This window comes from Peromyscus eremicus, chromosome 9 (assembly GCF_949786415.1).
Source record: "Peromyscus eremicus chromosome 9, PerEre_H2_v1, whole genome shotgun sequence".
NCBI lineage: Eukaryota > Metazoa > Chordata > Mammalia > Rodentia > Cricetidae > Peromyscus > Peromyscus eremicus.
The window spans coordinates 91,033,829-91,168,341 of NC_081425.1; the positions used below are offsets into that span (position 1 = coordinate 91,033,829).

Below are 134,513 nucleotides of genomic sequence, written 5' to 3' on the forward strand. Positions count from 1 at the left end.
GACTGACCTGAAATACTCTATGGCTCCAAACTCATTGACATCCTCCTGCCTCTGCCTCCTGAGTGCTGGGATCAAAAGGCACATGCCACCATATCCTACTAGAACTTGTCTTATTGAATTGTCATTTTCAACCTTAAAAACAAGAACAAAGATGGCTCCATCCTCATTGCTGCTGTGGCTCAGGTGGGACAGTGGCATCTGCTCATGCTGTACTGGCCATTTGCCTTCAGGTCTAGCCTCTATTTCTACTTATGTCTAGATTCTTGGTTCGTTCTTATATGACTTGGGACAGTTCTTTAAGACAATTTATTCTTTTTTGTGTTTGTGTGTGAAAATATGTTTTTTCCAACACGTCCTAGCTGGACTTTCACTTTCATTTTTATGGTTTCTGCTTGATTTTCTGTTAGAAATTGAACCCAAGGCCATCTGGGCGCTAAGCACCTGCTGTACCCCTCACCTACATCCTGGGACCCATGTTCTCATCTTTATCTGAAGCTTCATAGTTTTGACTCTTTATGTCCACGATCTATAGAGATTCCATGGTTAGTCTGTCAGTGTTTTCCCATGTACTGCTTCTGCAAGCACGGCCACACCCCAGTAGCAGTAATTATTGACCACGTGTTTAGTTCTTTTTTTTCCTGAGGTTTCCTTTATAAATAAAAATACTATCTGATGATTCATCCACTCCTCCCCCCTCGGGTGTGATGCTCCCTTTATCATCCCCTGAGTCTTACACATTTTTGACATTCCTTCTGTGCATGCTTAGCTGTTCGATCGATCTGTTTGCACACTCTCCTGCCAACAAAACACTTCATTGTTGGAACTTCACAGCAGACTTTAAAATTTGGCAAAGCAGCTCCTCCTGCTTTGGAAAAATGCTTCCAACCTTTCTCATTTGTTTAATTTTTTTAAGTTTAGAATTATTTTATAAATGCTTGCTTCATTAAAATATTCCGCTGGTACTTGGTAGGAATTCTGCTAACTGTGTAATTGGAGAACAGTGGGTACTCACTCACATTTTCATCTATTGGTGACTATTAACGAGACTCCATGGCAACTTTGTAATATACTTGAAATTTCTTCATAAGTGAAAATATTATCTTATGGATTCTGCTGACTTTTGTCAGTTATTTGTGTTACCGACACGCATGTGATGTGGTCGTTTTCCTGCTTTAAAAACCTATTCTGAGATGAGTAATGATAGCCCAAGTCAGTATCTCAGCAGTTAGGAGGCTGCAAGCAGGAGGACTGGGAGTTCAAGTCCAGCCTGGGCATGGCTTGGAAGCAAAAATCAAAACAAACAGAAACAAAACACTAAAACCAAAGCAGAACTCTGTTAATCTGTGTGAGGTAGTCATCTTGTTCCTCTGCTGGCTTTATAGCGCTCATTCACCGTGCAGCACAGAGCCTCTGCCGTACACTCCCACGGTGCTGGTCACCGACTCACAAAATAAAAGGAACCACGAAGCCTCTGAAACTGACCCCAAAAGGACCACTCTTCCTTTCCAATTGTTTTCCTCATGAATTTCGTCACAGCTGTGAAAACTCTACCACGAATGCCTTTTAAATAATTATATTGTTTGTGTTGAATGGTATTCTTAATTTACATTTATTCTCCTTGTACTCAACCATCTTATTGATTTATAATTTATTGGTTAGTCGTGTTGAATCTTGGTTGTTGATAATGACATTGACGGTAATGACACAATGCTTGGCTCATCCTCTGGAAGTGCCCTGTGTCAGTTCCCCATGCCATACTGTGCCAGCCTGGACCACCTGGACCACACATTTGTGCCCTGTCACCATTGGTGGTAACGGCCCCTTTTCACTTTCTTTCATTTTTCTTTTTTTCACATGTGCATATATGGTGTGTGTGTGTGTGTGTGTGTGTGTTGTGTATTTGTTACTGTGTCCTTGTGCACGTGCGCATGCCTGCATGTGGAGACTAAAGGTCAACATCTGGTGTCCTCATTTGCTTTCTTTTATTTTTTTGAGACAGAGTCTATCACTCTACCTGACACTCATCAATTTGGCTAGGCTGGCTGGCCAACGAGCTGCGGGCACTTGTCTCTCTCTCCCCCTCCAGTGTCAGGGCTACGGATGCCCAGTTTCGTGTGTAGGTTCTGGGGAACCTGAACTCAGGTTCTCACACTTGCTTGGCAAGCTCTTTACCGACTGAAACGTTTTTCCCTGCCCCCATTTCATTTTTTGAAACTGGGTTTTGCTATGTTGCTCAAGCTGCTTTCAAAATTTGGACTCACATAATCTCCCTGCCCAGCCTCCCCACAGCTGGAACTATAGGTGTACACCACAATGCTTGTGTACCACCATGCCCCCTGCCCGACCCCCCTTTAACTGTAACTATAGGTGTGCACCACAATGCTTGTGTACCACCATGCCCTGTGGTCTTCTTTTTATGTTTCACTTAAAAGGTAACAAAACTATCTGCTACCAAATTGTTTTGTCTTAAGTCTTTTTTTCCCCAGTCCATAATGTTTCATTCTAGAGTGTGTGTGTGTGTGTGTGTGTGTGTGTGTGTGTGTGTGTGTGCACCACGCAGGTGTATGGCGGCCTGAGGTCAACCTCAGGAGCTACACACCTTTTTTTTTTTTTTTTTTTGAGACAGAGTTCTCTACACAGTGGTGGCTATCCTGGAACTCACTATGTAGACCAGGATGGCCTCAAATTCAGAGATATCTACCTGTCTCTGCCTATGGACTGCTGGGATTAAAGGCACATGCTACCATGCTTGGCCACACCTTGCTTTATGAGGCAGGGTCTTTAACTGGGCCCTAGGGCTCACTGATCAGGCCAGGCTGGCTGGCCATCAGGCTCTAAGGACCTGGCTCTCTGTCTCCCCAGGGCTGTGATTCCAAGAATGTGCCACCATGTGCAGCTTTTTATGTGTGTGCTGGGCAACAGATCCCTGCCCTCATACTTGCATAGCAAGTACTGACTGGATGGCCCACCCACTCATTCATATTTTAAATCTGTAGGAGAGCCAACTTTGTGTTTAGTTTCAACCATGCCTTCTTAGTACCTGTTAATATCAACATTTCATCCAATCGTTGATGTACTATTTACTTAATGTTTGTACTATGCATTTAATTTAATGATGTGCTGTGTATTTAAGCTCTCTTGTATTTCTTAGATACAGTGATTTCAATCAGGGTGGAGATTATCATATTGTACTATGATATTGATTTTTAGTACCCAATGGGACTAGCTACATAATTTTCAGGGCCCTGTACAAAATCAAAAGATGGGAACCCTGTTTAAACATTATTAAGGAATTCAAGGTCATAACAGCAGAGTTTCAACCAAGCATAGAGTCCTTCCTGTGTTTCTGCACAGGGTCAGGAGAATTTTTTTATATTTAAACACAACATTGAAGTTATCGCAGGGATGCCATTGGTCAAGTTTTAATTTCAAGTTTATGTTAATTTAAAAAATCAACACAGTGCCTATCCCACCCTCCAGTAGGGTTTACTTGCCAGGGGACTATTTCTGGGAAATATGCAAGGGTATGTAGGCATGGCCATCTGAGTATGACATTCTTGAAAAGTTATTCTGAAAAAAAATCTTAAAAAACTTGACATGAATATCATTATTACTTGAGGTTCTTAATTTTCTAAAGTTGATTTTAATAATTTGATCCCCCCCCCCGAAAATTTGTCAGTTTTATATGCACGCTTTTATGTGCTGTGGTTAGCTTCTTTGTGAAGTTTCACAACCCCAATGGCCCTTTCTCAATACATCTCACTGCTTCAGTTCACATGTGCCTCTCTCTTTTCTTCCCCAGCCTTCCCAGAGATTTCTGGAGGCAGCTCTGTCACCCCCTTCCTGCCAGCAGCTTCTTCTCTGCTTACTTGTTTTGCGTGTGGCATTGATGTCTGCTTTTATTTTGACAGCTTCAACTTAGTGCCGCCTATGCGTTTTATTGGTTAATCATGCTATTGATTAACATTGATCTTTAATGTTTAAAATTGTGTGTGTGTGTGTGTGTGTGTGTGTGTGTGTGTGTGTGTGTGTGTGCACATGAGTGCAGATACCCCTGGAGGCTGGAAGTCCCCCGGAGCTGGAGTTACAGGTGTTTGTGAGCCACCCAGGGGTGTCCTGGGAGTTGAACTCGGGTTGTTTGCTAGAGCTTTTAGCCGCTCGCTCTCTCAGCCATCTCTCTGGCTCCCTAGCTTTCAGTTTTAAAGTATATAATTAAAGCACTTACGTAAAAGGATTGTTGAAAGCCTGTAGAGATGGCTCAGAGGATAAAAGTGCTTGCTGACACAGCCTGATGACCTGATTTCAGTCCCTGGAACTCAAGGCAGATGGGAAGGCAGAGACAGGAGAACCACCTGGAAGCTCATAGGTCAGCTGGCCCAGAGCACACAGGCTGGCAGAAACAAGAGTCTGCCCTAAGAGAACCTACTCCCAAAAGTTGCTCTCTGGCCTCCACACTTGTGCCATGGCATGTGCGTGTGCTCTCTCTGTCTCTGTCTCTACCTGCCTCTCTCTGTCTCTACATGTCTCTGTCTCTGTCTCTTTCCCTCCTTGTTCCCCCCACACACACCCACAAGCAAAATTAGAAAAAGGATTATTGTGGTTTGGATATGACATGTCTCCCATAGCTAAGTGTCTCAACATTCAACCCCAGCTGGTGTCGCTCTTTGGGAACTCTGTAAAACCTTTAGTAGGTGGAGACTTGCTGGAAGAAGTGAGTCAGTGGGGACCGGCCTGGAGGGTGCATAGCTGGCCTTACTTGCTTCATTTTCTGCTTCCTGAGTGTGGATGTAATGTGACCATCTAGCCTCCTGCTCTGGGTCCTGCTGTCATGCCTTCCCTGTCCGCCTGTCCTCCCCACCATGGTGGACTGTACTCCTTTGGAACTGAAGCAAAACAAAACAAAACAAAACACAACACAACCAAACCTTTCTTCATTAGTAGCTTTTGTCAAGGTATTTTTATCACAAAGCAGAAAATAAGTGAACATAGGGCTATAAGGAAAGATTATATGAGTGTTTCTGCTTCCACATTCCATGTGAGATCTCTGAAATTCCATATTTTATCACTTCCTAAGACTGTAGTTACAAATCTGGTTTCTATGATTGACAAATCAGTTAAGAGCTCCCAACTAGCTTTTAAATATACATTGTTTCTCTTCTTACTATATTTTAAAATCTTGATTGCATAGTATCTACCTTTTAGGTTTTTGTGTCTCTTATATAAATGTCCCAAGATGCTTTATGTAAGAGTATTTTCTGTTTGGCATAAAGCCCAAGATTCTCTTGTTGATTCAACCTGACTAACTTTTCTCACAATGTCTAGTTTCCTTGATTTTATTTAGTTTCTCATTTGCAAGTGGTTATCAGTTGAAAATAGCTTCTGGGTTAGGGATGGGAGCATGTGTCCACCTCTCCTTTCAGCTCTAGAACCCTAACTGGTGAAGACCCATGCAGGCCCTGTGCATGCTGCCTCACAGTCTCTGTGAGGTCATACGTTCATTGTCTTAGTTAGGGATTCTATTGCTGTGAAGAGACACCATGACCATGGCAACTCTTATAAAAAAAATATTTAATTGAGGTGGCAGCTTACAGTTTCAGAGGTTCAGTTCATTATCATCACAGCAGAGAGCATGGCGGTGTGCAGGCAGACATGATGCTGGCTACATCTTGATCAGAAGGCAATAGGAAATGGACTGTCTGTCACACTGAGTGAAGCTTGATCAAAAGAGACCTCAAAGCCTGCACCCACCATGACACACTTCCACCAACAAGGCCACACCTCTTAATAGTGCCACTTCCTTTAGGATTATGGGGGCCAATTACATTCAAACTACCACATTTATCAATAATGTTTATTTAGAGGACCATAATTCCTTGGTGTCCTCTATGCCTTCTGGCTTTCACACTCTTTCTGCCTCCTCTTCCACAGGGTTCTCTAGGCACTGAAGGGAGGGATTTGGTGGAGACATTCTTTTGGTCTTCCACTTTGGCCATAACGTCTGGCTGTGGGTCTCTGTATTTGTTCCCATCTGCTGCCAGAGGAAGTTTTTCTCACAATGACTGAGAAAGGTATTGATCTATGAGTTTGCAAAGTGTCATTAGGTGTCACTTTACTGCAACATGATTTTTTTTCTTAAAGAACCCTAGCATTTGGTTTTAACCAAGGTCTCTGGGCTATCTAGTTTCAGATTCTTGGTCACCCAGGCAGTGCCAGGTATGGGTTCCATCTTGTGGAATGGGCCTTAAGTCAAATCAGATGTTGGTTGGTTACTCCCACAAACTTTGTGCCACCATTACACTAGCATACCTTGAAGGCAGGACACTATTATAGATCACTGGGTTTGGGCTGGTTTGGTGTTTACATATGCAGGGTAACTTCTTATACCAAAGACACTAGCATATAGGGGTAAAGGCTTTATGTAGGCACCAGCTCAACTTCTCCATGCTCAATGAGTTGTGCAGGTGTTTTCTTTAGCAATGGGATCTTGCTGTCAGTTTGTATAGAGCAACCTTTAGTCTTGGCAACAGCCTGGGTTGTTTGGGGATTACCATGGGACCCCTTTGGCCAACAACTCAATTAATGTAACCCAATCTTGGTACTAAAAGGTTCATTTGGTGTTAGGAGATGGCCAGTTGGGGCTCTGACTCCCCCATTATTTAGCAATTTCAATTAGATAGCCTTCTTATATTGTTGGGCCCTGACCCCCGTTCCTTGGGTAGCTGTTGCCTTGCTCATTAAGGAAGGGGATGGCTAAATTGTCCTTAGATACTGGCTATGGGTGTGTTAGGACTTCTGTTGGTTTTTCCTGTGTCGAACACACAGATTGCAAGCCCAGCGCCACTTTTAGATCTATGGCAGCAGTTAACCCTACAGCTCACACATGGTTGAGTCTGTATGATAATGAGTATTCAATGACGGGTAATTCCTGGGGGCACCCACCGACCTAAGACAGGGAGCCTTCATGGCCTGGGCAGGTGTCTCGAAGATGGGTAAGGTGACGGGCTGACATCCCATGAAACCTAAGACAGAAGCTCATTTTTCTTTTTAGTAAGGGGGGAATCTGTTGGGTCCTGACCCCTGTTCCTTGGTTAGCTGTGGCCTTGCTTGCTGACATTGATCAGATGTCCTCCCTATGCTAATTCCCTGACAGTTTTATTCTTCCTAAACAGCTTACCAGAGGTTCCTTGTTTGCTATCCTGCATATTGGTGTAATGCTAGAATGTAAAACATCTGTAGTGAACTTTTGCCCTCCTAGGTTCTTCCACTGTGCTGTAAGCCTGTATTTAAGGCCTCTTCTCTCCTTCAATAAAGGGCATTCTACTGAGACGAATGACCCGCTGTCTTGTCTCTGTTTTAATCCTTAGCCCCTTGCTCGGACACGGTGAACAGGTAGTAGTGTGGGCACTACAATATATGTATCTATTTTAGGAAGTTTCTACTGTATTAGGTTTCCATACTTCCCCTCAAATGGCTCTTAATTTTAGCTGTCTCTCTCTATATTCCCCACTTCATCCCTCTCTTCTCTCCCCTCTTCACTTGATTCTCTCATTTCAGCTCTATTTCCCTTTCCTAGGGAGATCTATCTGTGCCCTTAGTCCCTTACTCTATACCTAACCTTTGTGGTTCTATAGACTGTAGTGTGGTTGTCATTAACTTAACAGCGAATATCCACATGTAAGTGAACACATACCATATTTGTCTTTCTAGGTCAGGAATACCTCACTCAGGATGATTTTTTTTTAGTTTATTCATTTATCTGTGAATTTTATTATTTCATTTTAAATGGCTAAATAATACTCCATTGTGTAAATGTATCACATTTTCTTTATCCATTTTTCTGTTTAGGGACATCTAACTATTAGGAATAGAGCAACAGTGAAAATGGTTGAGCAAGTGCCCTTGTGGTAGGAAGAAGCATCCTTTGGATGTATGCCCAAGAGTAGTACAAGCAGATCTTGAGGTAGATCGATTCCCATCTTCCTAAGGAACCACCACAGTGATTTCCTTAGTGGCTGTACAAGTTTGCACTCCCAACAGCAGTAGATGAATGTTCCTCTTATTCCACATTCTTGCCAGCATGAACTGTCACAAAGTAGTTTGGATTTGTATTTCTCCAATGACTAAGGATGTTGACCATTTCTTTAAGTATTTCCCAGCCACTTGAGTTTCTTCTCTTTAGAATTTTCTGTTTAGACCTGTACTCCATCTTTAATCAGGTTGTTTGTTTTTTTGATACCTAGCTTTTGAGTTCTTTATATATTTTGAATATTAGTTCTCTCTTGGATGTAGAGCTGGTAAAAATTTTTTTCCTATTCTGTAGGCTGCCACTCTGTCCAAATGATGGTGTCCTTTGCCTTACAGAAGCTTCTCAGTTTCATGGGGTCACATTTCTTGATTTTTCTATCTTAGTTCTTATGTTAATGGTGCTCTGTTCAGAAAGTCTTTTCTTGCATCAGTGAACTCAAGGCTGTTCCCCACTTTCTTTCTGTCACTTTCAGTGTATCTAGTTTTATATGAGGTCTTTGATCCACCTAGACTTGAGTTTTGTGCAGGGTGATAAGTATGGCTCTATTTGGATTTTTCTACATGCAGCCATACAGTTTGTCCAGCAGCACTTGAGGTATTGTCTTTTTTTTTCAAGTGTATATTTCTGGCTTTTTTATGAAAAATCAGTTGTTGATAGATTTGCAGATTTATGTCTGGGTCTTCAATTCGATTTCCTTGGTTGATGTGTCTGTTTTTGTGCCAATACCATGCTGTTTTTATTGCTATAGATCTTTAGTGCACCATGGGATTGGGGATGGTGACACCTCCAGCAGTTCTTTTATTATTCAGGATTATTTTAGCTATCCAGAATTTTTTGGGTTTCCACACAAAGCTGGAGATTGTCCTTTCAAGGTCTGTGAAGAATTGTGTTGGAATTTTGATGGGGATTGCAATGAATCCATAGATTACTTTTATTAAGATGGCCTTTTTGTTTTGTTTTGTTTTTCGAGACAGGGTTTCTCTGTATAGTTTTGGTGCCTGTCGTGGATCTCACTCTGTAAACCAGGCCAGTCTCAAACTCATAGAGATCCACCTGGCTCTGCCTCTCGAATGCTGGGATTAGAGGCTTGCACCACCATCACCCAACAAGACGGCCATTTTTACTGAATTAATCCTACTGATCCATGATCATGAATCTTTTTTCCATTGATATGATATCCTTTTAAATTTAATGTTTTAAATTTTTTCTTATCACCCAGTCTTTCACTTGTTTAATTATAGTTTCCCCAAGATATTTTATATTATTTGAGGTTATTGTGAAGGGTGTTGTATTATGTAGGAGGACTACTGATTTTTTGTGGGTGAATTTTGTATCCAGCTACATTGCTGAAAGTATTTATCAGCTGTAGAAGTTTCCCAGTGGAATTTTTAGAGTCACTTAAGTAGACTATCCTATCATCTACAGATAAAGACGCTTTGACTTCCTTCTTTCCTATTTGTACACCCTTAATTTCCTTCAGTTGTCTTATTTCTCTAGCCAAGAGTTCAAGTACTATATTGAATAGATATGGAGAGAGTAGACAGCCTTGTCTTGTTCCTGATTTTAGTGGAACTGCTTTGAGTTTCTTTCTATTCTCTCTATAGGTTTGCTGTAAACTGCCTTTATTATGTTTTGGTATGTCCCTCGCATCCCAAATTTCCCAAGACTTTTATTAGGAGGGCATGTTGAATTTTGTCAAAGACCTTTTTTTTATTGCATCAAATGAGATGATCATGTGTTTTTTTTCTTTACGTTTGTTTATATGGTGAATTACATTTATTGATTTATGTATGTTGAACCACTCCTGCATCTCTGGGATGAAACCTACTTGATCATGGTGGATGTTCTTCTCAATGTGTTCTTGGATTTGGTTTGCAAGTATTTTGTTGAAAAATTTTGCATCTATGTTCATAAGGGAAATTGGTCTGTAAGTCTCTTTCTTTGTTGGGTCTTCATGTTGTTTGGGTACCAGGGTAACTGTAGCCTCATAAAATGAATTGAGTGATATTCCTTCTGTTTTTAGTTTGTGGAATAATTTGAGGAGTATTTGCATTAACTCTTCTTTGAAAGTCTAGTAGAATTCTGCACTAAACAGAATTCTGCATTAATATCTGGCACTGAGTTTTTGTTTGTTGGGGAGACTTTTAGACATTTCTTCTATTTCACTAGGGGCTATAGTTCTGTTTAAATTGCTTATCTGAACTTTTTGTTTTGTTTTGTTTTGTTTTTTTAAGCTGAGGATCAAACCCAGGGTCTTGTGCTTGCTAGGTAAGCACTCTACCACTGAGCTAAATCCCCAACCCGGAGTATAGGTTTTTAAAGTATGTCCTTCTGATTCTCTGGATTTCTTCAGTGTCTGCTGTTATGTCCCCCTTTCATTTCTAGTTTTCTTAATTTGGATAGTCTCTCTTTACCTTTTAGTTAATTTGACTAAGGGCTTGTCAATCTTGACTTTCTCTTTTTGTTTAAATTGATTCTTTATTGTTTAATTGATTCTTTATTGTCTTTTGTTTGTTTGTTTGTTTCTGTTTTATTGATTTCAGCCCTGAGTTTGATTATTTCTTGTCATCTACTCCCCTTGGGTGTGATTTCTTCTTTTGTTTCTAGAGCTTTCAGGTGTGCTGTTAAATTACTAGTGTGGGATCTCTCCAATTTGTTTTAAATGTAGGTACTTAGTACTATGAGTTTGCGTCTTAGAACCACCTTCATTGTGTCTCATAAGTTTGGGTATGGTGTGTGCTAATTTTCTTTTAATTCTAGAAAGTTTTTAATTTCTTTCTTAATTTCTGTCTTGACACATTTTTCGTTCAGTAGTGAGTTGTTCCATTTCCACGAGTTCCTAGGCTTTCTGTTTCGTTGATATCCAGCTTTAATCTGTGGTGGTCAGACAGGATGCAGGATGTTATTTGAGTTCTCTTCTGTCTGTTGAGACTTGCTTTGAGTATGTGATCAACTTTGGAGAAAGTTCTATGAGGTGCTGAGAAGAAGGAATATTCTTTTGTGTTTGGGTGAAATGTTCTGTGAACATCTGTTATACCATTTGGTTTATAACACCAGTTACCTCCAACATTTCTCTGTTTAGTTTTTGTCTAGATGACCTGTCTATTGGCAAGAGTTGGGTACTGAAGTCTTCCATTATCAGTTTGTGAGGGTCAGTATGTAATTTAAGTTGTAGTGGTGCTTCTTTTTATGAACTTGGGTGCCCTTGTATTTGGTGCATAGATGTTAAGAATTCCAATACCCTCTTGGTGAATTTTTCACTTGATGAGTAGATAGTGTCCTTCCCTATCTCTTTTGATTAATTTTGTTTTGAAGTCTATTTTGTCAGATATTAAAATGGCTACACCAGCTTGCTTCTTAGGTCCATTTGCTTGGAATATATTTTTCATCCTTTTACCCTGAGGTGATGTCTATCCTTGATGTTAAGGTGTTTCTTAGATGCAGCAGATGGATGGATCTTGTTTTCACAACCAATCTTTTAGTCTGTGTCCTTTTATTAGGGAATTGAGACCACTGATATTGAGAGATCTCAATAAGCCATGTTTGCTGATGCCTGTTATTTTGTTGTTGTTGTTGTTGTTGTTGTGGCGGCGGCGCGGCGGCGGCGGCGGCGGCGTTGGTGTGTGTGTGTCCCCTCTTTTGATCTGCTGGTCTGGAATTATTTATTTCTTATATTTTCTTGGGTATGGTTAACCTCTATAGTTTGGAGTTTTCCTTGTAGCTTCTATGGAGCTGGGCTTGTAGATAGATATTGCTTAAATTTGTTTTTATTGTGGAATGTCTTAGTTTCTCCATCTATTGCGATTGACAGTTTTGCTGGGTATAGTAGTCTGGGCTGGCATCTGTGGTCTCTTAGATTTTTGGCAGCACATCTGTTCAGGCCCTTCTGGCTTTTAGAGTCTCCATTGAGAAGTCATCCGTTATTCTAATAGATCTGCCTTTATATGCTACTTGGTCTTTTTCCTTTACGGCTTTTAATATTCTTTCTTTGTTAATGTACATTTGATGTTTTGATTATTATGTGCCTATGGGAATTTCTTTTCTTGAATAGTTTACTTGGTATTCTGTGTGCTGTTGTACTTTGATAGGCATCTCCTTCTTTGTGTTATAGAATTTTTCTTCTTTGATTTTGAGGAAAATTTTCTGTGCCTTTGAACTAAGTTTCTTCTCCATCCTCTCTCTCTATTCATTTTATTCTTAGGTTTGGTCTTTTCATAGTGTCTCAGATTTTTTGGATGTTTGTGTCAGGATTTTTTAGATTTAACATTTTCTTTGATCAAGGTATCCATTTTTCTATTATGTTTTCAATTCCCTAGTTTCTCCCTTCTATCTTTTATATTGTGTTGGTGAAGCTTACCTCTGAGGTTCCTGTTTGAATTCTTAAAATTTTCATTTCCAGATTTACTTGTTTTTTTAATTGATTCTATTTCTACTTTTAAGTCTTGAACTGTTTTATTCATTCCTTCCACTGTTTGTGTTTTATAAATTTCTTTAAAAGGTTTGTTAATTTCCTCTTTAAGGAACTCTATCATATTCATAAAGGCTATTTGAAGGTCTTTGTCTTGTGTTCAGCTATGTTGCAATACTTAGGGCCTACTCTGGTAGAGTTGCTGGCCTGTAGTGGAGATATATTGTCCTGGGTGTTATTGATTGTGTTTTTACAGTGGGTCTAGGCATCTGGGTTTGGGAAGATTGTAATTCTAGGTACTGATATCTGGTCTTGTCTTTGTTGGGTGGGTGTTTGGTTTCTTGGTTTCTGTTTCCTTTCTGGTGCTAAGGAGAGTGTGGTAGCTATGTGTGATCTAATAGGAAATTCTTCTGGGATCCTGATAGGTATGGGCACTGGAGGTTCTGATAAAATGTGTTCCTAGGTATTGAGAGCAGACACTGAGGAATGGGGATAAGCTAGGAGTAGGAGGTGGAGCTGAAAGGGTCCACAGCAGGGGGAAAAGCAGGGTGTTCCACCAGGATCTGTTTAGTCATCTGGGAATGGGGGCAGAGAGTTAGGAGAGGCCACAAAAAGCTAGGCTGCTACAGAGCTCGGAATGAGACTGGGGGGTTGGATTTGGAGGAGAAGAGGGAGAGGTGAAGATCTGAAGTTAGTCTACACTGTGACTCACTGCCCTTGGCATGTCAGGGCATCTGCCTCCTGCAGGGATGGTAACATGAGAGCAGAGGTTATTCTTGTTTTACTGTTGAGAGGGAGGCTCAGAAGTTCTCCCCGTGCTTCAGGGAGCTGACAGGAAAATAATCATTAATATCTCCAATTAACTCAGGTCCCCGCTTCAGAGAAGCTGGGCGTCTTCTGGTCTAAGACCCCTTGTCTGCATCTGCAGCATCATGGATGCTGGGGAGATATCAGTCACATATGACCCTGCAGCTGCAAGTGTCTTTCTGCTTCTGGGGATGGCCTGGGCAGGGGTCTGGACCCCAGTTTTAGGAGGAAGGAATCCAAGCAGAGTTCTGGGCCTTTCTGAGACAGAGTCCTGGAGCCTCGAGTTCCTTGGGTCCCTAGATCAGGCCCTAGGATGCCTCTATTCAGCTTCTCTGTCCAAGCCACCATTGATCTCGGACTCTGAGATTGGGCTGCTATTTGGCAGCCTCTTTGTGGCCTGAGTTTCTGCCCTGGCTCTGGGGACCTGAGCTTCTCCTGTTGCCCCCAGCTCTGTCACTCTGGCCAAGTTTAGATGGTATGTTAGGTCAGGGACATGCTAGCTCTGTCCCTAACAGGGAAAAAAAACCCCAAGCCTTAGATGAGGTGCTTAAAGTCTTTGCATTCTCTCTCCAGCCATCTCATTCTTCAGTCTCTTCACCTTGATCGCTGTCTACCACAAGGCCTGGATATACCCATCTTGCCTAGAGGCTGTATATCTGGCTACCAGGAGGCCAGTGTGCCTATTCTGTTTCCAGACTACATTCATTCATTTCTCATGCTTCTCATTCTTCCAAGCCACAAGCACCAGCTCCAAAGGCCTGACCAGAGCCCCAGGGAGCATAGGTTTGCTCCCAGGTTTGAGCTTGGCCTTCCCAGCTTGAAGCAGCTGGGCCCAGCCTGGCCTAACCCAGAGGCCACAGAGATCCAAACTTGGCTTAGCAAGGCCTCCTAGCTGAGCATCCCCAGAAAATATTGGATCTGAACTCCTCTGAAGTAAGAGGAGTACTTTCTCACTTCCCTGGGGTGCCCTGAGAATGAATTATTCACTATTTGTAAAGCATTATAGGGTTCGGTATCATTACACAGGGACCACAGGGCTCAGAAGCAGTCCTGGATGCCTGACAGGGTGGTTGTTACTATTAAGCATTTATATAGCACTTTACATTGCTGAGTGCTTCCCAATCATTTATTAGTTAATTCTCCCAGCACTCTGGAGCTGTCAGCAGACTTCAGATGCTATCCTCTCCCGCCTGGAAATGAGGTTGCTGGGATCAGGGCAGGCCGGCGGTCAAGCCCAAGGTGACCCACCGTTGGTGGCTCAGAGCTATGTGTCCGAGTTGCTGGCTCTGCCTGGACCTGCAAACTAGCTTCACAGTGCATTCCACACAGGCTTGTCATCAACCTATGCATCTTCCAGGAAGGCACCCTATGAGGGGCTACTGTCACCCGTGCCTGGGTGACATTCCAGGGGCACCCCAGAGTTATGAACTGCTGGAATATGATCAAGTGCTGGTTTTAGAGTCCAAACCTCGCTGTGCAATGTACAAGAACAGATACTAAGCAGATTTGCTGATGTCCTGAAGCACTCTGGTCCTTGGTGATCAATTGGGAAGACAGTGCTGAGCACGGCTACCGTGAAGGCACTGATGAAATCAAAAGGAGCCAGTTTGGCTCAACACCCTCAGCTCTAATTACTGTGGTGGCCTGAACCTCTTTAGCTTCAAGATGACCTGAGCATGCCTGTGGTCAGAAGAATGAAAAGCAAAAGGAAAGGGCTAACCCTACCACAATCTCCCTTAAGTGGTGTCATGGCTTGAATTTGAAATATCCCCCACATTCTCTTGTTTTGTGTGCTGGTGACACTATTTGGGAAAGCTGTGGAGCCTTTAAGAGGTGGGTAGCTAGTACAAGAGGTCCTGGGGGTGGGGCTTTGAAGAATGACAGCGTGGTGCCTGATCCTGGTTTGCTGTTATATAGGTGATGTAAGGAGCCTCCCACATTCTTCCGCCTCAAGGACTGTGCCCTGTCTCTCCCAACCACACCATTATGGAACTGTGAGTCAGAATAAGTAAATCTTTGCTCCCTTAAGTTGTTTTGGTCAGGTATTTTGATTACAACAACACAAAAGTGGCTAGTAAGGTGTTAATAAGTCACACTGGTTGGAATCCACTCTGCTCTGACACGTTTTCACATTTATCTTTTCGTAGTTTTCTTAACTAACAGGTAGTTACCCTAAGAAACTACCATGATGCAGGCACAACTTCAGGAGCAATGGATTTGGTAGTGAATGAAAGAGGTAAAAATGCGGGTTGTCATGGGCAGAAACCTAGAGAGTGAAGCAGCTGAGAAGATAATGGGCAGGGGAGAGGGAGGAGGAAGAGTGAGTGTAAACCCCAAGGGAGGGAAGGCTTTAGCTTGCCTGACGAGCTGAAGGAAGACCACTGTGGCTGGAGTGAGGGAAGAAATGTCAAACAGTGAGCTGGGTCACGGTGCCTGGAGCAGCCCACATTAATCCCTGAATGCCAAAGTGAGGGTGGAGGATTGCATTGCTCATGTAGGTGCTGTGATATGGTCTCTCCACGCTGCCCTGCATGTCATCAGACCCTGAAGTAGTTGAGAATCTGAGATCTAGCTGTGTTGGCATATTGTCCTGGCTCTAAGAAACCAGAAGTGCCTTTCCTTAGGGTATGTACGTCGTATGTAGAGTGTAGCACCAGCAAGGATGCTCAGGGAAGCCGCCAGGTGGACAGCTTCTCACTCAGACCTATGTAACTATGAAATAGCTGTCAGCTCTTGGGTGACCTATTCAAAATCTCATATCCATTCTCCACACATCACTATACTCATGAGAACCCAATACGGTGAAAGGGAGCAACAGGGAGAGGTTCCGTGGCCATGCATCAGTGCTGGGAACCTGCTTTGCCTCCTGAGAATGTGTGGTAGGTAGGACCATGTGCTTCTCCCCTTCAAGCAGGTCATTCCTTTCTTATCTTCCTTATTGAATTTACTCACAGAGTGGTGGCGGATGGCTAACCCACTTTCTCCTCCACCTGCTCTCTGGGGAAGCCATTCATATTGTGTGAGTTTATCCCAGAGCTAAATCAGTCCCACTGGGTCCTAGATCCCTTTCTCATCTCTTATAAGAGCCTGGGTGATGGGCAGTGCTTGGGAATCTAGGGGCCATCTAAAAGGGGCATCCTGGCTGGGAAAGAGTGGAAGTCTGGTGGAAAAATAACATTTCAAGGAAGAGCTTATAATGTTTATTTATAGAGTTGCAAAATGTTGTGTCTAGAGGAGCCTTCCCTCTCCAGATTCCCTCTCAGTGGCTCAAGACAATGGTACAATCAGCATGCCACGTGTAGTTCAATGGCTGGGCACATCATCTTAACAACACATAGCTTGGAATCTGTGCATAGTCCTGGAGGTGATTTTCTTGAAACTCCCTTGTTGAGAAGGCTTTAAGAAAAATCAAGGCGAGGACTGAGGTTATAAATGAACCTATAAGGCACTTGCATATTTATATATAAAAAAATCCTCACTACAGTAAAACAGAAACAAAGTCACTGGCCTCTTGCACATCACAAGTTTATGATAGCAGGAAGCTTATAATTAATTTCATTTACCATCCTGCCTCCTCTGGAAACTTTTGGTATCTTCTCACAGTCTCAGCAAGATGCCTATAAATTTACTTGGCTTGGATTCAGAGAGCGTGCTTGAAGGGGATAATATTTTTGAGGTATTTTCATCTCCAGGAACTCTTCATGCCCTGGGCTCCCCACCTGTTTGGACAGACTTTTTATGAGCAGGCGACAGAATCCATACTAGTTAGTTTAATCTGAAAACAGATTTAAAAATCATATTCGTTTGCTTCTAGGATCTCCAGGGAAAATGGGGAACAAACCTTGGCTGCTACACAGCCAGGAAGATTGCTCAAGCAACATGTAGCTTTTCTAGCCAAATACCACCGCTGTGACCACCCACTGCTCCACACCGAGGTCACCAAGGGACTCAGAACCCACATTGGCTGCTGAGAAGTGCCCATAGGCTTTCTGGACAATATTATGTGCTGCTGTGTAGCCGGGGACTCTGTGTTCCCTTCCATTCTCAAATCTTGGAGAATTGAGCCAGTTTGGTGACGACTGAGCCACAAATGAAATCTTCTCTAGAAAGGAGCCTAGGAAATACAGTTTCTGGCCTATGAGATTCTAAAGTCCCATAGTCTAGGGAGAAGGAAGGTCACCCAGGAGCCTCTTCATAAGATTGGCCACAGCATCTCTTGTAGCAACAGGTTTCCATATTTCATGGCTGAATAATAGTCTATTGTATGGATATACCAGATTTTTTTTGTTTGTTCATTAGTTATTGAATATTTGAGTTCTTTCTACTCTGGGTTGTTGTGAATGTTTCTATGCTTGTTCTGTACAAGGTTCTGTGTGTGTGTGTGTGTGTGTGTGTGTGTGCGCGGGTGCATGTGACCACACCTTTTCATTATTCATTGGTAGATAATTTGGAGTGGAATTGTTGATTTACATCACCACTGCATGCCTAGTTTCCAGTCTGTCTCCAAGGTGGCTGTACCACTTAACATTCCTGCTAGTAGTGTTCCAGGGTTTCCACACTCTCCATACTCACACCAATACTTGTCTTTATCTGACTTGCAGCCATCCCAGTGAGCTTGACGCTGTGCCTCATTGTGGGCTTGCATTTCCATGATGGCCAGTGTTGTCAAGCATCCTTTCTGGCATTGTTGACTGATAAAATCTGGGAAGGAACATTTGGCCATGGTCAAACTCTGCTTGTCTTTGCTAGAAAAGTCAAGCATATGAGATATAGCTTTTCCTTCATGGTTTCCCCTAGAGATCATGCATCTAGAACGTTTACTCATCTAGCTGGACCCCTCAGAGCTTACAGGAGCTACACAGTTACTCACCACTCTGGTTCTTTCTTCTACTAGTTCTGGGATTTTGTCTCTTCTGCATCCCAGCTTGGCCTCTCCATGTCTCCTTCCAAGTGAAGGCAGCTAGAGCCCCTCTGCTGGTATCCAGAAGGCTGAAGGGAGGGAGTCCAGAGGTTAACGTCCTTGCATCGGGCCTTAAATTATCTGAATGTGGCAAAACCCTCCTCTTAGCAGATGGTATACAATACTATATGTGACAGTCAATTAAAGTATCTCTTTATTCTGTTTGTCCCCTCTGAGCTGCCTTCTAAGAAGGGTAGGTTTGCTGACATGGGTCATTGCTTGATGAGTGCACAGTTAATCCTGCTCAGCGTAAGGACTTCCACAAGTCTGAATACAGGACTGACTTTGAGTGTGGAACTTTAAAGGCAGAAACTGGAAAATCAATTGCTTTTCTTAGTAAGAGAGAAGTGACAAGTAGAGTGGTCTGAGGAAATCTAGACGTAGAACTTACGTCAAAGGGCATTTAGAGCCAAGGTGTACACATTATCTCAAGGGGCTAGGTGATAAAACTTTTAAGGTGTAAGCTGTATATCCTTCCCACTCACCTCTAAGTTGTAGCTCAACAGCAGCCTTAGATAACATGTACATGTATGGGTATGGCTGTACCCAGTAAAACAGGTGACAGCATTTACTGACACTGGAGGGTTGAAGGTGGAGTGAATTGGGAGAAAAGAGTCTGCCCGAAGGACAGAGGTTTCACCTGCTGTATCATGTATGATATGAGCTGCTTCCATGCACTTTACAAAACACTTCCAGTATGAATAGATTCTTTCTGATGAGTATGAGGATGTGCTTTCTGCTTCTCATGGCAGAGAGACCCTGTGCCTTGTACAGCCAGTGGGAGAATCCCCAGCACAGAGTGGTGTCCAACCTCATCAGTGGTGCTCAGGCAACTCCTACTACAACAGCCATCTGACTAAACAAAAACAACATTGTGTTCCAAGTGTCAGAAGGTAGGTGGTCTCCAGAAGGCCCTACTGTTGCTTGGGATGTAGCAGAGGATACAGGGATTGCTGTTCTTGAGGAGGCCTCCATCTGTTCATCAAGACACTCCAGACAGATGAAAGCTCTGCTCTCCCTACCAGCACTCTTTGGCACATCCTGGTACCCAGTTGCCTAGTAAGCATTGTGGAGATAAGGAATGAGGAAGAAGAGGGGCCCTAGGAGTAGAGACCTATGTGCTGGGGAGGGACAGCCATCCTGTTCTATGGCTTAGGCATACATTACATACTTGATCAGTACCCACTACTTGCTGGGACTGATGTGGATGCCAGAGGCCATGTCTGCACTCTTCTCTGCCTGTTTTGGCTTGAGTGACCTAGATATCCATAATGGGGAAGCACAGCTATGTATTTTCTCCCTGAAGAAATAGATGATAGCTCATTTTCCTCTAGGGATTCACCATATTTGGCTACCCTAATGACTCTTTTCTAGTCGTGATATTTTTGGACTTGATTGAAATAAAGCAGTGGGAAGACCAGATCGGCCACTTGCAAAGCTGGTTATTTTGGTGAATGGAGGCACAACCGGAATTCTAGTCTGTTTTTTTCACCTCTGGAAAACTACCTCGAGAGATTCTTTTATAATACTTTATGTTCTAGATAAACACAATGGTTTCTGTACAAATGATAGCCTCACTGGCTATGACGCTCTTCTTGGCGTGTGAGAGATGGTGTCCATAATGGCTTCCTGTGTTTCCCCTGCATTCTCCTCCCATCTGAGGTGAGTTTTCAGGATAAATGTGGGAGGCAAACACAGTGCACGATGTAATATCTTTATTACTCAAGGAGCTCATGCAGATTTGGAAGTGCATTGGCCCCCCAACAGAGGCGGAGAGACAGAACAATGCACAAAAGAGGAATGAGGATGATGGAACACAGCAAAGCCCAGCACGAGTTGAAAAATTAATGCTAACTCCTCACCGTTAGTCTCACACGGTATGAATTGGTACCACTTTCTGGAAAGCAATTTGGCAAAATGCTTCAAGATTCATAAAGAGGATCGTGTCTATGATTCGGAGATTTTACACCTGGTAATCTTTCCTAAGAGGAGACTATTAGACAGGAAGGCATCATGCATCTGAGCGTACCACATAAGCGAGCTGCAGTCACAACAATCAAAGGATGATTTGGGACGCTGGCTGATGAACTAATATGCAGACTTTGAAGAGCCAATTATGAAGACTGGCAATATCAAAAGCAGAACAGGCAAGATTTAAATGGTGTACACAACATAAAATGTGCACATCACTCCAAGGACCGGGAAGGGATTCGCAAAATGATAGCCAGATGGAATTAAGAATGGCTGCAACATTTTTATTATGAAAAATTTCAAACACAGACAGAAGCAGAGAAGATAAGTGACCCCCACAAACCACTAAGGAGATTGCAGAATCAACAACTTCGCAGCATTTGCTTCATACATATATATGTGCATATATATACATACATATAGATATATATGACCTAATAGTGACATTTAAAAACTCATAACCAACATGCCACAGTCACAATTAGCAAAATGAATACTGTTTGGAGGATATATCTTTTAAAATTGTTTCCTGTGTTTCCAGACCTACAGAAAGAGAATAGTGGAATGAGTTCCTATTCCTTCTTGCTCTAGGATCCCAGAAATTCATGTGATCTCTTATTGCTTACTCATCCTCATTCACCTCATACATGTTACTTTTATCTACAGCATTTGAAAAATAAGTTTCTTGTTATAGAATATTATTTTAAGGTGTTTTACTTTTGTTTATGTTGCATTTCTTTAACTCTATGAAGCTATGTTACTGTATCTGTCTCACACACCTGATGGGCTAATAAAAAGCTGAATGGCCAATAGCGAGGCAGGAGAAAGGATAGGTGGGGCTGGTAGGCAGAGAGAGTAAATAGAAAGAGAAATCTGGGAAGAGGGATTGAAAAGGAGGAGCCAGAGAAGGAGGAAGACATCAGGGGCCAGTCACCCAGCTACACAACCAGTCACAGAGTAAGAGTAAGATTTGCAGAAGTAAGAAAACAGGAAAGCCCAGAGGCAAAAGATAGATGGGTTAATTTAAGGAAAGCTGGCTAGAAGCTAAGCCAAGTTAAGGCCGGGCATTCATAAGTAAGAAAAAGCCTCTGTGTATTTATTTAGTAGTTAAGTGGTGGGTCCCCCAAAAGAGTAAAGACCCCCAACAACAGTTTCAGCCATGCTATTTGTGAGTCCCTAAATTCTACATCAAATATTTCCACAAAACGAAGCCATTCTCTTGCATAGCTTCAGTCTACAGGTTGCAACCAGGAAGTTAATGCCATATAATCATAGTCATGTGATCTGAACAGTCATACATGCCTCGGCACTCAGAAGGACTCCATGTCTGACTTAATGCTCTGTTGTTGACACTTTGAAATTCTTGGTAATTTTGGAAGAATGAGCTCAAATTTTCATTTCACCCTGGGCCCACAAATTAAACAGCTGACATGGATACAATACAATTATTTAATAATCTTTGACCAGACTTTGCTCTATGGCATTTTTTTTTATGTGTGTGCAAAATTGCAGGCTGAGGATGTAGTTTGGTTGGTAGAGTGCCAGTGTAGCCAGCATGAAACCCTGGATTTGGTACACATAAGACCTGACATAGTGGTGCACACCTATAATCTCAGCACTTGGGAGGCAGAGGCAGAGGAATTACTGCAAGTTTGGAGGCCAGTCTGATCTACAGATTGAGTTCTAGGCTGTGGGAAGCCAGTTGGCAGACCACCTCCCACATTTACCCCAGGGTACTCTTGAGGAGTGAGGGATAAGAGATTTAGATAGAAGGATGGAGGGGAGAGAAACAGAAACACAGGATAGCCTCGGGAGGGCGTGGATTATTATCCACCAGCCCCTCCTGTCTCTTCTGAAGGGCTATTTATAGGAATGTCAAGAGGTGGAGCAAAAGACCTTCCCCCAGCACAGTCAAGTGCAGACCTTTTCCAATTACCCAGTAACCACACACATGGTACTACAATCCTCTAATGCAGCCCTGCTGGGTGAAGCAAGCTCAGATCTCACTAGAAAACCTTTGTGGGCCTCCATACTAGGCCAGGCAGGGTTTCCAGGGAGACTCCGTCTCAAAGAACAACAACAAAACAAAAACAAAAACAAAAACCAGGGGTATTAAAAGATGGTGCAGTAGTAAGATATTTTCTCTTCTTGCAGAGTTTGCAAGGTTTGATGCAGGTTTGACTCCCAGCATCCCCCTGACTGCTCATAATCATCTTTGACTTCAATTCCAAGGGATCTAACTCTTCTGATCTCCCTGGGCACCAGGCACACATGTGATGCACATTCCTACATGCAGGCAGACACTCATACACATACAATAAATGAATTTAAAAGTTTTAAAACAAAAAAAGTTGTACAAAGTAAGGGGTCTCATAATGACATTTCTTTTCCTTTCCACATGTTTTGTGTGTGTGTGTGTGTGTGTGTGTGTGTGTGTGTAGGCACACATGCACTGTGGCGTGCATGTGGAGATCAAAGGGCAGTCTATGGGAGTCAGTTAATCTCCTTCCATTGTGTGGATACCATTCCAGGTATCCAACTCTGGTTGTCAGGCTTGGCAGCAAGTGTCTTTATATGCTGAGCCATCATGCTGTGCTTCATTATGACATATTTATACGTGCCTACACAATGTACTTTAGTCTCACTCATCCCCTCTGTCTTCCCTTATCATGTGTCCCCACTTTCCTTTGTCCCTAATAGCCTACTTTTAATTTCATGTTTTTCCCTGATCCTAGATTCCATATATGAAAAAACAACCACAACACATGTAATATCTGTCTTTGTGAGCCTGACTTATTTCATTTAATATGATGATCTCTAGTTCATTCTACTTTCCTACAAAACTCCCACAATTTTATTCTTTTTTATAGCTGAATCAAAGTTCATTATAAATATATATTAGTTAATTTTCGCGTTGCCGTGACACAGCCTGAGAAACACAGAGTAAGGAAGGAAAGGTCGGTTGTGGCTCCATGTGAGCGTGTAGTCTGTTGGGCAGGGGAGCATGAGGAGGAGCAGCTGTAGCTGTAGCAGTGGGAGTGTGGGGTCACATGGCATCTGCGGCCAAGAGGCAGGGAGAGACAGACGTAGGCCCTAACTTCCTTTCTCCTTTCTAGTTGGTGCAGGCCCCCAGCTTCTGGATGGTGCCACCCCATATTCATGGCGGAGCTTCTTCTTTAGTCCAGCCTCTCTAGGAAAGCTCTCACCTAGAGGCGTGTTCCCTAAGGGATTCTTAGTACCATCAGTTTACATCAAGATTCGCCATCACAACACATACATATTTAAAATCCGTTTTTCATCTGTTGAAGGGTATCCAGGATGACTCCTTATCTTGACTATCCTACATAGTTGAACAAAAACGTGTGTGCAGGCTGTGCTGTATTGTATTTAGATTCCTTCAGGAATCACCCAGAAGTGGTAGAGCTGAGTAACACGGAAGTTCCATTTTTATTCATGTATGTTGTATGTGTGCGTGCAGGTGTTCATATGTGTGCATGAAGGTGGAGGCCAGAGGTTGACGTTAGTTGTGTCCCTCAGTTGCTTAACATGTTAATTTTTGAGGGCTCAGTGATTGGCTTGCCAAGCGGGCCAGCAAGCTCCAGGGAACATCTCGTATCTGCCTCTCGACACTGGGGCTACAGGTATGTTACTGGGCCCTGCTTTTCAGGTGGGTGCCTGGGGTCAGAACTTATACCTTTATGCTCGTACAGCAAGCACCTTGCTAACTGAGCCATCTCCTCAGACTTCGTTTTGAATTTTTGAAGACTTTACCTACCGGTCCCCAAAGTAGCTGAACCAGTTTACCTTCTGACCCTGTTTGTATTTATTTGAGAAAAAAAATTCAAAATCATGTTTTACATAAAAATCATAATTACATTCAATTATTAGGCCTATTCAGCTTCCTCTAGTTGGTAATACTTCCTCAGTCTCCCTGTGTCATCTGTGACATTATTGACAATTTTGAAGACTGGAGGAGACTGTTGCTCAGCTTGGGACTTGTGATGTTTCCTCATTTTTTGGACTTCAGCAAAGCACATTTCACAGGAATGTTGGGGAAGTGGCTTGTGGACTTCATTTTTGGACTTCAGCAAAGCACATTTCACAGGAATGTTGGGGAAGTGGCTTGTGGGTTTTTCTTAGCATTTTGGATCAGGAGATACACACTCTGAACTTGTATCATCAAGAGCAATGTCCACTTTGGTCAGCCAGGAATCTGTCAAATATGTTTTTTTCCCTCCAGATCCACCGAGTATCTAAGTATCTTGTCATTCCCGTTTCACCCACTAGTTTCTAGCATCAGTTGATGAATTCTGCCTGATGAATTATGATGATTAACAATTAATGTCTTTCACTTCTTCATTACTGCTGTTACAATTGCTACGTTTGTTGTCTTTCTACTTGAAGAGCTTTCTCTTTCAACTAATGGGCTGTGACTCAATAGTTTGTTTACTTGGACGTTAAATCATTTCAGGCTATGACGTCAGTAAGAGCCCATCACACCTAACCCATTGTCTCTGAGACATGTCACCACACTTTTTTTTTTGGCTGTACTTTCTAGCCTACGCTGTTCCAGTCTCGTCTTGTGCATTCCACATACTGGTCTTGGAATCAACTCATTTACTAAGTAGTGCTTGCTTTGTTCTGTAAGTAGTGATGGTATGTAGGCATTAGGGTCTGGGTCCTGGTATACTCATTGTTTTGAGGACGTCATTGCTTCCGGTTGCACATGCTGAGATGCTTGTGTACACACTCACAGATGTGTGTGTCCATAGATTTACTTAGCTGTTGTATTTATAAAGGAAATATGTAATCATAAACTTACACTGGTGCCTTTGATTCCAGTTCACACTGTAGGGCTGGGACTCCTTTCCTCCTTCTTTCCTTGTAACTGTCTCTCCTCTGGCCATAACACACGTAGCTTTGTTATCCACAGTGCACTTCTTTTGTTGTTCTATCAAGTCAGTTAGCTTTGGGTATTTTCTGTCTTTTAATTTTAAGGGGCTCCTGTCTTGTGTAATTTTATAGTCTTACTGATGTCATAATATGAAATGATTAAATATCCAAGTAAACAATAGCATTAATAGACATGTTGAGTTATATGTAACTCAATCAATCAACTCCTTAGGTTTCCTTTCCTTTTTTTTTTTGAAAGTTGTGTTGAAATTTGGATTTAGTCATAATCATGATGTTGGTTAGGACAAGAATTTCTTAATATCATTGTGAACACTGTTCAATTTCCCCTCATTTTCTATACATATTTAATCCTGTTTTATCAGGATTAAAATTTTTCATGTTTCTTTTTTTCTGTCAACTCTCCTCTTCATCTTCAGTAGGAGAGTATGGCTGACAAGGATTAACTGAATAGGTGAATTTAGCTCAGAGTGAGAACTTTCAATGTGTAACTTAAAGCAATGATGTACATCTGAAGATACAGATGTGCCGATCTGATCATTACAGATTATGTACTTGAATCAAAATGCTACCTTATACCCCATAAATGTGGGGAATTTCTGTGTGTCACTTTTGAACAAGTTAATTAAAAAAAGACTCATTGCCTTGAGACAACAAAACTAGGATTTTCCAGATAACTGGGAATCAATCTCCCTTAAGACCCAGCTATACCACTCTTGGGCATATACCCAAGGAATGCTCAATCATACCACAAGGACACATGCTCAACTATGTTCATAGCAGCATTATTTGTAGTAGCCAGAACCTGGAAACAACCTAGATGCCCCTCAACTGAAGAATGGATAAAGAAATGTGGTACACATACACAATGGGGTACTACTCAGCAGAGAAAAACAATGACATAATGAAGTTTGCAAGCAAATGGATGGAACTAGAAAAAAATCATCCTGAGTGAGGATTTTCCAATTTCATGTGGATGCTGTTTCATCCCTGCTCATAGTTGATAAAGTATTACACTGTATTTGCAATTAAAAGCATAAATGCGTAAGTGTGAAGTCTCATGCCCACACCAGCAGTAAGCAGAGGCCAAATGGCTTTATCCTTGCAGAAGATTTTTAATCTAGTTTCCCAGGTAGCCCCTTGACTAACTACTCCTGAGAGCACAGTTAAAGTTCCTAAACGCTAAGGGGGTTATTTCGGGAATGTGTGTGGCCAGTTTAATCTCTTCACAGGAGAGAAGGGATTTAAAATGTATGCATCCCGTCACTCAACAATTTCACTTTAGGTATCAGCTCCCAGGGAATAGCTATCTTTGTCAGGGTAGTGGCTTTCATAGCCTTGAAAGCAGAACTGATTGGGCATGTTAGGCAAGAGAGGTGCCCAGAACATTCATAACAGCAACTCCTGTGACAATAAACTGCAACACCCTGCAGGCAGCCTGGGTGGGGAAGGCTGAAACATGGGCACACTGTAGAGCAGGCAAAAGGCAAGGATCTGAGGCTGTCAGATTTGATGCACAAATATGAAAAGCCTAACGTTCAGTGAAAAATAAATATGTAGGTATAGAAAACTCATTTGCAGGCCAGTTATAAATATATAAATGTGCTAATTGATATTTCCATTTCCTGTGAATATATAGGCACCTATCTATACAGTTATCCTCCAGTATTGGTGGGGGATTGGCTCCCAGATCCCTTATGGTTTAAGCTCCTTGTATAAAATAGTGCAGAGTGTGCACCAGCCTGTGAGCATCTTCCCATACTATTTGCCTGGTCTGCTGGACCTGTAATGCCCGGCACCATGTCAGCCATGGAAATAATTGCTCTGTTGTACTGTTTAGGGAATAGCAACAATAAAATAGATCTGTATGTGTTCAGTTCATTCCCCACTGTGGTTGGTTGATGGATGTAAAGCCCTTGATTATTATATAACTATAAACACAGGTTAATGGCAGAACAGAACTCAGAGAGATGAGTTGAGGTGAGGATAAAGGAACTTAAATTTTAGTTGAGACTTTCTATCATTGACTTAAAATATTACTTTTACAAATTTTTAAAAAACTGTCTATAAGCACAAAATCAGATGGGGGAGGGAGAATATGCAACAGAGGTCGGTTCCCTGTTCTGAATTGGGAGTGATTTTCCCTGTAATTTTCAGTATTTTATTTTATTTTATTTTTAATTTTCAGTATTTTAAAACTCTGAACATTGAATAAAATAGGATCTATATTTTGCTTACAGCAAGATATTAAGACATTGGTGAAAAAAAAATGTGTGTACCAGGCTCCTTAGGGGACACCAGCTTCAGCTGCCTGTTGGGGGCTGGCCATTCTCATTGGTCTCACTGGGTGGGAACAGCTCTAGGATGGTGATGTCGCTAAGTTCCTCACCAGCACTGACAGTCTCAGGCCGTGCTGACGTAAAGCCCTCTTCTGGGTGATCCAAGAAGGGTTATCTGTGCTCCTCAGGGGGAGCAGAGTCTAGGGATGAGAAGAGGCCATTTTCAGGAGTCTTTAGTATGGCAAATGGAAGCTTGCTTCTGACAATAAAAATCGTCTCCTCCAGAGCCACTTCCAAGGTGGATCGGGGACTCTAGCCATGGAGGGAAAGGAGCAGTCACCAGCATCATCCTCTACTCTCCTCCCATTGGCTCCAGGCTCCTGCTGGAGCAGCTCTGTGGCTCGTTCCAGGACTCCTCACTGTCCCTGGACACTGTCTCTGGAGCAGGCTTGAAAGCAAGGTGTTCCAGGGCGCAGCTGCCTTTCTCTGGCCCTCCTGCCCCAGCTCCAATCTGTCAGGCTGGCAGAGGCTGTCCCCAGGTACACTACTTCTCAGGTTTGAGGTGAGTGAGGTCCTCTGGGACTGAGAGTCCAACACTTCTCTACATCGTATCATCTGCTTCTGTTGCTCTCAGCTGCCTTTATGTCGCTGGTTCTCAATCTGTGGGTCACGACCCCCCACAGAGGGTCTTAGATCAGATATTTATATTACAGTTCATAACAGTAGCAACATTATAGTTGTGAAGTAGCAATGCAAATAATTTAATGGTTGGGGTCACCACAGCATGAGGAACTGTATCAAAGGGTCGCAGCATTAGGAAGGTTGAGAACTACTGGTTTATGTGTTTGTCTCTTTCTTAAGGGATCATCATGCTTCTGGTCTCTGGGCCCCAGGCTCTTATTGGCTTGATAGGGCAGAGCTGACGGGTAGACCCTGGGTGAGGAACCTGAACGCACACTCGGTAAGGGCTTTGCATTATTTATTCAGGTGTTGACTGTCCTTTGAGCCAGGACTTGGGGATCCTCACCACCGGCACCCTTATATAGAAGAACAGCCATGCAATTCCTTGTATGAGTGGGGGCACCTTTCCTGCACACCAATGGCTCAAGGACAGAGACACCAATGAGGTCACAGAACACATCTTGAAAGAAAGATTGGACCGCCAGCCTCAGTGGGGAGGGCACGCCTCCAGCTGCCACCTCCTTCCAGGGATGGTGGCACCAGCATTGTACCGGGAAGCCTTGGAAAAGGCAATGCATTTGAGGGCACATTCAAGTCTGCTTCCACCTTCCGGAACAGATGACACTTGAGTTTGCACACGGCCGGTTTTATTTTTACCCCATATTTCTGGAGAAAGCTTAATGGCTTCGAGTACTCCTTTCTGTTTGTGAAATTTAAAAGGGGGGAAAGAGCGTACATAATTATAATCCCACAGCAGGGCAATTGGCTTGCCTCTGACTATTAGGTCCCATTAAAGATGTATTATCTGTGGCGTCTCAGGAGAAATTCCTACTTATTTATGCTTAGTATTAGGGCAAATATTAGTTACCATCAAAACAGGATGCAGTTAAGTCTAATCCGATGTCACCAGCAGAGTTTGTCTTATAAACAAAATAAGTGGCAATTACTTTCAAGATGAACTAATAATTTTTTTCAAGCCGTTCCATTTCGCGTTCACAAGCAACGGCCACTGATGGAAGGTAAGTACTTCAGGAAACGCGAAGGGTGTGCTTTTTAATCACACTTCATTTAAATGTACAAACGAAGGCTGTGGGGCAGGCTTCTTCCCCTCTCCTCCTCCCTAGGTTCTCCTTGGGGACAGTAATTAGGAAATACAACCTAATATAGGAAATGAACATTGCTGCTTTTATGAGAATTTGAAACCAAATGGCTTCGCTCTTGGAGCGGAAGCTGCTCTTCCTTCCCAGCAGCCCAGCAGGTTGATCCGCGCTACCTGGTGCTCCAGGCCTACTGGGAAATGACTGCTTTGCCACCCAGAAAGATGCTTCTTGTGAGAAAGATAGGAAGGCCCAGTGGAGGGCAAGGGAGGGGCATCTTAGGTTGGAAGAAAGGTTCCAGTATTCAGTGTGGTTACAGATATCAGGTGGGCTGTCCTGATGTTAGTGTGGAGTAGCCCTAAGGTAAGTAAGTCCCTTTCCTTTACTTGTGGCATTCTGGGTGTGTTCGGTCCAAATGCCTTTTCCTCAAATATTTTCTAATGAAATTCAGTGTAACCCACGGGAATCGAAGCAGTTGAAGGCTGACCTCATATGTAACTGTAAAAACATGTGGGGTAGGGGTGGTACAGCTGTTTTTAATGCTTGGGTGAGTGAATCCACAGGTGTGGAGTCCCTGAAGAAAGAGAGCCAACAATACATAGAAGACCAGTGTATTTTGGCTGTTGTTGTTTGAAGATGAGTATTTTAACACGGTGCAGTGTATTAAACACTCTGCAGATTATCTTCTGGATACTGAGTGGCTAAGGCCCATTTTGTCAGCTCTCTTACTAAAATTGGAGTCTACACAGACAAGATTAGTATCACCCCCTTCTCAGTTTCGCATAGTAGAGAAAGCTTGAGCTCAAGCCAGCTCACTGTTAACCTGACCAGTGACCGAACCCTGTTCACTGGCCATTTCTCCTCCTGACCCACAGAGCACCAAAGACCTTGGCTGTGAGTTCTTCAAGCCTGTGGGAGCTGGTCACAATGGAGCTACTGGCTGTCAAGTCTGAGCCACCCCAATGCCCTCTGCAGCCCTCAGATGGGAGGCAGAACATCACTTAGAAGGTGATGCTCAGGATTGAAAAAGAGACAGGAAGGCTGAGAAGTGCGGTGTAGGGAAACAGCAGAAAGCGACAGATTTGCACACACACTGCCAGCGTAGCCTTTATCTGCCCAACTATTTTGGCTGCCCACAATAAGTGTGGCAGGGTTTTTTGGTGTTCATTTGTGTTGGTTTCAGTGCTGGGGATTTAAGCTAGGTCCTCATGAATGCAAAGCAAACACTCTACATTCCCATACCCTTCTACTGCACATCCAGACTACATATCCATCCATTCCCATATCCTTCTACATACACACCCAGACTACATATTCATATATTCCCATACCCTTCTACATACACAGCCAGCCTATATATCCATACATACCCAGACTACACATTCATACATTTCCATTCCCTTCTACATACACACCCAGACTACATATTCATACATTCCCATGCCCTTCTACATACACACCCAGGCTATATATCCATACACACCCAGACTACACATTCATACAGTTCCATTCCCTTCTACATACACACCCAGACTACACATTCATACATTCCCATTCCCTTCTACTATACACCCAGACTACATATCCATCCATTCCCATATCCTTCTACATACACACCCAGACTACACATTCATATGTTCCCATTCCCGTCTACATACACACCCAGACTACACATTCATACATTCCCATTCCCGTCTACATACACACCCAGACTACACATTCATACATTCCCATTCCCGTCTACATACACACCCAGACTACACATTCATACGTTCCCATTCCCGTCTACATACACACCCAGACTACATGTCCATACATTCCCATGCCCTTCTACATACACACCCAGACTACATGTCCATACATTCCCATACCCTTCTACATACACACCCAGCCTATATATCCATACACACCCAGACTACACATTCATACATTCCCATTCCCGTCTACATACACACCCAGACTACACATTCATACGTTCCCATTCCCGTCTACATACACACCCAGACTACACATTCATACATTCCCATTCCCGTCTACAAACACACCCAGACTACATATCCATCTCTTTAGGACATTTATGATGGAAGCACATTGAACTTTGTCAAATGCTTTTTCTGCAATATTGAGAGGATCACGTGATTTCTGTCCTTAAGTTTATTGAAATGGTGTATTAAATTTATTGATTTGTGTATGTTGAACTAACTTTGTATTCCTGGGATAAAACCCACCTGAATGTGGCATATGATTTTCTTAATGTGTTCTTGAATTCAGTGTAAGAATTTTGATGAAGAAATTTGTGTCTATGTTCATTAGGGAAATTGGCTTGCCATTTTCTGTTTTGTTACATTTTTGACCAGTTTAGGGTAATGCTGGCTTCATAGGACAAGTATATTCTTTTTTTTTCAGCAGCACATAGAACTTTCTTTAAAATTAATGGGCCACAAGGCAAGCCTTAACAAATAAAAAGGTGAGATTACTACTCCTTACAAGTTATTGGACCAGAGTAGAATAAAAATTAACAGCAAGAGAAAGCCCAGAAACTACACAAATACCTGGAGACAGACCAGTACACTGAATAAACAGTAGCTTAGTGACAAAATCATAGATGGAGTTTTATAATTCTTAGATGAAAATGAAAATGACAGCCTAGCATATGCCTGGGACACAGCTCAGACATTTCTAAGAGGGAAGTTTACAGCTCTTAGTGACTATATTTTAAAACATCAGAGAGATCTTATGGAACCAAATGATGCAACCTAAGTATCTAGATAAACAAGAAGAAGTCAAACCCAAACCCAGTAGATGACAAAGACAATGAAGATCAGGACATAAATTAGTGAACTAGACTAAAAGAACAATGTCTAGAATCAATCAAAGAGGTGGTTCTTTGAAAATGTTAGCAAGACTGTCAAAATTCTATCCAAAATAACAAAGGGAATGAGAGAGAAGACCAAATGGATAAAATTAGAAATGAATGGCCTCCAGTGAAATCCAGAAGATTATTAGGAAACAACACTTTGAAAACTTATATTTTCCAATACTGGAGAACCTAAAAAAATGGATGAACTTCTAAATTCGTTTTACCCACCAACATAATTAAATCCAGAAGATATAATATAAACAGATCCAAACCAAGCAATGAGATTGAAGCAGTAATGTAAAGTATCTCCACAAAGAAAACTTAGGACTGGGCAGATTGACTGCTAAATTCTATCAAATTACAAAAATATTTACTATTATCATATATGTATAGTGTGTGCATGCGTGCGTGCGTGTGTGTGTGTGTGTGTAGGTATGCATGCCATGACACACATGTGGAGGTCAAATGACAACACTGTGGAGTCAGTTTTCTCCTTCCACCTCTGTGTGTATTCTGGGCATCTAAGCAGGCTGACAGGTTTGTGTTCAAGCACTTGGTCCTTGCGTCATCTTGCCAGCCCTCTACCTAACTTTGAAGAAAGATCTAATGCCAGTATTTTCAAGCTGTCCCACAAAATAGAAATGAAGGAATTTTATTTAAATTATTTACTTATTTATTTAAAATCCAAGGAGGATTTTAAAATTCAGATTCAGTGTGATAATATTCAGGTTTACTTATTTAATTTTGATTGCTGAGATGTGGAATAAAATAAGCTTTTAAGGTTTCATCATCAATGAAAAAAGTGTCATAAATAGACTGAGTGTGAGGGATTTGGATTTAACAATGAGCTGTTTTGTGTTTTTGACATGCTTATGACTGTGGTCCTGGTTGGAGAAGAGCTTGTAGAGTAAGGAAAGAGCAGCTAGAACTGTTGAGGAGAATAGAATAGTCCCAGCCACAGGGATTTGGGTTTGGTTGCCAAGGGAAACCAAGATGGCTCTTCTTGGTTTGTTTTGTAAACTTTTTATTGATTCTTTGTGAATTTTGTATCATGCACCTCAATCTCACTCATCTTCCCATACCTTCATATCTGCCAAAAGGAAACAAGCAAGCAAGCAAGCAAGCAAGCAAGCAAACAAACAAAAATCTCACCATGGAAGCTGAAGTGTGTCACACAGTTTATATTCCCTTTCGTCCAAACAGCTTTACTTGTGCCAGGTGGTGGTGGCACACGCCTTTAATCCCAGCACTCAGGAGGCAGAGCCTGGTGGATCTCTGTGAGTTCAAGGCCAGCCTGGTCTACAGAGCGAGATCCAGGACAGGCACCAAAACTACACTGAAAAACCCTGTCTCGAAAAACCAACCAACCAACAAACAAAGAGCTTTACTTGCAAATGTTCATGCAATGAGTTATCGGATTGGTTTGAGGCCTCTTGCTTCTGATACACTATCAATACTGGATCCTCACTGGGACTCCTCTGGGATATCATGTTGTTGCCCTGTGTCTTGGAGATCCTACAGCTTTGGTCCTGCAGGACAAACACCTTCATGCACCCCAGCAGTTCACAGATGGGGTAGGTGTTGTGGGATGTGCCAACTCAAAACCCTGGATCTGGGCCTGGGTGGTAGCTGAGTTGGTCAGCCTACCCACTCTTCTGCACCTATGCTACCAGGGCCAGTTTTCCTGTTTTGCCCAAGTGAGGGGTGAGTCTATATCTCCTACCTGTGGCAGCTGGCAAGGGATGGACTAGCCCTCCTGCACCCACACCACTAAGGGTGAACTCTACTGTGCTGCCCACATACTGAGAAAAGGTACCAGCTCACATGACTAAACACAGATAAGAATTATGGGTTAATTTAAGTGTAAGAGTTATCTAGTAACAAACCTGAGCTATCTGCTGAGCAAATAATATTAAGCCTCTGTGTTGGTTATTTGGGAGCAAGTGGTCAGGACAGAAAAATGTCTGTCTACAGGCCAACAAATCCCTTCATAAGGTGAAAGGGGATGCAGCCATGAGACCAGAAGGACTGACTCCCCACAGAAGACATGATATTGTGTATTGGGGTAGGTATAGGGAGTCATTCTTCAGTGTATAGTTTCTTCTGTTTACTATCCAGGAAATACAAGGCTGCCTTACACCGTAGTGGGGCTTGAGAAGTGGAACCAAAGAGCCAAGAAGCCAGTCTCTGCACCCAAGAGCTACTGTTCAAACGGAAGCCATGGGTATAATCTGGCCTCTTACATTTCTAGTTCCTTCCCTAAGACTCTGAAAGGACTCCAGTCTGAAGTGAGGAAGAGAGTTTGAGGTGGAAGGAGCAAGGCTGAAGATGTTCCTCCTTTTGCATTCTCCCAAGAAAGCTTGGGATGGTGTGCAGAGAGGCCTTGTGCTACATTTGCTGTATCTTGGGCCATCCTGTGATAATATATAAACAACAAGAGTGTAGGGTATCAGGATAGTGGTTACATCATGCACCAGATATGGATCATATCATGTGTTTGGTAAGGTGTGTGTTCGTGTATTGGGATATATAGTCACATCTGCCGGCTGAGTAGGGACCATGTTCATGGGTCAGGTGGAGGTTTTCCATTACCACCATGTTAGTCGATAGTTTTCAGTAGGAATTGCTCTTGTCATTGCCATTCTGTGGGCTTTGGCAAATTTATAATGATGCGTATCTAACAGGAAAGGATCACAAAACAGCATCCCTGCCCTGGAAGTCTTTTGGGCTCTCCCCAGATCCCGGCAACCACAGGTTCTTTATAAATTGTCTTCATAGTTTTGATCTTTTCAGGTGTTATGCTACTGGACTCAGACATTATATAGCCCTTTCACACTGGTTTCTTTCACGTGGTAAAATTCTCCCATGTCTTTCCACTCAGGTTACTTTAACAGTCTTGTGCCACCCAGAGTGCATCTTCTATAAGCAGGTGTTTCTTTTGGTGGGGCGGAGAAAAGGACTGATTTGACTTACACTTCCATAATGCTGTTCATTATTGAAGGAAGTCAGGACAGGAACACAAACCGGGCAGGATGCTGGAGGCAGGAGCTGAGGCAGAAGCCATGAAGGGGTGCTGCTTTCTGGCTTGCTTACCCTGGCTTGTGCAGTCTGCTTTCTTCTATATAAGCAGGTTTTTCATCCTTTAGTCTAATGACCTGTATCTTTACAGAAATATTTGCAATGGTTATACTCGTAGCATTTACAAGTCTATTTAGGTTATAATTAGCCTTTTGTTATCCCTTCCTTACCTCGTTCTTAGATTTTGTTTTTCAAAAATGACTCTACTTTTTCCTTTATTAGCCAATTCTCACATATCATTTTACTAATTATGATGGCTCCCCTAGAGATTACAACATTCATCACTGACTTATTAGTGCCTAATATGGATTAATTTCCTAATCACTTCCTGTACAATGTAAGAATATTATTCTTTGGCTCCATCTACCCGTCTTGTCTTATGTACTCTTATTACCATGCATTTCAATTCTATACCTATTTAAATCCATGTGGCATTATCATTACTGCTTTACACAGTGAGGAATTATTTTTAAGCTGATGCATGCTTTCCCTTCCTGGAGCTTCTGAATTTCTGCTTCTATCTGGAATCAGGTTCTTCTATCAATAGAAAATCTGGTATTTCATTTAGTAATCTTTCTGGCTGGTGGTACTCTCTGATTTGGTTTGCCTCACAATGTCTTCATTTTGCTATGGCTTTCAAAGCAGTGGGTCTTTTTTTCTTTTTTCTTTCTTTCTTTCTTTTTTTTTTTTCTGAGACAGGGTTTCTCTGTGTTGTTTTGGCGCCTGTCCTGGATCTTGCTCTGTAGACCAGGCTGGCCTTGAACTCACAGAGATCCACCTGGCTCTGCCTCCTGAGTGCTGGGATTAAAGGTGTGTGCCACCACTGCCCGGCGGGTCTTTTTTTCTTTAGTTATGGAATTCTAAGTCTGTAGTCGACTGTCCCTTAGAACATAGAAGATGTGATTCCATTATCTGTAGGTTCCCATCATTTCTAGCAATAAGTCCACATTTGGTATGGGCACATAGATGTGCTCTTAGAGGTAACATGTCTTTCTTTAGCTTATTTAAAGTATTGTCTAATTTATCTTTGGTTCCCTACAGTTTTACATAGATACATGTGACTGCTATTTTTTTGATATTCATCCTATTCAAGGGACAGACCCCTTTAGGTCTGTTCTTGCTCCAATCTAGAGACTGGTCAAAAATGGCTGGTGACCTCAGCCTGTAGACTTTGGATAAGAACTCTCCAGTCCTCAAAAGCAGCAACATGTGTTCCTCCACGGCCCTGGTGGCCTTCAATCTTATGTAGCCATGCATCCACTTCCTTCTCTTGCTCTCTGGACAGTGGACAGCAGAAGCCATTTATCAGAAACTGTTCAGTAGTAAGTTTCAAATCTGTGCCTCCCTTCCAATGTTCAAATGATGCTCCCTAAGTAGAGCTGTTACATGGTCCCTTGTTTTTTTTTTTTTTTTCTTTTTTTTGGTTTTTCAAGACAAGGTTTCTCTGTGTAGCTTTGTGCCTTTCCTGAATCTTGCTCTCTAGACCAGGCTGGCCTCGAACTCACAGAGATCTGCCTGCCTCTGCCTCCAGAGTGCTGGGATTAAAGGCGTGCGCCACCACCGCCCGGCTACATGGTCCCTTGGAAAAGATGGATCCCTCATGGATGGGGTTAGTGTCCTCACAAAGAGGCCCCAGAGAGCTACCTTCCTTCATTCTACCACGTGATGATAAAACAAGACAGCAATATGAATAAGGGAGTGAGCCCTTCCCAGGCTCCACATCAGCTGATAGCTTTGTCTTGAACTTCTCAGCCTCGAGAACTGTAAGAAACAGATGTCTGTTCTTTACCATCACATGGTTTGTGGAGTTCTCTTCTAGCTGTCCAAATGAGTAAGATGTTTTGGTGGATAAATGCTCTTCTAGAAACATTCACCATTCTCAGGCTGGTGAGAATGGCATTAGTCATGACACTACCCACCATCGAATGGTACCCCTAGCTGAGAAAAGACGAAACATTTAGATCAGATCACTTGGGTCCATAGCCCAGCTCCACTACCCTTTCCTTCTTTAGCTGTGTTGTTGAAGGAAGGAGCTACAGTTTGGATATGTGTCTCTCTAAGGCTCATTTGTTTAAGGTTTGGTCTCAAGGGTGATGCTATTGGGAGATGCTCTGGGACCATTAAGAGATAGGACTGAGTGGGGGTGTTGAGGTCGTTGGGGGTGTGTCTAAGACATGCTAATGACAGGTGACACTAGATTCAGTCACCTAGCGTTGAAGACTCAGATTGGACCCCCTTGGTGTACACAGCACGCACTCAGAGCCACACCCCTGAGCCCACCTGCTAGTATAGTGGTGACCCACTTTAGAGGAGAGAGGATTTTATTTAGCTCAAGCAAGTTCATGGGACCAGAGGCATGAGCTCCTCTCTGTCTCAGCACTAATCGAGTCTCAACAGCCATTTGGCTTTATTTCTGCATTTGCCAGACACTTCAGCTCTCGTTTTCTTGACCAGCAATTAATAGAGAAGGCATCAAGGGCTATTTCAGGAACCATGAAAAGCTAAAGTGGCCAAATTGTTAGCAGCATGCTTGGAAATACAGCATGGAAATAATGCTCCATTCCAACAGCCCTTCCCGAAACACCCAGAAACACAGTGTTCTCGGATTCACTCTTCCACAGACTTCCTTCACAGTATCTCCGGTTACGCATCAAGACACCGTGGAAAGCTCAGGTTTTAAAGACATATCTTTCCCTACTTGGGCCTTGGTTGCTCCTCATATTAACTTGGACCAGTACCCGTGCAGCCATAGCCTGAAATCTGTGTCTGGAGCCTTGCAGCACCATGGCAGAATTTCAGATGAGTCATATGGGGAGGAGGAACTCAGTGACCCCCCCCCCCAAGCTCAAGGGGTTTACCCCTCATCCTACATGCCAGAAAAGCCTGAATTCTGATGTCCCAGGAGTTCACTAGAAGACATCCTTGGGTGCAAAAAAGTCTCCTGGGAACTGAAACCACACAGTAGTAGGGGTAAAGCAGGGAAAAGCCCCTCAGATGCTTATTAGAAAAAAGGGCTCCATAGACTAGAGAGGTGGAGCTCAGAATTCTCTGAAAAGAGCCCTAGAGAATTTCCCTCAGTAGCTGAATGTTCACTGCATCCCATCCCTTTATGTCTGAGTTGCCAAAAATCTGACTCTCCCATATCCCCAGGCTACAAGTGAACTCAATTGGCTGCTTTATCTTAAGAGAAAGATCAGAAGCAGAGAACCAAAGCCACCCAAGACTTACACCTTGGGCAGCATTGAGTTGTGTGGTCAAAATTGGAGATGCCCAAGTTGACAAGGAGTGAGACGTTTACAGAGTCTACCACAGAGTGGCAACACAAAACCTGGCCCCTTGAAGGAACTCAGCACCCTACGCTCCCTCTGCACCCCATACCTTAGCCTTTCTCCTCACCTGTGCATCCTGAGATGCCAGTGAGGTCAGAGTTTGAGCAAAGATCGTATGAGTTTAGTGCCTTTCTCCCATGGCTTCAGCTTGTATCTGACCAATGGGGGAGCTAAACAAAGCTCAGTTCCAGTTCCTGCATTGTCAGATTTTGGGCACCAGGTCTCTGCTCACTGGTGAAGGACTAGAGATCAAAGTGTCACCAAGATAGTAACTCTTTATTTTATTTTTTTTAAAAAAAGCCCACTTGTCTCTCCAATTAAGCTTGTGATATTTAGGGACAGAAAACAAACAGAAAGTGAGTTCAGGACTATGGATGGAAAGGAGAGAAAGAGAGTACAACTTCTTGACACCAGTGAATCCTGAGAGGTAGACCAGATGGATGAAGGGCAAATCTGCAAGCCAATTCTAGTGTAATGAAGACTTTTCTGAGTGTGACTTCTGTGGAAGTGAAGTCTAGGGGACTAAGATGATCACAAGGAAATTGTAGGAAAGATTCTTTAATTGGTTTGCCTTTTACTGTAACCACTCACTCAATTTTCTAGGTTGGCTCTAAGTGAACATTTGCTAACACTCCCCCACCCCCCACCGCCACACACACAAATGGTTCACTCTAGGAGGACAAAAATCTGTCTTTCTTTGATCAAAAGTAGAGGACCCCATCCAGCCATAGTGTTGATAAGACATAACTAAAAAGGGCAATGCAGCAGGAGAGCAGAGCACGGAGAAAGAGGCTTTCAGATGAAAGGCGTCAAGGCCCGAAACAAACAAAAAACATACGTACAAACACAGGAACAAAAGACGTGATGGAAGCTGACTTGGTTGGCAGAGAAACGTGGAAACTTCTCCAACCAACGGCTACACATGACAAAACAGAACATGGGTGAAAAAAAAGCCCTGAGATGTCTGAATCAGGAGAAGACAAAAGCTCTGTAAATGACCTATAAAGAACCAGGATGCTTGTGGACCAGGACTTTTTGACCTGTCCTTACCATCTGGCCCACTTCAATTCTCAGGAATGCCTTTCTCTTTCTTAATGAAGTGTCTCTAGTTCTCTAACATCAACGTGTCCCTGGTCCAATTCTTCATCCCAGGACACAAGAATCTGTAAATCTCAGCAGATGTAGACTCTGACCCACACTATAACAATGGTACCTTATCAGGACCAGTCAGTGGCAATACGACATGAATGGGTCCTTTCTACCTCTGGGCAGCTTATCTGCTTCAGGTGAGTGGACTTAGGTACTCTCTAAGGTCTTCTCCTGTCTAGTCAGTATGTATATCTTTCCCTGGGAGGCTGTTCATGAACATTAAGTATTTGGGAGTCAGTTAATCATACCAAGGGCGATGAAGTGCAGAGGAGCCTTGTTGTACGGTGGGGAAACAAGCATCAGGAGGCTCTGCATTTGGCGCTGCAGGAGGGACCCATTTGAACTAGTGGGCGTTTTTATACCCAGCCTTGAGAGTCAGAACAGCTATTGCCCCCATCTTTAAAGGAACGGGGTGAATCCTCAGGTGCTCTCTTACCCTGGGGACAGTGTTCTAAGCAGCACTCACATTGAGCAGCACAGAAGACTAGTTCCTAACTGCTGATACAGATGTGGGCAGCTTCTGGACCACAGAGAGTAGTGCCTTTTTAAAAATAAAGCAAGAAGCTAAAGAGGTTTCCAGCAGCCCACATAAATCAATATGGTGGATCCGTGCTGAACTCTTTTATGAATGGCTGGTGAAATGCTAAATATCTTTCTATTTGGACTCCAAAACCCATTTGATCCCTATAACCTCAAGCCACTGGGAAGATCGGAGCTCTTTAGTATAAATCTTACAGGCTTTTGGCCAAAAACAATAGTGAACTGGCCCAAGCTTAATTCTTCATGGATAGTTTTATTTTTTTCCCCTTGTATAATTTTCCATATTCTGAAAAAGACTGTGATCAAATGAAATCATCCTGGGCAATGCCTTACATTAGATCCATCCTGAAACTGTTATCAGTTTCTTTGTAATAGGGGAAATTGATTTTCATGAGAGATGATGAGTTTATGTTCAGTCTCTAATCTTCTGATCAAAGACTCGGGTTTTTAGTTTTCTTGCCCAGATAACTAATTGCCTGGCCTGAGTTCAAACGGAATGAAGACCAGGCTGTCTTCGAATTGGAAAGCAGTGCCTACAAACTTGACTCAAAGGCCATGAAGCAACACTCTAGCTGATGATGAGACTAAGCTAAGCCAGTGACTGCCACTTTCGTACTAGTAATGGGATTCATGTCTCATAGCCATTGCTTCCGTATGACAACCATCTCAGTAACAAAGGCAAGACAAAGTCTACGTGAAACATTCCTCACATAAGACCAGATTACAGGTAAATGGCTTCAGGCCCTGTGAGGCACATAGGTGATACGGTGAATTGTTGTAAGAGTTACATCGCCTCCTACTTCCCTTTTTGGGGCAGTGCCATCTGCTGAAGGCCTGACCCTTGTACTAACACTGAAGAGTTTGAAGGAGACTTTTCTTCCTTGAGAATCTGGTGGACAGTGTATGAATCCCAGGATCCTCCCTCGTTGTTGTGGTCTTTTCTTAGGCTTTTCCTAAGGCTTACATGTTTGAACACTTGGTCCTCAGTGACACTGTCATGGAAGGTTGTGGCACCTAATAGAGACAAAGCCTCATTGGAGGAAGTGGGTTATTGGGAGATTTAATAGCCTGGCTGTCCACTTCCTGTCTGCTCTCTGCTTCCTGACTGCTAATGGGATGTGACACCTCATGTTCCTGTCACCATGCTTTCTCTATCATTTCTTAAACTGGAAGCCACAATGGACTTGTCCTCTCTTAAGCTGTCAGGTATTTAGTTACAGCAATGAGGACATTAACTCTGGTTTCTAATATCCACATGATGCCTTTTCAAGTTTCCATATGTATTATACAATCCCTCTGCCTGATCAGGAACATTTCCAACAGATTTCCCAGGATGAAAAGAGAAGTGAATAAGGTTTTCAACCAGAGCATCAGGAAACTACATGTTACCTGGGTTTTCTACAGTGGGTGGAACAAAGAATACAGTACTAGGAACATCTAGACTTTTCTGTGCAGGGAAGAGTGTGTGTCTGCTGAGCTGGCAGGAAACCCACTTAGTTCTTGGCTACTTCAGCTTAGTGATGGGAGTTGGGGTAAGTGGTGAGGTAAATTCCAAAGGCCATTTTTCCTTCCCTAATCAGCACTTAAGATACCAAACTTTAGCCCAAGTGGCCAAATGGTACTGGCAGGGTTTTATATTCCCTGGATCTGGTTCTGGATAACTTCATAGCTCCCCTTGAACATTGTATGACACTTCTAAATGAGAAGAAAATAAGTGTGAGAATCTTAGTTTTAGGTTCATTCACCTTGGGTAAACTGCTTATCACCTTGTGTGCTGGCTAATTTTATGTCAACTTGACACAGGCTAGAGTCACCAGAGAGGAGGGAACTTCAACTGAGAAAATGCCTCCATAAGATTGGGCTGGAGACAAACCTGTAGAAACATGTTTTAATTAATGATTGACATGAGAGGGCTCAGTCCACTGTGGGTGGGGTCGTCCCTAGGCTAGTGGTTCTATAAGAGAGAAAGCCATGGGGAGAAAGCCATAAGCAGCACCGCTCCATGGCCTCTGCATCAGCTCCTGCCTCCATGTTCCCACCCACTCTGTTTGAGTTCCTGTCCTGACTTCCTTCAGTGATGGATTATCACTATGGAAGCTTAAGACAAATAAAACATCTCTTCTCCAAATTGCTTTTGGTCATGATATTTCACCATAGCAACAGTAACCCAACTAAGGCATCTTGAAGCCAGTTTCCTTAACTGAAAAACGAGTTTCAGTCTCCAGGGCCTTTGATTGACAAGTTCATCATGTTATACACGATGTTTGGGGCAGTAACAAAGCTCACGAGACTATGGGATGCCAAGAGAAGCTTTAGCATCTCCTAGTAGAAAAGGCCATAGCCTTTTCATACTCAATTTTAGGGGACTGCGTCTATGTGTTTTTGGATTCCATGCCTTACCTGGCTCAGTACTTACACGCGGCAGAATGATAGGTGCCAGCCTCATGGTGATGCAGGGAGCCTCTTCTTAGATGACGAAGTGGAGGAGGGACCAGTGAGCAGCTATGTTCTTCTTCCATCTGAGGGTGGGATGGCCATGTGGAGTCAGCTGCAAGCCCCATACGATGCTGCAAATATGGTCATAGGGTTCAGGCGAAGCAAGCGTGTGAAGGGACTGGGATCTTGAACTTTTTATTGCTAGTATGGCCTTGTTAGTATCTGGAAAGGAGCCCATGTGTGCTGAGGCCGTAGCAAGCTTGGCTCAGAGGTCCATGAACCCCTATCTCTGCCCCATGAGAGGAAGGAAACTGGGAGATGAGAACTAAGTCAGACAGCTCCAGGTGACCATCACTTAGCCACAGGCCCCATCTTCGAAGGAGGTGGCTCAAGGGTGAGTCAGACCAAAGATGATTGTACTGGGGCCAGGAAAAACCATGAGAGAAGCTCAGTGGTGTGCTGATTCTCAGGTGCTTGGGAAATGGTCAGGTCTGAGGCCAGGGAGCATCACTGTGGGGTGTCCTTCACATCTGCAGACACTGCACTAGGTCACATGGCAATGCTCCATGCGTGGTGGCACTCAGGGACCCAATCATCTTGACGGTATGTCAGCTTAGTTAGTGCCAAACAGATCTTATCATCATCCTGAGGACAGTGAGGCCCAGGGAGTTCTCATGAAAAGGTTTAAGCCAATCAACAGCATGGGTGTATGGGACCTGAGAAGCTTAGCTCAGGGATGGAGCTCCTAGCCACATTGCTACATGTCCCATCGGTGTGTTGGTCCAGCTGATGGCAGTGCTGTAGTATCCCCCTGTCCCATCCTGCATCACAGGGAGCTGGGCAGATCCCACACACAGCTGATGACCATGCTGTAGTATCCCCCTGTCCTGTCCTGCATCACAGGGAGCTGGGCAGATCCCACACACAGCTGATGGTCATTCTGTACTATCCCCCTGTCCTGTCCTGCATCACAGAGAGCTGGGCAGATCTACATACAGCTGATGACTGTGCTGTAGTATCCCCCTGTCCTGTCCTGCACCACAGGGAGCTGGGCAGATCCCACACACAGCTGATGGTCATTCTGTACTATCCCCCTGTCCTGTCCTGCATCACAGAGAGCTGGGCAGATCTACATACAGCTGATGACTGTGCTGTAGTATCCCCCTGTCCTGTCCTGCATCACAGGGAGCTGGGCAGATCCCACACACAGCTGATGACCGTGCTGTAGTATCCCCCTGTCATGTCCTGCATCACAGGGAGCTGGGAAGATCCCACACACAGCTGGCCAGGAATGGAGCCAGGACTCACGGGCCACATTTTAGGACTCCAAAACTTAGAATCTTGCTTCAGATCTCAGGTATAGTGCAGATTCCCGGGGTATCAGCCAGAAGTTCAGGACAGAGTCTAGTTTCCCAGGCATTCAGGAGGCTGCCCCTCCATGCCTGTGCAGCTCACTTTCTCCTGCCTGTTTATTTTTTATCCTGGGCTCTGTGTGCTCCCGTAGCAACTCTACCCCCAACTTTAATTAGAGCTTATGATCAGTTCACGAGCTCATTCTGCCAACCAGGTCCCTCAGTTCAGGTGCTCTTGTTTCTCAGCTTCTTGGAAAGATGACCAAAGAGGGCCCTGCAGCTTTGAGCTCAGGTCATTGGCCAGAAGACCTTTGGGGACACCGAAGGATAGCTCTGGACCCAGAGCCACAAGAAGAGCTAGAAGGTGACATCTGACACTTGGTAAAAGCTATTCTTAACTTCTCAGAGCAGGCAACACTCAGAGCAGCGTGTGATGGAAGGACTCAATTCCAAGGGAAGAGACAGCAGGGTGCAGATCAGTGGAGATAATGGTCCCAGGGAGGACCTAAGGCAGACGTTTGACACAAACGGAGCCCTGGCAACTTGTAGTTAGCAAAATGGGATATAATCTCGAAAGCCAGGGAACAGCTACAAAGCTGAGCTCAACCCTGTGCCTTAGCATCTCCGCCATTTTTCAAGGAATATGTTTTTGTAGGCAGACGTTACAAAGGCAGTAAAGCCAGAAATGGCTCTGGAAAATTGTCCCCAGGACCAGCTGGTCCCTAGGACAATTGGACTTTCAGATAGCACCACTGGGTGGGGACTGAGAGAGACTATGCCAAGTGAGACCAGTGATGCTTAGTAAGAGCTTGAAAAATATAGAAAATTTGGGGGAAGGAAGAGTGTCAGTCCTCGCATAGACTCACAGCACAATCCTGTGATTGGCATAGCTTTATTTCATAGCATTCTTTTTTTTTCTTTATGTATATTTGAAATGCTGTGTTAACGAGTTTGGCACACTATTTTACCTATCTTCGTGTTACAATTTTGTAAAAGCTACTTTATTAGTTGTACTGTATGCTTTGTGTATAACGAGTCTTTGAACATCTGAGTTGTTTCTGTTGGCTCATTTCATTTGTTTTTGAGACAATCTTACCATGTACTCAGGCTAGCCTTGAACTACATGCTCCAGACTGGCTTCAAACTCTCTCAATCCTCCTGCCTTAGCCTCCTTATTGCTTGGGTTGAGGCAGGCAAACATCAGGAAGAGTTGGGCAGTCTGGGATTCAACTTGGATTGGTTTATGCACAACCACTCTCTCTTCCACTAATGCGCATGGCTGCCTAGCTCCTTCACCCACACATACTATACACACAGATCCCAGTGCACTTAGCAACTCAGACCTTTCCTTGCATTAGGCTGGACCTACAAGCCTTTCTGGACAATGGGATAAACTTCTCCACTCCTAACCATAAAACTTAGGAAATTTCTTTTCAGATATATCCCCAGTGTGCCCAAGTACAAAAAATAGAAAGGCTGATGCAGCTTCGACTAATTTGGGTGTTCACAGGAAGGAAAAACTGTGTCCTCAAATAAGTGTTAAGGGAAAAATCTTTTGTTGCTCTGGAAAGGAGGCTCTGCTTTTGTTCCCACAGAAAGCCAGAGGCTATGGATTTGTTCGAGATTAAGATACATCAGGTTTGACCAGCCAAGACCCCCTGAAAGGTCTCCGATGACACCAAGGCCCAGATGATCCAACATCCAGAATGGTTTGAAGGCAACTGGCTCAGACAATACAGTCTCATGGACTATTCCATAATCCTAAAATTTTCTTTGTGTCCCCATAAGATACAGCGCTCCCCTCCAGCAGGAAGTAGTAAGAGAAGCTATGCCCAAATCCCCAAATTATATGTAATTTTACTTTGTTAAGGTTAAAACCTTCCTTTTTGAAAAAAAAAAAAGAAAGAAAAGGGGAAGTGCTGTGGGATGGTCTGTATGTCAAGTGTGTTGCTGATTGGTCAATAAATAAATCACTGATTGGCCAGTGGCCAGGCAGGAAGTATAGGTGGGACAAGGAGGAGAAGAATTCTGGGAAGTGGAACTCTTTATGTTTTTTTGTTTGTTTGTTTGTTTTGTTTTGTTTTGGTTTGGTTTGGTTTGGTTTGGTTTTTCGAGACAGGGTTTCTCCATGTAGTTTTGGTGTCTCTCTTGGATCTCGCTCTGTAGACCAGGCTGGCCTTGAACTCACAGAGATCCGCCTGGCTCTGCCTCCCAAGTGCTGGGATTAAAGGCATGCACCACCACCACCCGGCTTGAATTCTGGGAAGTGGAAGGCTGAGAGAGAGACACTGCCAGCCGCCACGATGAGAAACAGCATGTGAAGATGCCGGTAAGCCACGAGCCACCTGGCAAGGTATAGATTAATAGAAATGGATTAATTTAAGCTGTAAGAACAGTTAGCAAGAAGCCTGCCACGGCCAAACAGTTTGTAACCAATATAAGTCTCTGTGTTTACTTGGTTGGGTCTGAGCAGCTGTGGGACTGGCAGGTGAGAGAGATTTGTCCTGACTGTGGGCCAGGCAGGAAAACTCAAGCTACAATCTTCCACTGACTTCTTGTAACTATACATAATTGGGCATGCACATGATTAAAATCAGATGCATTATGGAAAGGGACATGCACAGTAGAAAAATTACTATATGACCTAATCTAGCAATCAAAACAGAGAACCATGTCATTATAGTAACTTCTTTCTCTTAAGCCCCATAAAAGAAAGTCCCAAACAATAATTGGGGCCCTTCAGCATTTCACTCATGTGGCTCATTGCTCCTTTGCAGCATCCTCTGATATTTTCTATTGTTTTGCTTTAAATAAATCTCCCTTGGAATTTTTGCAAATCAATGTGGTACTTACTTCAATTCCTGAGTAAGAAGCCAAGAACCCTGAAGCAACCACTCGGACCCTACAGTTTTGTAAGCATGCCTCACTGTGCCCAGCTGAAGTTTCCACTATTACAATGATGTTTGTACATTGGGGTATTTTGTTAGAAAAGACCCCCCCAACCAGAAGTAAATTTAGCATGCCAAAGAGCATACCTACTTGTTAATGATGGGCACTTGGCCTGCCTAAGGGCAGCCTACTTACAGTGGTGCAGTTTGTAATGGTTAAGATAGTCAACTTGATGGGATTTAGATTTACCATAGAAACACATCTGTGAGATTATTCTATTAGACCTAGGAGATCATTTCCAAAAAAGGCTTAATTAACTGAAGAGAGAAGATCTATCCAGAATGTGAACCGTGATCCCAGGCTGAATTAAAAGAAGAAAGTGGACTGAACATCAGCACCCATTTCTCTCTGCTCCTTGACAGTGGATCCAATGTGATCAGCTGCCTCATGCCCCTGGCCCTTGCCTTCTTCACCATGACTGTACACACTCAAGCTAGGCTAAAATCAACCTCCTTACACTGCTGTTGCTGGGTGTTTTTTAAAAAATAGAAATGAAAAGTTAACTAATACACTGTCCATGGACCAGCATTAAGCCTTGAACAGATCCTACCTTCCAGTGTTGACTTTGGCTTCTCTTTGCTTCTCTCTCTCTCTCTCTCTCTCTCTCTCTCTCTCTCTCTCTCTCTCTCTCTCTCTCTCTCCCTTTGGAGATCCTCTTTTTTTTTAACCAGGCATTGTTGTGGTGTGGGTACAGTGGAAACAAAAATGAACAGTTCAGTTCAGTGGCAGGACATACCTGTCATCCTAGCACTGCAGAGACTCATGCAAGAGGATGGCATGAGTTTGAGGTCAGCCTGGACTACACAGTGAGCCTGAGAGATACAGTAAGACAGACAGACAGATAGATAGATAGATAGATAGATAGATAGATAGATAGATGATAGATAGAGGTACATTCCTGCTCCACATAGACCCCTCTGTCTGAAGAAGGGAGATGACTAGGCAAAGTGGTGGAAAAGAAGCTGTTACATGTTTTTCTGGGCACAGGGAGGCTCTGCTCTGCCAGCCCCAGAATTCTGTTCCCTAGTCACAGTGCCTCTAGGGGCACCCAAGCTTCTTCTTGGTGCAGAAACCCTGACACCTTACCTCTTGCTCGTCACAGATTCTTGTATGTGAGCTACAGGATGTTCAGCTTTCCTGGGTCCATGATTATGTCCCCTGCTTCATACCTAGCCATGCAAGCGTCTTCAGACGGGCGATGAGGTTGGATTGTCTGCCCCATCTTGTCTTTCAGAGCATCTGTCCTCCGCCACCCCCACCCCCTGCAGCTCAGGGACAGCTGTGTCAGTCAGTCCTTTTCCTTCAGCAGAGGATGCAGAGAGGATGCCTGTCTTGAGGCAGCAACAGAACACCCTGGAGATCATCTCCACCGCCACTCTGTAACTCAGATGGTCTTTCGGAAAAGGCAAGTGCCCTTCAGAGGATCCAACACATGGATATTTCAGGGGACAGAAGATTGCTTTCCTCCCAAACCAAAGTTTTAACGTGTTTTCAGTTCTTCTCTGTCATACCCTGTTTTTAAGTGGGGACTATTCGTTCAGTTGGATTCTCTTTATCCCCCCAACTCTTACACAGAGGCAAAGTTGATAAGGAGGAAGTAGCTTTCCTCATTCCCAGAAGACTGTAACAGTAACACTTTAGCTTCCCTCTAATTACAGCCACCATGACAGTTCATATGTTGTAGCAATAAAAATAACCATAAACCTTACACAATCATTAAAGCTAAGCAAACAGCCCCGCACTGCATCATAACGTACAGGTAGTTGCTAATAATCTGGGAACAGCATTGGGGCATTCAAGGAGCAGCTTTCCTATCTCCACACTTTCTTAAACAACTTCAGAGACATATTTTTATTAAGTATATGCAAGGCAGATGATCTTAAACCTCAAGAAGAGTGTGCATAATAATTGTGTACTCTTGTAATGCTCTCTGAAGACCTATTCAGAGTCCATTCGGAAAGACAATAATATATCAAGAAGTTCTGCAAACTTCCTCCTAATGAAGACATGCCAATTTGAGACCAAGAATGTGGCCTCTAAGGACAGAATAACCACTGCTCTCTGTCTCTCGGTATTTTGCTACTTTATTTCAGAGTGATTCAAAATCTAATTAAATTTCTAAACTCTAATGAAATTACAGAAGAAAAATCATTTAGGATTATATTATGTACAATTACTCACGGCTGAAAATTACAGCTACCCTCTTTCACCGGGATGGAGTCTCCAGGGAAAACCACCGTTATTTATCCGCCATATAAATCTGAAGCTTCTCCCACTCTTTACAGGTTGGAAGTAAAACTGAATTAATTAAATGTATACATCCTGAGATGCAATGGATAGGTGGAGAGAGAGTTCAGGGGAAGAAAGCATATGGGTTCAGGTCTCCTGATGCAGGACATGGGATGGATGAGTGTCCTCCAAGAGTGGGATCTCCTGATGCAGGACATGGGGTGGGTGAGTGTCCTCCAAGAGTAGAATCTCCTGATGCAGGTCACAGGGCAGGTGAGTGTCCTCCAAGGGTGGGATCTCCTGATGAAGGTCATGGGGCAGGTGAGTGTCCTCCAAGGGTGGGATCACCTGATGCAGGACATGGGGTGGGTGAGTGTCCTCCAAGGGCAGAGTCTCCTAATGCAGGACATGGGGTGGGTGAGTGTCCTCCAAGGGTGGGATCTCCTGATGAAGGTCATGGGGCAGGTGAGTGTCCTCCAAGGGTGGGATCTCCTGATACAGGACATGGAGTGGGTGAGTTTCCTGAAGAGTAGGATCTCCTGATGAAGGTCACAGGGTGGATGAATGTCCTCCAAGGGTGGGATCTCCTGATGCAAAACATGGGGTGGGTGAGTTTCCTCCAAGAGTAGGATCTCCTGATGAAGGTCATGGGGTGGGTAAGTGTCCTCCAAGTGTGGGATCTCCTGATCCAGGACATGGGGTGGGTGAATGTCCTCCAAGAGTGGGATCTCCTGATGCAGGACATGGGGTGGGTGAGTGTCCTCCAAGAGTGGGATCTCCTGATCCAGGAACACTGCCCACCTTGCAATCACAGAAAGTATAGGCAAAGATGAGGGGCTGGTTGTACATTCTATGTATTGTTGAACTTCAGGAATCTTAGCTTGTTTTTCTAGAGACTGGAGAAGGGATTACCACCAGAAGACTGCTGAGGAAGAGTGGCTGGAATTTCTAGTTTGAAAGAGTTTGATGACTGGATCAACCTAGATTCATATAAATGATGAGACTTCTGGAATGTTCCGGCAGCTGTTCAGTAATTTTGTAAATGTCTCTGTTTAGGATATGCACAGAGAGCTTTGTTGCCACAGTTGCAAATATTGACATCCATTGCAACACATTTGACTTGTATGTTTTAGGAACATACACTATGTCTTTTATACTTTTGTCTTCCAAAAGAACTAGATACAAAACCTATTTCTAAACATCTGTTTGGAGATATCAGAGACCTACTAAAGCAAGGAAGGGTAGGAATTCCATCTAGAAGGAGAAACACAAAAGTCTTAAATTGGACAGGATTTTTTTTCTAGAGGCATCCGAGGTTCCGAGGTAAGGAAAGGGATGGACAGCTTTGAGGGGCTGTCATTCACAACTTGTTGGTCACACCCTTGGTTTCAGGCCAGGATGCCAAAGAGAAAGTCCCTAGCAAAATGGTGACCATCAAGTCCTTCAAAAGGACAAGGTCCAGTTAATTTATCATACTCTGTGAAACTGTTTTTAGATGTTGGAGTCTCATGAGGAAGAGGTAGAAGATGATAATAGCCACATAGATCTAGTGAGAGATCCAAGGCTTCAAGCTGTTTTGTAACTTTTTGAGCGTCAAGGACTCATTAAAAAAATGCTAACCAGAACCTAGAGAAAGTGACTGTAATCGTTACCTGCACACCTGTCATCCTGGAGGAGGTGACTGTGATCGTTACCTGCACACCTGTCATCCTGGAGGAGGTGACTGTGATCGTTACCTGCACACCTGTCATCCTGGAGAAAACAACTGTGATTGTCACCTGTACACCTGTCATTTTCTTAGAGGAGAGGTTTTCCATGGTTCTTGTAATACTTGTTGCGATGATGCAAAGATGTGAGTTGAAGAAGTCCTTATGTTAAGATTTATTTGTGTGTGTGTGTGTGTGTGTGTGTGTGTGTGTGTGTGTGTATACACGTATGTCTGCTTGTCTTTCTTCATGTGCCTGTGCATATTTCCAGAGGTCAGAAGAAGGCATTGGGGTTTGTCTACTCACTTGCTGACTATTCCTTTAGGCAGGGTCTTTTCCTGAACCAGAGGCTTCCATTTTCTCAACAAAGCTGGAAGGCAGCAAGGTCCCTTGGAGCTGAGGTGACATTTGTGTGTGCAAGAGATGCCCAGCTTCTTACACAGGTGCTGGGAGCTGAACTCTGGTCTTCATGATCCCTCTGCAAGCATGGAGCCATCTCTCTAACACTGAAGGTCATATTTTAGTTTGGAGCTTATCTTATGGCATATCTTGTAGGTATGTAGGTAGTAGACAGAACCAAACAAAACCACAAACTATTAAATGCATAGAATCCAGAAGCTAGCCTATGAAACTCTTTCCAAATCTCATGGCTTACATAAGAGAGAAATGTGACATGCCTTTCCCAATTTTACAAGACTATACATACTTCTTTGTATATTGACAATAAAAACCCACGCTAAAGAAGTTTTATAAACAATATATAAAAACGCTGAAGCCTAAAGTTCACTCAAATTACTGGAAATGTATACCTTTGCCCTAACAAACATGGTTAAGTGAAGAAAAACGAGGTTCGTGCACCAAAGAGAGCCACATACAGTTTTGAAGGCAGTTGACAAGTGAAAATAGTCACACAGTTTCTAAAGACTTTCATGTGTTCTTATTTCTTAACAATTTGTAATTTTCTGTGGTTTTATCTCATTTTAAATAAATATTAACCTTTGAACCTAATTTTATCAGTTACTTTGTATTCTTTTTTATTTAATTTTCATTATTTTTAAATCGTGGGTGTTTGCAGATGAGTGTGCACACTCATATCAGGATATATGTGTGGAGGTCAGAGTACAATGCATGATGTTGGTTATTGCTTTCTGTCTCATTTGAGATAGGGTCTCTTATTGTTTGCTGCTGGCCCATGAGCCCAGGGGATCCTCCTGTCTCTGCCTCTTGTCTTCCTGTAGGAGTGAGGGAGTGCATGTATGCTACTGAGCATGTCTTTACATGGGTTCAGGAGATCTGAACTCATGACCTGACCCTTGAGCCATCTCTCCAGCCTTCTTTTTATTTTAAACCACTTAACTGGGGCTGAAAAGATGGCTCAGTGGTTAAGGGCACTGGCTGCTCTTCTAGATGGACCTGGGTTCAAATCCCACATAGCACCCACATAGCAACTCACACCTGTCTGTGACTCCAGTTTCAGGGGACCCGACACCCATGGCAAAACACCAATGCACATAAAAAAAGAGAAAAAAATAATAAAAAAACACTCACCTACATTTTTATCATCTTGATACTATACAAAGTCTTGATTGTTCACGAATGAGAACTGATTTTTAAAGAAAAATAATGAATTGATAAAATATTTTAAGTAGTAAAGGGAAATAACCTGTTTCTAATTCTAATGGTATCTAGCAAAAATATTCTCCACACATGAAGGTATGATACAAAAGCATTTTTTAGAGGAGGGGGGGAAAGATGAAGGGGGAGAGATCTAGATACAGAGATAGATAGATAGATAGATAGATAGATAGATAGATAGATAGATAGGACAGAGAACATTACCAGCAGACTCACATTGAAAACATGCAAAGGTATTCCTCAGAAGTGAGTGGACTGCTGTCTCTCGGAGCTTACAGATGCAGGAGGGAGACAGGGCAACAAAGAATGATGGCGAATATGAAGTCATCACCACAATTGGGTAGGACGAGTTCACCAGCAAGGCTCATCTCCACCCCACCTGCTTAGCCCTGCTTTAAGACAGTCTCTTAGGTAGTCAGTTCTGTCTTCTACAGAAGCTTTAAGATCTTAAGGGGCACAGAGGTCTTTTGAATTGCTCCTGTCAGTGTTTTGAGCCTTTCCGTGCAGTTTCAGAGAACTGCCATATCATCAGCTGTTCAACTTATAGATATGATGGCCATTGTATTTACTTACGTTTTCTTGAATGCCAACATGGAAGATTGATGAGTCTCTATAAATGACTTTCCCCCACTTTTTTGACAAATAATATGATGGGGTCTCTTGTAGCCCAAGAACTTTCTAGTTGGTCAAGGTTAGCCTTGAACCCTTGATCATTCTATCTGGAGTGCTGGGATTACAGGTGTGGGCCACCATGTTCAGCTTAGGACAAAGACTTCAAGGATCAGGAGTTGAACCCCTGTCTCAGCAGCAAGAGTACAGAAGCCAATCACTAAACCACCAGGGAGCGTCATTGAGCCATTTCCATGAAGGACATTACTAGACTATGAATTAGGTTGCTATTGTGTATAGAATCTTAAAATTTGAATGTCCTTTGAATTTGTTTATAAGAGAAAATACTTTATACAGTAGTTTGTATTCAACTACATTATTTTTATGTATTAATTCTGTTGCTTTCTATTCAGATAATCAATTGGTGTGGAAATAATACCAGTTTGCATCTTCTTTTTAGCCTCAAGACAAAGAATTTTTTATTTTTGCTTTAAAGGACCTCAGGAGGTTTTTTTTTCCCCTCATTTAGATCATTGTATATTTTTCTCCTTTGATCAACTAATACAGTGAATTATATTTACAGATCATTTTTCTACTTTCAAACCATTTTAAAATTCTTTGGTTAAAATTTAGTTGATACAGTGTGTCAGGTTTTAACATAGGTAATAAGATTTCCGGCTGGGCGGTGGTGGCACATGACTTTAATTCCAGCACTCAGGAGGCAGAGGCAGGCGGATCTCTGTGAGTTCGAGGCCAGCCTGGGCTACAGAGTGAGTTCTAGGAAAGGCACAAAGCTACACAGAGAAACCCTGTCTCGAAAAACAAAACAAAACAAAACAAAAAAAGGTTTCCGGATAAATGACAGATAGAAGGGGCATCCATGTGACTCGGTGCAGGAGGAGAGTCGGGGCAGGAAAGGATACACTCAGTTCCAAACAGAGCATTAGTGGAAGAGATCAGGGGTTCACAAGGGAAAGGACAGCTGAACAGGGCAGAGAAACAGAAGCGGAGCGTGACTCCTCAAGGGGCCACAGACAGCTCCGGCGGTGCTGTGTGCACATGAGTGCAGATGCCTGCTGAAGCCAAGGGCAGCTGATACCTTGGAACTGCAGTTACAGACACTTGTGAGCCGCCTGATGTGGGTGGTAGGAACTGAATTCCAGCACTCTAGAATAACAGCAAATGCTCTTAAAGGCTGAGCCATCTCTCCAACCCCCAGCCCTATTTTTATTTGTCCTCTTAAAAAATGTCATTTGATGCACAGACATTCTTAATTTCAGTAAAATACAATTTATCCATTTCTTCCGTCACAATAAATATGAATGTCTATTGCAAAGGTCTCAATATACTCTTTCACTTTACCTTTATTGTACTTATGTTGTAGTTATTTCTTTCAAATTTCCTTTCCTTTTACTATTCTTCGTTCGTCTTTTTCTCTTTTGTGGGGGAGTTCAGGGGGTTCTGGGGACAGACTTAGTTTTCTGCAGTTGATTTAAAGTTTAAGCAGTTCAGCCTTGTGATTCTGATGTTTATCCCTAGCCAATCATGCCTATTCCCGTGACTTTCTCCTCATCAAATTCTTGAGCATGTCAATACCCATGTCTTTCTTGGACTAAGGAAACCAGTCACTTTAGCACACGTGAACTCCCGCTGATACCATCCCAGTCTCCTTCTCCACACTTGTGTTAGCATCACAGAGACTATTAGTCCTGAAAATATATGTGTGTTGGTAATAGTTCTTAAAAAGAATGTAGAAATGTATAACACGAATCTTTTTTTTTTTTTTAAAGTTCATACAAACATTTATTCTGTTCCTACCCACGGAGAGAGGCAGCAGCCCCCAGGAAGGCAGCCCAGAGGTCCTAGAAGGTTAGGCCTTCCTTGGGGCTGGCTTGGCTCTGAGGCTGGGGAATCTTGGTGGGTTGGGGTGAGTTCTGGAAGCCACCCCACAAGGCAGAGCAGACATTCAAACCCATGGGATTGACTGTGTGGGGTTCAGACCCTGGATCCCAATGGCACCAGGGCTGGACTCCTCTGCTGAGAAGGAACTGTGGGGCCAACAGGTTTAAATTAAAAATTAATAAAAATAACAGTATAAAGTAAAAAAAAAGACAACCCCTTCTCAAACCATGAGGGCTTGTCCTGTCAGCTGCGTTATATTCAAAGGAGCAGAAGGTAAAGCCACTGCCCGGTGCAGCAGGATGGGTGGGGGGCTGACTGGGTATAGGGAACAGGACTGAGGGTGACATGTAGGGCTGGGCTCAGGGGGTCGGTCTCAACCCCAGCTCAGGGACATTCTAGACCTGTAGTCCGAGCTCCGGAGGCGCATGGTCAGCTGTCATGTTTTATTACAGTTTGAAAAGAGGCCTAGGGCATCAGGGCTGAGGGCATCCGGGCTAAGGGCAGTCAGGGTTGTAGGAAAGGGGCGTGGCATGGTGGTGGTGGCGGGTAGGGAGTCATCGCTTGGTCTTGGCGTCTTCTCGGATCTTCCAGATGACAAGCTGCATGCAGGCGCTGGCATCCTCACTGGAGCTGTGCCCATCCACATTGTCTTGGATGATCTGTCTGAGGTAGTCGGCCATGAGGTTCCGTAGGGAGCGCTTGTAGGGCAGGCCCAGACGGTGCGGGAACAGCACTGATGTGTCCACCACCGTGCCATGGATAATCTTGAGGGCCAGCAGGTCACTCTCCAGGCTATGTCCGATGAGGATGGTGTCAGCACTGAACATGCTCAGCAAGACGGCCTGCACGTCCCGAAGTGTGATACTTGTGTCCTCTAGGTCAGCCTCCGTCACCCCCGAGAACCTGGTGTTGTAGTCGACAACTTCATTGTCAGGCTTGACAAAGGTGTCATACACGACCTGCATGTCTGTGTCCACAACTGTGACACGGGTCAGCTCCAGGCCATACGTAGTATAGGACATCTCACAATCTAGGGCAAAGACCCCTGCATGGGAATCTTTGGGCAGCTCCTTCTGGAAGGTGCGCACAAAACCCTCCAGGTTCTCCTTCCTGCCGTCCTGCACGTGTTGCTTGGCAACCTGACAGCCCACAGAGCCAACTGCAGCTGAGCAGCACATATACTGGGTCTCCCAGCCCCCAGCCACTCGTTTCTGCCGCAGCAGTCCCCAGTGGTAGTAGCACTCCTTATTGCGCACACAGCGGCCCGAGGAGGACACAAGGTACTTGGTGCCACAGCGACAACAAATTCTGCAGGAGGGGTCCTTGGGCTTCTTCTCCTGAGCTGTGAAGATGACAGCGCCCCCTGGGCGCTCTGGGTGGGGGAAAGGGTAGCCGTTCTCCTTGAGCTGCTCCTGAGTGAGCAGGTACTCCCTGAGACGGTTGTACAAGGCGGTCCCTTTCAGCTCCTCCACCCGTGGGCTGCTGGGGCGGCTCAGTGAGAAGCTGGTTTTGGCTGCCAATCTGCCTCCCAGCACCACCTCGTGGGACACAACTCTGCGGCCACTGGCTTTGCTGAGGCTGGGTACGGTGTTGGGGACCAAGCCCCTCAGCTTCTTAAGGGTGTTCACAGCGACGTTCAGGTATATGTTCTTGCAGGAGCTGCGCTCATATGCCACCTTTTCCTCATTCAGTGCCTTCTCAATGGCCTCCTGGTTGGACGGGCAGAACTTGAGGCACTCCTCGATGAAGAGGTTGAGATAGCGCTGACGAACCACAGTGGGGACCTTGCCGCCAAATTCTTTTGGGATAATGGGCTTCTTTAGACTCTGGAGTGATGGCCTGTGGGTGATGCGCTTGGGGGTGACAGTGGTGGTGGTCTTTGATGCCATCCCTGACAACGTGCGTGTCTTCAGCGGCTGGCTGCCAGGTTCAGGACCGTGGGACACCTGGCTGCTGCTGGCAGGGAGCACCCTCTTGGCACCTGTTGGGGTGGTGGCCAGGAGAGGGTTGGGTACATGAGCAATCCTCCTCTTCTCCCCAGGGGCCGAGATACGCATGGAGGAGAGCCTATCTGTTGGCCTTGGGGCCACCTGTAACCAGCTGGCAGAGTCCTTCTGCGCCTGCTGCGCTCTCCGGTAGCACACCTCTTGAGCAGTCGGGGGCCGGGCTGGGGGAGCCGCGGGGGCCCTCCTTGGGGCCTCTGCCTCATGGCCTGGCTTGCAGAGGTGGGAGACCCTTCTCTTCTGCCCCGGGAACAAAGTGGTCAGGCCTGTGTGCACCTTCTCCACGGCCTTCTCCTTGGGGGGTTGCTGGGCCAGCCGGCCCTTGTCCTCCGTCTTCACACTGGTAGACTCATTGAAGATCCGCAGGCATTCCTCCATGGGGTCCGCATCGAAGTCCACCTCCTTCTCCAGGGCTGAGTAGTCCGTATCCATCTCTGCACACTGGCTGGCTCCCGAGGAGGAGGAGGAGGAGTAGGACGAGGAGGAGGAGGAGGAGGAGGAGGAGGAGGAGGAGGAGGAGGGCAATGGGGAGGGTAGTGCGGGGGATGCAGGTGGCTTGGCCTTGAGACACTTGGGCACCTGTGTCTCACCGAGGCCCAGACTGGAGGAGTCTGATCCTGAGGCTGAGCTGAGGCTGGGCAGGGTGGGGGGCCAGACCTGGGTTGCCCTGGCCCCCAAGCTAGAGTCCTCCTCCTCCTCGCTCTCATCCCCAAACAGTTCAGCGTGGCTCAGGACCCGATTCTTGAGCTTAGGGACTTCCTGGGGGGCACCCTCGTCCAGGGAGCGGGCCTTGCGTTCCACCAACTTCCCTGATGGTGTCTTCCTATCACTGCTACCTTTCCAGGCCAGTGGTGTGTGGGGACCAGGCCCAGAGTCTTGGGGCCGGGGCCCTCCACTGGAGGGGCGGCCTAGTCCCCCTTTCCCTGAGCTGGCCACTGTAGTGGTGTTGGATGGCTTTTTCTTGGTCCCTTCGGAGCCCTGGGCCTTGCCCCGGGGGCTGCCAGCTTGTGGTCTCTTCTTGTCTGCAGACACTTCCTCCTCCCGGGGCCGTCCTGGGTCCTTGTCTTTCTTCTCGTCTCTTTTGCAGGCCTTGTTCTTGTGGCTGAGGCTGGCTGGTGTCCCACTTTTCTTTTTCTTGGCTTTGCCATCCTTGGGGACCCCAGCATCGTGAGAGGCCCTGGCTACTGTGTCTGCTGCTTTCGGAGGCTGCCCCAAGTCTTCCACGTCATGCTGTGCAGCTATCTCCTTAGCGCCCCATAGGCTGCCCTCCATTGGCTCCAGGCCCTCCTTGGAAACAGGTTTCCCAGGTGCCTTGCTTTCAGGTTCAGCCCTAGCCTTGGGGCGGCTGACATCAGCCTTCGCCGGGCTAGCCTCATCTTCTGAGTCTGAGAACCTGGCCTCACAGTTGCCGAAGGGGTCACAGGGCTTTTTGATAGCAGGTGTGTAGGGCTCAGCACCCGGGAAGCCTTGTGGCCGCTTGGTGGCCCTCTCATCCCTGGCACTGGCCCTGCCAAGGTGCCGAACTGAGTAGTTGGACAGTGGGTCATACTCCAGTTCTGTTGATGGCTTTGAGCGGTCCACCACGTACTTGCCACCAGATGCGGGTTGGCCACAGTGGCGCGGCTGGCCCACAGCCTTGGGGACATACTCCAGGGCACTGGTACCCCCTCCAACTCTGCCCTGACCCCTCTCTGAAGGGGCCAATGAGTACTTGTGACCTTGCTCAGAAGGGGCAGCCAGTGGGGTGGGCTGGTAGCCTGAGTCTGGGCTCAGCAGGCCACCTGGTGTATAAGGGAGGGCCAGCGAGAAGGTGTGCTCATCATCCAGGCTCGTGGCAGGGCTGCCGGGCGCTAGAGCTGAAGCCCCAACACTGTGTCCCCGTGCCATCTCCAAGAGCTCCTGGTAACTCCTCTGCTCCAGCTCTATCTTGCCACGCACAGCCTCAATGGCTTGCTTGATCAGCTCCAGCATGCCATCACCTTGGCCCAGCGTGGCATTCTCTCTCTCCGCAGGAGGTTGAGGCAGCTCCTGGTTGTACAGGTCATAACCAAGCCCTGCTGCGGGAGACACCGCACTGCTGCTACCCGGAGCACCGGGGTCGGGAGCTCCGCGTTGCCGGAAGTGGCTGTAGGGCCGCTGGCAAGGCTCCCCCGGAGCTCCCATCCAGTATGGGCAGTCGATGGAGCCGGTAGAATATAGCATGGTCCCTTCCGCAGGAGAGCCCTGCCGGGAGCTACCTGGGACCCCGGAACCCCTCCTCACACTCGCCCCGGAGATCTCTGCTCGCTCCTCTCGGACCCCCGACGGCGCTGCCATCTTGCTCCGAGGCTCCATAACACGAATCTTAAAAGGTCTTGTAAATAAAAGCAAACCCAAAGCCAGGTATTGGGGTGATAGCTGAGAGATCAGAGACAGAACAAGACACAGCCAACCTCACCTTGCCAATTCCTCAGCTGATCTTGTTTCCTCCAACTGAATGCTTCTGAGTCCTCACCCAAATGGATCTCAGCTGAACTGCTGCTAAAAGCTAAAAGCTTAAAAAGACTAGTTTCTGGTCCTCATGCCTTATATATACCTTTCTGCTTCCTACCGTCACTTCCTGGGATTAAAGGCGTGTGTCACCATGTCTGGCTGTTTCCATATGTGGCCTTGAACCCGGATGATCTCTGCCTCCAGAATGCTAGGATTAAAGGTGTGTGTGCCACCATTCTCTGGCCTCTATGTCTGTCTAGTGGCTGTTCTATTCTCAGACCCCAGGTAAGTTTATTAGGGTCCACAATATATTGGGGGACCACAGAAATGAAAATGAAGAATAATTGGATTTAAAAGAAAATAGGAAACATATTTTAATGAAGGTGCAGAGACATGGCCTTGTTCTGGAGTTCTGTTCAGTCCAACCAAATACTCAGAGAAAACATCCCCTGTGGGACTGGAAATGAGTTTCTTTTCATCTCTGAAGTCTGTTAAACTAATCCCCGAATCCTTCATCTTTATAGTATGGGTTGCATACAAATAAATGACTTGCTATTGATCCAGCCGTATCCATTCTGTTCCACCCCCACCCCAAAATGGATTTTCAGAAAGAAACATATATTTATTTTCTGCATTCTTTTGGTAATTGATTGGTTTTTAAAGTTGCTTTTAAAAATAACAACAACATTGAATTCCAATATCTTTCTTGGTTTCCTGAACTTCTTTTTAGTGGGAACGTTTGTTTTTTTTTTTTTCTGATTGTCTTCAGATGCTTCACACCACTGAGACTATCTTTTTTATCTCAAGGGGCGTTTGCCTGGGTGTGAAGCCCTGGCCTCAGTCTTCTGCTCCAGCTGTTGCTTCACAGCTGCACCCACCCCACCCCCGCTCCCCCCCCAAGTCAAGATACACAGCACAATCTAAAGTTTTATCTGCGATGTTCATTTTCTCTCCTAAAGCTTCTTGAATTTTCCTTTTCTGTGATGGGAATACATTTGTCCTCCTGCGGTGATATTTTAATTGTGCTGAAATGTGATTTTATTTGTATGTTAATAAGAAAAGTTTACCTGGAGATCAGAGGTCATAGTGAGCCAGGAACAGAAGTCAGGCAGGTGGTAGGCCACACCCTTAATCTGATCACATGGCAGGCAGAGTCTCTGTGTGTTCAAGGACACAGCCATGCATGGTGACACACGCCTTTTATCCCAGTACCAACCATAGAGACCTGGAGGTCTGTACAGGCAGTGACAAGGAAGTCATGTGGCTGGGCTTAGAGCCAATGAGAAGACAGAACAGGAAAGCAATAAAAGCTCAGGTTAGGCAGGAAGAAGCTCTCTCCTGTGGGAAACTAAGGCTTGGTGGTAAACTAAAGGGCAGTCAGTGGCTCTTCACTAATTCTCTGATCTCTTCGGCTATTACCGCTGTATTTGGCTCTGTGTTTCTTATTTACTAAGACTGTTTAGAATTTCGTCTACATCCTCCCATCATGTCCTTTAGCTGTTTGGTTTGCAATCTTCCATTTATTTATTATTGAGAAATGTCATGTATCGTTTCTCCAAATAGTTCTTTCTTCTCATAACTTTCTCTTTTTTTCTAATACCCAGTTATATCAATGTTGACACTTCACCCCGAGTTTCTCGACACTTAGTTTTCTCCTTTCTACGTCTTCTCCTTCTAGCTGATACGTTCTGGAAGAACAAGAGACTCATTCCTCTGAAGCGAATTAATTTTCCTGCCGTCTTCAATCTTTTCTTTTTTCTCCCCAGAAACGCTCCTTATTTACTTGCTTCCATTCCCAGAGGCTCCATTTTTCAGTCCCTATTTTTTCATTAAGCGAGTTCATTGACAGTTTCATACAGATATGTGATGCATTCTGATGGCTTTCTCCCTTCCCTCCTGGACCTCCTTCCCTCCCGCCCATCTCGGCTCGCACTCCTTCCTATTTGTCCCATTTCCAGATTTATGACCCTTGTCTTTGTTGTGTGATCCATTTAGTTTAAGCAGGGTCACCTGTGTGACCACTGGATTAGGAATGTCCACTGGAACCTGATGGGGTCAACCAGTGGACTCACAGGTAAAAGCATTAATTCTCCCTTTCCCTGAATGCATCTGCAGGAAACAGTTTAGCAGTGAGGGGCAGGACCCCCCCTCCCCCAGTCCCTCCTCTAGCCTTGCCTGGCTGTCTATGGGCCCATTCTAGTGCAGCCCAAGTCCAGTTACCTGTAGTAGTTGGGAGTTCATGGCTACAATGGTTGTGTATTGTCCAAAAGATGGCATTTTGCTGGCCATCTTCCTGTCTTTCTGCTCTGAGAGTCTCCTGGTCCCCTCTTCTGCCATATCCTGAACCTTAAGGAGATGGCATTAAGGTCTCGTTTAGGCCCTCAATAGTCACTTACTGTTGCTGCCCTGTGTAGACTGAGTCTGCCTTCATCACAGGTCTCTGGAAAGACAGGCTTCTGTTAAAGACTGAAAGTGCTACAGGCACAAACACATATATTTACAAGGAGGTTTGGTACTATAGCAATTTGACTAAACAACAGCATTAAGCCCTCTCACCACCCCCACCCCACCCCAGTCCGATGACCTCCTCTACCATGAGTTTGTGATCACGTTTGCAAAACCAGGCATGGATTCCTTGCTGTGCAGGGAGAGGCTGTTTCTATTCATTTTCACAAGTGCCTGTTCCCACCTAACCATTCCGATCTCCTCTCTTGTCTCATTTTGTGTATGTGTCTTTGTGTCTGTGTCTGTGTCTGTGTATGTATGTGTGCTTATAACTTATCCTGCTTTATTAACTCCAGTTCCTCTTTCATCATCTGGGTTCTTGTTTTCACCCTTGGCTCTCTGCTTTTCCAGTGTCTTGCTATTTTCCCATGTGAACTGGCATTACTAAGACACTTACTTGCTTAGGTTCTTAGCTCTACTTGTGCCTTACGGGGGGGGGGGGGGGGGGCGGGGGGAAGCTTGTCTGTGAGGAGACTGATTTGCAAGTAAAATTGGTTTTAATTCATTGTTCTGAAGATGACAGAATTCAAGGTCCATGATCACATCAATGAGGGCTTCATGCTGCCTGGGAGAGGGTTGGAAGGGAGCACAGGTGGGATCCCTTGTGAAAGTGAGTGCTAGTGCATGTAGAAAGGGGGGGGGAGGGAGACAGTGATGCTGCTCTGCTCTCTGCCAGGCCACTTTCACAGGACTAAGCCAATCTGTGAGAACTATCTCACTACCCACTCTAACAAGAAAGACAATCCCTCCTAACGGCCATACCTCCTAATACCACTACCTTGGCAACCAGATTTCAACACGTTATTTGTGGGGGCAAAATATACCCTAACCATTGTCCCAGTAACTACACTAGACCCTATCCTCAGTTGTGTGTATTTAGAGGAAGCAGTGCTTCAGAGATGGGTGTGTTGGGATGCGGAGGGTGAGACCCAGGAGCAATTGCTTGGGGAGGGGCCGGTTGGCATCCACCTGTCAGTGTTTGTCACTTCATGATCCTCTCCCACCCCTGGGCTAGCCCTGATGAGCTTTTGCTTTACCCAAGCAACTGAGTCAAGACAGCAAGTAGACGGTTCTATACAACTAGCCCATGGTGCTTTGGCCTCATTCAGCTTATGCTACGGGCTCCCGAAACCATAGGCTGAAATCCAAACTTATTGGAGCCACAAGGGTTTCCCACAGTTTGAGTTTAGATTGTAGACAACCACAGATCTTCCCTCTTCTCTGCTAGAAGCCCTGTGCTGCTCAACCAAGACCCCTGTACTTCTCTCCAGGAGCAGCGCTAAACCCACATTTATGGAAGTCACCTGTTGTGTCTCCCAGTATGCATTTGTAGCAGTCATTGTATATACGAAAACTGAGTTTGTTTCTTAAGTCAACATTACAAGAAACACTAATAACAAAGACATCATGAATGGCTTGTGACTTGATGTACAGTGTGTCAATCATTGCTTAGAAGTTTTGTCGGTGATTAATTGTCTCATATCATCTCTATGAGTACAATTTCTGTTCTCTTTTTATAAATGGAAAAAAAAAAGGCATGGAGCAATGTAAGGTAAAGGGTATCTGGCTCCTGGAGTCTGTGGTCTGAATCACTAGCTAGATCTGGTTCTAATACATGCATACATGCAAATACTACATATATATTAGAATGTGTGTGTGTGTGGGAGAGACTGGTTCAACTTAAATACTGGTTATTTTTCTAAAAATTTTGCCTTCTTCTTCATCTCAAGGCATGGCCAAGTGTGACGGTCTAGATGCATAGCTTTGAGAGGGCTGCTCTGCTCTGAGAGCCTTCCTTTGCATTGAACTCACAGAAGGTCTTGCCCTGGAGCCCCATTCCATGTCTCCTTGGATGTAGCCCTTTCTACCACTGAATGTGTTTGGGTCTACCACTTCCCCAAAGTGACATCAGTGGACGACCAGCTCATTAGCTCTCACTGGTCACTGGCAAAAAATTGAGGGTGAAAGTAGCTTTTGGATTTTGGTGCTTTCATTATTTCAGGATTGATGGCTTTAATAATGAATCTTGCATTAATACCTCAATGGACTGTATACTTTTTATCATGACCTGGCCATATTTGAGAAAATTTAGAATCACAATATTATTCTTGGGTCAGCAACAGAAGTATGCATAGCCATGAGGGATAGGGAAAGAAATTAAGCCATGAATATGTAAAAGCATAAATATAATTTTTACAATCAGGAAGTAATAATAAAACCACCACACATATATACGTAAGTACAGTAAATTGGGAGCACATTTATGTGTAAGATTCCCTTGAGGCTGCTCCCCAGTGCATTCACATCTTTATTTCACCTTATTACTCTGCTAAGCACACTCCAAGGTCACGGTACTCTTTTGATGCAACGGGTATAGGGCAGGAAGGCTGCAGCCAACGGCCAATTTCCCTTACAACCTTCACTTTCCCTGGAAAATAGGTCTCTCCCAGCTTGCAGAAGGACAGATGGGGACCGTCTTACTAGTGATTGCTGTATGACAAAACTTTTCCTGGGGAGATGCACACACACACACACACACACACACACACACACACACACACACACACATCTATTCACCCCAGACAGGGATCCCATGACAGACCAAAGTACGGATACCTCCAAAGTACAACTTGGAGAACCAATAGGTTTTATTTGGGGTTACTTACAGAAGTATGGGTGAGGGCGTACCTACAGGAGCAGAAATGACTCAGATAGGAGCATCGCCAAGGCCTGCCCCAGCATGGGTAACAACTCACCAAAGTTGGAAAACCTGGAGCACTCTGTACAGCTTGCAGGCATCTCAACAGAGAGTGTCCTTTCCAAGTGACTCTGGTCTAAACATTGTAGACAAATTTCTAAACAGTCATATTAAATAAGAAACACAGAGCCAAATACAGAGGTACAAAGAGATCAGAGAATTAGTGAAGAGTCACGACTAGCTTTATCTTACTACCTCGACACTCTCACTTCCCTAGAGAGAGCTTCTTCCCATCTAACCTGTGTTTTTATTGCTTTCCTCTTCTGCCTTCTCATTGGCTCTAAGCTCAGCCACATGACTTGCTCATCACTGCCTGTCTATACAGACCTCCATGTCTCTATGTTTGATACTGGGATTAAAGGCTCATGTCACCACGCTTGGCTGTGTCCTTGACTACACAGAGACTCTGCCTGCCATGTGATTGGATTAAGGGCATGGGCTACCACCACCTGACTTTTGTTTATGGCTCCCTATGTGACCTTGCTATGTGACCTCTGATCTCTAGGCAAACTTTATTCATTAACATACAAATAAAATCACATTTCAGTACAAATAAAATATCACCACAAAACATCTTCTTCCAGGCAGCTCAGAGTCTTCTTTACAGCTCAGCTTCATTAATTTGAGAGGGACTCTCAGCTTTTCTTACTCTGACTGGGAGGGGCCTAGTGAATCTGGTCAGTTTCAGGGACTTCCTAAAGCTGTTTTGAGTTGTTTGTCTTCCTGTGCAGGATGGAAAATTCTTTTGGGGAAATGCTGTGGGATAATGCTTTTGTACACTAGTTTAATAATATGCTGATTGGCCAGTAGCCAGGCAGGAAGTATAGGGGGGATAAGCAGGTAAGGAGAATTCTGGTAAGAAGAAAGATGAGTAAGGAGACGCCAGCCCACCATCCAGGGAACAGCATGTAATGGCATACAGGTAAAGCCATGGAACATTTGACAGCATATAGATTAACAGAAATGGTCTGAGTTTAAATGTAAGAGCTAGTCAGTGGTAGGCCTGAGCTAATGGCCCAGCAGTTTTAATTAATATGAGCTTCTGAGTGATTATTTTATAAGCAGCTGTGGGGTCTGTGGGGCTGGGCAGGACCGGAAAAAACTTCAGCTACATGTTTCAGCCTTCAGGACATTGCTGCACAACACACCATCATAACCAGCAGTTAAGTTCCTTCTTTAAGCTGTTTTTCTTCAAATGGGATTCAAATTCATGAATCAAAACTGTGTGTCTGGGGAATGGGCCCAGGGCCTCCTGCATGCTAAGGACTTGTCCCACCCCTAAGGTCCTGCCCTAGACTCTCGTGGAAACTTTCAAAGCAGCCAGTGCTTCTTGCTGGAGTGGATGGAACCATTTACATTACTGTCACATAACCTTGACACTTATCCTAATTTTATTTTAATTATTTAATTTTAAATATGCAATCTTTAATATATACAAACTTGCCATGTATGTGTTACACCGAATAATTAACCAAAGCCAGACTTCAGTCAAATTATTGCAAGTGAAGTGGGGTGCTAAGTTGCCCAAAGCCAATGATCATGTTCCAGGCCCTGTCAGGAAATAGTAACCTTCCCTTTGGGGAAGCATAGTAAGATGTCGGGGCACCCATTGTGCAGCTGAAGGACTTGAGCATCACTTCAGCAGCCCATGTTCTTGTTTGCCTTCTCTGTCTCCTCTCTCAACCCCACTCCTCTCTCCAGATCAGACACAGTTCAGTGAATCAAAGAAGTTTCTGGACTCTCTGCTGTCCATCTTGTTCACTTCTGTGCTTCCTGACAATGGGATCATCTCGTCATCTTTTGCACTTTCATTGTTTCCTGACACCATTTTCTGTTTCTGAGATTGGCCCTCCATGTCCTATATGGCTGTCACATTTTTATAGTTGCATACCGTTCCAGTCCATCCACTCTTCCACTGTTGGATTTTTGTCATTCTTTTGAGGTGAGGTCTTCTTTGCATTACAAGCCAGGTTTTGTAAGCATCCTTTCCCATATCTCTGAACGCCCAGGTGAGAGTCCCTTGGACTGCATCCGGGAGAGTGGCTGTGTCGTGGGACCTGCTGATATTCAGCTTTATCCAGAGAATTAGAAAATTGTTTTCAAAGATGTGTAGCATATTGTCTTACCATCCTACTTAACTGGAGCATTACCTAAGGATTTTATTGTTGGCAATCAAGGAGTATAGAAAATATCATCTCAGTGTGCTCCTGGGTTTCGTGTCTCCAGGTCCTAACCCCGTGAGTGTAGGGCTTCACTGACACTACGATGATGAATCCGCACAATCGGTCTCTTTGTGAGTTTTGAGGTCTCTCCTTCCCACGGGGATATAATTTTCATTTTATTTAGGTCTTCTTTACTGCTGCACACCAAAATTTTCTTGACATTAATCTAGGGTAACCATCATTGGATCACCATACACATATAGTCTATCTGATAAATGTATTATATTCTATGTAGAGAGTTGTTCGAGATAATGGTATCATTTTTAGTTTCAGGTTGTGTTTTTTTGTTTGGTTAGTTGGTTGGTTGGTTTTGATTTTTTTGAGACAAACAGGGTTTTTCTAGGTAGCCCTAGCTGTCCTGGAACCCTCTCTGCAGACCAGGCTGGCCTTGAACTCACAGAGATCTGCCTGCTTCTGCCTCTGGAGTACTGGGATTAAAGGCATGCACCACCGTGCTTGGTTTAGGGAGAATATCCTTTATAAAATATTTTCCATGTTATTTTATTAACTGTGGAGTTTTCTGTTCCTAAAAGATTTCTGAAATTTCCTTAAAACTCTTAAAGTGACCCATACCCCGCCCCTCTACTTAGGAGCGAAGTTTTAGCTGCTTGACTCCACCTGCTGAAGGGTGCCAGGCTTTTCCTGCTTTCTGTTCCTCTCGTGTGTTTCAGGAAGTCATATTTTCCTGAGATTGTCTTCAATTCCCCCAACTTTTTATATCTAATGACCTAAAGTTGTTAATATTGCCAGCATTGCATGATTGGTGTTTTCTGCATTCATATTTCCTTTATTCTTCATGGCCTATGTTTTTAAGATGTTCTCTTTTAATCCATTCTTTGAGAAGTTTGTCATATTATTAGTTTTATTACAAAAAGAAACTTTAGAACTTTGTTGGTCCTTCCTGTTGAGTCTTTCATCTCTGGATCATTATTTTACATTTTCATAGTTTTATTTATTCTTCCTTTTTTGAGGGGGCTGATGGGGAGAGAAAAAGCATGTTAGTTTTTATCACCTTTGACACTGGCTATGAAGCCTTTTTTTTTTTTTTTTTTTGGTTTTTCCAGACAGGGTTTCTCTGTGTAGCTTTGCACCTTTCCTGGATCTCGCTCTGTAGCCCAGGCTGGCCTCGAACTCATAGAGATCTGCCTGCCTCTGCCTCGCAGTGCTGAGATTAAAGGCGTGTGCCACCACCACCCAGCAAAGCCTTTTCTTTTTCTGCCCTTCTTTTCCTTTTCTTGTTTACTCTACTGAGACAGCATCCTGCTGTACAGCCCTGGCTGGTATGGTACTCTGACCCTCCTGTCCTGCGTCCTGAGTGCTGGACCTACAGGCACACATTACCATGCCATCCTTTGCCTTTCTCCTCAGGATTTGCATATTTCCATCTAATTATTAACTCTGATGTTCTATGAAGTCTGATATGTCATGTTTTCATCATCATTCGACTCCAGCTGCTTTTGACTTTGGAGTCACTTAAAAAAGTTTTTTAATTTCCAAATCTGCTGAACTTTAGCTGCTCATTACTACCACAGCCGTGACTCAGTTGTACTGTGCTAAGAAAAATGACCTGTATGTCACACATCGGACATTTCTAAGATTTACCTTGTAGCTCATGTATGACCATTTTGGGTAATTAGAGGTGAATGTGACCTGGATGCTTCTAGTCACTAGGTGATGAGCTCTAAGTCAATCAACCACCCACCCGTGCTTCAATTCTTCCCCATCTGTACTTTAGCAAATGTCCCGTAACACTGCTTGACGATCCTCCCACTTTGCACTAAAGGCACATGGGCAAGGCTTGGGCACATGAGGAGGACAGGAGACTTCCTGACGTGACAAAAGTTGGAGGTGAAGCAGCAGCTTGGATGCAGGGCAGAGCATCACGGCTGCTGAAGCGGGACGCTCTCTGCTGACTCTCTATGAGGTGACCTCTCTAGCCTCAGGTAAGTTCTAGCCCATTCCTGCCTGTTGGACCCTGGGTGAGCTAGGCCAGGATTTGATTCCTTCATTAAGTAGTTGTGATGATGAGCCCATGCTGTGTAGGGCTATGGTGATATTTTATTTGTGCTGAAATATGATTTTTATTCATATGTTAATAAACAAAGTTGCCTGGGGGTCAGAGCCAATATCAGAAGTCTGGCAGTGGTAGCACTTAATCAGATCACATAGCAGGCAGAGTGTGTGTTCAAGGACATAGCCAGTTTGGAGACACAGGCCTTTAATCTCAATACCAACCATAGAGACCTGAAGGTCTGTATAGACAGGCAGTGACAAGGAGGTCATGTGGTTGAGTTTAGAACCAATGAGAAGGCAGAACAGAAAGGCAATAAAAAGACAGACACACAGGAAGTAGGTCTCTTTCTCAGGGTAAGGACGGCAGCGGCAGTGGGTGGTAAGAAGGTGGTCTCAGCTCTTGGCTACTGCTCTCTGATCTCTGGGCTTTGAACTCTGCATTTGGCTCTGTGTTTCTTATTTAATAAGACTGTTCAGAACTACATTTACATAGGGCACCAGGTAAGGTTCTGACTTCTGCCCTCACACACTCACCATCTAAGTGCAGTGGGAACCACCACATCTGTGACAGCCACAGCCACAAGGTTATTTGTGACAGGACTGTACGATAGGGCACCTGCTTGTGCTGGGGGCAGCATGCCACACCAGAAGGGCAAAGGGTCCGTGGTTGGAGGCATCAGGCAGTGACTGCTGGCTCTAGCCTAGCAGGCATATTTGGGCTCTGCTCTGCCTTTTTCTCCAGTTCAGCAGCCAGCAGGCTTCAATTCTTAGCTCAGGAAGTAAGCACAGTGAACAGCAGAAGCAGCTGAAGCTGCTTCCCTTCCTGGGTAGTACAGACAGGCCATGCCCTGGGAGGAGGAGCAAGAGTCAGACTGGTACCTGTGTTAGCTTGCCATGTGGAAACACTTGAAAATTGGTTGCCAATATTGGAAAATGTTTACATCAACACAGAATCACTTGATCCATCTTGGTGCTGGGTCTCCAGGAACCGCTGTCGCAGGTGGTTGTAAGCCACCATGTGGGTGCTGGGAACTGAACCTGGGTCTTCTGTGTGGGTAGTAAGTGCTCTTAACCACCAAGCCATCTTTCAAGCTCCTGTAGTTTTTTATAGCACTCTCAGAGTAGGTAAAGTATTTTTCCTATACATCATTATAAGAAGGATTATTTTTAGGTTCATATGTGTTTAGAGAAGCAAGTGTGAGTTTTTAATTGTGTGGTGCTGGAGTCAAACCCAGGGCCTTGGGCATGCCAGGCAAATGCTCTACCACTGAGCTTCATACTCAATTTTTTTTTGTTTTTTGTTTTTTGTTTTTTCAAGACAGGGTTTCTCTGTGTAGTTTTGGTGCATGTCCTGGATCTCACTCTGTAGACCAGGCTGGCCTTGAACTCACAGAGAACAGCCTGGCTCTGCCTCCTGAGTGCTGGGATTAAAGATGTACGCCACTGCCACCTGGCTTCATACTCAATTCTTGTTCTTTATTTTTATTTTTGAGGTAGAGTCTCACCACGGAGCCCAAGATGGCCTGAAACTTTCTAACCTTTGTGAAGCATCACATTGGACTATATATTAAGACCACATAAATATGTTAATCTGTGTGGAGGTAGGGGGATAGAACATTTTCAAGACACTAAAATGCTGCAAGGTGCATTGCTTGTGATGTGACCTCCTTTTCTTTCGTGCCCAGAAGGAGCAAAAGTGACCATGCCCAAGGATCTAATGGACATCTGTCCACCATGGTCATCTGACCACCTCTGTTTAGACGTCTGGGTCTCTGATAGTTGTCAAAGGCAGATGGGATGGCGACACGGGCTGTTGGCTGAGTGGTTCAAGCCCAGCCCCCACACACACCACCTCTGTGTAGACTGTGGTTGGGTTTCCTCCTCTGTCAGAGCCTGGTCAGGATTAATAGTCAACACAGGAGGCTGTGATGGGGTCCAGGACCTGTTGAGTCCTCAGAGAGCACCAGGCACAGGAGGAAGTGCTGATGTAGGGCTGCCACTCAGAGGTTTGACAGGGGAGCCCAGTGGATGGTTCATGTTCTGCCAGCTTGTTTGGAGGCTCTACACTTGTCAGTGTGCGGATTTAGCATTTAAAAAGTAACATTGCTTACCCACTGAGCTTGGAGCCTCAAGTCAGCTAGCTGAGCCAGGAGAGGTGGTCAGACTTGAGCTCTGGGAACTTGGATGGGAAGCCCAGCACTCTCTTCCATCAGTGCAGAAGTGTATGGCACACGAGCTGCAGAGATGTCACCATGTGGGTGACTATTAGCAGCAGGAGTCGGGGACTTTCCTTCCTACCCCTGCCCTTGCAAACAGCTAAACATCCTTGAAAGTATGTGGTGGCGTCCGCCATTTATCTATGAACGGATCCTGCTGTCTGCTCTATGGTAAGGAACACACATTCTTCTTCATTACAGGTTCCTTTTAAAAACCGTTTTAACACCTGTGTTTCAATGCTGCTGACTCACTTTACAATCCTTATCTACTCTCGTGTGGGCATCGGAAACTGTTACTTGCCTTGGCCGGGTTGCACACATCTGTAAGCACAGCATGAAAAAGGCCTCAATGGGTGACCAATGCAGGTCTAACCTGGGCGACACAATGAGCTATCTCTGGAGGAAAAAAAAAAAAAAAAAAAAACGAACAGGAGTCAAGATGTAGCCCAGAGCTCGTCTTTGTCTCTCACGTGCCCCAGGTCCTGGGTTTGATTCTAGCAGCACAAGAAAACAGCAACAATGCCTGCCATTCTCAGAGGAGACTAAAAGGCCTCCCCAGAGTCAGAAGCACCCATGCTGTGACTACAGAGTCAGGGCTGAAGGGGAGGTCGCAGTGGTGAACACCACTGTTCAGGCCCCAGGGCTGAGAGGCTACTCAAGGTCTGACTTTCTGTACACAGCAGGTCAGGTGCTAACCTCCTTTATGACCTTCCAGCAGGGGCCTTTGGGCAAGAAATCAACCTGAAGTGACGCCTCAGTCTTAGAGCTAAGGGAGGGAGCCAGAAAACTTACGGTGACCCCTTCAGCATCCAGTGGTGGACCCTCACCATCATACACTAACTCCCTCCCATCCACACTACCAGACAGGGGCCAAGTAACAGGGACTTCCCTCACCCCTGCCTGCAAAGGGCCAAGAGGAACCCACAGCCTCTGGCTGCCGCTGTAGCTTCCTTCCTTTTCAGTCACGTGGGGCTTGGCTCCCATCCCTGGAGCCTGGGGTCATGAGGCTCACTTGCACTATCTCTCAGGAGCCAGGACAGAACACCACTATGACTCTAGGGTCCCAATACTGAGAGTCCTCCTCTTCCTCTTGGGTAAGTGAAGGCAGGTGGTGGAAGTGGGGGTGGGTGTTAGCCTTTGCTAGCCTGGGAGCCTCGTGAGCATGAATTGTAGACTGAACAGCCACGGGCTTCACGTCTGAATCATGACACATCCCTTAGGATAGATGGATTTGCTGGCTTGGGTGGGATTGTGAACGCCGTCTCCATTTCATTTCAGATGCTACTTTCAAACAAATGTTGGCTGAGCTGAGTGAGGAGAGGAGGGGTGGTGTGGAGGGAGAGTGCCAGGCTATCTAAGAAGAATCTGCTGCGACTGTGGCTGTGTTCATTACAAACTGGGATGTGCTTTGGACACTCTGAGTTTCAGTTTCTGACCTAATGAAATGGGAGATAATAATGTTCACTTCATAGGTTCGCAAGAGAATTGAGTTAAACTTAAGTGACCCAAATCAAGATGACTGAGATAGGCAGGTGCCACTGCCTCATGCCTGGTGACTGTGTGGAGTGGACCCGGGAGCATCTTTATTTTTAGAAATCACCTTTATTGCTAAGCCCTGAAAGGTAGAAGGAAGGAGAGAGGCAGGGGTAAAGTAATCCCAACAGGAAAGAAAAACAAAAACAAAACAAAACACAACAAAAAAAACCTAGAGAAGAATAGAGAGGAGGAAATACGGAGAATTGGAGAAAAGTGCAGCAAAACTGTTAGAAATATGCAGAGATGTGGGTGGCAGTGATGGGGAGAAGGTCGGCTTTGCAAACTGGATGTCAACTGTTATTTCTTTGGAAGGCAGCTGTGCTCACGTCCACCAGCACACCACTGCTGTTTCTTTGGAAAGACAGCAGCTTATGCTTCAAGATGCCTTTTCCAGAAAACTAAACAAAACTGAAAGCTAAACAGACTGACTCCTGAGAGTCTCCTGTCTCTGGAGGTGTGGCCTGAATCCTGAACTTAGACAGAAATATTCCCACAGCTGCCCTCCACGTGGGCCCATGCCAGGCAGGGGCAGCACAGACCTGGGTCTTGGAAATTAGCACTTCAAGACAGACATGTGGACATGGGTCCCTGACACGTAGAACCAGGAAGCAGTGTAGAAGAGTGTTCAGGACAGTGAAACTCGCTGATCCTGCCCAGCAAAGGGCCAGAAGCCAGCAGAATCTCTAATTTCTGCTTTGGGCCAACAGAAATACAGATTAGTCTGTTCCAGGGAATTGGGGAGGGGAGTGTGAATTTAAGAAAACCAATGGATAAAGTAAAACTATATAAACAGACAATTCATTGAAGAATTCAGACTATAAGCTTTGGAGATGCTCAGGCTGACAAACTCTGAAAGAGGTAATAGCATGTGGCATGTCTTGGTGCTTTTGAAGTGCTAAGGACTGGCTAACGTTTACACTGCCTCAGTCAGTCCCCACAGATGTATGGAAAGCCACCTTGGGTACTGAGATCTCTGGGTGCCTTTTTACACTCTGTGGCCCAGACATCCCACCCTTTAGTGCTTTCACATAAAGGTGAGGATCGTGAAGTTAGTACTAGACTTCCAGAATGTCGCTCTTGGCTCTGATCTTTGCCTTCCCTCTGCTCAGTCTCCTCATCTGTTAGTTGTGGCTAATGATCCATCCCGCTTCCCAGGGCTGTTGAGAGAATTAACCCTACTAACACCTTCTGTTCTCTTAGCACAGGGTCTGATTCGTGATGCACACTCAGAATCAGGCATTAGGGGGACTTAATGATTCAACTTCACAGAGACATTGGGGGTGGGGGACAGAAGCTGTTCACAACCTTTGACCCAGAAATTCCAGGTCAAAGAATTTACTCTAATGAAATAATGGGGTAAAAGCTTCCCAGAGCATTTAACAGGATGTTGCTCCACACAGAGGGGATCTCAATGAAGATTGGTCAGCGCTATGTCTGCCGGGACTTGTCTTGGTTGTTGATGATGTGGGAGGGGCTCACTGTGGGTGGGGCTACCGCTGAGCAGGTGGTCTGGGTTGCATCAGCTGACCAAGCACTAGGTAGAAGCTAGCCAACAATCAGTTTGTTAGTAAACTAGAACATTGCCTAATAAACATTTCAAAACTCACCTTATTTAAATGGACTGCATTATTCAAGAGGAGTATCTGAAATGTATTTGTGTGTGTGCCTTGATGCAAAGGTCTAGTTTTATTTTTCTGTGTATAATAGAGACACTCGTAATATTTGCTTTGGAGTCTTTCATTTACAACCACTTTGCAGTGCTATTTCCTTTCAGTCCAAATTTAATAGACGAGTGATCTGCCTGTTCCGGGCCACGGTTCTGGATCTGTCTACGTTTGGGTACTGTCACGCTGGTTTAATAAATAGCTTATGGCTCTTTGTCACTTGTCAGTAAGGTTGCACAGTTAATTGCTATTAGAATCTCCTGGACTCTGAGAGCTCCTTCCTCTTTCCCTGGAACATTTCCTCAAGAGCACGGTGAAGCCCACTTCCTGAGAGCTAACTCCATGTGGTGCTTCCCTAAGACCCGCCCCTTCAGCCTCATTCACCTCTCAAGTAGAGCCCCAAAGGGCCTGTTGTTGTAGTCATGCCCACTGGGACCGATGAGGACAAAGAAGCACCCAATGATAGAATAGCCTCTCAGAGGTCATAGAACGTAAGAGTGGCAGAGCTCAGATTCCAAATGGGACATTTTGATGCCTCAAGGCTATACAGCAAAGCGCCTCTCAGCTCAGAGTGGAAAGGGTGTCACCATGAAAGCATTCTCGAGGTTTTTAAACTGCCTTGTTCAAATTTCCATTTCAAACTTAAAGAAAAGCACGAACAATAAGGAGTGTGCATATACTCAGAGGGGTTGACTGTTGAAAAGAGTTCACCCCCGTTTCTTTGTTTGTATTTCTTTCTGTGTGTTTTAGTCCATAAGCCATTTGAGGCCAGACTGTATAATATCAAGGGTTCTCCTGAAACCCTAAATGCTTCTGTGTGTGTGTTTCCTAAGACTAGAGACAGGCTCAGCAGTGTGGTTGGAGCTGGAGGGACATCACATGACCTGAGACCACATGTGATCACACCTGCCGGCTCTGAAAGAGTCATCATGAAGAGCAGAGCGGGGTGGGGGGGTTAGAGCGAGGATGGAGACCAGACACAGTGCATGTCCACGGCAGGAAGTGGGGCTGGCCTTCTGCCATGCAACAGGGTGACTGCAATCAGCAGCAATCTGTAGAGTATTTCAGAACAGCTAGGAGAGTGTCGAATGGCCAGTACAGGGGCCCGAGAAGAGGGAATGAAACTCCCAGTTTTCCCTATCTGACCTTCGCTCATTGTACCTATGTGTTGAATCATTGCGCTGTACCCTATTAATACACGCAAACATAACGTGTCAATTGAAAATGAAGACTGAATCCATTCCCTTTCATAGCTATAATACAGTCACCAGCCTTAGGAACTATGGCGCTAATAAAATAATCGAATCATCTGTGGATCACATTTCAATATTTCCCACAATGGTTCTTACCAGCTTGCTGTAGGGGCAGATGCTGCCTGAGGTAGCCCTAGCACTTTAGCCTTCTGTAGGCTGGGGTATGCATGGCCTTGGTTCTTCAGCCCAGTGGTGTTTTGAAGTACACAGCTTCCTGTTAAGCCCCACCCTGCCACAGCAATCCTCATTTTGGGGTTGCCTGATACTCCCTAATGCTTACACTCGGGTGGTGCGTTTTTCTACTAAAAAGCAACATGGCCAGCGCTGTTATTGTCAGCTTTGTGGATGGAGGCACAGATTGTATGAGAAAGGCTGAAGCCCTGTTGACCTTATGATAAAAGACTCAAAACTAGGTCTTGGAAAGTGATCATCAAACCTTCTTAAATACAAGATGACCAATATGCTCAAGTTGTGCTAAAATATTGCTCTAAGAGTAACCATTGGTAATATCTAGTAAAAGTCCTCTGCATTTTATTCGAGGTCCGTGTCTTTGACAGTGCTGTGGTAAGAATGCTCCCATGGACTTGAATTCCAGCAGAAACGTCAGCCATCTGTCTTTGTTTTAATGGTGTTGGAGCATCTGCAGAATTCTATGTATTATTATAATCATGAGACTAAAAGGAATACAATATCACTTTAATTACGTTCCAGGGCCTAAAACATCCTTTGCTGAAGGAGCCAGAGTTATTGAAAGAGAGAGGTTTTGTTTTTTTCCCCACTGCCTTAATTTATAATGAAAAGATGGCAGAGGCCGGGGTAGAGAGAATTAAATTCGTTTTTATCTTACAGAGTCAAAGTCATCACTTTACTCCTTGGCTCTTAGTCCCTGAGATCTTTGTAGGAATCTTTCCTGACAGCTTTTCCCCTGTTCCGGTTTCTTGCCAAGACGAGGCTTTAGATTCTGCGGTGAGGAGACGTGTGTGAGAAAGAATCTGAGAGAGAATCTGAGAAAGAATCGGTGTGTTCCTTCTCCTTTGCAGCGGGCCAGGCACCAGGGCCTCTTAGCCAGTGGGTGGGTGGGGAGGGAAGAGCCTGGGACTGGTGGGCGGGCCAGTTTCTGCACAGAGCAAGACAGCAGGCCCCATCCCCTTTTCTAACCGAGTTACTCCCCGGCTTCAGTCTTTCCTTTGTGGTTGGTTGCTGGGTTTTACTGTCGACTTTCAGGTGTTCTTTGAATCATCTAGATGTGTGAGTGCCATCTGCCAATCTGTGGCTGCAGAGCGTATTGAATATTGTAAAGACTTATTTTTTTTTTTAAATTTTTAAGTGAAACATTTGAGACAGGGTCTCACTATGTAGTCCTGGCTGGCCTGGAACCCACTCCGTAGACTAGAATAGTCTCAAACTCATATAGAGATCCACTTGCCTCTGTCTTCCAAGTACTGAGAGCAAAGGCAGAGCCATATCTGGCTTTATTTTTTTTTGTTTTTATTTATGTATTTCTGTGTATATCTACATGTGTGCATGCCACATGTGTGTTTGTGTTGGCAGAAGCCAGAAGCGGGCTTCAGATCCCTTGGGGCTGGAGTTACAGGAGTTTGCAAGCCATATGACATGGGTGCCTGGAACCAGTCTGGAGTCCTCTGGAAGTGCAGCAGGAAGTCTAACCACTGTGACTCTCTCCAGCCTGACTGTATCTAATGTCAGTGACGTTTAACTTACTGGGTTACTTCTCTTTGACAGGCTTTTCTTTTGATAGGAGGCATGACAAGTTTTACCTTTAAGTCCTCAAGATTTTTGTCCAGAGTCTTGTACAGTTTCACGCTTTGCATTAAAATCTGTTTTGTGTCTGTGGGTGTTTTGTATGTATGTGTTCGTACGCGTATACGAGCCTGTGTGGGCAGGTATGCAAGTCATATGTATGAATGTGTAGAGGCCACTGTCAACATCAGGTGTCTTTCTCTAGTACCTTCCATTTTCTTTTTTGGCATAGGGTCTCTTTTGAATCTGAAACTCACCAATTCAGCTAGACTCACTGGCCAGTGAGCTCCAAGTATCTCCCTGTCTCTGCTTCCCCAGCTCTGGGGTTACAGGTATGTATCATTGTGCCAGCTTTTGATGTGGGTGCTGGGGGTTCTGAATTCAGGTCCTCATGCCTGCGTACAAGCACTTTATACACTATTCTATCAACCCAGCCCACTATGACACATTTTGAGCTCTGTGTGTGTTAAGAACTTATATTTAGGGGTATTATATTGTATTTGTTATTGTATTTTGTTGTTATTGCTTTTTGGCCTGCAGGTCTCTGATTGCTTCAACATAGTTGGTTGGGAAAAAAAAAAAGAACTATCCTTCCTCCAGTGACCTGAATCCATTCCTCTGTCAAAAGGCAGATGGCTGTATGTGTGGAAACGATTTTGGTTCTCCTTCGTGTTGATACATGTCTGTCTCTCAGCCATGGGAGCAGTCTCAATTCCCGAGCTACAGAATGTCTCTGGTTTGTACAGCAGCCCCTGCTGCTACTTTCTTCTTTTTCTTCTTCAAAGTAATTCTAGCCGCATGAATCTGAAAAAGCCTTTGGATGTCCACAGAAAAACTTACTGTGCTTTTTGACATGATCAGCATAAAGGAGTGGAGCAATTGTGAGAAACAGGACATTGTTATTATGAATGTATCTTCTAGGAGCTCAGTGTGTCTTCATCTGTTAATATTCTGGATTCCTCTCCTCAGTGCTGTAAGTTTTGGTACATGAATGAGTATATATGATTAGACAAACGTCTAAGTGTTTCTGATGGATTATGAATTGTAGGGCCTTTCAAGTCTTCCCTTCTTTGCATAGTTGAATGTAAAGAAGCTCTGCTGTTTGTGTGTGTGGATCTGAGTCCCACCACCTTGTTGAACCCATTTATTCTAGGAGTTATTGTTGAGGTCAGGATCCCCCATTCCAAGTAATGTGGCATTTACCCCCTATTCTTATCTTGCTGGCCTGGCTAGGACTTCTAGTACTGCATTGAAAAGAAGTAGTGACAGCAGATGCCCTGCGTTGTTCCTGATCCAAGTGGGATGGTGTCTTGTTTCTCACCGTTATGAGTAGTGGTTCTCACCCTTCCTAATGCCACAACCCTTTTACCTTTAAAATAGTTCCTCATGGTGTGGTGGCACCCAACTATAAACTTACATTACTTCATTGCTACTTCATAACTGCAATTTTGCTACTTTTATGAATCATAATGTAAATATCTGATATTCAGGATATCTGATATGTGACCCCTGTAGGGAGTCACAACCCACAGGTTGATAACTGCTGATTAAGAGCAACATCAGCTGAAAGTAAGTTTGCAGATGGTCTCCATGACAGTGAAGAAGTTTCTCTCCATCTCTTTTTTGTTTGTTTGTTTGTTTTTTGTTTTTTTTTTAGACAGGGTTTCTCTGTGTAGTTTTGGTACCTGTCCTGGATCTCACTCTGTAGACCAGGCTGGCCTTGAACTCACAAAGGTCCGTCTGGCTCTGCCTCCTGAGTGCTGGAATTCAAGGTGTGCACCACCACCACCGCCCGGCTCTGTCTCTGGTTTTAAGAGAGTTTTTTTTCACGGATGAGCATAGTATCAGAGAATGTGGCCAAATGTATCTACTGCATTGCACACGTGGTCATGTGATTCTTCTTCTGTTGTCTGTGGGCATGGCAGATGGCACTGACTGATGCTCAAATATTGAATCAGTCTATGTCCTAGAAAACTCCATGTAGCCATGGTAGTCCCCCCCCCCCCGAAACAGGGTTTCTCTGTGTAGCTTTGTGCCTTTCCTGGATCTCGCTCTGTAGACCAGGCTGGCCTTGAATTCATAGAGATCCGCCTGCCTCTGCCTCCCGAGTGCTGGAATTAAAGGCGTGCGTCACCGCCCGGCTAGCCACGGTGTTTACTGTGTACACTGACTGAATCCTTGATAACAGGCAGGGTTTGGTAACCTGCTCCTGAGTTTCCCACACTGCTGCGTTGTCTTTGTCTGGATTTCATGCTAGGGTGAGGCCGACCTCAAAACACGGATGGAGGCATTCCTTTCTCTTCCGTTTTCAGGGAAGCATTATGAAGAATTGCTGTTAATTCTTTACATTCTTGCTAGACTTATCTCACGAAAGAGTATGAGTCTACTTGTTCCTTTGCGGATGTTCACAAAATAAGTTCAATTTCCTTAGTAAGTCTTAAGGCTATTTAGGACATATAGTTCATGATGAGTGAATTTTGGTAGGTTTGTAAGTTTTGAGAAATTGATCCATTTTTCTAAACCGTCAAATTTTGGTCCATAGAGCATTTCATAACATTTTCTTCTCATTGTTGTTATTGTTAATTATTGTTATTGTCAGTTATGACCAACAGCAGCGTTTTTGATGTCTCGGGTTCCGGAATGATAGTCTTAATTTATCCCTTACTTTGGTAACTGTTGTTTTCGAGTTTCCTCTGTCAACCTTGTCAAAATTTTTCAATTGGATCGTATTTTCAAAGAAACAGTTCTCTGTTTCACTGATTTTCGATGTGGCTTTTCTGTTTTCAATTCAATTTATTTCTGATGATGATCCTGTCACTTACCTCCCTCTGCTTGCTTTGAGCATGTGGAGCGGTCTGTCTTTGAGTCTCTTGAAGTGGCGGGTTATGGACTAGAACCTTTCTTTCCCAAGAGTTTAGTGATGTGGTTTTCTCTCTCAGAGCAGTGTTAGCGGTGGTCCACATGTTTTGGCGTGTGCTATTTTCATTAATAAATGTTTTATTTCTTTGATAATTCCTTTTGATGCATAAATTTTTATTCGCTTTTGCATTTGCGAGCATCCCACTATGCTGCTCATCCTAGTTTCTGGCTGATTCTCTCCCTCCGTCTTGCTGGCATTCTTTTTCTCCCTGCCGGGTCTCAGTATGCTGCTCAGGTTGTTCTCAAAGTTGTGATGCAGGCTGGCCTCAAACTCAAATCCTCCCATCTTAGCCTGAAAACTGGAATTATAGGCGTATGATGCCATGCCTGGATGAGAACTGGCTTTTCTGGGACCCTTATTCGTGTGCCTTATTGATGTTTCTGGGCTACTGGGTGAATTGTTTACTTTCCTTGACACTGTGACATAAGGCCCACAAAAGCAACGTAGGAGAGAAAGGGTTTATTTAGGCTAGGGATTTGCTAGGATAGTGTCCATCATGGCAGAATTCATGGCTGTGGGAGCATGTGGCTGACCAGGCAGCAGAGAGAGATACCAGCTCTCATCTGCCATCACCCTTTCAGTCTGGGTTCCCAATCCATGGGAGTTCCCCCCATGGATCTTCCATCTCCAGTTAGCCTTCTGTGGGAACACCATCACAGACACACGCACTGTACATCTTCCAGGAGATTTTAAAGCCTGCCAAACAGACAGTGAAGATACCCTTCCCTGCAGCTTTATCGGTGTCTGGTCTGAGACAGACAATGCAGGAAGAAATCCACGGGAATCCACTTTCCAGTTACTCCGGGAATCTTCGAGTCCCTGGGCAGCCTGCCTTCTCTCTACCTTTCAGGTCTCGCTTGCATTTGTTTTAAAATATGGTACACAGGGATTTTAGCTATTTTTAGTGTGAGGAACTGGAGTAAGTGAGCACATTCCATTTCCCCAGACTCAGAGGAGTGCACTGACTTTCAAAGCCCGTGGAGAATGGCCGATTTGGAGTGATACTATCCTGGAAGGTGTTGGTGCTACCAAATACCCATCAGCTATACATCCTTGATCCCAGGGGATCCCAAAGGGGAAGAAATGCCCCACAAGGGGGAAAATGGCTGAGAGACAGAAAGCAGGCTGAATCATCAGTCAGCTTTCTCACCAGCTCCCAAATTAAACTATCTGTGCTTCCTCCTAATCTCACATCCAGACCCTCATTTATCTACCAGAATTGCTTCAACTGATCTTTTTATTAAATTTGATTCCATTAGAGTCTCAGCAAGGAAAGCTGGGTTTGGTCACTCCTATGGGTCTGCCTGGAGTCCAGCTGCGCCCACCCCAAGACTGGCCAGAACTGTGCAGAGCCCTCAGGGCCAAGGCTGGCCCCTTGAGGCCCAATTGCACTCCTCATTCATGCTTCCCACAAGAAGTAGTGCACACGCCAAGGCTGAGTGTGTGTCTGAGCAGTTGCTTCTGTCACAACTGACGGTCAGTCAAGGTCTAGCCCCACTGGAGGATGATGTTGGCAGGGCAGGCACAATGTTGCTTGGCAGCAGCCACAGGCAGCTCAATAGACTTAGGAAGGATTCTGGAGAGACTTGGTGAAGAGTCTTGAGCTATCCTGGGGCATTGGACATGAGGGATTCCTATGGCATTGACAAGCCCTGACTGCTGAGCCGTGTGTGATCCTGGAAGATAGGTCAACTCCTAATGATGACCCACTCCCCATGCTAGTGTGAGACATTCACAGAGCTGGGCTGACCCAGGTTCAAACCTAAGTTCACTCATATACAGGCATATGAACCTGAACAGTTTGTGTCTCTTCCTGGGATTACAGTCAACCAGAGAGAACTCTGTTCTGTGTCCTCAGATACTGTGGACACACGTGCATGAACACACACACACACACACACACACACACACACACACACATACATGCAAGCACGCACGCACATGCATACACATGTAGATACACATACCCACAAACATGCATGTACAGTGCAAAGGTGCTTTCTCTTCTTGATCTTGCTAGGAAATATTTGCAAAGTTCAGGGCTTCGGTCAGCACTCGGTTGTGGGGAAGGGCATGTGTGGGCATGGGAGCACCCAAATGAAAGCAAAGACATATGTTAAGACAGATGAAACCTCAGAATAGTGCCCTGGAGGTGAGAGAGGGAGGGAGGGAGGGAGGAAGATATTGCTATTCTTTCCAGCCACCAGCAGACCAGATACCCAGAAGTCAGGGTCTCCTCTCCCCAAGTGATGGGGCTGGAACATGATTTAGCAACATCCAGAAGTCTAGGGGAAAGCCAAGCTTGGGTAAGAGACTCTGTTAGGGATCTGTCAGCAGTCGGCCCCATCTCCAGTCCCGAGGTTCTGGGGATTCCAAGCAACTGAGACCAAGCCTGGCTTCTCCTTGCTCTGCCCATGCTGCCTCTGGAAAAATTACAGCAAGACTCTCTTCAGAAGGGGACTGTGGGTTTCTGAGTGAAGGGGTAGGGTGAGGCAGACACAGCAAGTGGCTTGATTTGTAGCTTAAATATTTAAATATGTGACACACCCTGAGTTCTGCAAACATCAGGAGCTGCCTTTAAAAAGATACCTATCGCAAGATGCCCAGTGCCTAGCAGGGCCCACTCAACAGCCTCTCTTGGTAAACAGAGGCAGATGGGTAGCTGGCAGCCTCACCCTGGGACTCCTATATGATGCTGCTTTCTCTGCAATGTCGTGGCCCCTTCTCGTGGGCCAGGCCAGCTGTCATCCCACAGCTCTGCTGCCTGGGCATGTGCTTCCCTCAGCAGGTCCCTCGGGACTCTAGGCAAAGCTTCCCAAGGCTGAAGAGTACAGTATGAATATTGCATGAATAATAATAACCCCACCACTTAGCGGTTATGCAGCGCTTTCCTCTTTCCTGATACTTTACCATCATTAATTAGTTATTCTGCACTGAGCCTGCCTCCCTGCTCACTGCCAAGACAGCCCCACAAAGGCAGCTCTGAGCCGAAGCTCCAAGATGGGCTTGCAGACCTTTCTCCGTTCATAAACTGGTCCCCTTTGCCCTGCCTGGGAGGACGGTCCTTCCCAGTCTGAGCACTCCCTAGAGAGCCTCTCCTTCTCCCACCAGGAAAGAAGAAGACACTGTCTACGTGGGTAGCATGTTTACAGGTGCAAAAACAGCTGTTGCGTGCCTCTCGCTCAGGGCACACACAGCCAAGGGATTCACGCAGCCCCACTCTGCCAGTGACACTGAGCTCAGCACACCGCCATACTCTGCCCAAATCCACTGATAGAGTGATGGGTGGCAGAATGAGAATTCCTGGTTCTGCGTATCCACCATGTGCCCCTCTGTACCCGTGGCCTCCTCTTCCCTCCCCGAGTCACAGGGAGGCTTTCAGGCACTCACTAATGGGTTTGGAGATGTGACAAACCTTCTCCCTAGTGAGTGTGGGCCTGCTGAGGGCCAGAATCCCTTGGAGGGCACTGCCCGCCTTGCTAGCCTCCACCAGGCTCCCTTTCCTCCAGTGTCTGTCCCCTCGCTCCAGACTTGCAGCCACTCCCTTGCTAGGTGTGGTTTGGTACGTGTCTTCACCGCCTGGTAAGAATGAACCCAGACCCACCCAGGACTCCCCAGTTTTGCAGAAGTTCTCCTTCAGTCCCAAGCCAGCTCCCACCTCCAGCCCCTCCATTAGTCTGAGAAGATATCGATTGCTTTGGCTTCTGGAAGCTGAGTGTTTGGATCCCAGTGTGTGTGTGAATCTTTAAGAATTAATTAGCCAAGATTGCTCAGGAAAACAATGTGGGCCCAAGTTTTGATGCTGTCTGGTCACCCCCACTGTTATCATTCCCCTCTTAATTATGGTGCTATTTCTGGAAGGTGGAGGCACTTGCTCATGTTTCGTGGCCTCCCTTGGCCTCCTCGTTGGTTTGGTGGCCTTCTATGGCTTCCTGCTTCTCACTCCTGCCCGGGGCATCTGCGTCCTAGCTCGACAAAACATGGGCAAGACCATGCCCTCTGCCCCCCAGGACCGCAGTGGACAACTTAGTAACAAGGATCATCAAAGTGACCTGTGGGACGGACGCTCATAACAGCCTCTCTGTCAGTGTCTTGGGAACCTCTGCCCCGTCGAACCCCCTCTTTGGTTCTCACACTCTCAGTCCCCTCTCAAGCCTCCTGGCCCTCATCCCTGCCTCCTCCTCCGCCCTCGTCACCCCTCCTTTTCATGGGTTCCCATTAGCCCTCCCGTCTTTAATTAAACTGTAAGCTTGTAGAAGTGTCCCAACACCCCAGCAGGGTTGCGTGTCCCCTTGTCCCTCTTTGCTGGCCCGTCACTGTGGACTCAATGTACAGTCAGAGTTCCTGTGTACGACCGTACCTACTCCCTGCCCATCTTCCTGGGTCTCAAGACCATGGCCTTGGCTAGGTGTGTGGATCAAGAGACTGCTCTGAGTCCCTGGGGACTCTTTCCACAGGTAGGGCTCCCCGGGGTCCCAGGGGGCGGCCATTGTGCCCCTTGCTGCCTGTAGCCCTCTCTGCTTGCCCCCTCTCTTCTCTACCGTGTTTTCTCTTGCTCTGATCCGTACAGCTCTATCTCCAATCTTGGTCCTTTCAGAGAAAGACTAGGGCCTGAAGAGCCTGCAGAGGATGTGGGGATATCCTGTTTACTTCGTTTGTCTGCTAAGGTCTGGCTGTGATGAGAGAGAGAGAGTGACCCAGGAGAAGCTGCTTCTGGTGGTTTGGGGGCTCGTGATAGGGCGCCTGAGGTTTCTGCAAGTCATGCCATCACAGAAAGTTCTAGACCTCAGTGGAAGCCACACAGACGGTGGGAGGGAAAAGACCACATAACCAAGGCCAGATACCGTGTCCCCAGTGTTCTACTGGGACAAAGGCTGAGACATACCACATAATGGCAGACATGTGTCACTGTCGGGCTCATTTAAACAGCCCTGCGGAGGGCTCAAAGGGACCGAGCTGCTGGCCTTGCTTTTCTTAGATGCCCACTTGCTCATGAGTGGCCAGGAAGGGAAGGAGCTGCTGCCACACTCACACTACCCGAACAGGCTGACGTAAAAAGCATGCTTTGTGCTCTGCTCTGACCTCCAAGCTCAGGGAGGAAAGCTGTGTCTCTGGCAAGTACTTCTTACATACCAGGGTCTAATGGCTCCATTTTCCCAGGAGAAAAGCAAGGCTCAGGATCAAACAGTGGCGTGAAGCCCAGCTGGATTGCCCCTTTGATTTTTGCATTCCCAGGGTCCTTTCTGAGCTTCTTTTAACTGCTACACAGTTCCGGCCACGTGCCAGCATGCCCCAGGCTCCTGAGGACTCAGCCCACTGCAGAAGATGGAGGTGTTCTTGGTAGCTGTTCCCAGGCTCAGAGTCACACATGCAATGCTATCGCTCATTTATCTCTGTGGTTGAACTTGACTTCGCTTTTCACAAACTTGATCTTATCACTTCAAGACTTCAAGCTCCTTCTGGGTTCACACTGAGTAGCTTTGGAGCGATGGCACGGTCGGCTCAGGACTCTGCCTTCTTCTGTTGTTCTCTGACAGCTGGGGTAGGAATCCAAGTTCCAAGGGGGTTCAGCTATCATCCTGGCCCTGGGAAAACAGCTCTTCTTGTCTTATTGGTACCGCTGGTACAACTGGTACAGAGCAAGTCACAAGGGGAGAGGTCTGAGGAGGGTGCAGGAGTGAGCCTGGACCAGCAGAGCCAATAGGGGACTTCCAGAGGACTTCTAGAGGTGACTTTTGTGCTAATTCTTAGAGGTGATGAGGAACATCAAGACAAGGGAAAGCACTGTACCAAGGCCACAGCATCTGTAAAGGCCCAGGGGGTGGTAAGAGCTTGCTCTGCTAGCATGCTCTCACCAGGCTTATCTGCAGCTATCCTAAGTAGTTCCCCACTTCAGCCGGTGTTCTCCATTCCCACCTCACTCCACAGCCTGATTTTCCTTGATGATAGATATATCAGGGCTATCCCCTAAGTCAGTGATCAGTATGGTTTGCAAGGCCATCCTGGAGCCAGTCTTCCCCTGACAAGAATCATGTAAAGTAGCTCCCCAGATGAACAGCAAGATGTTGCTAACAGACAAGGGACCGAGGATGGTGGCAGACATTTATTCGAGTCTCCCTGCTCTTTGGCAGCTCATGATCTCCTCAGGACACGTTGGATTGGCCTGCTGCTGGTTCCTTGTTTGTCTGTGGACTCTTTAATGACAGGGTGGATGCTGGTCTTGACATCTGAGGTCCATTTCCTCTAGCTGGGAATGTCGGAATTCATGAGATCTAAAGTTAGGACCCACCGCCCACCCTGCAATGTTTAAGTACCAAGATGAATGTGGCCAGGCATCAGTTGACAAACACTTAGGGCGTCCACCCCTATTTTTAGCTCAGATACTTATAGAATGACACATGGCGACTAGCCCACAACTGGGAATCACACACCCTGATTCTGCCCAAATAAGGTGGCAGGGAATGTTAGCCCCCAATGAGGGTGGACCCAACAGGTGGACAGCACAAAGAAGCCTAGATGCCAGGGATGGGCTTTCAGCGGGTCAGATTCCAACAGAGATGGGCAAGTGCAAACTATGCCTTGGGCTCACTCTTGGCTCTCCTGAGGCAGCCCCATCCTCTTCTGCTTGAGGAGAGGCTAAGCCACTTGGTAGAGCCATTTGCTCTTGTCTCCTCCCCCTTTTCAGTGCTGACAATGAGATGTGGGACTTCATGCATGCTAAGGAAGTGCTCTGCCACCCACTTACCTACACCCCTAGCTCAAGAGCCATTTACTCTTGTAGTATTGGAAGCCACCTGCAGAGCAGGCCCTGGGCTGGAGGGCTGCAGAGAGAGACTGCTCTGTTCATGCCCTCATCAAATTTATCTGAAGTTGCTTTGGTATGGGCAGAGCATCAAGCCCAATGGGGGTGTAGAAAGACCTGTAGATGAATTTCTTTTTTTTTTTTAATTATTTTATTTATTATGTATACAGTATTCTGCCTGCATGTGTCCCTGCAGGCCAGAAGAGGGCACCAGATCTCATTACGGATGGTTGTGAGCCACCATGTGGTTGCTGGGAATTGAACTCAGGACCTCTGGAAGAGCAGTTGGTGCTCTTAACCACTGAGCCATCTCTCCAGCCCCAGAATTTCTAAACAGTCTTATTAAATGAGAAACACAGAGCCAAATACAGAAGTAAATAGCCTAAGAGATCAGAGAGTCACAACTACCTTATCTTAACCACCTCACCACCGTTGCTTCCCCAGAGTTTCTTCCTGCCTGACTTGTCTTTTTATTGCCTTTCTGTTCTGCCTTCTCATTGGCTCTAAACCCAACCACATGACCTCCTTGTCACTGCCTGTCTATACAGACCTCCAGGTCTCTATGGTTGGTACTGGGATTAAAGGCTCGTGTCACCACGCTTGGCTGTGTCCTTGACCACACAGAGACTCTGCCTGCCATGTGATCGGATTAAGGGTGTGGGCTACCCCTTGCCTGACTGCTGTTCCTGGCTGGTTATGACCTCAGATCTCCAGACAAACTTCATTTATTAACATACAAATAAAATCACATTTCAGCACAAATAAAGTATCACCATAGAGACCACTGAGTGTCTTGATGTGAGTTCCTCTGAAAGAGAGCTCTTATGTGCAGGATGCCACCTACCCAGTCTGGGAGGCTGTGTGGGCCGCTTCTCCAGAAAGCCTCAGGGTCTTAGCAAGTCCATCTAGAAGGCAGCAGCAGAGACTATGCTCAACCTCTGTACCCAGCTCATCAGGGACAGTGCTGGGTCACTGTGTGTGTGTGTGTGTGTGTGTGTGTGTGTGTGTGTGTGTGTGTGATAGAGGGAGACAGACAGACAGACAGACAGACAGACACACACACACACACACACACACACACACACACACAGAGCACTCAACCAGGCTCGTGGGGCTAGTGCTAGCAGGTGACATTTGCCTTAGGGACAGCAGTCATGACACATACATCCGGGCCCAGCCCCACTGGATTGCTTGAGAGTCTTGGAGCCTGTGTTCCAGTACTGTGCCCTGCCTGAGCATTGCAAGGACTCCTGCAGTGCATGTGGGCAGAAGCTTCTACTGGCTTTGCTCGGGCTTCCTCCTAGGGTCTCACACCCCAGTGCAGAGCAAGGCATCCTGCAGTCCTCTGGCTGTGCTGGAAGACAAGCCCTGCTAGGGCCATCCATCCTCCAGCTATTTTGCAGAGCCGGGGGCTTGCTGAGGGTCTACAGCCCAAGAGGGACTCCTCCAGCTCGTGACCGGAGCAGGAGGCAGGTCGCCTGGTGGATAGATCCTCACCCAGGGGCTCATTAGAGAGCAGGGTTAGACCTCCCAGTGAGACAAGAGAGAGCAAAGGAGCTAGGGCAGATCAGGAGGATTTTTCTCCCTGAGGAGGGGAAAGGCTGCCGCCGAGTGGCCAGAGGGCTGGCTAGCAGAGATTATTGCTCCAGTGCGCAGCTGGATCCACTAAATTTGTCTCCAGGAATGTATCCACTCAGCAGTAATGCAGACCTAAGGGACGAACTCCCCAAACTGGAAGCTCCAGAAATTAGTGGAAAGCCTCGAGGCTTAGAGGGGATCTGAGCATAGTACAGAGAGGATGGTGTCTCAGGAACTTGCAAAGGGCTGAGCTGACTACGAGACATGGATTCCCGTCTTGGGACCCAGCAGAAGTGTGGTGATATATATTGTGTCCCCCAATATATTGTGCACCCTAATAAACTTATCTGGGGGTCAGAGAACAGAACAGCCACTAGATATAGAGGCCAGAAAATGGTGGGGCACACACACACACACACACACACGTTTAATCCTAGCATTCTGGAGGCAGAGATCCATCCAGATCTCTGTGAGTTTAAATCCACACTGGAAACAGCCAGGCATGGTGACACACACCTTTAATCCCAGGAAGTGATGGTGATGGCAGGAAGCAGAAAGGTATATAAGGCACGAGGACCAGGAACTAGAGCCTGGTTAAGCTTTTAAGCTTTTAGCAGCAGTTCAGCTGAGTTCCATTTGGATGAGGACTCAGAGGCTTCCAGTCTGAGGAAACAGGATCAGGTGAGAAATTGGCCAGGTGAGGTTAGTTCTGGCTTGTTCTGCTTCTCTGATCTTCCAGCATTCACCCCAATACATGGCTCTGGTTTGTTTTTATTAATAAGACCTTCTAACAATTCGTGCTGCATAGAAGGAGCCCAGTGTTCAGGACAATGTGACCCTGGACAGTACTGCTGACTAGGATGCGAGCTGGAGAGGGCAGGACCAGGCTGCTGTCTGGGATGCCTGGGCAGGGCTTGGGGCTCTGGCACTGGGGCTTCCCTCCTTTGTCTCTTCACTCTTACCCAGTGGTCTGAGACGCCCTGTCACAGCCTGTGGCTGTGGCTATCGGCTCTGCATCTGACTTTCTCAAGTGTGTTCTTATTTCCTTGTCAGTTTCATCTGAGGCTGGTGTAAAGTATTCACAACAAATGCTTGCAGCAAAAGCTACAGTCACCAAAGGGAAGACGCAAAGATGGAAACCAGGAAGTCGATGATTGGGCAGCAAAGGCAGGCTGACCCCTAGAGGCCTGGCCTCCCTAGAGGATGCCCTCCCTGGCTCCTACCTTCTGTCCAGTACAGACAGAAAGAGGCCTTTCTGTCAGCAGAGGGTGTGGCTCAACGTGAACACAGAGCACAGTAGCTCTGAGGCCAGAGCATCTGCCTGAAATCCTTCTCTTGACCACAGTCCTTCAGTACAGTTCTAGGTTTTTTACAGGTCCACGAGTGGTTCAAGCTACCAGGTTAATTTAAGGAAACGTTAATGCAGTAGAGTTTACTGGGGGCTTCATCTCATAGAGAAAATCAAGGTCATTATATGCAGTGGTATGTGTATGCACAGGCATGTGTGTGTGTGTGTGTGTGTGTGTGTGTGTGTGTGTGTGTGTGCGCGTGCGCGTGTGTGTGTAAGCTTGAATTCTGTAGAAAAGAGACCTTTATCTGTCTCCAAAAGGAGCTGTGGTCAGAACAAGGCTGTGAGCTTTTGCTTCAGAATCCCCAGGCTTCATTCACCCATCCAGTGGGTGAGATACAACTTCAAAACTAGAGCTGGGGAGAAGCTTGCTGGTCAAGATCTCTCACTGCTCTTCCAGAGGACCTGAGTTGAGTTCTCAGCACCCAAGCTAGGCAGCTCACTAATGTGTGTACCATCCCCCACCCCCTACCCCCCACCTCCCGCTACAGGGGATCTGGCACATTCTACTGGACTCCTTAGCCCTATGCCCTCACATATGTGTGTACCCCCACACAGACACATACCTATACATACAATTAAAAGTGAAGCCAATCTTTCAAAAATAAATCCTGGTCTGTTATGATAATTCCCTTTCCCACTAAACAGAGAACACCTTTGTCCTTCCTGTAGTTCTGGCTTTATACATTGTGCTGAGTGTCACTGAGGGTGGTCAGTGGTCACAGGTGAATGGAAAAGGTCTTTGCTGATTGGGCAAGAGGAGTGTCTGTCCCTTCCACCCCTAGGGAGTCGGGGCTCAAGAGTCAACCTCCTGGGAGCTCAGGTGGGAAGGGCCCAGGCCACCTGTTCTCGCCCATGGGAGACCCATGGAGGTGCATGAGCTGAGGCTGAGGCCCACTTGGCCATTGGCCTGGATGGAATTATGTCCCCCATTGTCATTGGTTTTATCTACTGGAGTTTCAATCATCTGCAGTCTATCATAACCTGAAAAGCTTAAAGGGAAAATTCCTGAAATGAACACTTCATACATTCTAAATAACTTTTTATAGTATATCATCATGATCATCCTACTTTATCATTGGCTATTATTGTAAATATTTTTTATCTATGTATATATGTAGGAGAGAAGGTATGTATGTAGAGTTTGGGACTCTGTGGTTTTAGGTGCTCATGGGGAGGGAGTCTTGTACTATATTTCCTGCAGATACGGTACATGGCTTCTGGGCTCCCAGGGCAGCCCTGCCTCTTTCTACTTTTCTTGGTTTTTGGGCACATTTATAAGTCCTCAGTATTTTTGGCTCCCCATTTATCAAATTGTGATAAGCACAAGGCCCATGTCACAGAGTGATTGCTGTATTAACTATATGACCAACTGGACTGCACACATCTGTCTCAGAATAAGTGACTGAGGATTGGCCACCTTCTCCAAGGCCCACAGTCTTATGTAGCCTGTTTGTGGGACCACCAGTTTGCTACTGAATGAGGTCTCCAAGTCCTGGCTGGAATCGCCAGACTCATGAGGCATCTCTGCATGGTGGCCTTACTTACCGTCTCTATCATTAATTCATTCATTCATCAACATCTGTTGATACTTCCTACGTGTTGGATGCTGTGTCAAATGCTGGACACTCCTGTGCAGACAGTGGGAGATCACCTAGATACATTCCAATAACTAGCTGAAAGCTACTAGCATGGTACCCAATGCACAGCATCAGTATGTAAATGTTGAGTTAGTAGTGACTTAGTCACTACTAGGTTGAGGAAGCACAGGGCTGTTGAGGTCCCAGAAGGGGCAACTCACCTAGGTGTGGGGAGCCAGGGAAGAAATAACATAGAGCAGAGGGGGGAGCGGGAGGGACCAGACAGAGGGAGAGGCCCAATGGCAGAAGACGCCTAGGTAGACTACAAGGGGTGGTGAGAGTGACCAGGATGTAGGCTGGGGTCAGCATAGGGGTCTTAGAAACTGCTCAGGAAAAATGTTATGAACCCAGCAGGATCTTATTCCTCAACTCGGCTTTGGGGTAAAACTTGAGCATCTCAGTAAGGCCCTGAAACTCTGTGGCAGCCAGAAACCCACTGAGTTCTTGAGGGTAGTAGTCAAGGGGAGACAGGTGAAGAGGAATTGTTTGCCAACAACCTCCCAGCTGGAGCTCTGCCCTCTGTCCCCACCAGTAGTGGGCTTCTTTTTTGTTATTTTTAGGGTGTGTGATGTATACGTGTGTATGTGCATGCACGTGTGCGTGTGTATGTGCGTGTGTGCAGTGGGTGTGTACGCATGCACTTGTGCATATTTATGTGAAGGCCAGAAGAAGACACTGGGTGCATTTGTTCTATCACTCTTTGCCTGCTTCCTTGAGACAGGGTGTCTTAGTTAGGATTTCTATTGCTGTGAAGAGACACCATGACCAGGGCAACTCTTACAAAGGAAAATATTTAAGTGGGGCTAGCTTACAGTTTCAGAGGTTGAGTTCATTATCATCATGGTAGGACATGGCAGCATGCAGCAGATGTGGTGCTGGAGAAGGAGCTTAGAGTTCTACATCTTGATCCTCAGGCCACAGGAAGTGAACTATGACACTGGGCATAGCTTGAGCATAGGAGACCACTCCCACAGTGACACACTTCCTTCAACAAGGCCACACCTAATAGTGCCATTCCCTTTGGGGACCGTTTTCTTTCAAACCACCACACGGGGTTTCTTACTGACTCTAGAGCTGTGCTGGTAGCCAGTAAGCCCCAACAGCCAATCTGTCTCTGTCCAATTACTACAACACTGTGGTTACAGGCATATGTGTGACCATGCCTCCCCTCCCTTTTAGAGTGTAGGTGCTGGGGATTGACCTTGGGTTCTCATGCTTGTGTAGCAATTGCTCTCACTGAGGACTTCCCCGGCCCTGGCTGTGGGTTTCTAACGAGGCGTGGGATTCTTTCTTTACAGATGTTGGAAGAGCTCAAGTGCTGGCAATGGACAAGTCTGCTGAGGCTGCAATTGGTAGGTGGCCTTCCTGCTTGTTCTGTATACAGAGTTGGGGCGAGACCCTACAAAGAATGCAGGTAGATGCTGGTGTTTGTTCTTGATAGCTAGGACACATCTTGCCCACAGGCCCACTTAGTGGCTGAAATGCTTTAATCTGGGGACCCAAGCCATCAGGCCACCTCTGTGTGTCGACTGTCTCTGATCAGCTTCCTTAGCTCCCCCAATGCCTTGTCCTGTATCTATGGGCCTTCTACAGCAGACTCTGCCATTCTCCCTGGTCCTCACCTACTCATCGGCCCCCTTCCCGCAGTCCCTGTCCTCCCTACATTGAGGCTTGCCTTTACTAGCAAGGAGCAATCCACACATCATCTCCTCTAAGAAGGCCCTCGGCCCCAGGGCTCCCACACCAGTCCAGACCACCTGTCATGTGACGTTAGTGTGAGCCCTTTGCCTGACTTTCTCAGCAGACTCGAGGCTCCTCTAAGACAGTGCATGTTCTTCCCCATTAGCTTGCAGGCTCACCACATAGCAACAATGTTCATATCCTTGATGGATGAGTCAATGAGTGAATTCAGGGGTAAGTGAGGTAGGATGGCAGGAAGCCAGAGGAGCTGCCTACCACCAGAGCTCCGGTGGCCAGGTCCTGCTGAATTTGAATGACTCTTGAAGATGGGAACAGTTCTGAGAGCTAAAGAGACCAGGGATGAGGCTCTGGGGATAGGGGAAGGGCTGGGAATGGAGAGTGGAAAACAAGGCTAGCATAGCAGGTTGACATTGGGATGTTAAGGTCCGGGAACATGAGCTTGAACTTCATGCAGAGCCATGGAAGGCCCCTGGAGGCTGGCAGCTGAATCTTGAGTTCAGTTCTTCCCTGTGTTTCAGATTTCAAATACGCCATCATTGGTACGGCCTTGGGAGTAGCCATATCTGCAGGTTTCCTTGCCCTGAAGATCTGGATGATCCGGAGACATTTGTCTGATAATGACTCTGCAGACCTGAAGAACACACCCCAGGGTAAGGGACCCATGACAAACAGAACTTGCACTGCTCTGCAGAAGAAAGGATTGTTGGTCTTTTGTGTTACTGTGACAAAATACCCAAGGCAACCAACTTAAAGAGATGAAAGGATTTTGGGCTCACAGTTTGGGATTTTGGTCCACGCTCTATTGGTCTTCTTGGTTTGGGGCTTGTGGTGATATGACATACCATGAGTGTGTGGAGGAGGAAGCTGGCTCCTCTCAGAGAGAAGACACTGGGAATCTACAATTCCCCTCAAGGACAGGCCCCCAAGATCTAAGGTCTCCCAGTAGGTTCTACCTTTTAAAGGTTGTCCTGCTTCCCAATAGCACCATGGGCTGGGGAATAAGCCTTTAACACATGGGCCTTTGGAGAACATTCTAGACCTGAGGTATAGCAGATGGTGCCCCGTGAAGCCACTTAATGTGAAACATTGGGAGAAACTCCATGGCAGAGACAGAGCAAACCCACAAGCCCACAGCCCAGGGACTCCCACAGAGAGTAAATGGGGCATCTTCGTGTCTATCTTCCCGCTGTGTCTCCCGGGCTATCTCTCTGTCACCATGCACTTCTCTATTCAGTCCCTTTTGGTGTTCTGGGAATTCAGCTTTCTGGAGAAAGATGTGAAGAGCTGAAGTTAGTTTCAAGCAGGAGTTCTGGTGTCTCATCCCATGGATATAATCAGATAAAATCGATCCTAGGAGGCCCTGAGGTGGTTCTGAGCTCAGCTGTTTGATGGGCAAGTTACACCCAGGGCAGGGCAGAGTGGTTGCCTGTGATCCGGATGTGGCTGGGCTCATGTGAGTCTGTGACTCTGAGACAATGAAGATGATGATGGTGTAATTTTCTGTGGGGTGGATCTGAGGACAAGGAGGAAGGAGGCTCTCTTCTTTTTGAAAATATAACATGACCTGTAGAGATACATGGGAAGGGTGATGTGGGCCGTAAAGGAACTTCTGGAAATGGGCATCACCGGTCACAAACATTGGCTTGGCTTTGATTTTGTTTCCCTGGCTGTCTCTCCATCCTCCAGTCCCTGACCTTCACTCTCCTGAGAATGTCAGCTCCTTTAGGAGATTTAGGCTGCAAGCAGAGGGGATGTGGGCCCTGGGCAGTATGGGGAACACTCGGTCACACCTGTGTACCAGCCAAGGGGCTCAGGAACCAGCCATGGACAGGGAGGTCCCAACAGCACTAAGATGTGCCCTGAACCACTTCCCAGTGAGTGACCCACCCTAGAGCTCCTCCACTGGGCTGACTTTGACCCCAACACATGCCAGCTGGGCAGAGGAATCACAGGCCCTCTTTGCTAATGCTCTGTTCTCTCTGTTTAGATACCATCTTGCAGAAGAAGAGAAGCCCCAGGTAAGGTTAGTGGGTACCATCCCCCACCCCCAGCCCCTGGCCCCACCTCAGCTAGTCAGTCACCATAGAGGACTGAAATGCACCTTACAGGTCCTGCCTGCTACTCTTCCCTTCTTTGGACCAGTGGGAGCCATGAGAGTAGTGGCCACAGGGTACAGTAGCCAAAGGGGCCCAGACTTGTCTTTGCACAGCTTGGGTTAGATTCCTCCCCAACACCCTACTCAGAACCTTCCATGCATGGGACTTAGAATAAAGTCCGCTGCTCCTCCGTGACCAGAGTCTGTCCCAGGTTGAATTCACTCACTGACATCCAGCAGCTTTGTTTTCCTGCATGGAACCCGTATCTTCTCTGGTCAGCTTGCCCCAGGACCTTTGCACGCACGACTTTATAACAGCGATGCTCTTTGCTGAGATGGTTGCAAGCCTTACATTTCATTTCTTTTACACCTCTGCATCAGTGCTACCATTTGATTCTACATAGCCCGCTTTAAATAGCACCCCACTGTGCCCTTCTCTTTCTTTTCCATGTGTGCATTTGGATGTGTTCATGTGTGCCAGGCTTGTACACACGCATGTGCGCACACGTGGATACCAGAGGCTGATGTTGGGTATCTTTCTCAACCATTTTCCACCTTAATTTTTGAGATGAGGTCTCTTACTGAGCCCAGAGCTTGCTGGTTTGGTTAGGCTGGCTGCAGCATGGTGCAGGAATCCCCTTGTGGCCCCTCCCCAGTGCTGGGTTACAGGTGTGTGCCCGGCTTTTGCATGAGTGTTGGGGATCAGACAGCTCTTGATACTTGCTTCAAGAACTTACTGACTGAGCCTTCTCCCCAGCCCTGACTGTTTATCTCTACACCTCTTTCCCACAGATGCATGACATATCACGTCATTAAATTCTGTGCCTTTTTTTTTTTGTTTCTCTCTCTAAAATGTGACCTCCTTGAGAGCAGGTCTTTCTTTTCATCTCTGTAGCTCCATCAGATAGCCTAGTGCCTAGAACAGAGTGTGAGCCTGTGTCTGTGATGAATGGATGGATGGATGGATGGATGGATGAATGAATGAATGAATGGGCATGCGGTCATGAGACAGGTGCTGGGTGGCAAGAGAGGGAAAACAAGTCCCCTCCAACTACAGGGGTCACAGGTGACAGCCATCTGTGATGAGGTGGGAAAGGCCTGTGTGACTCTGTGGCGCCTTGGCGGTGCAGAGGGATGCACACCCTGTGGGAAGTAGATTGTGTGAGGGTGCAGGTAGAAAGCAAAGAGAAACCCACACAAGCACAGGAGCCCTGGGAAAGGAGGACACCAGTGGGCCATTTGGCCAGTGAGGGAGCCATCTGGTGAGAGCAGATGCTTTAGTCTATGGTGTGGGGAGGGAAGACGTGGAAGAGAAGAGGTTTCAGCTCCCTGGGGCGTGAGAGCCTTTGGTTAAGTGAACAACTCTGAACCCTGGCCTGGAACTTCTGTCCAGCACTGAGGACTGGGGGCAGGAGAAGGGTGCTGGAATGGTCCCAGTCATCCTCTTGGAGCTAGGAGGAGGGCCTGTGCAGCTGGGAGCCCCTCTGGAAGTCCCCCCAGAGCTCAGACTCTCTGGGACATCCTCTGAACCACAGCCGAGAGGCTGCAGAAAGAAGACAAAAGTGATACAGCTCTGGATTCTTTGAGGCACGGGGCTACAGGAGGCAAGAGGGCTGCAAAAGCTGTTTGAAAATCACCCTTCAAAAGCAGCAACAAAGGAGGTGAAGAGAGGGGAAGGAGAGACTTCAGCAGAGGGAGGTGGCCAAGTTTCCCGAGTTAACACTAGATGAAGTCTGGGGATCCCAGGCAACTTGAGACCCCAGGAAGCAGCTGAGCACCAAGAGCCAAGGCTACCACCCAGCCTGGTCTCACCTCCTGCTCTGCACTAGACTTTATTAACAGTGTCTTCCTCTGTTCCGAGGCTCATCCTCAGTGTCCTCCCTAACAGGAAGGAAGGCTGGCATTGCCCTGGGGGCAGCTGTGGCTCTTCTGCTTGCCGTGGTGGGAATGCTGGCACTAGAGACCTCATGCTTGGACAGCAGTCCTTTAGGACTATACTAAAAGGGATGATCCTTTGGCCATACTAAAAGCAAAGCTGTGCTCAATTGCTCAATTAGAGTTGAGAGAACTGGGCTTTAACTGAAGGAGAGTCTAGTTTTCCTATAACCTTCCTTTGACAGTGGCCGATCTGTTAGCCAATTTAGTCGATTTAACAAAAACAAAATCCAAAACGCCGCTCTGTGTTAGCAGGCTTCTGTGTGTTTGACGGTTTGCTTCTCATACTGCTTTGTGGGGTTTGAGAGCAGGACAGTCTGCATATTGGGAGCAGAGGCTGAGGGGCATGATCTTGGGGTCCTGGTTGAACCTGCCCTTCTCTGGTTCATCACATTCTACTCACATCCCCTAGTTGCCTGTACAGTTCATGGGCTGAACCCAGGGGTAATTCAGCAGCTGCCTGGGATGACCACCCTAGGTCTGCAGCTGTCTCCGATCTTCGCTCCTGTCCTCTTTCTGTTTGAAAACAATCTTGAAATCTACAGAGAAGTTGCAAACGAAATTTATATGTTCCCTGCACCTTTTTTCCCCTTTCTCCCCACAACATTGTTCATTTTGAACTGCCTAAGATTAAATTGCATAATGTTCCATTTCCTTCTCTCCCTCCCCCCCCCCCGCTTTTTTGATGGGGGGGTGTGCTAAGAATACCGAGAGGGGGCAGCATTGCCTATCTTGCGCTGTCCAGCACCAGAGGTGCCTACCTAACCTCAGCCAGGCCCCCTGTTGGTGATGCTTGTTTTGATGGCTTGGCTAAGGAAGCCATGCACTGTAGAGATGACACTGTTCTGTGTCAATAGCAAACACCCTGAACTGATGCTTTGTGAGCATAGCTTGTCCCCAGCAATCCTCACTCGTTGATTTCACCTATTCATAACCCATGTCTAAGTGAGTTGTTGCCACTGGTGGTTATGAAAATATTGAGTGTGCAATCCTGGTACCTCTTCTGCATTTAACACCTGTCATTCTTTTTTGGGGGGATCGGGAAGGACTTTTTTATACTTCTCTCTCTCTTCCTTTTTAATTTTTTACTGATTATTGTTTTGCTAGACTTCAATGCTTTTAAATCTATCACTGTCATAATTCTTTGTTGCTCAAAGTATCCCAAGTTGGGTAAATGCGAGGTATTTCTTTCTTTTTTTTAACCTTTTATTTATTCTTTGTGTCTGTCACATCATGCATCTCGATCCATTCATCTCTCTGTCCCTTCTTATCTGCCCTCTGACTTTGCAACCTGCCCCCCCATAAAATAACATAAAATTTAAGAGAAAAGAAGAAACAAGAAGAAAAATATCATCATATTCCCTTTAGTCCATATGTCTTTACTTGCAAGCGTTCATTGCAAGGAGTCCTTGGTCTGGTTCAAGGCCTGTGGTTTCTGCTCCACTATTGATACTGGGCCCTCACTGGTTCTCCTCTTGGATATTCTGTTTTTTCCCTGTGTCGTGGAGATCCTGCAGCTTTGGATCTGTAGGACATGCTCCAGTAGATCATAGATTGGGTGGATGTTAGTGTGGGCCAACTCATATCCCTGGTTCTGGGCCCGGGTGGTTGCAGGGTTGGTCAGCCCACCAGCTCTCTCCCAGGAGAGCTCTCACCAGGGTGAGCTCTCCAGGACTGCTCCTGCTTGTTCACCCTGTGCACTGAAAAACAAGGGACAGGACAAGTTCTGCTTTCAGGCCCTCAGGGTCGGCTTAGGCATACTTACGCCACCAAGGACAGCTCTACTGTGTTGCCCAGGTGAGGTTCAGGGGCCACTCTCCTGAGTGCTGACGCTGGTGAGGGCCAGGGACAGCTCTTCCAACTGCCATAGGCCAATAGGGGCAGGAGAAGGGGGAAGTACAAGTCACTTCTTAATGACAAGTGGGCCCTGTGACAACAACCTGGTTGTCCTGGAGCATCTTCCAAACTAAACACACACACACACACACACACACACACACACACACACACACACACACGGTATCTCAGGTTCCCTGTGTACTACTCTCAGCCAGAGCTACCCCTCACTCCTTTCCTTGGCTTTCTTCTGTTTTTATGGGGGTTGATTTTTGGAAATCTAAATTTGGACGGACTGTGTCACACTCATGGCCACCAGCATGTCATTTCTTCTGGGTTCTTTGAGCGTCTATATGGAAAAGGCAAAACCAATCCTCTGAGGCTTTCCACACCTTCCCCTCTGCATTTCTATGTTATCTCGATGACATGGAGACTTGTTTCTCTATCTAGCAGGATTTTTACCCTCTTGCTCAATTCCAGTCACCACACACGTTGCTTCCTGAATCACAGCAGTATCCTGGCATGGCCTGCCCAGCCAGCACGGGTGTATACAGCCAGAGCCATATGTTCAACTTAAATAATAATGTTCTCTGTGTGGGTGGAGCTACCAATTTGATACAGAATTAGAGATACTGGTCTCAGGGCCTAGGGTAGCTTAATGCTTTATTTAAAACCCTTAATTTTATTTTTGAGCAGGTAAGAGAGGAACAAAAGTCAAAGACGAGACTGTTCAAACATAAACACAGAGAATTCTTTCTCACCAAACTGTTGATACATCTCTGCTTCAAGGTCACCATCTGAGTGGCCCTACCCTTGGCCCTTTCACAAAAAAGCATTGAATTTTAAACATTTACATATAGTCAGTTTTAATTTTATATCTATTCATGATATTTTATGATATTTATATATAATGATAGATTTTTATATTTATTCAGGTATGTTTTTGTGGTATTTTAAGATGTTTTTTGTTTGTTTGATTTGCTGGCATTCACTCTGGTGTGTGAGGTGAGCTATGGACATGTCTGGTCTTTTACCCAAACAGCGACCTCACTACAAACCTTGGTTAAGTATAGTGGTGCATGCCTGGAATCCCGGTGCGGGCAGGACTGCCAATGGGAGTCCAGCCTGAACTAGACAGTGAGTCCCTGTCTCAGAAACGAGCAGAAGGTGCTGGAGAGATGGTTCAGTAGGGAGGTGTAGAAGTAACCGTCTTATTCAATAAGAAACACAGAACCAATGCAAAGATGAAAGCCCAAGAGGTCAGAGCTAAGAGCCTTACCCTTCCTGCTTCAGCGATCCTCTCCAGCCAAGAGAACTACTTCTTTTTGTGTGTTTGTCTTTATAAAGACTTTCTGTTCTGCCTTCTCATTGGTTGTAAACCCAACCACATGACCGCCTCATCACTGCCTGTCTGTACAGACCTCCAGGTCTTCTATGGTTGGTATTGAGATTAAAGGTGTGTTTCTCCAATGCTGACTGCATCCTTGAACACACAGAGATCTACCTAGCTATGCCTACCAAGTGCTGGGATTAAAGGCATGCACCACCACCGCCCAGCTTTTGCTATGGCTTGCTTATAGCTCTGACCCCCAGACAACTTTATTTATTAACATACAAATCACATTTCAGTACAAATAAAATATCACTATAGGGAGGTGCTCGTTGCCCTCCCGGAGGACCTGAGTTCAGCTGCCAGCACCATGTCCAGTGGTTCACAACTGCCTGGAACTCTGGAACTCAAGCTCCAAGATGATCTGATGTATTTTTCTGATCTCCAAAGGCACACACACACACACACACACACGCACGCACGCACGCACGCACGCACGCACACGCACACGAGCACGTACATGTACACGTGTGTGTATACATATGCATATATACACCCACCCACAAAATAAATCAATCTTAAAGAAAAGTGAATCAGAAGGACACATGGCCACGTTGGCCCCACCCTCTTGTCCCATTGTCTGATTTGTTCTCGGCTCCCACGCATGTGTGGATGCTTCTGGACTTGGCCACCTGCGGTCAGCAGTGGGCAGGTATCACACTGTAACTGTGAGGAGTTCTGGGGATGCTTTGCCATCTGGTGGGCTGGCTCCTCCCACCCCCAGCAAACCCACACTTCCCTTGCTCCTCAGGGAAACATTTGCTAGTTTAGTTCTGGTAGCTTTAGGCAAGACTTTCCGGTCAGCTTCAGAATTTTACTGTGAAAACAGATGTCTTGGTATTTCACTGGGGATATATTATTTTTACACATTAGACTGGAGCTGATTAATTTCATTGTTGACATTAACCAGAAATCCATGGGAGACATCTATTTTGTGTTTGATTAGCAAATGTGTTAATCACACTTATTAGTGGGGTTTAGTGTGCTATCTCAGTGCATGCATCTAACATTCAAATCCAGCTTGGCTTTATCCCAACCTCTAGTTCTCAGTAGTCTGTGCTCAGGTTAACGTTTTTCTTAGCATCCACCTGTGTTCACGAACATGTGTGCAGCTTTCTGTGTCCAGCCCACTTCGTTTAACACCATGCCCTCCAGCTCCATCCGTGTTTCCGCACACCACAGGCTCTTTTTGTTCTTTATGGCTGCATTTCCTGTGAACATACACCATGGTTTTGTTATAAAGACACTTAGCATGTCCCTTCTCATGTGTTTCAATGAAAGCTCTTGGGTTTTATTCATAAGGTTTTTACCTTTCTTACTAAGTTTACTCCTAAGTACTGTGAATATCTTGTGTGTTTATGGTCTTTCCCGTTACTTCTGTGGCCTGGCCATTGAGTATGGATCACATTGGCTACCTTCCTGGATGCTTGTGTCATTTGACTTAGTTTTTCTTTGGTCCCTTTGACTTTTCACGATGTAGCTAGTTTTCCTGCCTGGCCCACAGTCAGGACAAATCTCTGTCACCCACCAGTCCCACAGCCGCTCAGACCCAACCAAGTAAACACAGAGACTTATATTGCTTAAAAACTGTATGGCGGTGGCAGGCTTCTTGCTAACTGTTCTTACAGCTTAAATTAATCCATTTCTATAAATCTATACCTTGCCATGTGGCTTGTGGCTTACCAGCATCTTCACATGCTGCTTGTCATGGCGGCGGCTGGCAGTGCCCCCCCCACCTTCCTGTTCTCTCAATTCTCCTCTCTGTTAGTCCCACCTATACTTCCTGCCTGGCCACTGGCCAATCAGTGTTTTATTTATTGACCAATCAGAGCACATAAGGACCATCCCACAGCATCACGACACCCCTCATCTGCCCAAATGCACCCCTTCTTTCCCAGTCCTTTTTTCCCCTTTTTTTTTGGTTTCTCTGTGTAGTTTTGGTGCCTGTCCTGGATCTCACTCTGTAGACCAGGCTTGCCTTAAACTCATAGAGATCTGCCTGGCTCTGCCTCCCGAGTGCTGGGATTAAAGGTGTGTGCCACTGCCACCTGGCTTCTTTCCCAGTTCTAATGACACTAATTGCTCCCTCTTCTCTGAGGCATCTTAAATTGACACTGTTAGTGACAGCAGACACAGAGCACTACATGCCTTGTGCCTGATCTTGGCGGGCAATCTACTCAGCATCCACTGAAGAGCAAGCTGGGTTTAGAATGGGCTGTCAGGGAAGGACTTTACTCATGACATTTAGTGAGCCACTTCCTCATCAGTGAGACATTTCTGACAAAATCCAAGACCCGTTCCTATTTTCAAAACTCAATAACAAATGCTCCAAGGCTCTCCTTGGCTCACCAGATGCAGAAACACATATTGATTTTATTTATCTATTTGTTTTTTTTTCTTGTTGACCTACTTTTGATTTTTTTGGAGAATGTGGAAGAATATTTTAGCTTAACAGTCATTCTAATTGTATTGCATCCAAATTTTTTTGTTCCCTCTCTTCATGCCAACACATGGCGAGGCAGTCTAATTCCACTACTCAGCCAGCCAGCTGATGTTGTCCCCTCCTCTGCCTAGCTTTTACTTCAGGTTGTGTCTGGCTCCTGAGGGCTATTGACACCCACACATTCATAGAGTCCTGACTCCTGTGACTTGGTCCAGGAGGCACTCCCCTGCCTCAGGGCTGCCACGGCAAGGAGGCTGTCCTCCTTGTCTACTTGGGTCATTAGTATCTTCAGCACTTGTGCTGAGTTGGTCCAGACACTTAAAACCCTCTCCTCAGCCCTGAATTTAACTTGTGGCTAGTTAAACTCAACAGAAGGAATGAACTTTGTGCTCAGCCTTTGCCTGTCTAGACCAGCCCCCACAGACTCCATGTTCTTTTGAACCATTATCCTTTTTAGCGAGACACACTAGCATTTGACAGCGTTGGATGCCTTCTCCTAGATTTCCTTCTTCAATTGTCCCCACTTCCTCCACCAGATCTTTTGTTTTTAGTGTTTTATTAGTGTATATTAATTTTACAAAATAATGGGTTTCCTCTTGACATTCCAGGAAAGCCAACAGTGTACTTTAATCAGACCACACCCCACACTCCTGTTCTAGGTTGTTTTCTGTTGCTGGGGTGAAGATCATGACTAAGAACAGCATGGGGAGAAAAGGGTTCATTTCATCTCACAGCTTACAGTCCATCACAGAGGGATGTCAGGGCAGGAACTTGAGGCAAGAGCCTAGAGGCAGGACCTGAAGCAGAGGCCACCGAGGAAGACTGCTGACTGACTTGCTCTCCAGGCTCATCCCACAACCCCCTGCAGCGGGGTGGCACCTCCAACATTAAGAAAATGCCCCCTGACTTGCCTACAGGATGGTGGTATCTTCTCATCTGAGGTTCCCTCTTCCCAGATGACCCTTGTTTATGTTAACAGGAAACTAAGTAGCACACCCTGTCACTCTTCTGTGTGCCCCCACGCCATTCTTGCTCATCATCACTGTTGGTTCACCTCTCATTAAGCTCTATAAGCTTGAGACTCATGCAGGTCCTCAGCCCTCAGACGCAGGCTAGGTGAAGATGTGCTGTCCCTTTTATGGCCCTTGACTTGACTTGCCCCATGCATGCTCCATTCTGTGGTCTTCCTGCCATGGCTCCTCCTACACTATGCTGAGATGTCAGACACAATGAGATTGGTACTGAACAGCCCCAACTAATCACATTTGCCATTAGGGAGCAGTCAATGCAGCATGAATGTGGCATTCTGTTATCACCATAGGTAAAGCTTATGGGAAACTATGGTGTCAGTGTGAACTCCATCTCCTTCACAGAGATGTTGGCAGTCTCCATGAAAATGTCCCATAGCCCAGAGCTTTGTATCCCAACCTCCAGCTCCAGGTGTTTGTGTCAGAGCTTGGTTTGGTGACTTCATATTTTCTTCTGTTTTCCTCTTTTGAAAAAATGCATGGACAGTGCCTTCCCTCCTGTCTCAGTTGGTACACGTAGAGTGTGATGGTTGTACAAGTTGGTACAACTTGTAATGTAGAGCTGAGGGTATCATCTTTTATTACATTCCCATAGGCTTCCCTACCTTGTTCCTCTTAGCCTCTGCCCAGATCTGAACATGTTCTTCATATACACTTTCCCCAAATAGTCTGATTAACCTTGAGGAATGAGTCCCTGACACTTTCTAATTAAACCTGAGGAATGAGTGCCCAATACTGCTGTATTGATATGGCTGAAGTCTTGTGGCCTTGGGTTTGGCAAGCAGAAACAACCTCATGGCTGATGTCTGGCTTGAGTGCTGGCTGCAGGCATCTTTCTGTGTCGTTTGAGGAGAGGCCCCCATGGTTCTGACATCTGCTGGTGAGCTCCTCACACCTGCTCACTGTGCTGCCAACACACAGCCAACTGTAAGGACACAGTCCCTCTAACAGCAAGTCTTCCGATGCTTCTTTCCCTTTCTAGAGATGCCCAAGTGATTGAGCTGTGAGCGGCCAGCTACCTCGGAAGAGCTTTAGGTGTTTGTGGTCTGAACGCCCAAGGCTGATGATGGATCATTACATGGACTCAGCATAGCAGCAGGTACTAAAAGGACTACACTTGGCAGCACCTCTGTCCTGAGGGAAGACGTCACTCCTGTTCTGCAAGTGTCTGTGCAGGGGGAGCATGTGACTCAGCATCAAGGGAAAAAGAAACCCCAAATCCATATTTCCCAGCCTATGTGCCCATGTAGGAGCTGGGCAAGCTTCTACAAAAGCATTGTGTCCACATCAATGGAACCCCACCCTGACATGGCTTGTGAACAAAGCCAAGACTGCTTCCTCAGCACCGTGGGGCTACAACCATCTAGACTCAGGCCTTGCAGTCTTAGCTGCCAGAAGAATCCCATTTTAAAGACGAACCATGTAAGCATCCAGAGGAGCATGGAGCTGATGAGCCAGTGTCCAGTGTTATCAACGGAAGCCTGCCTTGGGAAGGGAGGAGAGGACAGGCCAAGCCAAAGTGAGAGGAAAGGCATCAGCAGCCCTGGGAAGAGCCTTGCAGCTGCAGCTCTTCAAATGAACGGGGTGGGTCCTCACATAGAGCTACAAGAATGCAGGCTGGCGTTGCTACCCTCATATAGTGGTTTTGTGGTGATTGTTGCAGTGTACAAAGTGCTTGCATGAAAGGCCTCAGGAAATCCATGTCTTGCTACTCTGGTCATCAACACAAGATTCGGGGCACAGGCTCTGTGAACATTCCCTCACTTGAACCATTTCTGTCTTGGAAGACTCTGCTTTTCTGTTCTTCGGAAAGACAGGTGGCCGTATGGACTGGGTCTGCTCAGACGGGGTTATCTTCATCATGTTGTGATGAAAGAGAAGCTATTTTTTCAGAACAAAGTGCTGCGTTATAATAATGTCTGGAGTCCCAGGGTGTCTTTTGTCTGACTTGATAACAGTGCTACTCATTAGCAGCTTTTGCTAACTGATCACCTAAAGCAGTTACATGATACTCATAAGCAATCTTCTGTGTGTGAGATAGAATAAATCATCATGTACTGGAGCTGGTAATTGATTTGTTTCTTTTAGCAACATTTTAATTAAAACATCTGGTTTGTGAATGGCGGAATCATTTGTGAGCGAAGGTGAATGGCTTTGGATTCTCAGTCTTTGTTTTATGTTTTCTATGCACACCATGGGGTCCTCTCCGCCACTGCATCTCATGACATATTTTCCAGACATGAGTGTGGTTTTGCTCCTTGCTCCACATAAAGTTTAACAAAGAGAAACACAGTCACGTGACACTTGATTCTGGGGAAACTCTGAGGAAGGCATCACTCCATGCTTCCAACTTTGGGTGGGTGCACACAGCATGTTTTATGTAAGGCAAATTAAGATGGCTATAAGGTTGCTAGATGATGCAGTCTTATGGTACACTGTCATACATGCAGTCCGTTCTTGACTGAAATGCCTTTGCATTGTTCTCAGTTGACCAACATTATTTCCCCAGATGGCAAGAGGTTGATGTCCTGGATGGGGAATCATTGGCAATGATACCTCTCTGGCTTTCCCCCTAAACTCCAATTCAATGGCTTCCTTCTGGAAGCTCTTCTAGCTTTAATGGAAAACTCTCAGGCCCTTCTTGAGAGCAGCCCCCAGAGATGGGACTCTAGACAACAATACCTCTTGACAGCTCCCCTTCTTAGGAGCAGCTTCCAGGGAGGACAGTAGCTCTTGGAGATATCGGGGACAACCACAACGAGCCACGGTGTTGGGTGCAGTGTCTTGGGGATAGGGCCATTCAGACCTGGTTGTTCACCCTCTCATTTGGGAACGTTGTAGCAGAGTCCATGGATGAGGTAATCCTTACTTTCCTGGCCTAGGAGATCATGGAGTCCCAAAGCACATGTAGCCGCCCCCCTATAGCTCCCTACAGCATGGAGAACACCGTGCTTAAAGACGCCAAGTAACTCTCAGACTAGCTGTGGTGCGGAACCTGTAGGACTCAGTAGCTGAAGGAGGAGAAGGGGAGGTGAGAGAAGACAGCAAATTAAAAATTATCTATAGATGTACCAATCTACTTAGAAGTTAAAACCATTGACGTTTCATTCCTAAATAACCTCAGGACATAAAGATAAATGTCTGCATATATATGTTTTCCACTGTGTACTAAACGTACACACAGGAAAGTCTAGGAATTGTGTAAGGGTTTGTAGGTGATGCTGTAGATCTCCTTTGTATCATCAAAGGCTAAAAACAGCTACATATAGACAATTTACACAGGTAGACGTGGAAACGTCAGGCTGATTTCCAAATGAGTCAGTGTCCTTCTAATCCTTGCCCCAGTCCAAGCAGGAGGGAAATGCAGTTGGGGCTGGAACGAGGCAGCAGTGATGAAGATGAATCGGTTGGGGGAGAATGGAAAGGAGGAAAAGAGGAAGACAGCCCCACCCCCAGGGTCGGCAGCCTCTGGCTTGGGCTAGACCCTATCTAGCTAAAAAAGGTCTGCAGCTGAGTCCTGAATTTTTAAACTGATGCTTGGCAGCCAGCATGGGGATAGTTGAATTTGGACAAAGTGAACCTCACATTTCCTGCAGGGTTTTTGCAAGAGTTCTGTGGAGGTTGTGCCTGAGAATTAGGGTTAAAAACATGTGTGGATCTTTATTCTGGAATATTCTTAGAGGTCCCTGAGAAGGTCCAGTGAGAAGGGGAGAGGGGAGAAGCAGGCAGGAGAAGATGAAGGAGGCAGGAGGGAATTCTGAGGCAGAGGGATTCTGAGCCCAGTGGATCCATGACATGAACACAGAGAGGTGGCCGGTGACAGCAAGTCTGAATGAGGTGCTGCCTGGGCTGCTTAAAGCACAGCCTGGGAACTGATTTTTTTTTCCTCCTGGGTCATTTGTCACAATCTCAGACTTGTGATACTAATTAATCAACCTTCAAAAATAGGCTTTTTTTTCAGGAGCGTATGACTGTCAGATGACAAGTAAGTGGCACAGGCTATGAAAGCTGAGTGCAGGATTGTCACTGAGGCATCCCCAGCCCAGCCTCCCTGGTCAGTGTATCTTAAGTCCAAGTGCTCATGGTCCTGAGTTTCAGCCAAGGCAGTGTGTGTGTGTGTGTGTGTGTGTGTGTGTGTGTGTGTGTGTTTTCCACTTGTGGTTCCCTGCTTGTGGAGTACAGGATGGTGTTGTGGTATTCTGCAATCAAATGATGCTTTGCAAGCAAGACAAGCCATCAGGGGCTTTCCTCATCTATACAATGAGCAGAGAATTATGCCGTCTGTACCGTTTTTGGGTTAACCAAATAAGACTGTGCACATAAAGCTCGTAGCCTACTGACACTCAGGAGGCCCTCAGTCAACACCAACTATTACTTACCATTGATTTTGGTCTGTTTCTACCAAATTCAGAAAAAGTGAGACTAAGGAAGCTTCCATTTATATGAATGTTAATCTTTTAAAAGTTTTAGGTTTGCACATCTGTTGGGAAGGCTGTTAGCATCCCCACATGATGTTTCCTCCCACCTCTCATATTGTTTGTGTCCTACATTGGTGTGGTGCACATGCCATGAAAAATGAACTGATTACATACGTGACTGCGAACTGAAACTGCACATTTGATTTCCTTGGCTTTCACCTGATGTCTTCCTGACCCAGGACTCCATCAGGATCCTATATGGCTCCTCAAGCTCCCCTCAGCTGCAGAAGATTCTCAGAATTATGTTTGATGGTTTGGACAGCGTTGAGGATCAGTAAAACGTTTTGTAGACCATTTCTTAGCTGGAATTTATCTGATTTTTTGTTGTTGTTGTTGTTGTTTGTTTTGTTTTTTGAGACAGGTTTCTCTGTGTAGCTTTGGTATCCTATCCTGGAACTCACTCTGTAGACCAGGCTGGCCTTGAACTCACAGAGATCCGCCTGCCTCTGCCTCCCGAGTGCTGGGATTAAAGGCATAGGCCACTACCACCCAGTTTATCTGATATTTTTTAATGATGGTACTGTTTTTAGAAATTGTATTACATTCTTATTTATTCCTTTTGTGTGAGCCTCTGTGTGTACCTATATGTGAACATGTCATAGTGCATTTGTGGAGGTCAAAGAACAATTTTCACTGTGTTGATGAGTTCTGGGAATCGAACTCAGTCACCCAGCTTTGTAGTAGCCACCTTTATCTTCTAAGATGTCTTGTCTTTTTGTGGCTCTAATATAAACTTGTTTAAAGCTAAGTTGGAAACAAAATTGAGTGGAATCATGCAAAAACTAAATGTTCATTGATCTTTGTTATTTCTGAAATATATAAGATTAAACAAAAAGTTAACAAACCCCACTTATATTTGAACTGGATAGATTCAACAAAAAGGAAGCTTCTATTGTTTAAATAAAGCAAATAGGGTCCGGGAAGGTAGCTCAATGCTAAAGAACCTGCCTAGCAAGTATGAGGTCATGGGTTAAATTCCCAACAACCCAAATTATGCATACACATGATAAAGTAGGATATGATCACCATATGGGCAAGGGGGTGCTCTCCTCAGCACTGAAGACCAACATGAGCTTTAGGGAGCAACAGAGATCAGGGGCTCAGGACCTCAGCTAAGTAAGGGAATGTTATCCTCTCACCAAGAAAAGACTGGGTTCTTCCCGTCATCTGTGGGTAGTGGAAGTTCTAGAGTCATCTGGGAAGATGGGCCAGAGCTGCTCCTGAATTTTCTCTACAAAAAGAGACTCACTGGAAAGCACTTACTTATAAAGCAATTCTTTACAGTGTGGCTGCTATTTGTCCTGTATTGTATTTACATCAAGAGATGGCAGCAGACTGTGAGTCTGTCACAGAGGCTGCACAGCAAGAAAAGAATGAAACCATGTCCAAGAGCTACTTCCGTGTTTCCTGATAGGGTGTTTACAGCCACCAGTTCTGTGACTGTGATCAGCAGCTCTTCCCAAGGGAGATGCTCCATGGACTCCCCCAGGCTGCCTCTCCTCTGCATGGCACAACATGCCCCTCTTACCTCCATTAGCTTTTGGAAGCCAAGACCTATCACCTGCTCCTATATTTCAGGTTAAACTGAGTCTGCTCTATGAGTGAGTATGTGGAACTCATGGTCCTCCAAAGGCCCTTGTATGAAATATGTGACCACCAGCTTGATGGGATCTTTAAGAGTTGGGGTCTAGAAATCAGTCCCCCATCAATGAAGGTGTGCCCTTGGGGGGGATAAGAGGGCCCTGGATCCTCCTCTTTCTCTTTCTTCTTTACCATCCTAGCCATGAGGTAAGTAGTTCTGTTGCCACAGGCCCACAGCAATGGGGCCAGCAGACGGAACTAACATACACCTTCTTTTTATAACTGTGGGCCAGAATGACTCTTTTCTCATCATATGCTGGTTTATCTCTGGTATTTATTAGACAGACAGGAAATTTGAGTGGTGCAAATAGATTCACAGAAGTATCGAGTCTCAGACACAAATAAAATAAGAGTGATGGCCATCTTACACTGTGGCTACCTCACTCACACACACACCCCTCCGGCTCTATCTGTACCTCCAACCATATCTTGTCTAGGTGTACAATTGGTTTTCCACACTTACAGGTCTACATTTATGGGTTCAAATAATCATGGTTTCGACATTTTCAGAAAAACAAGTTGTACTTGTATTGAACAGATACAGAAAATAAGGTATAATTATTCACATTACAAACTCTTATATCAGGTACTATAAGCAATCTGGAGATGACTTAAAGTAAATGGGATGGTTGTACAGCTTATTTGCAGATTTCATATTCTTTATATAAGGGACCTGAGTATTCTCTGACTTTGGTACCCAGAGCTCCCACAGATTCCTAAGGGCATCTGGAGTTCCACTCACTGTCACAACCCACCATCACTGGCGATGTGCTGTTTCAGGGATTCACTTATTTACCCAGCAGGGGTAGCAGTGTGGACTCTAGCCCAGCAGGCTGAAGTGAGACCCTGGAGTGACTCTACTTTATCTCAGATGTCTCCTATCTGAAATGAGGTTGATGACCATAGAGGGCTAGGATCTTGTGATCACTGCTGTGTGTGAAACACTGATCACTGCTGTGTGTGAAACATTGATCATTGATGTATGTGAAACACTGATCACTGATGTGTGTGAAACACTAGTCATTGCTGTGGGTGAAACACTGGTCAATGATGTGGGTGAAACATAATCACTGCTGTATGTGAAACATTGATCTCTGCTATGTGTGAAACACTGAACGTATCCAAGTTTGTAAATGATCTACACATGTGCCCTCCTCTAGACACTGTGGGGAAGACACAGAGGAAGCTCAGGCAAGTAGATAAGGCAAGTAGATAAGGCAAGTAGATAAGGCAAGTAGATAAGAAAGCATCATGATACAGGGGTGAATGGGGTGTGTTTGAGCATAGAGGGACAGAGAGAGAATCCTAACCACCAACATAGTAGCCTCCCACCCCAGCCTGAAGGGTTTTGCTCATAAAGAAAGAGTCCAGGGGATCATGTTCCCTGGTATGCACAAAGTTACAAATATAAAAGACCATGGGAAAACTAAAGGGCAAGAAAGCCAGGTGTCTGGAGCTTAGCCTTCAGGGAAGCCCATGGTTACAGAAGGTCCTGCCAGCTTGGGCTATTTGGCTCTCTCTATTCTGTGAAACTGGTTTCATTGTTCAGAAATATATTAAGTGACTAGTAATAAAAGGTCACAGAAGTGAAGGAAAGATCCAGAAGTTCTAATATGTGTTTAGAAAGTATTCTAAAAGAGAAAAGCTAGAACCAAGAAAAAGGTAGCCCATAAGAAAGAATCAGGACTGAGGTGATGGCTCAGAGGGTTCAATGTTTGCTGTGAAATCTTGAGGAGCAGAGTTCAAACCCCAGAATGCACATCAAAAGTCAGTCTTGGTCGTACAGGTTTCGTTGTATCCAGGCCTGTCATCCTGCGCTGGGGGTGGACACAGGAGGGCTGCTGGTATTATTGTCTGGTCTGGCAGCCTAGCTCCAGGTTTAGTGAAAAACCCTGTCTCAGGGGAATAGGACACATTATGTCCTCATGTGGCCTCTGCACAGCAGACACGTGTAACACACACACACACACACACACACACACACACACGCACACACACACACACACACAAGAATCAACCACAGCAGAGCTGTAGAGGACAGGAGGTTGTGACGTCATCCTACCTCTCTCAGTGGCAAAGCCAATGAAAACAGAGGAGCAGTACGTTCAAAATTTTTAAGCCCCAGAATATCCCACACCAAAACAGCAATCTGTCACTGAGCGAGAAGGCAGAGTCAGATGAGCAACAAGGACTTTACAACACGAGCCACAAAGATTTTACAACATGCAGGAACTCAACGTTTACTGTCCAGATTATCTGCTGTGAAAGGAGAGGAACTCCAGCACAGGGGAACTTTTTTTTTTTTTTTTTTTTTTTTTTTGACTTGTCTCTTCTGTAGCCCAGGCTGGCTTTGAAGTTGTAATGATCCTCCTTCCTCAGTCTCAGTGTTGGGATTATAGACGTAACACACACAGCTGAAAGATTTCAGAGGTGGATGTGAATAAAAGAATGTCGGTGAGAGAGGAGGCCAGTAGTGCTCACACTCATTGATAAGCATCTGGAAACAGCAACACCAAACCCATTCATTGAGGTTCCTGTGATCTCAGATCGGGAGCTGGTACCAGGCCAACAGGGAGGGGAGGAAGAGCTGTTATCAGGAGCAGAAGGCAGACTGTTGTGGGGTGCACTGTGGAGGACTGATTCATGCTCAATTGACTGACAGCAGATACAGTGCTGAGTTTGTGTGGTGCCAACTGAAGATGCTAAGAAGGAAAAGAAAGTACACAGGATGCTCACAAATAGTTACAGTCCAGAAAAGGTGGGCCGACAGGAGGGAGAGGGGGAGGAGCAAACACAACAGATGATGTCATCCAAAGGAAGTGGAAGTGGACACAGAGGTGCAGGCCTGAAATCCTAGAACCTAGGAGGTAGAGGCAGGAGAATCAGGAGGTTAGGGACATCCTCAGCTACATGGTGCCTTGAAAGTTAGCTTGGGATATATAAGATCTTGTCTCACAAATTAAAACAAACCAAGAAATTAGGTGTAAATTGGTTAAATTTATGAAATTCACCTATAAAAACAATTACTTTTAGTTTAAAATTGAGCAACATGTTGTTTTATAGGAACATAACTAAAATTAAAATTATATAAAAATTATAATGAGTTTGCAAATAAGAAAATGAGACTTAGCACATATAAGGCCTGGGATGGGTTCATTACACAACACATATGGACATGTAGACACAAGGACACACAGACACACAGCACAAACACACAACATAGACACAGAGGCACAAAACACAGAAAGACACACACAATGTACACAGACACACAAAAAGACACACTAACACACAACACACACACAGAACATTTACAGACACACACAGATGTACAGTACAACACAGACCCACAGAGACACACAGACACACAACACACATAGGCACATACATAACATATACATACACAACACACAGACACACAATATACACATACACAGTACATACAAACACCCACACAGATACCCACATACACACAATCCACACGCACACCACAATACATAATATACACATACATTCTCACATACACACAATACACACAGGCACACACATAAAACACATATATATACACAAAGATACAGACACACACACATACACAACACATACACACATATACATAACACACATAAGCACACACAGGCACACACACACACACACACACACACACGCTACACACAGATATACACACATCACATATATAGACACATACACACAGACACAGAAAGCACTGATATGTAGTTGATTGTTTTTACTCTTTTTCTCTTCTGGGGGCCCTCCACCCAGCTCCCAAACAAATACACACAGAGGCTTATTCTTAGTTATAAATACCTGGCCTTAACTTGGCTTAGTTTCCAGCCAGCTTTCCTTAACTTAAATTATCCCGTCTACCTTTTACCTCTGGGCTTTTCCATTCTCTTACTTCTGTATATCTTACTTTCACTCTTACTTTGTGGCTGACAGGATGGCTCGGTGGCTGGTCCCTAGCGTCCTCCTCTCCTTGTTCTCTCTCCTTAATCTTCCTTTTCTCCTTCTATTTATATTCTGTGCCCACCAGCCCCACCTATCCTTTCTCCTGCCTTGCTATTGGCCATTCAGCTCTTGATTAGATCATCAGGTGTTTTAGACAGGCACAGTAGTAACACAGCATCACAGAGTTAAACAAATGCAACATAAAAGAATGCAACTCATCTTTGCATCATTAAAACAAATATTCCACAGTATAAATAACTATAATACATCTTAAAGTAATAGTTCACAACACTGATACACGGACACACATATACATGACACACAATAAACACAATATAGACACAAATAAATCACACAGATTCACAACACATATACACACACAACACACACACAGACACACAGAGTGACAGGCATACACACTATACATGCTAGAACAAAAATATTTATTTACTTGGAAGTTGCAGGACACTAAAAAGTAACACAGGATTCTAACGTTGGGGATGACCTAGTTTTGCCTCATTCTAGCCCTTTACCAGTGTCCACAATATACTCCGTACAAAGAGCAGTGAAAGAGCCTTTAAAAGGCACCAGAGGGCCACGCTGAGTGCTGAAAGCAGGGGAAAGCAGAGAAGGAGCCTCAGAGGTGCCCAGTGTCTTCCCAAAGATACACCCCAGCACACGCTGCACACAAGGTGGGTGTAGGTCTTGATGCCCTGTCATCACAGCTCTTAGGATTTGGGGAACAAACCCAGAAAGGAAGCCGACTTAAGGATGCAGTGGGTCTGCTTTAAAGTTCTCCAGTTCTTGGTTGACCCCCAGCCTCAGTACACAGGTAAAATAGTCAGGATTCAGAGACAAATCACTCTGGAAGCCGAAAAGAGTTGAGCAGAGAGGTCAGCGGCTGCCCTACAACTGATAGGAAGGAGAGCATGAGTTCAAATCCTGCCACGTTAAGGGATTTAGTGTGATAGTTAATTCTAAGTGTATGTCAAAGTATCTAGATATTTGGTTTAGCTATTTTGAATAATCCCATGGGCTTGTTAGTGGGTGAGATTTCATTTTAAATTAGTGGTCTTTGAGTAAAACAGATTTCCCTCCACAGTGTGTGTGGGCCTCATCCAGTCAGTTGAAGGCCTGAATACAGCCCAAGAATGATATCTCTTGAGCAAGAAGAAATTCCATAGTAGACACCTCAGACATGGACCACACATCAGCTCCTTCAGGGTCTCCAGTCTGCCAGCCCACCCTGTGGATTTAGTACTTGCTTAACTCCAATTTTTGTTTAAGCCAACCTCTCTTTCTGTACACAAACTGCGATGTTTCTGCAGAGTCTTGACACACTTAATAAACACAGGAGGCTTCTATTCAAAGCAGGAACAGGCTGGAAACAAAACTGAAATAGACCAACAAAGCCTATACCACCAGAATCATGGCAATTTCCCAAAGATTTAACGTGCCAGACCAATGGCCCGTGTCAAGGTATTAACTTGTATGCCAGACAGTGACACTACACAGAATTTGATGTCCTTGGAGAGGTATTGCCTACAAGAGAAAGACACACACTGTGTCGTGCATGGCAACATTTGGTGACAGGATACAGGAGGGAAGATTTAAGTGACCACACTTGGTTCAGAAGGAACATGGAAACAAAGCAGCCACTGCTTCATTCTTCATGGTGGAGTCTGCACCCTCCATCCTCTTCCCGAACAATATGCCCGTGGGACCCTCTCCACACACTCATATGCCCGTGGGACCCTCTCCACACACTCATATGCCCGTGGGACCCTCTCCACACGCTCATATGCCCGTGGGAACCTCTCCACACGCTCATATGCCCGTGGGAACCTCTCCACACACTCATATGCCTGTGGGACCCTCTCCACACACTCAGATGCCCGTGGGACCCTCTCCACACACTCATATGCCCGTGGGACCCTCTCCACACACTCAGATGCCCGTGGGAACCTCTCCACACACTCATATGCCCGTGGGACCCTCTCCACACACTCAGATGCCCGTGGGACCCTCTCCAAACGCTCATATGCCCGTGGGACCCTCTCCACATGCTCATATGCCTGTGGTACCCTCTCCACACACTCATATGCCCGCGGGAACCTCTCCACACACTCATATGCCCGTGGGACCCTCTCCACACACTCATATGCCTGTGGGACCCTCTCCACACACTCATATGCCCGTGGGAACCTCTCCACACACTCATATGCCTGTGGTACCCTTTCCACATTTTCTCAGATGCTTCCTGACTTTTCAGCCATCTGCCATTTTTAATTGATTTAAATAATTTCTAGTGCCTTTCCTTGGTCACGGGAAGCTGGGCTCCGTGGCTTCTGCACCCAACATCAGAAAGGAAGCAGCCTCCTCTCTGGCCTCTGAGTTTAGAGCACAGGTTTGACTCCATGGACAGCAGAAGTTATCCTTTGCTCTCCTTTCTCAAGAGCAGATAAGTTGGTGATGGCTTTATTCTCATTGGTTAGATCAGCAGGAATGAGACTGGCTGAGATCCACATAGGAATCTCTGTGTCCAGGCCCTGAGCTGGGGAAGGCTCTGACATTCCTGGTAGCTGTAGATAGAGCTACACCAGCTCAACCCTTAATGCAGCCAAGTTATGGAGAGCTGTGTAAACACTTCACGCTCCTGAGCAGGGAGGGATACAGTACTGAGTTTGTGAAATGCAAAATGATAAAGTCCAGGTTGGGGGGCTGACCGCTTCCCCAGCGGGGGACAGGTATGAGGCCTGACACAAAGAGAACCTATTCCCCAAAGACATTTTACACATCCCACAGGAACAACACATTTTAAAGAGTAAATAATGTCTGCAGAGGAACTACAGGAAGTTTCCCATTGTTAATCCACAGTGCCCCTTCAAAAGGCGGATGGATGCCAGTCAAAGCAAGCCTCAGGCAGCCTCAGGCAGGATGAACTGATCCCATTCAGTGACTTTGTCATGAATGAGTGTTAATAACTAGGGTGAACTGATCCCATTCAGTGACTTTGTCATGAATGAGCGTTAATAACTAGGGTGAACTGGTCCCGTTCAGTGACTTTGTCATGAATGAGTGTTAATAACCAGGGTGAACTGGTCCCATTCAGTGACTTTGTCATGAATGAGTATTAATAACTTGGGAAGAGAGGTAGTGGAAGGGCAAGGGAGAGATAGTCACAACAACCTGAGGTGGAGACAGGAGGTAGCTTGGACTTCAGGCACATGCGTGCGGGGTCCTGTCACATCCTCAGAAAGCCTCTGGAACTACAGGGGCCCTCCCAGTCCCCTCCCCATTCTGTGTGAGAACCTGTGTCTGAATTGCCTCTGACGGCAGAGAGGGGAGCAGAGGAAGAGCATGTTTGGGCCCAGGCGGGTGGGAAGACAGGCAAGCGCTTCAGCTGTTGCTGATGACTCTGTGGTGTTCATCTCCCAGGGGGAAAAGTCTCCTCAATGAAGAGTAATTTCCCACACTGTCCAGTGCAACTTCATATAAACGCCATAATGTGGCTCTAGCTTTTTAGACCGGAAACAGAGACTCCCCACTTCTATGAGATTGTGAGCCACGGGTGCATTTAGTGCCCCTTACACACTGCATGCCGGTTTAGCAATCCATCGTACTTGGGAGAATTGTACTCTCCTTGGCTGCTCAGCTTCAGAGGAGGCCCAGGCTAGGCGTTGCTTTCTACCATTGTGAAGTCACAAGTGTGAGCCCTAGCATCTCAGGCTGGGACACCAGCAGCACCATGTCTGGCTTCAGGCCAGCTGTCCTGGAGACTCCCTTGCCCAGGAGTGGGTGGGAGAGCTATGCTTGGGGACAGGTGTCTGGAGGAGGAAAGGCAGGAGGGGCTGGAAAGCCCCTGGCAGCAAAACAATTGTCTGTGATGCTGATATGAGCCTTTAGTGATGATGTCCACTCCATGGCTTAGCCGCTGTTTGAGCTTGGAAAACAAAGAAGAAAACAGGGCAGGGGGGAGGGAGTTGAGGAGGCAAGTGCATCCCCTAGGGACTTTCCACATGTGTGCAAGGTCACATGACCTATTTTCCTTTCTGTTGCAATGACAAAATACCTTTACAAAAAGCAGCTTAGGGAAGAGAGAGCTTATTTGAGCTCACGCTCCCAGGTTAGAGTCCATCACGGCAGAAGTCAAGGCCGGATCTTGAAGCAGTTAATCACGTCCGTAGCCAGAGCAAAGAGACTCAAATGCATGCATGGCTCCTATTACTCAGCTCACCCTCTCCACTCTCATACAGTCCAAGACTCAACCCAGAGAACAGCGCCATCCATATCCAATTTCCCCATGCCCACTCGGTGGTCGGTGTGTGCTACAGCTTTGCTGCCCTGCTGGGGCGAGGCTGAGAAGACATCTAGGTGAGCCTTCTCCCAGCAGCCAGAGCAAGCATCCCTCAGGTGTCTGAGCCGGTCATGCCCAACCTCGCAGGCAGTGTTGAGTTCTAGGCCATGCTCCGCAGTCCCCCCAGCTGGAGAGACTGCTCTGACCTCCAGAGCCTACTTGGCCAAGCCCACCCCTGGGCGTGGCTCTTCCCACAGCCCAGCTGGCTTCTATTAGGCTTCCCCCAGCATGTACTGTCTTCATTTGCTCTTGTTTATGTTTTCTGGCAATTGCCTGCCATAGCTTTCCCACAGGGCCCTACTCTTGCCTGTTAGGTTAACCCTTTGTGGCTGGGGCATTTTAACCCTTTGTGGCTGGGGTAGGCCTCCTCATCCCAGCTCCAGGAGCTGTACCCATGGGTGGGGAGCTGTTCTTGATCCCAGGGGGCTGGTGCTGATGCTAGGTCTCTGGGTGGAGGGGCCTGTGGGAGGGGCTGGTGCTGAACCTCAAGTGGACCAGGGTCTCTCACAGGAGACTTTGCGTATCCTACTCATGAGCCTGTGTCTTTTCCCCAACCTCATAGCATTCGAATAAGCCAGAAGTCATTTATTGTTTATTTTCTTATGTGAACAAGAATTTACAACACAAGGCTTTTGTTTAGGGTGGGCACCTAAACCAGGCAGAAACAACCAGAAGTAAACAACCAAAGACAAACAAACAAACCCAGAAACAACCAAAAGTAAAATGCAGCCACTGATGAATTCCTATCACAATCAGGGTCCCCAAAGTGAAGCTAAGTCAGCCAAAATCCCAGTGTGGATGAGGTGGGGATGCTCATGGAATCCCATCCCTAGCTGAGGAACTATTGGCAATCAACGAGGGGAAGTCAGTTTTCCTCAGGGACACAGCCTGAAAGACTCCCAGGCAACAGTAGAAGGTCCCACACCCATGCACACACGGGCAGTGTTAAGTGGATTCAGTTGGTTAAAAAAGGAAAAAGCACCTGCAGGTGGGAGGAAATATCGGTGGGAGGCATAGTGGGCAAACTGAAGTGGAGGGAATGAGGCTGGGTTTCCTCAGAACACACCGCGTGCATGTACAGAGTTCTTAAAGCACAAGAAAACAAAGTGAGTTCTTAAAAGGGTGAGGCCACCAGTCCACGGACAGCAGTTTCTCCTTCTGCCTCTTTATCAGGCTATGATGGACATGGCAGCACCATGCTGTTCAGATTCCGGCTACTGGACTCACGAGTCAAGTAAGCCTCTTTTGCTTATAAAATATGCAGCTTCTGGTATTTTGTTATAGCAGCACAAACAGACTGAGCAGCTGTCTTTTCCCATGTGAGCAAAGCGGAACTTCTACAACGCTGGCCAGGGTTCTTTCTCCTCTTAATGGTGCTGGTTGGTGGAGGTGACACAGGTAGACTGGTGGGAGGGGCTGATCTGGTCTCTTCCACCCCCTCCCTGTTGCTATGGATGTGTGAGATCTCAGTTTTCCCAACCTGAAGGCATTTCCCTGACTGTGAGGTTGCCTTACGAGTATGCTGAGCACTGCTGAGCACTATAGCAACGAATAGCATCTAGAATCAGACCCCCGAAGGAGCCGAATTCCCAGGTCTCTGGGCTAGTATGGTGTGCCTGATGCCCAGCCAGTCCCATCACACTGCAGAGGACGCAGATGACAGACAATGGGCAAGCCTGAAAGCCCCACTTCATGCTCTACTCTACGCCTCAGCTCCGGACTCCCGTCTTGGGAACTTTCTAGTGGACATTTCACATGACCTGATCCAGCCTTCCCAGAAGCCCCCCTCCATCCTGCTTCATTACTGAGGTTTGGAGTTTCATGTTGGGGATGGGACAGAGCTGTGGGACCCCTCTCCCACTCATTACGCAACTGCACCATCTCTCTGAAGAATGGTGTGAGAACAGAGAGATCTTAACGCAGATCTTTGAAAGTGGAGGATTTGGCTCATGATTCTGGGGGCTGGAAGTACAGGGGGAGTCCGTAACTTCAGGTCGTTTTCCTGCAACACCACCCACATGCCTTGGGTGTGAGCCAAGGGTGCAGCACAATGCACAGGAGGACTTGGACATCAGCTAAGTCAGCCTCCAGGACTGTCCAGTCCAAGTACAAGATCATTCCAGCTCATTCAGCAAAACCGCGGCCTGGGAGCTGGGGGCTTGGCTGAGAGGGAAGACACAGTTCCATCCTAGAGGTCCCGGTGTGACTCTCTAAGAACACACAGAGGGTGTGGTCAGCTGCAGGGGGCCAGCTCCGGGATCACGTGCTGGAGTCCAGCTGTTAGAGAGAGGCACTTCAGCACACAGCAGCCCCATTAAACAACAGAGTTCCACTGAGCTTGGGCTGAGCAGGGGTAAGGCAGGCTCTTGGCTGGACTTGTCCTGCCTGAGGGTTCAGCCGCTAGACAGAGAAAGCCTAGGCTGTTTGTGCAGGAGCCCCAAGGTGAAGGTCAAAACCTCAAGCAAACCGTGTTCAAGGAGCAGCCTGTTAACCAAACCAGAAGGACGGAAGCTAAACTCTGCACCTTCTGCTCGTGCTTGCCTGGTTGAGACCCGACTTTTACTGCTGCGTTGCTAAGTGACGGACTTTTTCCATGTGGTCTGCAAACTCGTTTAGAAACAAAACAACAACAACAACAACAAAAACCCTCAGGCAAAGCCGTAGACAGCAGCTCCAAGGGCAATATTTCTCTCGACTTGTCTGATCGCCCTGACACTTTCTCTGTCCACATAACACAAGGGTGAGGTCATCTTTAACCCCTTCACTGCTGACACTGCTTCCCCCAGCTTTGCCCTTGCCCATATCTGGCCCAGTTTCTGACACCGCTGCCACTTGCCCCTCTCCCTTGGCTGCTAGGTCTTGCTTTGAGGAGGGGCCCCAGAAGTCATCACTGCTGGGAGGTGTTCACCTTTCAGTGGGAAGAAAGGGTCCCTCATCACCACCAGAACACCTTTACACTGTGGCTGGGCCACAGAAATCCCCCAACCACAGAGCCAGAGCACAGACGGCCACACCAGGCACGAACAGGCTATTCCTGGCTCTGGTTGTGTGGGATGCATGATCTGACGCTCCTGTAGCCTATTTCATAGCACAAGTCTCACTGGAATTAGAAGCCCAGGCAAGGCAAGTGTGGAGTCTCTGCTTCCTTCATGGCTGTGACTGCTCTGCTTCCTGTTGCTTTCTCAGCTGAGAGGATCCGAGGCAGGGAGGAGCAGGGTTTGGAAGAAAGGTTTGGAAAATACTGCAGGCTTTCTGGACCAGGCTTGCAGGCTCACATGCGATGTGTGCAGAGGGTTGGCCAAGAGACAGCCAGAGCTCCAAGAAAATGCTGTGCTGGGCCTTTTGGGGTTTTGCACACCACCCCTCCTGGCTGCCTCAGAGAAGCAGAGAGGTTCCTGGCAAGGCTGAAGACCCAGCTGGAAGCCTTTGGAGCTGAGGTGGGGGGTAGGGGGTAGGGGTGGGGAGACTAAGCAGTGCCATGAGGGTGTTCTCTGCCCAGTGTCTGTGTGGAGGAAGGGAAGACCCTTCCCACGATCAGGAACGGTCCGGAGGGGGGCCCTGTGACGGTGAAGGACAATTGCACGCTATTTGTAGGGTTTAAGCAACCTAGGAAGAAACCTCGTGTGCCACACTAGGACGGCCTAGCAGAGCGGCCTTGCCCCGCACACCTAGGGGATCAGAACCCCTCCACAGTCCCCTCCTGTGCCTCAGCCAACATATGTGTTAGAAGTGTGAACAGTGCCTTCCTGCTGGGACCAGGGACAGGACTGCAAAGGTCACATGGAGATTCTGGGAGGAGGGGAGGATCTGACTAGAAAGTCTGGAAAACATTCTTGTGACTAGAAACTGTGAGACTCAGGACAAAACCAAGTATCTATCATGTCATCCAGCTCGAAGTTTCCTGTGAGACGGGGTTCATGGTGCTGAAGTTGTTGACAGGAACACTGGGTCTGAACAGAAAGGCACACTGCAGAAGTGTCCTCCCAGGCTGTCCTGGAAAACCGTAATGATCACCTGGTGCTTAGTGGTCACCTACTTCTGAAATTCCCTGATGGGTCCAGGGAGGCCCACAGAACCAGATGCTGGCTAGTGAGCCTTTTCATCCGTACTTTTTTAAACACTACAGGGAACATCAGTGCCTACTGAATCTTTGTTGCTGGGTAACATATTGCCCTCTAATATAGTGCACCAGAAAGAAGCCCCACTTAATTGGGGGTAGAGAATTCAGACAGGGCAAGGAGAAGATATCAGGGCCTCACCTGGACCACAGCTGGGCAGCATGGTCATCTGAAGACAGTCTGGGTCTTGCATTTAGTGGTTGACAGAGACCCACAGAGGCTGCTGCCTGGAGTGTCTGTGTGGCCTTTCCATGTGCTCTGAGCATGGTGGATGACTGGAAAGGAGAGAGGGGAGGGTGGAGAGGAGGCCTCCTTCGCTAGCCTAGCACTGGCAGTTGGCAAGTTCCTCTCCTCCACGCTGTCCTGCCTGAGGCAACTAGAGACTCTACCCTGGCCCAGCCTGCAGGACCCTGTCACTCTATGCAGGAAGGGCATGGAGGCTGAAGCTGGTGTGGCATCTGCGGTTTCTGGAATGAAAAGTGTTTCCTGTGGGCTCATGTGCTAACACTTGGCCCCACTTGGGAGGGCTCTCGGAGGAGATGATGGGACCTTTGGGGTGTCTTAGAGTTTCTCTTACTCTGATAAATACCATGACCATAAGCAGCTTGAGGAGGAAAGAGTTCGTTTTGCTTCCACTTCCACGTCACAGTCCGTCAGGAAGGAAGTCAGGGCAGGAACCCAAGGCAGGAGCTGAAGTAGAGACCATGCAGGAGCACTGCTTACTGGCTTGTTCCTCATGGCTTGATCAGTTTGCTTTCCCATACAACTCAGGACCACATGCCCAGGGGTAGCACTGCCCTCTGCGGGTTGAACCCTCCCACATCTACCATTAATCAAGACACCACAGACTTGACTACAGGCCAATCTTATGGAGGCATTTTCTCACTTGTAGATTCCTTTTTGCCAAGTGGACAGAAAACTAGCCAACATAGAGGTGGAGACTTGCTGGAGGAAGAGGGTAGTTCTGGGACATGTATAGTCTTGGTCTATTTCCTGTTCTTTCTCTCTGCTTCCCCTGTGTGTATGAAAATGTGATCAGCCAGCTGTACATGCTGTCGTACCTTCAACTGCTGCAGATTCTGACCCCCTGGAGCCATACACCCAAACAAATCCTTTCTTCCCTAAGGTCATGGCATTTTATCGTGCCAACAGAAAATTCACTAGTCCACCCTCTGTGGGAAAGTCAGTCTCCCATAGTCCAACTAATTTTTCTCTTCTGAAGAGGGCTGCTCACACTCGGGTGTGTTGTTTTCGAATCCTTTTTTGTGCCTTTGTATCTGTTCAGAGCAGAATTCTATTTGGGGATTTTGTGGAGAAGGGCCCACATTTAGTTTTCACCCAAGTGAGGTCATCACTACATTTGATTGCTAGTAAGAGAGGGTCTCATTATGGAGTGGTGTTACATCGTCTGGTTGCACTGTGATTTATTTGACCATTTCTTTCTTTTGCTGGCTTTCTGGATGTTTCCTGCTTTTTTTTTTTTCTTTCTATCACTAGCCAAATCTGAAATCAGTATTTCTCATGTGTGCTATTTTACATAATGCAGATGTGGTCCTAGGAAAGAGATGATGGTAGTGTGTACAGTGTGGAGCGTGCCCACTGACATGATGGTAGCATGTACAGTGTGGAGCATGTCCACTGACATGATGGTAGCATGTACAGTGTTGAAGCGTGCCCACTGACATGATGGTAGCATGTACAGTGTTGGAGCGTACCCACTGACATGATGGTAACGTGTAGAGTACAGAGCATGCCCACTGACATGATGGTAGCATGTACAGTGTGGAGCATGTCCACCGACATGATGGTAACATGTACAGTGTGGAGCATACTCACTGACATGATGGTAGCATGTACAATGTGGAGCATGCTCACTGACATGACGGTCTTGTGTACAGTGTGGAGCATGCCCACTGACATGATGATAGCGTGTACAGTGTGGAGCATCCCATGGAGAGCTGTGACGGGTGAAATGTGAAGTTTCTGTGTTAGTGGAGGTGACTGCTCCCCCATCTTCACCAGCCCTTGCTATCCTCAGTCTTTCTCACTTTGTCTCTTCTCAGCGGAGACTGACGCAGTGGGCAAGTGAGCGGCTCTTAAGCGGCTGATGATGGCTGGATGGAATGGCTTCTCACACATCTCAGCTTTCTGTTTCATTCTGGGGGGCAATGCCTGTTAATTTCCTTTACCTTTTCGTTTCATTTCGCTAAGGCATAGAGAAATGCAACAACAACTTGAAATGTCGTTTTTTGCATATTTTTTTTGAGATAGGATCCCAGGTTAGTCTTCAATTTCTGACTTTACTAACTCTCTCTCTCTCTCAAATGCTGGCACTCTAGTAGAGAACACTTACCACTGTGACCAGTAAGAGATTCGCTGAACACTGATGTGGTAAGACAAAGATGACAAGCAGTCATGGAGATGCTCAGTGGGTAAAGGCAACAGCTACCAAGCCTGACAACCGGAGTTCGATCCCTGGGACCCACCAGGCCGAAGGAGAGAACTGATTTCTGTAAGTTGTCCCCCGACTTCCACACACCTGCCGTGACACATGTGTACCCCCTTTCCCTGCTCCCCACTCGCAGCACAAAATAAATAAACAAAATGTAATAAAAATCTAAAATAAAAAAGACCCATAGTGCTTGTGTGAGCAGATACTGCTTAGTAAAGCCACCCTAAAATTACATATAAATTATTTTCTCTCTACACACTTACTGTTCAAACATAACTTCTGAGCTGTATGAAGAATATTCTAGTTGTTCCACATGAGGGGGGACCTAAGTTCATCTTTTTCTAGTACTGAATACAAATTTTCAGAATCATTTAATGGTCCAGTAATCTTTCCCACCAGACAGTTGTTACTTGCGTTATCACTTAAACGTTCTTACTGCCCATCGATCCAAATGTTGTGGGGTATCCTTTGTTTCTCAGAAGGCATGCCTTTGTTTATGCGGAAAGAAGGGGCTTGCAGTTTCCTCTTTCAACCGTGAACTTGCTGCAGGTGTGACTTCCTGGCTCAGGAGGAGTTTGCCAGGATGCTGGATGTGTGTGGGTGATGTTAGGGTTGCTTTGGGAATATTGGGATTCTCATAAATCCATCACCTTTTATAACTGCTGAGAATCTAGAACTCAAAGGACTGAAGCTGGTGGACCAGAAGTGTATGCAAATGCGAGGCTTGCTGGAGGAGGGGGCAGCGGCGGGCAGGACTTGGGCTAGGCTGATGGTATAAGTGGAGATTCCCTAAGTCTTTATGTGAGAAGAACCAGCCTGTCTGGGAGCTTCAGGGCTTTGGGGTATAGAGAGCAGGCAGCTGTAGGAGGTAGGTTATGGCCTAGTCAGCTCAACGTAGTCATTGTTCAGTCACTAATTCGGCAAGTACTTCTGTGGCACTTGTTAGTGTGTTGGACGGTGCTTAAGTATGAGCCATATAATGAGAAAGATGAAAGACATCTCTCCTCAGAGTTTGCATTTGAAGAGAGGCTGGATCTGGTGTGGTAGCAATCCCACCACTCAGGACATGAAGGTGGCAGGATGGGTAGTTTGAGGCCAACGTGGGCTAGTTCAGGGTTGACTTCAGCTACATCGGGGGGGGGGGGGGGGATCCTGTCTTCAAAAACAAACAGGAAAGATAATTGTGTGTGTGTATGTGTGGCTCATGTCATCAAGAAAAACAAAGATCTTAGGACCTGGGACAGAAAGGAGTGACAAGGTCAAGAACCCTGAGCCCAGGAGAGGAGGCTTCCAGCGTGTGTGGGCAGCCAAGAGGAGGTGAAGCTATAGGAAGTGGGCAAGGTGTGCAGAAAGGGACAGCACAGCACAGAGTGCTGGGGAACCTAAACTGGCCAGGTGGGCGCTTTAGAGACAAGCTTCTGACAAACTGTTTCAGTGAGGTGAGGTTAGGCCATGCTGATGTGAGGTGATGGCTGTCCATTTGTGAGCATATCTATGATCCCGTTCATATGGTGTGAGATCATGTGCATGGATGTGTGTCTATGTGCCTCATATGCCTATGTGTATGTCTGTCTGTGTGTATGCTGTAAACACATACTAATGTGCTGTGTCTGTGTGGACGTTCACATTTATGTGTGTAAGAACCTATGTAACTGAATTTTTTTTTTTCATTTTATGTGTGTAGATGTTTTGCCTGCCTCTGTCGCTGCACTTTATGAGTGCAATACCCACAGAGGCCAGAAGGCGGCATTGGATTTCCTGGGGCTGGAATTACAGATGGTGTCATGTGGGAATGAAATCTGTGTGCTCTGGAAGTATAGCCTGGGCTATTAATCCCTGAGCCACCTCCCCAATCCCTGTGCTTGGCTCTTTGTGTTTGTACACATGCCTGAGAGCATGTGCCTGTGTTTGTGTTCCGGAGAACACACCAGGCAGAGAAGATCACAGAGGGAGATGAGCTCACACTGGGGCACTTTCCTGGTAACCTGGCAGGGACTTCCCCCTTGCCAAGGGTCACAGAACAGACCCGTGTCACTGATGACATCACAGAATAAAGCCAGGCTCCTAGTGATCATGTGGCCACTCAGGCTGGGGCTGGCTGGAGGGCTTCAGCACAGCCCACACCAGCTCTCACCTAGATTCTGGGTGCTGGTTTGAAGTCATGAAACGCCATCTCAAGGAGAGCAGGAGAGAACAGTCACCAATCAGTGGGACCACTATCAGCATGGCCAGCCCAGAGTCCACAGAGGAGAGCGCGGAAGTGTGCTGGCCAGGTGGCCAATAGATGGAGAAGGGACAGGTTGGTCTCTGATGCTGTTATCAAAGGGGTGTGTGGCTCATACAAAGCAGATAGGGGATGGGCTATGAAGAAAGTAATCTTCAGGGGAAGCTGGTACTTCCTAGTCTGTTGTGCACCTATGGGAGCTATTTCAGAAGATATGTAGAGGTGAATGTAACTGTTCACTTTTAGGTATTAATTTTAATGTGTTTGAAAAAAAATTACATCAAAATCCTGTAAGCCCTGTAGTAATGTGAACATTCCTTTATAGTGAATACGAGCTAATCTAGAATGCCAACGCAGTGGACACCAGGTTGTGTCTTCAGGCAGCACTTTAGGATAAGATCTGCTCTTGGAGCCAAGAGGCTCTGCCAGGCATGCATGTCCTCTTGGCCTCCATTTCCTTATCTGCTAGATAAAAATCCAAAGAGTGGAATTCCGTAGGCTTGTTTTGAGTCTTAAAGGCATCGAGGCCTGGCATGCGCTTCGATGGTGACAGGGACATAGTGTGTGTCCACAGAGTGGGTGAGAGGTCCCTGGGTAAGACAGAGCTAGGTCACAGAGAAACGGAAGCTGGGACAGATGCTCGGCGGAAGCACAGCTCCATTCTTGACTTTCAAGTGGGTATTATTGACCTGGTGTGTCTGCACACATGATGTGTACCGTGGAAAGAACGGTGACACCGGTCATGTGAGTGGGAGCCACAGCCAAAGCACAAGAGACTGTCATGACCCCAAAAGCTCCCTAAGGCACCTTTATGTCCTGTGCGCCCCTCCCGTTGTTGGTGATTGTTCTGTCTCTATAAGATTTGCTTTTTCTAGAATGTCTTCTAAGTGGAATTGTGGTAGCTTTTTTCACTTAGCAGCTGCATTATCTTTCGTGTCTATTCTGAACACATTCCCGGTTCATTTATTTTATCCATGAATACAACTGCATCCTGTGGTTGTACCACAATCTACTTTTCAGTCAACCAGGTGTTGGCCTTTTACACATCAGTTGATAAAATTCGCACACTCTTTTATCCTTATCTCCTCATGAGATAACATTATGGTCATCTCTGATGAATAGCAGGCGCCTTCCCCAAAGCCACCAGAGTCTGCATGATTCTGTTGGTGGCTTCTCAGGCAAGCTATGTGTGGAGCCTTCTGAAAGCCCTGATAAGACTGTCCTTCCACTTCTCAGGGACCATGAGGAGGAATGAGTCATCTCCACGGCCAGGGCCTGCCTTCCTCCCAGAGGACATCTACTTGGCAGCCCGGGCACACGCAGTGCTGGGCTGGAGCAGCTCCCCGTCATCCCAGTCGTCCTCAGAGTACCAGTCCTATTCTCCGTACCAGTCCTGGACCTCCAGCAGGTTCGATGAGCAGCAGGATGCCCCACCCGAGAGCGTGTGTGCCCTGTACACCCACGTGCAGACCGTGCGCGGTGTGGCAGTGGCTTGGGAGACGGACGATGGCTTCGAGCCAGTCACCAGGAAGCCCCTCATCCGGGAGGCCGAGTTCATCAAGCGACAGCGGCGCAAAGGCTCCTCCTTCGAGATGGCCTCCAATACAGACCTGCACTGGGAGCTGGAAGCCTGCAAGCACCACTGCCCGCAGGTTGAGGACACTGTGGACTGCTGCTTGGAGGAGCTGCGAGCACCACCAGACTGGCTGGTCACCACCAACCATGGCCTTCGCTGCGTGGCCTGCTGCAGAGTCTTCCCCACACTGGAGGCGCTGCTGGAACACGCCCAGCATGGCATCCGAGAGGGCTTCAGCTGCCAGATATTCTTCGAGGAGATGCTGGAAAGGAGACGGGCCCGGGAACAAAGGCGGGACCAACAGCCTGTAGAGGAGGAGGAGAGCTCTTCTGACAGTAGTGAATGTTTCAAGCCCACCACGAAGATGCTTCCGAAACAGCAGCAGGAGCAGCAGCAGCAGGAGCAGCAGGAGCAGCAGGAGCAGGAGCAGCAGGAGCAGCAGGAGCAGAAGGAGCAGCCGCCGCCGCCGCCGCCGCCGCCGCCGCCGCCGCCGCCGCCACAACCACAGCTGCAGCAGCCGCAGCAGGAGCCAGAGCAGCAGAAGCCAGAGCAGCAGCCACAGCAGCAGAAGCCACAGCAGCAGCCACAGCACAAGCCACAGCAGCAGCCACAGCAGCAGAAGCCACAGAAGCAGCCACAGCTGCAGAAGCAGCAACAGCAGCAAAAACAACATCCACAGCATCCACGTGGGAAGTAGAGATTGGAGGTGAGGTGCTCACCCTCCCTCCAGCATCATGGGTTGCTGCTCCTTTTCCAGCCAGCAGGACCAGAGCCACCAGAGCACGGGGAGAGGACCAAGGTGGTGGGGGAAGAAAGCCATCCATGTGGCATGTGGAACAGTAAGGTGGGAGGCGAAGGAGCCTTTCCCCAAGGTGCAGCTTTCCATCAGAGTCCATTTCAAAACCTGAATTCAAAGAAGAGGGCTTCAAGAGTTCCTGATGGTGGATACAAAATAAGAAACATGCAAGCAGGTGGCCACAGGGATTTGCGTTTTTGCTGAAGGATCAGGAGCAGTCCATATCTGCTGTTCAAGCACTCGTGACTCACAGAGAGCCAACTGCAAATGAAGCTTTGGCCCTATTTTTTTCATTGTTAGGCATCTGTCATATGCCCCAATTCTATGTCTTATGTTATTGGGATTAAACTTGAATAAGACAAAGTGGTACAAAGTGTCTGAGTGAACCATGCGAACAGGTTGGGCACATAAATGGCTGTTGTGTAGATGACCAATTAACAGATGTGGAGAGACATGCAGCTTTGTAGAAAATGGTGTTTGGGTCCTTTTGACCAGTCAGTTCAAATTCTTGGTCTGCACCCTCCTAACCAGTACAAAAGCTACAGTCTGAAAACAAAGACACCAGTCAGGACCACTGGGATAGGTATGTGACTGATGCAGCCCGTGTAGGTTGAATAACCCTTATTTAAAACGCTTGGAGTACAAGCATTTCACAAATTTCCAGAAGTGGGACTGTTTGCATATACTTAATGAAATATCTTGGGAATGGGACCCAAGTGTAAATAAAATCAATCTGTCTCATAAACACCATATACATGTATCCAGAAAGGAGTTTATTTAGCATCTGTACGGCCCCTGCTTTTCACTGGGCTCAATCACATGGGGTCAAGTGTGAAGTTTTCCACTTGTGACATCATGTCGGTGCTCAGAAAGTTTCAGACTGGGGAGCAGCTCACAGTTTGGATTTTGGTTTCTGGGGTTGGGGATGCTCAGTCTGTACGCAAGCAACATGATGCCTAGACAAAGTCAATTGCAAAGCAAAGGGTTAACCTCGATCAAGAAAGTCCAAGGACCCAAGAGGAGGGGCCCTAAGACAAACTGGTTGATCAGAAAGTGCTCATACATAGTATAAGTCAGGCAGAATACTATGCAGGAGGGTTTCACAAAGACAACATTGCAGACACTGTGCACTAAATGGTTCTTCGTGGAGGCCAGAAGTATTCCTTCCCATGACAATCAAAGTATACCCAGGGAGTAACTGCCATAGAGGTGAGATTGCCCCAGGTCAAGAACCCATGGGCTAGGCAAAATGAGGACCTTGGGAGAGAGAATGACTGAGGGTCATTCTCCAGCTGCAAGGCTGGAGGTATTGCTCCCCATACTTTGAGTGAAGCCTTAACACCTACCATGTGGCAGGCGCCGACCAGGCACAGGAGCAAGAAGAGGATAAAATAATGAAAACAGCTATAGGTGCTGTTTGGGAGACCGTGTGGCCAGTGAGGGTGAACTGATTAGGAAGAACTGCAAAGGTGCTTTTCCCTGACCTGAAGGGCCCTGCAGAGCTCGCCCGGGGCACTTTTCATCAGCCTACCCGCTTTATTTGCTATGCTCTAGCCGAACCGGCCTTTCTTAAAGCGTCTAAGACTGCAAACCTCACAGCCTTGGCACGTGTACTCGAGTGGGATGTAGTTGCCTCCCTGTCTTCTGGCCGACAGGTTGCTCTTTGGAATTTTCTGAACCATGTCCCCTTAGCTCATTCCTCATTCTATGCGCTGGTTTAGGAAGATGGATGTGACAGGATCAGGAACACATGTTTAAAAGCACAGTGTGGAGTGTAAGAATTGGGATAGTAGCAAAAGGAGAGAATGAGAGGCGGGAAGATTTGTAGCCTAGTGCAGGAATCTCGGCCAAGAATAATGGTGATTTGGATGGGACAAGAGGGATGAGTTCATTCAAGACCTATTTGGGGAATCAAGTAAAGGACTTGGAGATAAAAGGGCATGCCAAGGTGGAGTCTTCAGCTGATAGCAGGACTTATATAATGTTAGCTGACTGATAGAGGAGACTTTGGTGGAAGACTGAAGTGTGTCTATGTGGACATGTATGAACATGTGTGTGAGCGTGTTTGTGAGCATGCTATATGTGCCTTACATGATTGTGTCTGTGTGTGAGTGTGTTCTCCATGTGGACATAGTTCTGAGATAGTGGTCAGTTGGGACATGTGAATTCTAAATGCCAACGGCAAGTTCAAGTAGAGAGGTTGACTGTGAAGCGGTTTCTGAGTTAGACACAGAACAGCAGGCAAGTCTGAGTTGGAACTGTAACTGAGGATGCTAACTATTCCAGCAGTGGACAGATGAGACTCTAGGGAGCAGGAGTGAGGCTGGGGAGATGGCTAACTCTTGAAAAGCTAGGCTTGCAACCCAAAGGTCAAGAAATGGGGTGGGGTACTTCATAGGATTTTTTTTTTTCCTGAGCCAACTGATTCAACGAAATGTGGTCTTCAGGAGTGGTAAGCAGGGTCAGCTGCTGAGGCAGTTGAGTGAGCCAAGGACAAAGCTGTTTTATTTCCTCTGGGCTTTATGAAGCAGGCTCAGTGGCTGAGAAGAGCAGGCATCAGATGCGCACTGGTCAGGTGTAGACATAAGACAAATCTTTTTAGGAACCAGAAGGGAACTGGGAACAGAAACAAGTGTATATGCTAATAAAAACAACCCAGGAGAAGGGGAAAGGGAGAAATATGAGAAAAAGCCAGGGAAATCCAGGACCCTGGCAGGGAGGGATGAAAAGAAAGGAAAAATTAACCTGGAAGTAATCAGTTTTGGGTTCTGCTGCCGGGGGGTGGTAGTTAGGTCAAGTAGGGCTTGAGAGTGCAAATCACGGAACCTGAATTCCATATCAATTGGCCATATCAAGGAGCTCTTGACTGTTAAGCAAATGAGACTGCATTTGTGAAAAACCCTGGTGAAGATGGTGAAGGATGGAGAAGAGCTGTGGACAAATTTCTAAACAGTCTTATTAAATAAGAAACACAGAGCCAAATACAGAGGTAAATAGCCAAAGAGATTAGAGCAAGAGCCGCCTAGCATGACTTCCTCATCACTGCCTGTCTATACAGACCTCCTGGTCTCTGTGGTTGGTACAGGGATTAAAGGTTTGTGTCACCACACTTGGCTGTGTCCTTGACCACACAGAGACTCTGCCTGCCATGTGATCAGATTAAGGGTGTGTGCTACCATTGCCTGACTGCTGTTCCTGGCTCGCTATAACCTCTGATCTCCAGGCAAACTTTATTTATTAACATACAAATAAAATCACATTTCAGCACAATTGAAATATCACCACAAAGAGCAGTATGGCTAGGATCAAGGGATCCAGGTGATCTGGCAGCTGGAGGAATTCAAGGGAAATCCAGAGGACTGTAACTATGGAGTCTGGCTAGTATTCACTGAGGGAGGTGACCTGGGATTTTCCCTGGGAGTGTGGTGGTGAATGTTAGAACTAAAAGAATGGAGTGGGGGTTGAGGAAAGAAAGAGGAGGAGATTAATTAGGATGCTGAATGGTCAGACTGAGAAGCACCTAAAAGGGGGCTGGTTTGAAAGGTACAGAATGGGGAAGAGTGGTACTTAAGAATGGAGATGATTTGTGATCACCTACACGTGTATGGTTAACTGAGACCATGATGTGCCCCATGGGCCTCATGTAGGATGTGTTCCCTCTGTTAGTTCCAGAGACTCCGCTATGAAGACCTAATCGGTTTTAAAAGGCTGTCTGAGTATACTTTGAAAGATGCTAGAGAATCTATATTGTCTGAGTCATAGAAAAGCTATTTCTGAGGGACTCAGTCAGCTGAATGGGCAGGTAGAATCCAAGGACAATCTAAGGAAAGAGGAGACTGCTGAGTCAAAAAAAAAAAAAACACTAGTGAGAAGGGGGATATTTTTATGTCAAATTCAGTGGGTGAAGAAACTAAGATCAGACATAGTAGTTCAAGTCTAGAGTGTCAACATTTAAAAGACATGTTTACATATGCTTAACCCTGATATTCTAAAGACTTTGCATTGTTTTAATTGCCTTATTCATGTTAGACCACGTGCATTCTCTACAACCCCACAAAATGTAGCTCCCAGCCTTATCTCTTTTTTGTTGGTGAGTGATCCAAGACTTCATCAAGGTCACATGGCTATGCATGGCCGAGTAAGGCTTCACCTACAGCAGCTTGGCTCCAAACCGTACTGTAATCATGACACTGAGACTCCAGCTTGGATGGGGAGACAGATGAAGGTGTCTAGGAAAGCATATATGTTCACCCTCACAGGCTGTGTTGGCTTTAGATTAAAGAGCAGCAGCCAGATAACAGAGAAGAGATGAAGGGAATGTGGGATGAATAAAGGATGGTGGGTGACATGGATGGGGGAGAGGATAAAAATGATGCTCTGCACTGTGACTGGCTCCTACAGATCACTTTGCAGAGCTCTGGGACCTCCACATAAGACTAGAACCAGAGTGTGAAAAACCCTTCTAGAATCACTTTAAACTCTTTATTTTCCCAAATCATAGGGGGAAAATAGAACTTACATAAAGCTGATAACAAGGCCTGGCAAGGATGGCACTAAAAATCAAATGATGTATTAATCTCATACACACACATGACCATCAAATTTAACCAAGTATAAAAGGTATAATTCACCTTGACTTTCAGGTTATCCCTTGACTAAAGATAGTTAAAAAAATTATTACATTTGGCAATAATTAGTATTAAAAGAACAATCATGAGTCTCTCAATAAATATGAAGAGGACATGATAGGTAACTCTCTTGAGTCCACGCCCACTCTGGGACATGCTCTACTGTGCACTTACATGTCCCCCTTTCTCATAATGCCTGTGCTTAAATCTATATTAAAACTCTTTCCTACTAAACTCCAGCCTT

At 46.0% G+C, this 134,513-nt stretch overlaps 3 protein-coding genes across 4 annotated transcripts; 2 read left to right on the plus strand and 1 right to left on the minus strand.

Moving 5' to 3' along the window:
• Positions 1-55,455: 55,455 nt before the first annotated feature.
• Positions 55,456-59,119, minus strand: LOC131920139 (RNA exonuclease 1 homolog). Its single transcript, XM_059274543.1, has one exon. It carries the CDS (start codon positions 59,117-59,119, stop codon positions 55,469-55,471), a length of 3,651 nt encoding a protein of 1,216 aa, XP_059130526.1. The 3' UTR covers positions 55,456-55,468.
• On the plus strand, positions 59,118-106,095 carry Tmem273 (transmembrane protein 273). Its single transcript, XM_059273135.1, has 5 exons — positions 59,118-59,268; positions 92,904-92,957; positions 93,825-93,956; positions 95,294-95,324; positions 105,016-106,095. Exons 1-5 carry the CDS (start codon positions 59,118-59,120, stop codon positions 105,038-105,040), a joined length of 393 nt encoding a protein of 130 aa, XP_059129118.1. The 3' UTR covers positions 105,041-106,095.
• Positions 106,096-127,079: 20,984 nt separating this feature from the next.
• Positions 127,080-130,004, plus strand: Fam170b (family with sequence similarity 170 member B). 2 transcript variants are annotated; one of them, XM_059274545.1, is made up of 2 exons: positions 127,080-127,321; positions 128,506-130,004. In XM_059274545.1, exons 1-2 carry the CDS (start codon positions 127,207-127,209, stop codon positions 129,540-129,542), a joined length of 1,152 nt encoding a protein of 383 aa, XP_059130528.1. In that variant the 5' UTR covers positions 127,080-127,206; the 3' UTR covers positions 129,543-130,004. The 2 variants fall into 2 exon arrangements, with proteins under 2 accessions (XP_059130528.1, XP_059130527.1); XM_059274544.1 differs by having other exon boundaries at positions 127,082-127,344.
• The last annotated feature ends 4,509 nt before the right edge of the window (positions 130,005-134,513 follow it).

Bases quoted from the DNA above. Each gene is read 5' to 3' on its own strand.
- Fam170b (XM_059274545.1), top strand. From the start codon at position 127,207: ATGAAACGCCATCTCAAGGAGAGCAGGAGAGAACAGTCACCAATCAGT. The intron at 127,322-128,505 runs GCCAATAGATGG...TCCACTTCTCAG, and splicing joins GGAAGTGTGCTGGCCAGGTG to GGACCATGAGGAGGAATGAG.
- LOC131920139 (XM_059274543.1), bottom strand. From the start codon at position 59,119: ATGCTATATTCTACCGGCTCCATCGACTGCCCATACTGGATGGGAGCT.
- Tmem273 (XM_059273135.1), top strand. From the start codon at position 59,118: ATGGTCCCTTCCGCAGGAGAGCCCTGCCGGGAGCTACCTGGGACCCCG. The intron at 93,957-95,293 runs GTAAGGGACCCA...CTCTCTGTTTAG, and splicing joins CCTGAAGAACACACCCCAGG to ATACCATCTTGCAGAAGAAG. The intron at 95,325-105,015 runs GTAAGGTTAGTG...TTCCCTTTCTAG, and splicing joins CAGAAGAAGAGAAGCCCCAG to AGATGCCCAAGTGATTGAGC.